General features: G+C 37.2%; 1 protein-coding gene across 1 annotated transcript; it reads left to right on the top strand.

Moving 5' to 3' along the window:
- Positions 1-522: 522 nt before the first annotated feature.
- On the top strand, positions 523-98322 carry LOC306886160 (kinesin-like protein KIF26A; the record flags this gene model as incomplete). Its single annotated transcript, XM_079443065.1, has 15 exons — positions 523-657; positions 2486-2722; positions 39819-40307; positions 46910-47076; positions 75555-75738; positions 78696-78905; positions 81003-81096; positions 82590-82852; positions 87541-87724; positions 89374-89533; positions 90137-90299; positions 90635-93953; positions 94198-94388; positions 95813-95963; positions 96069-98322. The coding sequence occupies 15 exons, from the start codon at positions 523-525 to the stop codon at positions 96245-96247; spliced, it is 6126 nt and encodes a 2041-aa protein (XP_079299191.1). The 3' UTR covers positions 96248-98322.
- Between the last annotated feature and the right edge of the window lie 45857 nt (positions 98323-144179).

Consider the following 144179-nt stretch of genomic DNA (forward strand, 5'->3'; position numbering starts at 1 on the left):
TCTTCACTGAATGTTGCGCGTTGCAGCGAGCATCGCGCACTGGCTGAGCATCAAGCGCAAGAGGGACCACACTAGCCAAGAGGATGTCAGAGCGGAGAGAGAGAGAGAGAGAGAGAGAGGTGGAGTTGTTCAAGGTAGTCTTCCTCAACAGGCTCGCGCGAGTTCACTCCTAGACCTGCAGTGTAGACAAGACAAGGCGTGGACAGCCTATCCCACAAGGATGTATGCCAGGAGCGCATGGATCATTTGTGGATTGTATGGGGATCTTGCATGCTTTAACGAGTCTCAAAATTTGGATGTATGATTTTATACGCGGCAAGTAGCCTAATTTGGAACAGAAACCGGACGATCTAAATGAGTCAACAGTTGGATGTGCCTGAGAGGGAACCTTTGGATAAGACCATGACGCTGCTTTGGAATCAGAGAGGACCATCTGTAAAATGACTCGGAACTCCAGAGCGCTGCGATGACTTCTCCACGTTTTCTGTAAACTGGGCGAGGAAATATATCCACAGCTGCACAATGGATTTACAAAACTCTAACGGGTCATCTGGGTCGGACAAGCAGAAGCCCAGTCTGATTGACCTGGGGACGTTTTTCGTGGACGCTGACATCATTTTTGGATTTACTAGTCATCTGTTAAAGCGAAAAGCCAAGGTAAGCCTTTGAGAAGGGACACACGACTCCACAAGTTGACTCATTTAGAGCTCAGCAGATTCCACGTGGGTTGTTTCGCTTAAAAAATATTGTGCTATTTAAAGGCTATGCTATTTTTGGGTTCGCAAATATGAATACTAAGTTTTCATTGGTTATAATGTATAGCGGTTTTTCATTTCAGCACCACGAACAGCTCTCATCCATCAATTGCGCTTTTAGCAACTTCCCTAAAAACATCCAAAACACATTACATTACAATACAGTAAGTAAATCAGATAAAGCCCTTAATTTTGAACAATTTTCATCCGATAGTGAACACTGAGTTGGATTAAAAGTTTCTCAGCGATCATATGATTTTATTAATTTAACTCAGTTATAAAAATGTACTACAACTAAGTTGAAGTGTTTTGTTTAAAACATGAAAATAAGAAAGACTTTAAGGCAAAACATCAGTCTGATGAGTTAATAAACCACTAATAAGGTGCACACAAACAGACAATAATGTTCACATAAAGGTTCTGAAACTGTCTTTTAGAGATTAATTCATGAGTCTATAGGTTACAGTTATACATCACAAAAAGCTAAATGTCTGTCAGCAGATTCTGCAGTTTTCTTCGCCCACGTTAATCGGTCCGTTATTGATGGTTTATTGGACCAGTTGCACTGTCACAGACAAAGGACTGAATGAGTTTTTTATTTTTTATTTTTTTGAGGCGGGAGATTGACAGTATTTGGGTGGCAATTTAATGTCACGTAATCGCATCATATACATAATCAACATAAAATATTTAGAGATGAGTAATTAAATATTCAAACATTCCCACATTTTTTGCAAACCGAAAGGTTTGTTAGATGCAGTTGAGGTAAGTACCAGAGGGTGGCGCCAGAGTTATAAGCAAAAGACTCCAACAGACCCGCAATCTCAGTCAACACAAGTGAACTGTAACATAAAAGATGACGTAATTTATGTTAGAAGCTCTTTTTTGTTTATTTATATATATTTTTTCAGACATACAAATTGGAAAGATGAGTGCACAGGCTGTTACTTACAATAATACCAATAATACATTTTAATTTTTTTGTAAATTATGAACCAGACCTGCAGTCATGATTTCAAGCAATTTTTCTTAGTTCACCTCTTATTACAAACACAGAATTAATTAAACTGTGGATTCGCTAATTCATTGAAATCAATTTTATTTTCACTTTTTATTTGTGCAAACGCAGTCGAAACTCTGAAACAGTGTCTGAATAGCTACTGAGCGCTCAGCTCCACCCCTCCAACCAAGTGACCGAGCCGCGCACATTGACAGCAGTCAAACTTCACACCCGCGTACGCGCGTCGTCATGGAACTAAAGCAAAGCAAAACTTCACGGGAATTGAGTTGTGCCTATTCCTTTGCGCTCCCACTGACTATCCATGAACGCTGTTCCTAAGTAGGCAGTTCCTAGTAGGCAGATAGATACGCAATAAAGTGCACTATATGTCCGCGTTTTGATAATTTATACCGAGATGATGGATTTAACACAGGGTAATGCGCAAGGAGCGTTCCAGATCAGCCGGTCAACTGTAAGTCCTCTAATAAACAGCTGATGCAGAGAAGTTACAGTATTCTATCTGAATTCCCAAGCTTGCTGTTTGAGCATTGTTGTTGAGTAATTTGCAACACGTTTAGAAAGTTTAATCACACCTTTGTGTTACGTGTATTAAAAAAATAATAAAGCAACATATTTTGTTATTATAATATAATAAACAATTAGTAATATGCAATTTAGTTATTAGACATATGAGTCTTTCTGTATCTTGACTTTGTTGTCTTTCATAAAGGTGGAAGGCTGTTCGAGTGGGGAGTCTTCTCTCTCACTTGAGCTAAACCCGAGGAAGAGACTGTCAGCGGAGGAGGAAAGGTGTGCCAGCAGACCCCCACCTGAAGGCGCAGGAGCCGTGATCCTCTCTGAATCCGACAGGGAAGAGACTAAGCCAGATCTGTGCAAGCAATGTCAGATGACTATAGCTGAACTGAGGAGACAAGCCCTCGCTCTGTCCGACTCTGCTTCCTTTAAGGTCAGTGAGTGAGAAGCATTATTTCAGTGCCTTTGCAAATCAAACAAACACATCCAAGACAGGGGAGTTCAGTTGCTTTGCTATTTGTAGCATTTTTAGTACTAATAATGCTATCTTACAAGGAACTGTTTTGATTCATGCAACATTGCATGACTAAGAATCTTTTGTTAGTTTCAAGAAGCACTTGACTTTCACTTGAGCCTCAGAGATCTGGCAGTTCTCCTTGTTTCATTCTGTCACTCGGCTCTTTTCAAAGCTTTGTGAAAGCCTCACATAAATCAGATGCATTGAATACCACTTAAAGGCCATTTTGTGTAAAATTTCACGATATGATGAAAAGTTGACACAAATAAGCCCTTTCTTTGTAGTTTTATGACTCCCTTATCAGAAAACTGATATCCTATTCAGGCTCCTTTTCACAAAGTTCACCAAGTCATCAAAATGTTAATCTTTTTACTCTACTGGCACAGAGAGCAAATATTTCAATGACCTCTTTTTCAAACTATAGGCTTTGCTGCACTTTAGAAACCATCAGTAATGCATTAGGAAATAAATATAGGCTTGAATAAAATTGTGATCAACACAAAATGCTGTTTGAAATGCTCATCGCTGGATGTTTGGTTTATGGTCAAAACAGTGATGAAACCTCATCAAGTCTTGAGTGGGATGATTGGAGTGAGATGTGAGAAGCTCAGCTGTGTGGCACAAAGTGTCCCCATGCTTGCCAATGCAGAAAGTGGATGGGCATGATGTACAGAGAGCAATCTGGATGAAAAATTAACTATTAAAGTACCACTAAATGTACTGAAACAAAGTCTTGTCTGAAATGGAAATTCATCTGGAATTCTTATTAACTTTGAGGTTACATTTCTAGTGCAGTAAATGCTGTTTAAGCAAAATAACATGAGCAAGATTGTTGATGTCGATCTCAATTCGATCTTAATTTTGAATGAATTGCTTGCGTGAATGATTCAATGACTTATCCATCAAAACAGCAATTTTGGGGTTTCTGAATTAGATAGATAGCACCACCTTAATGCCAGTATTCAAAAGTTTGGCTTTGCAGTTCTACTTGAATCTCACAAAAAATCTCACACAAATTGAAACCGTCCAGATCGCCACCCTTGCGTTTTGTTTTGATGAATGCTGGTAAACTGAAGCTACAAAACCACTCGCCATTGTTTGTTTGGAGTGTTCGCAGTCTATCTGCTCATCCTACAGCCAAGAAATTTCTTTTTTTCTCACAACAAAAGTTTTTCAACAGCTTTTCTTACTTTCACACACTGTATTCACACAGTATGTACGAGTGCCAGTCTCTGAGAGTCTGTGGACAGGGGAGGGGGCTATTGGAAGTGGCCCATTGTTTTGGGAAACAATGCTTATCTCCCCCCTTGTCCGTCGACATTGGGGGGAGAAACCAGTTGAGCGGACTCGCTGCTCAGTCTGTGGAGGAAGTGCAGACCCAGTTGACCTTCATCATGCATTGAAAGTGTTCCTGTATACTCCTCACCAAATTCCCACCACAGTTAAATATAGGCTGTCGACTTTTTATTGTTGTCTGACTTGCTGCTTGGGTTAGCCTCAGGTTTTCCCCCTCCCTTCGCTTTCTTTTGTGGTTGTGTTTCAAGAGAGATCTCATGCTTAGGTAGGATTACAAGCCCTCCGGTTTGCTTTGAACCCCCCCTCAAGTTCTCTTCTCTCCAGGTTACCTCAGGGAATAAAGAGAGGGTTTTTGTGTGGGTGTGGGCATCTATGTTGCAGGATGCGTATGACCTCGTCCCACCCCATGATGTGTTATTTGGTTAGTGCTTCCAGAGCTCGCTAATATACTCACTCGTTCTCATCAGCGCTGGTTATCTGAAATCATCACAAGTTTGGCTGCCCTGTTTCACTTTCTGGCTGTTTGCCCTGTGTGGTCCGCTCCAGGTGTGGGGGATAAAGCCATGGGGTCAAGCCAGAGAGGTTACGCCTCTATCGGCCCCACTGCTGATGGCTTAATGAGACTCTGGAAGCATTGGCCATGGGAGTCCTGCTTTCCCTGCAGTTGGGAAAAGAAAGGATGCTTTGTCCAGCCGGAGATGTGTGGTGGATACCTGACCTGAACTTAGAGACTCAAGCGATATGGTTCTAGATGAGAAGCTACAGAGGGTTACTGTTTATCGGCTTCTACCAAAGTGTGGGTGGCCTGTAGGCTTAAATTGGTTGAATTTTCATTATTCTTGATTTTCAAATGTGATTCACACCTGGTTCCCACTCACATGTTCATTATGAAAATTGCTCTCAGTTTGCCGGTAAAGTCTGGGAACCGCAGCACTCAATAAGTTTCAGATATCAGGCTGCCCTAATGACCCAGCTGCACTTCACTGGTTCATAGTAGAGCTCATTTATCCTCGGCCAGCATGTGTTGGCAAGGAGCACTGGCCTCTTAGTCAATTATTTTTGTGTAATTGCCGAAATGTTTTTTTTTTTGCAATTGAACAGTTCAGTGGCAACATTCAAGCAGGCTTGCAGAGCCAGACTTTTTTTTATCTATCTATCTATCCATCCATCCATCCTCACACTCTCTCTTTCTCTTTTACTACTGACACATTTATGATGTTGCATCTTTAAACTTTCTTTAAATAATTCAAATATTCAAATCCACTTCAATTAATCCTTTTGTTACGGGGCTGACGAGACGTGAGACATGCGGATCCATATGCAAAGCTTTATTATTAAACATGGTCAGAAACAGGCAGGGTCAGACAGTGGCAAACAGGTATGGCAAGGGCAAGACACAGCAATCCGTGGGTCAACGATCGGCGAACAGTATCCAAAGGGGCAAGGCAGAGAGATAATCCAGAAACGAAAGCAATAATCCAAACGGGGAGCGAACACAGTCCAAACGGCAAGGCAAAGGGGTAAATCCAGAAAACACGGGCAGGGTCAGACACGGAAAGGAAAACAAGGCAAGGCAAGGCAAGGCAAGGCAAGACTATGAAAACTAGGAACGCTTTGTAAGGTAGCAGGCTAACAATACTCGGCGGTGAGCAAGAGCAAGTCCCAGGCTTAAGTAGAGAGTGGTGGTGATTGTGAAATGGTGATCAGGTGTGGGTGTGATAATTGAGAACAGCTGTGCGTGATTAGGGAGTGCAATGGATGGTGGGAAATGGAGTCCAATGTGCTTGTGAGTGAAAATAGTCACTGTGGTGAACGGGTGACCTCTGGTGGTGAGCAAACTGAAGTGCATGGCCAGGATTCGTAACACCTTTAATTAAACTTATTATTGTTTACACAATAAATACAGCTAATTTTTAGCTATTATTTTTTATGCTTTAATGCAATTTAATACCATTTAGACTCATTTAAACTTATTAACTTATTAAAACAATAACACAACAGTTGTAGTCTGCAAATGGATTTGATGGCACAAAATTCTCAGATTTCAGCAAATTGAATGTTATCCTTAAAAGTGCTCAGTCCAGCAACCCTGTACCTTCCAAAGGGTGTTCTATGAAAGTTTGATGCTAATATGCAAACTTTGGGTGAATCTGTGAAATGTGTACGTTAAAAGTTAAACTAAATTTAATACGTATGTAACATTAAGAGTAATCATGTTATGAACTGTAATGTGATTGTGAATATGGATAAACTGAAAATCAACCTTGCAGGTATTTAAGTGCACAAAAACAACCTTTTCAGAAATGAAGTTCTCATTGAAATGTTCTAAAATGTTAAAATTTGGGTTCCCTCCAGGAAATGCACGGTCAGCATCGCAGCCTGGCATGTGACAGGCCGTTTCTTTGTCATCTTCTGCCACGCACACGCTCGCAGGTGGCAATTAGTCTTTCTTCACGCCCCACAGCTTTTAATGGCTTCACTCTTTTTCACCAGGTTTGCTTTCAGCCCGCGCCATCCTTTGTTTTATTATTTATTACCAATGATTCCCTCGGCTGATATCAGTGAGGAATGGTCTCTTCTCTTCAAACAATAAAGAAGCTCTCTCCTCAGTAGTTCATTCACTTCAATGTCAAGGCACTTAACACCTGAACAATGCCTGAGGATGGAATGCCTGGACGCTTAACACAGGACAATGGACAAAGACTTCATTGCCTGAAATGATTGGCACTTAACTAGTTACAAAGCTCCAGCACATAATCACAATTTAAAAATGGCCAGCGTTAACTGTAAATCATATGTCCAGATACCCATTAACTGGTAAAAATGAATCTTAGACGTCTAACGTCAACTTCTTTCACTCCACTGGCTGTCCGTTTCGATTACAAGATCATTCAACAAAATTTAAGGCCATTCGCACCTGGGTTAGAACAATCTAGCAGTTTGGAATGTAGCGTTCCCAATCCCATTATTGTGATGAAGGACTACATGGTATATAGTATCACTTTTAATAAGATGAATATGCGCTTGGGGGCGGCCGTTATTTCATCTCCATTGTCCAAAGAGAGGCACTGAAATGGCTGTCATCAATTATAATAGCCACTACAGTTCTAAGGGTCTATAAGCTCTCTGTTGTGACATGTAAGAAGTTTAAAGTCCGTTCACCAGGCAGGTCGAAAACACCTGCACCCCTCCGTCCTTCAGATGCTGGGTGAAACCTTAGACGATGGTTGTAATGAGAATACTTAGCTCTCCTTTGCCTGAACTCTCTTGTGACCAGACCTCCTAAAAAACCCATGGGGGGATCATCTAAAGCAAAGCTAGGTGGATTTGCAGTTTGCCGTTTTCATTTCAAGCACTTATCCCCTGCAGCTGTGTGGCTATATGTGCATATGAGCAACATTGGGCTATGTGAAAGGTCAGTGCGTTAGGCTTTTATGGGATAAGAATCATAACCAAGAATTAAAATGGGTGGACTTCACCTGATTAGACTACAGTACATTGTCTTGGGCAATAAAGATGGAGATCATTCAGAGCGGTGGCCGGTTGTTTTATTCAATTGGTAGTTGCATAAGCCACTTAGATGTTATATTGCATGCCAGGGCTCAAAATAAGAATCATGAAAAATCTCTGAGGTGTAGATGGGCTTGAAAGGACATGACATTTTAAAACTTTTCCATTTTAAAAAACAAAATCTAGAGTTTTCCATGGAACCTTAGATGCCAAGAACATTAATTTTTAATAAGGTATCTTCTCTTTTAGAATCAAATGCATCCATAAGACTCATGCTGTCATGAGCAGTTGTTAAAATTATTAATTTCTTAGTTTGAAGAACATTTGAATAATCTGAGGAACATTTTTCCACTATAAAGAGCCTTTTGTGGATTCAAAAGGTTCCACGGGTGTTTTTATAGAGCCATAGATTCCAAGAATTGTTCTTTTAAAAATGTATTCTCTCTTTATTGAGTGAAGTGCATCAATAAGTCTCATGCTGTCATGCGCAGTTCTTAGATGAACCATTTATTTTAATAATCTGAAGAAACTTTTTCCATCATAAAGAACCTTTTGTGCATTGGAGAGGATGTTAAGGGTTCTTCACGGAACCATCAATGCCAAGAATGTTTATTTTAAAGAATGTATCCTCTCTTTATAGAGAGAAATGCGACAATAAGCCTTACGCTGTTGTGAGCTCATCTGGATTTCCAGGTTACTTTAAATGTGACTGCATGCCCAACGGCACTGCTCAAATGCTTATTCTGAGGACAATTATTTCCTCACACCCCTACCAGAGAAAAGCTCAAAGTTCTCACGAGAAGCGAGGCTGGTTGAAGCAGAGTTGAAGGCCTACTGGAAGTCCTGGTTAGACTTGCTTACTCCATTTCTTCACTCTCAACCCTGCAGGGGAAGTTTGCCTAGCACATGACACAGCAGTCACTATAAATCACTCAAATTTTATTGCCTTTAATAGTTTCTCATTCAATTCTGCTCCTGTGCACTTTTCTTGTACTTTCGAATGCTTGGAGTTTGCAAGAAATGCAAAGCTGTTGATCAGAACATAACAACAGGAGAACTGTGACGAAGCATGGGGGCGGATGGCATCTGTTTTCTCATTTTCACGTCAACCCTCACCTGATTCCTTGAATTGTCTTTTCGTTACGTATCTATAATGCTATTTGAAAGAAAAGTTTCAAATGTTTAATGGGTTAATGGAGTTTAAAGAAAAGGAAAAATCCTTTGAAAAATCTAGTTTAAAACAAGTTCTTAGAAATGTACATTTTGTATTTATATGTTGCTTTCATATGGTTAGGAATTTTAATAAAAGTTAACATTTTTAATTCATTTATTTTAACTGTTAACATTTATAATGATTTAATATAACAAAAGTTGCACTGGATGTAACTAACATTTTAAAATATATTTTACATAGTATTTCTTACAAATATTATGAATTCATAATTCATAAATGGTGTGGTTTCCTGCATGTTTCTGCATGTTGGTTGCAAATGCAAATGATGGCACCTGTTAACATGGCAGACTTTTCCCCCCAAATATTAATAAGCAGTGAAGCAGTTTTACTGAAATAAAGTATCGTATTTAATAATAATTTTATTATTTTTAAGAAGTTTTTCCTGAATGTAATATCAAGACTGACAAAAAAAATAAAAAAATAAAAACTAAAAACAAATTTTTATTCAGAAATGGAAAACATGTTCATCATAGAATAGTGCTAGTATGAATTGTATTTTATGTCTTTTTAACAATTAATTAGGTTCAACATCACTGACCCTAATGCAAATAGCTTTTTTCCCTAGAAATACCCCCCCCCCCCCAAATTATAATAATATAATTTGAAAAATGTACCCCTCATCCACAAAGACCTTGACAGCATGAGTTTGTTAACCGGTAGCGTTTTTATTCCAGACGGTGAGTGTGAATAGTATTTAACAACATGTGCCCGGAAGCCGCTGCCCCGGGTTCACTCACCTCACAGAGGTTCAGAACTTCAAATATGGAGATGGACGTTGTATGCATGCTTCTCTTGTCTTCCTCTTAACCTTTTAGCCCGACCCTAGCCATAGGAAAACCAGAATGTAAACCACAGGAAATGATCGGTTGAGAGAGCCAAGTACTGCATTGCATTATTGATGTTTACGCCATCTGATTCTCAATCAGTGAGTGTTTAAACTCACTGTTTGCTTCCAGGCTATTTCACTGTTAAGCTGAGTGCTCAGCTGATACGACTATGATACGCTCAATTCAAGCTTCCTCTATTTTTTTATTCTCACTCTCAGGCTTTTGATGTTGAAGCAAAGCACTTGTTTTGCATTTGTCTTTCTTAGGAAATGTATTGATGCTTGCTGATATATATGTTGTAAGAAATTATTAAGGAGTGCATTTGAATATTGAAACTGTTTTATGTAGATAATCAAGGCATGTTGTTTGAAGCTGTAAATGATTGATCTTAAACAAACTTGAAGTTCCTCTCTTGTCCTCTAGAGGCACATGGGCTTCTCTTTTAAATGCACCCTTGTACATTTTGAGCTGGTATTATCTTTTTCCAAATTTCTAATTTAAATTTTTTTTAAAATGTATCTACTGACATTTATTTTGGTATAGTTAAAGTGAAATGGTATAGTTAAAAAACAAAAGGCAGTAATATCTCTATCTATCTATCTATCTATCTATCTATCTATCTATCTATCTATCTATCTGTCTATCTGTCTATCTGTCTGTCTGTCTGTCTATATATATATAACTAGCTTACAATGACTTCAGTAAACTCTTTTTCAAAATATATTATGTATTTTTTAAATGTGAGTTAATTTTGAATAGCAACATTTTTAAATAATTTTTATTTATTTGAATAAATAAAATTACTTTTCTATTTTTTTTATGTTTAATATTTATCTTAATATGTATGCTTGTGCTATTTTAAACTCTAAATACCACTTGGTTGGATGCATGCATACTGATATTGCATTTATAGGTGTGTTTATTGTCAAAATAAGTTTGGGACCAAAAAAAACAAACCAAAAGGTAATATAAGACAGAACTATATAGAAAGAAAAGTGATTTCAAGAAGAGAGATGCGGCACCAGCTATGTCTTGTGGCACTGCAGGACGGTGTTTAAATTGTGTCAAAGCTCTTGAAAGTCTCTCCAGCCCCCCCTCAATTTGAGCAATGCTGCAGGATATGCAATGAAAATGATGTTAGAGAGAGAGAGAGAGAGAGAGAGTTCACACTGGCCAGTTTACAGCCATCTCTTCTCGTATTCTGTGTTTTATCCCAGGCTGCCAGCAGTGAGAGGAAACTTTTCAATGTTGTAGGGTGTGACACAGGAAACAGGCTGAAGAGGGCTTGAGCAGAAGGCTGTGTGTGTGTGTGTGTGTGTGTGTGTGTGCGTAAATGCTAGAGTACATTGGCATATGTTTGTTGTCAGAGTGTTTGGGAATCCACACATCTGAATCTTTGAGGAAGAACATCCAGGAACGTTCCAACCAAAGTAATTGCTATTCTCTGTCATTCCTCTCTCTGTCCAGTCCTGCCTGCTATTACACGAAATGTCAGGGCGACTGCAGGCTAACAGATAAGACAGAGGCATGTGGCATATCGCACTGGCTCTGAAGTTCTAGCTTTGAGCACATTTGGCCATCAGATGATCAGCACAATATTTCTTTGCCTTTGTACTCATAGGCTGAGTAAACTTTCAGCACAGGAAATAGAACTTTGTTATTTAATTCAGTTATTTTCAACTGGGTTTGCTTTAGAATGCAGATTTAATATTAGACAAAAAGTATTTTCATCCTCTCTAAAGCAAATTATTCACCTGACAAATACAACAAAACAACATGTCTCTGTATTTTGTAATGTTCAGATAACACTGTATAGAATAGAATAGAATAGAATTGAATTGAATAGAATCTTTAGTTGTCATCACACAACCACTGAAATTATTTTCAAATACTTCACATGATGTCATCATAGAACAGGGTTAAAGCAAATGCTTCTTCGATGGAGGAGTAAAAAATGCAATTGGGCTAGTTTTGGGCTAGTTTTGATTAGCAATTGGCCTGGTTTGTTTTCTCAGATCTGGCAACCCCAACTGCCTTTGAGCATCACAGCTTGCTCATGATGGCTCACTTCTCGTTGAAATTGTATTAGCAACTACACAACACCACCTTCATGTTAATTTTAATAACCCCATGCAATTAAAATAAAAACAGCATTGTGTTGTTTTTAATCCTCTGAATGAAAAGAGGGAAAATTCCCCTCCCCCAACAAACCGGCCTCTGACTAGCAATAACAAATACCTAAAATGCTAATGAGCCCAAACAAATGCGATTTGATAAATCTCTACCTCTGAAGTCATCTACAGTATATGCTAGTGTACCACTGAAAGTTGACCTTTTTAAAACTTTTAGTGCTTAGCACTTTAAGCAGATCCTGCAAATCCTCTCGAGTCCACCAGAGGGAACATTCACCAGAATAATAAGAAGTCACTTCCTTCCTCTTCTTTTTAATCTCACTAGAATTAAAATTACCTCCCTCTAATACACCGGGTATTGACTAGCAATAGCAAATAGCTAAAATGCTAATACATCCCTCAAAAAGTGATTGATTGTGAAGAACATGGCTACTGCTTTCAGACCTGCCATGACTGAATACCATTTTATAAACCTGAACAACCGTAAACTCTTTTGGAAACTCTGCAACATTATGGCTTTTCTGGCCTTGACATCAGTGTCTGTCTGGTGGTCAGTGGGTCAACGGTCAGCCCAACCTGTAATTGTATTGTTGGCGTTCATGTGAGTTTGGGAGGATCCCCTGCAGTGTTTGACTTGGCATGTGTAAGTGTGATATGTGTGTGTGTGTCTCTTTTGTATGCCCTTATTTATTCTCCATTCCGCAGAACTCATAGACAGATGTGGGCCCCATAAATCTGTGTATGGAAATGCCAGTCAAAGTTCACACCTAAGTTCATTTCATGCTTCACCGTCTTCCTCTGCGTGTGTGGTGCAGCATGTTAGCGTGAGTCTGTGTGTGAAATTTTGCATAAAAATATGCTGCTTTATCATGGAATGATTATCCTTTTTTTTTATTTTTGTGTTTGACAGTGTTTGCGTTTTCAGAATTGATTCAGGCTTTTCTATGAAAAGGTTGCTCTCAAAGATGGAAGATTTAATCAGCCATCACAGTACAAAATGATTTGTCTCACCTTTGCAGATGTGATTCACTGAGTTAAACAAAAGCCACTGCTTTCAGTTCTTTGTCTTTCTGGATAATAGTGTAGAGGTTCTTAAACTTTTCAGGTAATTTTTTTAATTGCGCATAACCTACAACACCAGCAAATACTTTTTTATTGTTATGAATTCATTAATCAGTGAGTAGTTCAATGTATGTGCTTTTGGGAAATTATTACATTATTTTTACATTACATAATAACTATTTTTAATAAGCCAATGAACTCACCAACCATTTGGAATTGTTCAATGATCACAGTTTGGGTACCACAGGGTTGTTTGGGAATATGTGCAGTGATTTATTTTCCTCTCAAGTATTCAAAGTTTCTAATTCTCGAGTACTTTTCAGCTAGTTCTCAGTTTCTGCCATAATAAAAAGTTGATCACCTAATTTAGCATTTATTAGCATTATATGATAAATTGAGGCTTCCTGCAAGGATCTTCTAATCTCTGTTTTATGGGCTTGTAATTTCATGGCATCTGGATTCTTCTCACATTTCACAGACAGACTTTTGTGACAAAGAGCAGATAAAAATCACTTCTGTTTTCTTATTGTGGTTACTATCTGTTCTTTTATCTATAGTGAGTTTCTTTTATGTGATGGACATTTAAAACTTTGATCATTTGTAAGACAATTTGTAACATGGTTGAAGATCGCACTTAATTATAATTACTTATTATGAATAATGGCCTAATATACTTTGAACTTTGATTAGAGCAGATGATGGTATGATAAATTAATCACTCGCATGTCTTTGAGTGCTGTCAGAGTGCCAGATCTTTGCCCTTATTTTGTTTTTCCCCTAGGAGGCAAGGGTTGGTCACAGTTCATATACCGATAACGAGTTTCCTAAACCAGTTCCTGTGATTTACACTTTGTTTTTTGACTATTCTGACAAAACCTGTGATATATGTTGCTCTATGCCTAAAGACTAAAAGCAAAAACTGCAGTCAAGACACCGTTGATAAAGTACTTGTACTACTACCCTTACCAAGTTTATTTTAAGTTTATTTTATTAAGTATACACATGTATACTTGAATGTAGGTAAGTTTCATAAATAAAAAATAAATAAATAAACAACATTTTGAAGAAAAAGCTGAAAAAAGACTATGAATTGGTTTCAGAATGATAATCAAAACGTAGATGGAGTCAATCAACATCCCAAAGCTTGACAGTCATTATTACCTCTTCATTGGTCGACATTTTATTCATAACGTTACACAGTTTTGATGCTGTTTTATGTCTGATGATCGTGTTAGATTACATGTGGAAGCATCTGATGTTTCGGTTTCTTCTTCACTTGGGTTTTTCCTTTTTTTTGTGGAAATTCTGTACAGCAGATGTGTACTAGCGCCCCCTACCGTACAACAATGAAAACACAGTTTCTAGGAGCACAAGTAGCTCAAATATATTTAGACTTTTTCTAAGTGTAAGTCAAATATACGTAAATGTCATTTTAAGTATATTTCTGAGAAGTACACAAAGCTCATTTCTGAGAAGTACATACAAAGCTGACTAAAAGTATACTTTCCTATTTTTTAGTTTAAAAGAAGTATACTAATAGCACACTTGAATAAACTTATTTTTTGTAAGGGTAGCAAACAGTAGCTAACTTTAAAATTTTTCATCACAAAACACTAAGAACCACAATTAGGGTATTATATAACTAAAATAGACACATAATACAACTTTAACAACTGGCAGAACACCGTAATTTATATAAATGAGTAAAAAACATAGTGACAATTAGCATTTAACTATATATTACGATAGAGCTGCAAGATTAATCATTAAAAGATTGCGATCTCGATTCGAACATCCACATGATCTTATTTCTAAATGACAACGATTCGTCTGTGTCGAATAAACCTTTGAGAAAGTCATACTTGTATATTCAAACGTTTAGTTCGCGCTGGCGCCGATACAGAGAGAGCAGGTATCATGTTTAGGTATAAAACAGCTTCACAAACTGTTTTCAACCACACAATAGCCTATTATTTCTGTCCTGCAATCATTTATATTATCACAGAAGTACTGAGATTGTATATAAACACTGATGTAGCAATCAAAATGGAGCAAATCATCTTTCGAAAGTAATTTTCGCTTCAAATTGGTGCTTCAAATAATGTTTGTTGATTACATTGTTTTGCCACAAGGTGGAGACAAGTAACTGTTAATACATTTATTTGCCATTGAATCATTCTTTCAAGAGATTCGCTCAAAATAAATGTATGACCGTGTTTACACTAGTGCGTTTTCGTTTAAAAAACCGAAATTACTTAATTTACATGAACTGTTTGAATGACTGCTTCACTGTCTGAATGTACCGTTTTAGGAGGGCATATGTTTGATTATTCAGCTAAAACAGAGATGTAGCATTTTGGTACGCTAAATCACTGCTTGTTAGAAAAACTAGCTTGTTACATGAAAACTTGGAAGAAATTTCATTTTTATGATGTTAGTGCCATATTAGACCACTGGCTGGCCTGTAATTGCCTCTCTCGCTAGTGTTCTGTATAACCCAATCTGTTACCATGGCCGTGCTAATGATGTTGCAACAAAAGCAGCTCTGTGTTAGCCCATCTGTTACCATAGCAGCATTTATGATGTAAAATGCTAGCGTCCTTCTCCTAGCTTGAAGTTATTAGAGCGGGCTTTTATGATGTCAGATTGCAACGTGGTCCTGGAGAGCCTGCATTTTATCCTTGCAGCGTGTCAGCTATTTTCCCTCACACCTCCCTTTATGAGCCCCACTGCAGTCTTTCCCACAGACATCAACCACTCGCCGGTCCTCTGTGTAAAAGCTAGTCACTTTTGGACACTTAAACAGCGCAGCCGGGAGTTTCACACAGGACTGTGAAGTCGCAGCCTTAAAGCAGTTACAGTTACAAGTTGCGTGTTATCCCTGTGGTCTTTCCATTAAAGGAGGAGTTTAATTATCAGTGACGCAGCTATTAATGTACGCTTACTATGCTAGTAAAAGGGCAATGGGTGCTGTGGAGCAATCTAGTGTTCTACTTTCCCACACTATCTGAGCCAGCAACTGTTGATAGAGTTGTTTGTCTTTCACTCTTTCATGTTCCTTGGAAGTGCAGTTTTTTATTAAAGGGTTTTTAGAATAAGAGTAGATACTGTATGAATTGGCTGTGTTCTTTCTTATGAAATGGTTTTCAGAATAATATGTATTGGCTGTATCTTTAAAAGAGTGTGGAATCTAGGGTTATGCATGATTCAGAATTGAGCTGAACATGCCTTAAAATTAAATTGAGGCAACAAAAAGGAAGTAGAATTAAAGTGAACTGAAATTCATGTAATTTTTAATTAGAAGTGCAATACTTTGAATATTGAGTTGACTTAAAACCTTGAATGTTTAAAAGTTTTGAAAAATGCCTTTACCATGCCTTTAAATGGACAAAGACGTCTAATCACTCACTGCATAATATCAAGCTAGATTTTTCCTATTGTGCAACTTAATTTCTGAGAATCTCGTCTAATATTTAAGAAATTTCTGACATGACATGAATGCAACATAACTTGTTATCCTCAAACATGATTTATGCTGCCATACCTGTGTATTTGAAACTGAATGCCTTTGAAAATACCTTGAGGTCCACATCCATCGTGTTGGTTCACTATTGAATCTATTAACTGGTGTATCCTGGAGGCCTGCTGGCCTTGAGAAACATCCATGGGAAGACCAGTCACTTTCTGATATACACTTTGTTAAAATAACTAGTTCATCATATTCTGTTCAATTTTAACAAACCCCTAACCTTAAATTAAAAAAAAAATAAAACATTTTTTTTGGTCCATATAATTGAGGTCCATTGTTGTTTTGAACTGACTTTCATTATATGGACGAAAACAGTAGAGAAATTCTTCAAAAATGTTCTTGTATTCTGCTTAAGCAGTGTCTAAGAGTAATTATTTACATGTAACGGCGTTGCGTAATTGAATTATAGAATAAATGTAATTGTAATCCATTACAGTTACTGTAGAACAAATGTGTAAATAAATCACAGTTACTTCTGAAAATGTTAATGATTAAAAAAGGGGGTTACATCTGAATATTTCTTGTTATTTCTATTAATATTTCCATTTATTATCATGATTTTAAATCTGTATTTAACCTCAGAATGATCTCAAAGTACATTTTTTTTATTTTGTGGTGGCTGTGCTTTAAAATGAAATTATTATAATCTTAATTCAAGTGATAAAAGATTTTGAAAGTCTGAGAGTAATCAGTGTTGTAAACAGTAAACAGTGTACTACTGTAAGGATAACCCTGCCTGCTTTAAATGTTTGAAAATGATTTAACATTCGTTAGAAATTTAGAAAAATAATCAGAAAATAATTAAAAGTAATTAAAATAGTTACACTACTTATTAGATTTTTAATTGGGTTACTTGTAATCTGTATCCAAAGAAATCTCTACCAACACTGTGCTTAAGACACAAAGCCAAATATTTTAAACTGTTTGAAGGTGAGAAAATGATAACAGAATTTATCTTGGGATGAAGAGTCCCTTTTGATATTTAACTTCGTCGTAAAGTCCCTTTTTACACCAAAAACATTAACTAATGCATGATACTATTGTGTTTATTATAAATGCACGTTACAGTTGTGTCATCTGCTGCTCTGAATACTCGAGCTCTTTAAAGATGTGTGGAATGTAATTGGCTGTCAATGAGAAACATCCATATTGAAATCATTCAAAAAGTTCACCAACGATATTGTTCCTCTGTGTCTTTATCATTAAAGTTGAAGTGTGCAATATTATCAAAGAATTAGAAAGATTATTAACAAAACGTTTTTTGGTATCCACTTAAGCATCATGGCAGTGTGTTTTGTATGGGCATGACTTCAGAAATTGTAAAAAGCTAGTTAAATTAAGCATCAGAAAAGCAAATATGCCTGTGGGTAGAAATAGAGAAGTGAATGTGTTTTGTCTGTGTGTTTTTACAGGCGTGTGAGAGGGGGTATGTATGAACTGCCGTTCTGCGTGATTCTTAATTAACTCTTGAACAATGGACCAGTGAAGATCAGAGAGCCAAGTGAGGGGCTTGTTGTGTCTCCTCATGAGCAGCTTCCTGAACACATGAAAGGAACACACACTGCCCAAAAAAACACGTGTGGAGAGAGGAGGAACTCCTGTCAACACCAAACTATGGCCTTCAAAGTGAATGCCACCCCCTGCTCCACCTCCCACCCGAACACGCAGACAGCAGAATACATTCATTAGGATGCTTTAAGCACACACTCGCACTGCATACGCATATATGTATGCATTGTTCTGTTTTTTTTTCTTTTGTTTTGGTGCTCTGTCTGTCTGTCTGTCTGGCTTCATTGTCGAGGGCGGGGTTGTCAGGAAAGCAACATTTCAGTAGTTGACACCATTACCAGTGAAATTTAATGATTTTCTATATAAATGTCAGTTCCTAAGCAAGAATTTATATGGCAATATTAACATATTCATTTTATTAGAAAAAGTTAAATTAGATTAAAAAAAATAATAAAACAATAGCATATAACAATAACATATTTTTTTTGTAAGTAATTGTTCATCCAAGGCAAGCAAGCAAGCAATAAATAAATAAATAAAGATACAGATTAACTTTTTTTCCCCATGGTATTTAGCATGGAAGCCTGCTTCTCAAAGCTCGTTGCAAAATGTGATGGGAGGGAAAAAAATATCGCAATGTTGTTGTTTTTTTTGCTTTCGCAAAACTATTGAGGGACCTATTGAGGGACCACACGTGGGGAAGTCGTGGCCTAATGGTTAGAGAGTCGGACTCGTAATCCAAAGGTTGCGGGTTCGAGTCTCGGGCCGGCAGGGATTGTAGGTGGGGGGAGTGAATGTCCAGCGCTCTCTCCACCCTCAATACCACGACTGAGATGCCCTTGAGCAAGGCACCGAACCCCCAACTGCTCCCCGGGCGCTGCAGCATAAAATGGCTGCCCACTGCTCCGGGTGTATGTTCACGGTGTGTGTGTGTGTTCACGGTGTGTGTGTGTGTTCACTGCTGTGTGTGTGCACGTTGGATGGGTTAAATGCAGAGCACGAATTCCGAGTATGGGTCACCATACTTGGCTGAATGTCACTTCACTTCACCTTGCAAAACTAGTGATGGAAATAATTTGAAATGCAAAAGCTTTGCAATATATTTTTTCCTCCTATCAGGTTTTTTTATCTTCTCCATCATGTCCTTTTGTGGCATGTCCTCAGTCCTTTTTTATCTCAGAGAAATATAAAAATCAAACAGGTGATGGATGGATGGATGGATGAATTAATGAATTAATGGATGGATAGAGATACACAGATTTGTGGAAATATGAGATATAAACTCAATAATGAGAAATAAAGTTGCTTATTCTTTTAAACTGAGGTGCAATTCAAGCATCCAAATTCTAATATATTCAGAAATTATGATTGTTCTGAATTGAGTTGGTATGCTGATATTGGCAGGTGTTCTTTACATATTTTGGGTCTTGAAGATCATGAATATCCACAATCTTAGATTAACAGTCGAAAAGAATTCCTGGGAAATGAATTGACCATGTTGAAGTGATATAAATAACACGTAGGGTGTCCTGCCATGGGTCACACCCTTCATATCCCTGTTTTCTGAACTGTGGAAACAAGAGTAGGATTCCAGCCAATGCACATCAATACAGCAATTTCCTATTAGCTCATTTCCTGTTTTGACAGGAAGCAGAGGAAGATGGCTTGCTCGCACAAACAGTGAGAGCAGTGGACTGCTGGGTAGCATGGTCAGCTGTCCTCAGGTAGTTGCACGCAGGCTTTGACCGGCCGCTTACACCCTGTTAATGAGATTGGCCTGCCGCGTGTGTTTAGGAAAGGAAGCTTTTGTGGGGAATGCTTTTAATCATTTCTGAAGTGGTGCCCTTCTTCCCAGGACGCTCTTTTTGACCCGCACACAATGCAATGCTTTTGAAAGCACCGGTTTCTTTTGTTTTTCCATCACATTCCATCCATCACTGTAATCCATCTTTCTGTGGGCAGGGAAGTCATCTCCTCTGTTCACACCTAGCTTCCCTCAGTGGGAGTTGAGCTGAGATGTTACAATGGACCTAAGAACCATATTTCAACTGACACTTAAGTTCAAATGTAAGTGCCTGGCTGCCCTGTGGAGATAAACACCTGCTGATTCATAAACGGAGGATCACATGACCAGTCAAGTACTCACTTTGTCTTGTTAACTGTTATTATTGGGTACAGAATATTCCCACACGTGACAAACAAGAAAAATGAGATATATGAATGGCCACACATTAAGAATTTGCCTCTAGGACTTAATTAATTAGGTAAATGCTTGCTTGTGCTTGTTGTATTCCTCAATTGTAAGTCACTTTTGGTAAAAGCATCTGCGTAATTAATAAATGTAAATGTAAATGCAAATTGTGCCCACGTCGCAGTAATTCATTCCCACATTGTAGTTAAATTGAGTGTTATTAAATTATTTCAATAGTGGGTTCAAAAGTGCCCAATTCTAGAGCCTCGCATATGACATTGGGGGGGGGGGGGGGGGGGGGGCAGATATTGTGGCTATAAATTAAGAATTTTCTCCCATAATTTAATTTGTGGCCACAATTTAGTTCAATAGTGGGCAAACGGTAATTTTTGCCCCCCCCCCCAATGTCATATGCGAGGCTCTAGAATTGGGCACTTTTGCTCGTGGAATAAATTTAATGATACACAATGTATTGGGACCATTGTTATTATAGTTTACTAAAACTAAATCACAATAGAAAAGCACATAGATTTTGTTTAGCTAGTCCAGGACAAAATTTCTAATTTTCATTTAGTTTAAACTGTATACTAAATAACTAAAACTAAAACTGAAAATAAAAAGTTAGTAATATCTAAAGTCATATTAAAAAAAAAAAAAAAAAAAAAAATAAATAAATATATATATATATATATATATATATATATATATATATACATATACAAAAAACAAACAAACATGCAAGATAACTAAATCTTTTACTTAAATTTAATTAAAATCAGAAAAATATAAAACTAGCAACTAATTCAAAATATTGATTAAAAACTATAATAGTATCATAGGGATACTAAAACTTTTTATTTTTGTTTAATTTAGCTGTTTTAGCTGATATTTAAATGAACATGTTAATTTTCTCTATTTCCTCTTTGCCTTCATTCAAGTTAATATTTGAAATAATTTAATAACACTCAATCTACAGTATATCTTGCATCTAATCTCAAGCAAATCTCAAAATGAATATCAATTTTTTAACAAAATTTTTATGTCCATTAAATATTCTCAATTCCACCCAACACTTGACTTTTTTTTTCTTCTTCTCCTGGACACTGTTTAGAAGTATTTGTGATTAAGCTAAATCTTGAGACTAACGTCTTTCTCAGATTGCAACCCAGATACATTGACAGGCAGCCAGATTGCCCCGATTCTATTATGCATTGCCTCGAATAGCTAATTAGGAAATTCAGTGATTATTAACCTTGGCACTAGACAGCGATCTCCTCATTTCTTTCATTATAGCCTGGAGTTGGTTTACTCTAAATGCTACTTTTAGTTTTATTGTAGAGAGAAAGCAATTGCACGCTGTCAACTGCACACAAAAGCCCTCTGTTTTAGATTCTTGCATATAAAATATTATGCTTTGATATACTGCACTACCTTTCTTCTTAGCAGTTTGACCTTTGGTTTACTCTGCCTTTTAAAATTTTTAATGCTGCATTATTTTAGGACTTATTTTAGCAGATGATTATTATATGCAAACCAGTTTTACTACAAGGACAATGCAACAGGAATAACCTGGAATTAAATGTCTTTCTCAAGAGCCTAAACATTTAACCGTTTTTGAGGGGATTTGGATTTGAATTTTTATGTGAGAAGAAGTTTTGATCACTATGCAAAAGACATTTGACCAATCAGAATCAAGTTGTGTGATTAATATGTAACCCATGAGAAAGTGAGTCTTGACAGGAAGTTCCTGTGTTGATGCATTTCAGTTCCTTTGCTGTGATTGTTTTGAGTTTATGTGCATGTATACAGTAGGAATGTGTGATTGCTTACTGTGTTTGGTATTTAGACATGTTTGTATTTGAATATGTGATTATGGGTCATTTGAACTATGTATTGCAAATCATGTCTGTAGCAGTAACTCAGTGAGGATGTGCCCTGTGTGTGGTTATTTTGTGAGTGGCGAAGGTGAGGGGTCAAAGGTCAGTGCTCCTGAATGCTTATCTCTGTTGGAGCTGCACTGGACTCTTACCCTGACCTTCAGAAGCAGCACAATTAGCTGACCTTTGACATCTCATCAGCCAATGAACCCTTCAGCACAGAGAACATGCTTACGCATCCTTTGTCCTGCATTTTGTGTGTGTTTGTTTAGAACGAGGTAGACATCTTAATAAGGCTGCTCAGAGCAATAGAGACGATACTCTGTCACGCCTCCTGTAGTGTCTGACTCGATTTCATTTTATGCATCCAAACTATTACTGTTTGCCTTTACCGTGTACATTGTACAAGCAAATGTTATAAAATTGGTTCATATTTATTGTAGGGATGTAACGATTAATTCAACTCACAATGTGATGCGATTCACAATATGATTTTTTTCACAATTAGTTTTTTTTACTAAATGAGATTTAAGATAAAATATAAATGAAAAAGTGTTCTTTTATTATTGCTGCATGTTTCTTTGTAAAACCAGCAGATGGGCTGAATGAAAATGCAAATTCACTCTCTGACAGCAGGTGGCGCTTGTGAAACAGCGACAACATAGCATTTACTTTTTTATGAACAATTATTTTTATTTTATTTAAAGGTAAACCCAACCACAAGAAAAATAACAAATATACATTATGAATTATACATCAAAAAGAAGAAATAAACGAATCAACAATGTCAAAAGGAGCACTCCAGGTCCTCAAAGTCTCTGCCTTTGCTCCATGAATACGAGACGTAGATAGCTCCACAGAAACATTACCAAGCAAAGACAAGCCCCATACACGTCTGGTCATCAAATGTGGAGGAACCCAGCGACTGACCAACATCCTCCCTGCAGCAGTGAAAGCAGCTAAAAGTAAGTTCCTTTGTTGCGGAGACAGAGTCAATCCAGAAAAGTCATCCAAGAAGAAAAGATCCGGAGTCAAAACCACATCCTTTTCCAATAGGAATGACACATCACGGGCAAGCTGAGATCAGAAAAGAGAAAGTGCAGAGCAAAGTCCGCAAGTCACCACTGATATCCTTAGACCAGATAGCTGTTATGGCTAATGGTTTGTATGATTGTTTGAGGAGAAAAGAGTAAATAACTGAAGCAGAAATAACAGAATTATCAGTGGGGAAACTACTTTTCACAAGGGATGTACAGGCAATTCTGTCAGCATTATCGCCATTTCTGTCTAAAATGGAAATATTAAAATTTCTTCTAACAATTATCAAAACACCTTTAGTTTTATTGTCAGCCACAGCAAAAGAGGCCACCTTGTAATATTTATTATTGCATCAATGAACATCATCCTTCCACAAATGAACTTCCTGGATTAAAGCAATGCCAACCTATTTTCGTCGCAATAGTTCTGAAAAACAACTTAGTATATTCATTTCAGTCATTACTATCAAACAAATAAGTGAACTGAACAAATGAGAGAAAGTAATACCACTGCAAATGAATAACAGCATTTTCTTGGTTACTGCTTTAAACAAAGCAGCGCTGCACATATGAACACTATTTTTATATGAAAAAAATAAATAAATAAAATAATCTAAACTTTTCTGAAGACAGTCAGTTCCCCTCAGAGATATCACATAAACTCCGACCTGCAATTGTATAGCGATTCATTTAACATCGCAACCAATGTGAATCGTCACATATTTGTATCGATTTTTTTCTTAACCGGCTTCGTTACATCCCTACTTTATTGTTTTTGTTTTTTTTTTTTTGGAAATTTGTTTGTTTCATTTTTATGTTTTAGATGAAAGTCCCCTTTGAAGATTGAAGACACTATTGTCTTAATATTTCTGCTTAAATCTCATAATGCTATATTTTTTTGGTAATATAAATACTTTAATCTTATGACTTCACTCTATTGACTCGATTCCCATAAAATGATTATTATGAGATTATTCTTAAAATATTACGACTTTATTCTCAACAAAACAAAATAAACAAACAAACAAAAACTAAAATGTTTTCTTTTGAAATATTGTCATGGTGCGGGGACATGATTTAAGTGGACTGGAAAGGGAGCTGGAAAGTGTCTAAATAGCACTTATAACTATTTTATTTAGAGAAATCAAAGAAAATTTTGTTTTCCATTATATGCTATTTTAAATGAACTTTGCACTTTGTGTCCTGAATCTGTATGATTCTAAATTCCAAACAGCAGAGCCACACTGGATGAGGTTTAGAATCACGCAGGAAGTGCTCATTGAAACTCCCTCGTCTGGATAAAGAGAGTCCGTAATGCTGCTCAGCACTGCTTTAACCGAGTACATGACTGAATGTGTCAGGCCATTAAAAATAATGTAATGAACGCTCAATGTAATTGGGCTCTCATTCATATGCAAATCAGAGTGGATTCAGCCCTGGCCTTTTTTGCTCCCTCATTGCACACTGACGCTTGTGACATCATTGAGGAGATATTCTCTGGACGCTTTCATGTTTTAATTGCCTTGATGGACAGAGGACCAACAGGCAGTATCCATCAACGTTTTCTGTAAGTGCAGGAGAGATGCATTTATGTAGGTGTAGTGCTTCTAGGCCATGACAAATTGAACATATTTTGAATGGAGTTCAGGGAGAGAGCTTAAAACAGGATGGAGAGTTCAGTTTCTCTTTTCTGTTTGCCTTCTTTCCTTCAAAAGAGACATTTTAGCTATGATGAATGACAGTTATAATATTGGTTCAGTACAAACAACCTAAAGCACCAAGGTAATCTCTCTTTTTCTCCCTGTCCCATCTTCACAATGGCCACCCCTCTCCTTCTATAATTTTGTCATTTCAGTTTTTCCCATTATAAGTCACCTCACCATACCGCTAGCAGATAGATTTTTGCCTTTTCAGTGTTCACGTCAAGGCCATTTGTAGTCCTCCCTTTGTTACCGTCATACAAAAGGTATACATGCCTATTGTTACTATTATTGCTAAGCAAAGATTTCAAAAAAGGAACGGTGATAAGAATTTTTAGAGTCATTAAGGTGATTCATTTATGTGCTTGTCCTTATGTCTGCTCCAGACGGAGAAGGGTTTGGGAATCCTCTGTCTATCTCGCTGTCTATCTTTATTCGCTGTGTCTAGACGTCTCTATTCACCCAAAGAAAACATTCAAACCTGCCAATCTCCGAGAGTCTTGGATGGCTGTCTTGATGCGTGTCCAAATATCTGAAGCAAAAAGGCTTATTAAATTCTGATGTCTATTGGATTATTTAATTGACTTTTTTGACACAAATTTAACAAAACAGCCACACAAATAATAATGAAAAACAGTCTATTTATTTGTTAAATGTACTGATTTCATGATAATAATTTAAGATATGGACCAATTCTCACTATTAACTAGTTGCCTATTAGCATGCCTATTATTACTATATCAGCTGTTTATTAGTACTTATAAAGCACATTCTGCATGACCTGTATTATCCTACCCAATACCTAAACTTAACATCTACCTTACTAACTATTAATAAGCAGCAAATTAGGAGTTTATTGAGGCAAAAGTCATAATTATGGTTTGTTAATAGTGAGAATTGAACCTTAACATAAAGTGTGATCCATCTCATTTTATTTTATTGTTTATATTAAGTATCAGTGTTGACTAAAATGCTTATCCCAAAATTCCTTGTGAAAAATAAAAATAGATAAATATGGCAGTTGCTGACAATTGCTGTGAATAGCATTACACAGATAATTTGATACTGGCAGAGTTGATGATAAATGTTTGAGCTCATAATGAAATCTCAGACTTCGTTGCAACTGAAACTCGTGAAACGTGAGATTTCCGAGTGTTTATTAAAATGATTTTTGAGAAGCTGGAGAATCAAACAGGTAGTTCAGTTCGCTCTCCATTTAACATGATTTGCAGAAGAAACAAATTAGATTCACGATTAACAAGACCTGATGGTTTTTCTTTCCTTTGAGTCGGTCAAACCTGGTTGTCATCTTCCATCATTGTTTTTGTAAATTGTCTGTATATATTATCTGGATTTAAATTGTGTTTTAAAGGGCATTTTGACACTTATTTCACCAGCCCGCAAGTTGCCTCACATTTTTATGCAGCAGAGCAAAAGAGTTTTCATACTTTCACATCTTTTGTCTAACAGATGTCGTCCTGTGAATTATGTAGTAGCCGAAGTCATCTAATCACATTCCACTCCAAAGTTTACAGACTCTGAGCGGTCTAAGACATCAGTCTCTTGTGTGAATTACTCTGCCTAATTATGCCGATGTGCTGCTTTAGATGTGACTTTGGAGATTGAGTTCCTGGGACAAGTGCTATAGAGTGAGCAATCTCATCAGTTCCCGTGCTGCTGGTTGCAGACGAGTGGAGTTCATGCAAATTACTGCCGCTTGTGTTTGTGTGTTTACCTCTTCCTGTTTGCATTTATCACTAGGTAATTAACTTCTCTTCTTGCTCACACGGGCTGGTGTGTGTTAGAGCTGAGAGAGCAGGTCTCTGTTGAAAGCAGATGGCTCTGGGAGGGCTTACAGTAAATTGAGATGAGGCTTAGAGCTGTGGAAAAGTTCAAGAAAGTTGGATAGAAGCTCTGTTCAGAGTGCAGTGTTTGTGGATTGAGGTGTATAGAAGTTGAGTACTTGTGTGCAAAGAAAGTTTCAAAAGCAATTTGTACACACATGAATCCAGATTAGCTAAACAAATGAAGCATGTGAGTGCAGTTGGTAATTAGTAGTGATGTGCAAAACTACCAGTATCTGCGTTTCCATTACCCTTCAAACTGTGCAAATTGAAATTGTGAATTGAAAACATGTCAATTTGGAAAAAAACTCCCATGACTCGCATTAGGTGTTTTTTCAGGCAATTCGAAAAAGGAATATATCGCAAAGGTTTTTTTTCGCATTTACGTACGTAAAAATCACATGATCATTCTTTAATGTACTATAACCTCCATGAAAAACGGCTCATTCTCTCAAGTATAAGGGTCTTTCCTTGCCATTGATGCTTGGATGGATAACCCCTTATTTACACTGCACACGTCTGTGGCACATTACGGCTCCGACACAGCCAGTCTATTCAATGCTTGTGTTTATACCAGCTGCGCCGTGGCACGTAAGCATCCCAGAAGTGGCTCTCCATGCTGCTTTGCTAAAGATAGTCACATATGTCTCTTCGATTAAAAATAATGGCTAGTGTGGTGGCTGCTATAAACCTACCAACACTCCTTACGAGAGGAAAAAATTAGGTTTTAGTCGGATAACATCAGTTAGTTTTTTATAAAATTTCGCAAAAGTTTTGCACAAATCTGTAATGGAAACGCATCTAGTTTTCATACTCGACTAGTTGGTAGGTTGTTTGAAAGACTGGCTGGTGTTAAGAAAGCCCTATATATTTAATAGGGCTGGAAAAAAAGTAAAAAATAAAATAAAATAGTGCTGGTAATTTTCCTGCTATCCTTTAATTTCTGATAACACAACGCAATGCAGTGCAAATGTCAAAATACAGATAAAACACCTGTAAAAAATAACATGGAAAATTCCTGCATATTAATATAGTACATTGTGCCTATTTTATGTATTTTAATGGAAACATAATGGTGCAGAAACATTTTTTGCTCATAAATTGCTAGTAAATGTCACAGAAAATTACTAAGAAACCTCAAGTAACACTTTGAATTAAACCTTAAAAAGTAGAAAAAAATTAAATAGTGTTTTGTGGTAAAATGTTCTCCAATAATATCGAAACATTATTACAGTATATACTTCAGTTTTTATGCCACATTTAAAACCACATTTAGAGGTGATTCATACAGAATGTGTTTTTGCATTTAAAGACAGACCAGTTGAAAGAACAATAAAAGGCATGTTTTTCCTCGAGTTTTAAGAATGACATATTTTGCGCAAGACCCTGCAAAAGGCACGAGAGACGAGCGATGGTGCAACACATGTCTAGCACATTACACAGAAAAACAAACGCATCTCAGTGGAGTGCAAAAACACTTTCTGTGTGAATGACTCCTTACTCTGTATGCTGACCTCTTGCACCTTGAATTTTTGGTGGTAATTAGTTGGTCCACAAGGTGGTGACACTAGCCCAACCTGTTTTTCCATTGTCGTAAAAGACACTACAGAGACGGAACAACAACAAACTACCAGAGACGCAACAACAATGGACTTTGCACTTTGACTAGTGCTTCTTATAGGGGGCTAAAGGCAACTGCAACTCTATTTTAAAAGAATGGGAAGACGTTTTTATCCCTTATACCTTTTGGAGAGAAATAGTGCAGACACTGGACCAAGAAGAATCTTTGTAGCACACATTTGTTGCCATCCCTTGTTTCGCCCATGTTATCAAATTAAGTATACGTTGAAAGGCTATACGTTTGGCTGTAGGCATATGCAAAGTGTTTTTTTGTAAAAACTGAAGTATTTTTCAGTTTTTGGCTGTGTCATGCCTACTAGATGTGTTTCAAAGAGATTATGGACATTATTTTGGATTATGTTTGATAAATCAGATTTTTTAATCAGACTGCTTGGCTAACGTGTGGCCTGAAGTCAGTCATGAAGCAATACGATCAACCAAAAGTACAGCGACTTGGCAGCCAGCAGTGATTGAACTGCTGTCTGGTTGAACACACATTGACTCTTCACTCAGGGGCTGCTCTTTCCCAGAGTGCTCACTGGTGCCATCCACCTTGATTAGTTTATTAATAGTCAAAAACACCCGCAATCCCTTGCAGCAATTACTTTTCCTTCTCTGTTCTTCACCTTTCTACCGGCAGCTGTTCTAAACAAAGTGAAGAGTTGATTTATTATTTTTATTTCCATAAACTCTGGCTAAATAGATAAATAAATCATCAAGAGCAGTCTGGAGAGTTTCCAGACAGTCTCAGCAAATCAACTATTTTAATTAGTTGCGGGAAATAACCGGTGAGCATGTATAAATATGCATGCGCAGAAGTCTCCAGTGCAATATAAGGCGGCGTTGTTTGTTTAACTAAGTTTAACTGCTTATCCCCGGGTCCCATAAAACTTCAGCTGAATCACATGCAACCACTCTCAGGTCACAAAGTTATGAGTTCTACTCCAAAACCTAGTGAACTGCCTATTTAGACAGCATTTTAAGGCAAAATTATTGCCTCGGCCAAATACACACAACGTGACTGAATTTTTTTGCTAACCCACACGCTAACACCAGAAACTCCCTCCCTCAGATCAGTCACTTTTGACACTTTTTGAAAACATTGTAAGAAATAAAGGTTATATATCACAATTTTTGAGAAAAGAATGCGAACGTGAGATGTTTACTCAAAATTGCGAGAGTTGTGAGAAATGAAATCAGAACCGTGTTAGACACTTGCAATTCTAAGAGAGAAATTCAGAATTTTGAGATATAAACTCAATTCTGTGGAAACATCTTGGAATTGTGAAAAAATAGTCATATGTGTGAGATAAAAGAAGTCTATGGCAGAAACAGGTTTGCAAAGGTTTTGGAACAGAGCTGAAGTGAAACACGCAGACAAGGGTTTATAGGCCACGTACACACTACAAGTTTCAGGAGTGACAACCGCATTTAAATGCGGGAGTGAGTCCCGTAAATTATCGTTCCATCTGTGTACGGAACAGCACTCAAGTAAAAGTAAAAAGAGTAAAAGTTTAGCCGTTTGTTATGTGCCATTTTTTGACTAAAGACTCTTTTTGTTAGTTGATTTTAACTAAACTACCACTGATAGACATGCAGCGTTGTGTTTATGCTCGGGAGGCTGCTTTAGAGAGCGCTGTCTTGCAGTGTTGCCATGTCCTCATATTTACAAGCGCTTTTAGGCATGTTATTTGGTCTTATCTTATAAAGATAGGCACTTTATGAAGTTGATAAAGTGATCTCTTGGATATGAGATTTTTTTTGGTGTTATAAAACAAAGCATTTGGGTGTTTTAGTGTTTTTTGTGCTTGTCCTTGTGTGTTTTTTTTTTGTAGTTTTTTTTCTGTGAAGATCTGGCAACACTGACACTTTACCGTAGGGCTCATGAGCGCAGGTAGCCCCGTGCTAAGTTAAGACTTCTTTCACTGTTATTTTCTTGCATTTCACATACAGACGAAGACAGCGATGCACGTTCAAATACGTCATTAACAACTAGTTGTTCAGTTCGGTCCTGTACACACTGTGTAGAATTTCTGTAAATGCGGTTGTCACTACCTGTATTTTTCAGGAGTTAATGCGGTTGTCGAATGCGGTTGTCACTCCCGTATTTTAGTGAATTATGTGTGTACAGAATGCGATTAAGGAGTAAAAGGTGAACTGACAACCAAATTTAGCTGCAGTGTGTATGTGAGCATAGTTTGTCTTGCAGGAATAAACCAGAATTTAAACTTAAAGAAGCTTTGGAAATAGCGGTCTGTCGTTACTGCGGCCGGCTGCCCATGCAAGCAGGGTCGGATTTACCTCTTTTCGTGACATAGGCAAAACTAATTTTTGGGCCCCACTTCCCTATTAATATGATAGGCCTAATATTACCACCCGATCAAACTAAAATATTTCTTAATCAGTGGAAACTGTTACAGTGCTTTCTATCGCAATAAGCGCTTATGTTCAGTCAGTAAAAATCAAATGTAGTTCTTCATTTGTTTGAGAACTGAGAAAGACCATTCCATTAAAAAGCGTGGCGTCGTGGCCACATAACCACTTCGGGAGTGCATTATTTGTCTAATCATTTTAACAGCCTGGAGTCACAATCACACATCAAGACATTGTTCAGATGATTTGTTTCATGACATTTGACATGTTTCTATGGAAGCTCATTTCCGCCACTGAATAAAAAAAAAAAAAAATGTGACTTTTTTTTCTCGGAATTGCGTTATATAAACTCGCAATCGCAAGAAAAAAAGTCAGAATTGTGAGATAAACAGTCACAATTACCGTTTTTTATTTTTTCCATATGTTTCTCTCCTGAAATCTCATGTGTGTTGAACAAATTTTTTTACGCACCTCATCCCAAACCTTCTGTTGCAAATTCCAAAACGGCATTTTAGAGCTAATAACAGAGGCTTGAGCCTTTGATATGCAGGCTAATGCATTTATTAATGCAGTCTAATGCAGTTATTAGAGAGAAAGAGAGAGAGAGAGAGAGAGAGAGAGAGAGAGAGAGATTAAGCCCATGTGAATAACTGCGTCTGTGCATCTCTCAGCAGTGTTCAGCAGCAGTGTCTACTAATAGCAAATCTTTAAGTTGAACTGCTTCAAGAACCTCACTACATCTGCAAAACTATTTTACTGATAAATTCGCGGGGCAGCACTGACAAGTTTTGGTTCTTTTACTGTTGTAGATAGCCAAAGAGCATATTGCAAAGACTGTTCGATCCTGCAGGTTTGCACTACACAACATCAGAAAGATCAGGCCCTTTCTGACAAAGCATGCTGCACAAATTCTTGTCCAGGCCCTTGTCGTTTCTAGACTGGACTACTGCAATGCTCTTCTGGCTGGTCTGCCATCAAACACAATCAAACCTCTACAAATGATTCAGAATGCAGCGGCACGACTGATCTTCAACGAGCCCAAAAGAGCGCATGTTACACATTATTTAGTCAGAAGTGGAAATTATTATATTATTTAAAACAGGTTTATGTGGGTGGATTTTTCGCATTGGTCTGAACAAAAACTGCAGACTGGATTATTGAAAATGCACATTCATTCTCTGCCAGTAGGAGGTGTTTTGGAACATCAGCAATATAACGGTTTCCCCGGTAACGGCTGTAAGCAAAGCAGCTCTCAGCTCATAAATTATACTTTATCAGGTCAAATGAAAATGCCATCAAAACTTTTCTGAAGACAGTCGGTTCCCTTCAGAGGTTCATTCATATAAAAACTTTAATTAGCGAGAATGAGAAAAAATTAAATAAATAAATAAAGTAAAAAATTCCTTGTGAAAAAAATAAAGCCAAAATTGATGAGGAAAGTCCACTGATGAGTTACCAGCATAAGCCTACATTTAATTTTAGTCATTTGAACTTAGGGCTGTCAATCCATTAAAATACTTAATCGCATGATTGTCATGAGTTAACTCGCGAACAATCACAACTTAATCGCACATTTTTATCTGTTCTAAATGTACTTTAAATTAATTAAATACAATTTTCAAGTTTTTAATACTCTATTCAACATGGGCATGGACAAATATGGATGCTTTATGCAATATGTTTATTATTAGTGAAACCATAAGCAACATAGAGCATGAAGACTAGACGTGTTTCAAAGGTCATAGATGTTTTTCAAAAAACTTGTTCATGTCAATTAGACACACGAAAAAACCCCCCCAGAAATACCAGGTTCCCATCACTTCTCTTTATTTGCACTGAGCAATTTACTTACACAAACCTGTTTTTTATTTTGCAGGACAGGGCAGCTCACTTCTTCTGAACATGCAAAATATAGATTTATTATTTATTATTACATTTGTTTGCCTCTCTGTGCCCCACACTGTATTTTGATGCAGCTAAATTCTCAATAAGACCGTTTTCATTAGTATATTTTTCTGTTTCTGTTGTCAGACAATGGGATGAATATTAAATAGTGACTGAAACGCAACCCATTAAGACTGCATAACCAGCTCTCCCTTCCAGGATGTTAATCTGCAAAAAATTTGATCCTGATTTATTTATAAATTTATAATCGAGCCGTCATCTGATAAAATCATATAGGCTACACATAAGATAAAGACAATAGCTGTGCTGTAATTTCGGCTATACTTTTAAAATTAGAGAAGCAACATATCTGTGTTTTAACTGAAAGCGCAGCTCCTTTCAGCCGCTCGCTGAACAGAGCAGATGCAGAGAGAGAGGTGTGTGCGTGCTGGGAAGGAGAGACCTCGCGCTCGTGCGGTAGTCAGCTTCAGGTGCATTATATTTTAATTTGTTACAAGCAGGATACACAAGAAGCACGTTCAACTCGGACACGCAGACGGTTGTCGTGGTAATAAACACCATAAACAGCAACTGTTTGCGTGTCCGCACTTAATGCGCATCTCATATATGAAAATAATTTTAGGGGGCCCTTGGCTTTTGGGGGCCCAAAGCAGTCGCCTACCTTTGCCTAATGGGTAAGTCCTGGTGCCTAATGCCTATGCGTAAATCCGGCAGTGCATGCAAGGTCTGACGAGTCACTGACAGCTGGAGTGATCCATGAGGAGAGAGAATGGAGGGTGACAGACAGAAAGGAGACAGTATTGTGGGTTATCCAAACAGTTCAGGCGAAAACTGGTTTCTTTTTCAAGCCCCAGTAAGCAGGATAGATAGTGATTGGGACATACCTGCATTCTTTTTGCATGGACCCTGGAGTTTGGAGAGGTGCTAGTCTTTATAAAACAGCAAAAATAAAGGAAATCGATCATAAAGTATAAAGTTTATCTTACTCAGAATATACATGAATGGATGAACTTTTAAAAACACTGCTAACGGAAGACATTATGATTGTTTTTAGGAAAGTTTTTATTTTTTCTTGTAAGACTGTCTTGATCAAATAGATTTTTTTAGACAGTTTTTGCTGGTCAGTAATCCAGATTACTATAAATACATTTCTCAGAAAAAAACATTTGCGAGATTAACTTCAGCACAGTAATCATATTTTTCGTTCTTTGTAGATTTACTGATTCTGTGAAAGCAGGCCAGTGTTTAGCAAAGGTCTAAATGTTTTGCTGCATAAACATTCATGCATGTCAGATTTAATTTACAAAACCTTTTTTTGTTGACGCTTTAATTTGATGAGTTGATATTTGCATTATGTGATTTATATAAACAAATAAATTACATGAAATATTAATTCAAGTTAAAATTATTTAATTGTACCAGAAAATCTAAAGTGCAGAATTATACATGAATTATGGCACTAAATCTGTAGAAGAAACTGGGCAATTATAGTTTAGCGTTCACTACACAAAAATATCTGACAGTAAAATGCTGCGATTGGTCAATTACATTAAAGTATTCGAGAGAGCCATGTAATAAGTAGTTGTATCATGCGTGTGCAGAATCCGAGAAATAATGCCACTGACAGAGGATATAATCAATCAGACAGTAATGAGAGAGCACCAACTGTGGCCTGTCAAGACAGTCACTCAGCAGACAGACAAACATCTGTGTTTCTAATGACCCTCTGTCTCATTCTCCCGTGGTGTGAGTGTGCGTGATCGTCTTACTGCAGTAAACGTGTTACTAGGAGCTGAGCTTTGCTGGTTTTCACTGATTTCACTGGTTTTGCTTCAGTGTATTTTTACAGAGATGTACAGCTCTGTTTGTTAATAGTCACAATTTAGAGTCTATTACTATTGGTAGTGGAGGTGTTTTCCCTCAGTTAAATGATCATTTGCTGCATGTTGATAGTAAGTACGGTATGTGTTTTAGTAGTTATGTTTAGGTATTGGCTAGGGTTAAATGATCTAGAATTTTTTCATGCGGAATAAAGCATTGATATGTGCTTTATACTAATAAAGGTCCAATATACTAGTAATATGCATGCTAATAAGCAACTAGATAATTGTGTTCCCTAATCTAAAGAGTTACAAGTTTTTTCTTACTTACTGGCAGCTAAGGAAAGCCAAACCCCATTTGTTTTTATTCCACACAAACACACAGATTTGGATGCAGGTGTGCAAGCGCACACACCTGCCGCCGTCCTATATGCTCCTGCTCCTGTAATTACACCCATAGAGGCCCACAGGATTTCAGAGCTCCTGCTCTATAGCCTACATTATGGCCCTGCTTAGGAATCCCTCCTGGGCTGCAGTGCTGTTGGGTAGATTGACCATGGCATATGTGTGTGTGTGCGTTTGCGCAGAGGTCCATTGGGATTAACGTTGGATGTGGTCTTTAGCTTTTTAGAGTATAGTAAATGTAATCTGTATTAATGGCCTGCTGTGAGAAGACCCAGCGCTCACCTTTTCACTACAGGGTGTGTAGCAACAGCTGTTCCTGGGACTTTCACGCAACCCGCTCTCCACCCTCATTACCTGCAGCAGAAGTGCCAGGTCATCTTTACCAGTTGCTTGAACCTCAGCCAGTAGTGTATTCGTTTATGAATGAATACATACGTAATATTAGTGTTTCAAATTTGTGGGCTGTTCTAATACAATATACTCCTTTAATTTGATGACAAGGTTGTAAAACATAACATGTTGATCCAAACTTGCTTGAATTTCTGTCTTCTATGGAACACAAAAGAATATATTTTAAAGAATGCTTCAACTGTTTTTTTCCATACAGTAAAAGGTAGGGTAAGACCGAAAGGCAAGGATGGTGGGTCTGTCATGAATCTGGCCTATGAACTTCCGTTAACTTTAACTCACCACCAGAGGTCACTCGCTCACCACATGGACTCTTGCACCACACTAACTGTTGCACGCCACCTCAGACTACAATTCCCATCATCCATTGCACCGACGACACACAGCTGATTGCACTGATCGCACAGCTGATTGCACTGATCACACACCCTACATAAACCATGGACTTCCTCTTCCTCTCTGCCGAGTATTGTATTGCGTTTATCACTCCCCTAGTGTTAGCTGCCTTACTGAGCCATTCTGTGTTTTTCTGTTTAGTTCCAGTATTGTTCTGCATTTATAACTCTCCTAGTTCTAGCTGCGATACGAAACCCTCTTTGTTATCTTAGTCTTGCCTTGCCTTGTGTGTTTTCTAGTGTTTCGATCCTTGCCCGTGTTTCATTAACCCTTTGCCTTGCCGTTCGGACTCTGTTTGCACCTCTCTTGGACCACTGCTCGTTTACCTGGATTATCTCTCTGCCTCACACTGTTGGATATTGTTCGCCGATCAAAGATCCACGCTTGTTCTAGGAATACTCTTGTGTCTTGCCCGTGCCATACTTGTTCACTGTTGTTTGATAATCCTGCCTGTTATTGACTATGTTTATTAATAAAAACTTGCACATGGATCAGCACGTCTCACGTCTCGTTCGCCCCGTTACAGGGTCCATAAAGACATGTAATTGGGGTCCAGTTTTATTTTGGGCACCACTGATGTTCTTTTAATGGATCTTTGGACCATTTTTTTTTTTATTCGTTTGTGTTCTGTAGAAGTTATACAGGTTTAGAATGGCATGAGAATGAGTAAATGATGACAGAAATGTACCATAAACATTTTCACAGAATTTTTATGACTGAAAATAAATAAATTATTTAATAAATAATATAAAACATATTAAATAATATTTCTTTTAAATATTTTCCCTAAACAACTTTTGTTTTTAGTGAAGAAATTAGAACATAGCTTTTTTGAAAGTTCTGGAATTGAGTTGATTCATTTAATATATACCATTTTGTGTTAATAGAAGTGTTTGAAAACAAGCAGCTTTGTCAGCAGAAATGCTTGAAGAAATATATATATATATTTTTTTTTTGGACAATGGGGGTGACCTTAAGTTAAACAGTTGCTGCTGAAGGTGAACATCTAATTCTCATAACCATTTTTTGTCCAGTGATAATTCATAGAATATTTTCTTAGCTTTGACGTATTGAATGAACTGTAGGCTACTTCGGTTCCTCACAGCCTTGTTTTTGGTCTTGTTGAATTAAATGTTCTATTTAACCAATCCTTTTCATTCGTAGTAGTCAAATGTCATATATAATTTTTTTTTTTTAAATCGTCCATCATCTCTTGCATTATTCTCTCTTTTCACTTTCTCATTATCAGTTATATCTTCTGCATCTCGTTCTTTTTCTCTCTTTTTCTCTATCTCTGTAAGTCCTCCCCCACTCTCCTATTCTCTGTCCTTTCCCCACACTCATATCTCATCATCATTAGTTTTAGAGACAGTCAGACTAGCGGGCTGAGGGCACACATGTAGTCATTTATCCTTCTGTTCCCTTTCTGTTCTTTAGTGCATCACTAATCAGCAGATAGGCTCCTGCATTCATCCCCAGAGCTTCATAAAAACTCAGAGCTGACTGCCAATAAAGTCACACAATGGCCAACTACAAGCCCCAAGGCCAGGGGTCTAACCCTCATCTTATCTCGCCCACTCTCTCACTTCTCAATTTTTTATAATTCTCTTTCTGGCATTGGTGGATGGATGGTACCATCCTAAAGGTGGTGCATTTTACATTACCGCAGAAAGTACATGCATGTCTTTAAGTCAATGTGAAATCAGAATTCAACCTATTTACTATCTTAACACAAGTGTGTTGTATTGTTGTCCATGATTCTGTGCATGTTAGTTCAAAGATTAAAAACAACAACAAAACGTTTTAACTTGCGCCACCTCTGAAATTACTTTTTCAGATCTTAATTTTGGTGTGCATTTACAGTATCCAGTCAGTTACAGGATAACATCAAGTCCCACTCTTCATATTCTTTTATTGAAATCCCTATTTCACCTGGAGTATCATAAACATCCAATAAGATGATGTTTTAAAATTAGATCTATTCTACCACTCAAAAGTTTTACACTCACCAAGTCTACATTTATTTGATCAAAAAAAGTGATGTAAAACAAGTGTTTTTATTTATTTATTTATTTATTTATTTATTTATTTATTTATTTATCTTTTATTATATGTTACTATAGTAAAATATATCAAATAAATATATTATATAAAATAACCCATGGTGGAAAAGTAGAATTTTCCGCATCATTACTCCAGTCTTCAGTGTCGCATGATCCTTCAGAAATTATTTTTTATATTATCAATGCTGAAAACACTCTGAAAACAATCATTCTCATTAAAAAAAAATATAATAAAAAAAAATTAAAAATATTTAGAAAAATTATTTTTTGAGCATCATTGTATCATAAATGTAAATCATAAAAATAAATAAAAAAAAAACCTTCATGAAAACATCTGCAGAATGTTGCTCTACCATCTGACAGGGAACATTTTATTAAATTACAGATGAGCACATATTCTGAAATTTTCCATTTGAAAACACACATAAATCATCTCAGCACGGCTAACTTATCTGGTTCCTTCTCAATATATTTGAGTATATTGCTAGCTTTCTGTTCCCAGCCTGCACTATTCAACTATTTATCTAAATGATCATCTTTAAATATGCATGCCCTTTTGAATAGTCCCACACAGAATATTTATAATAATTGGACTCCAGTGCACCTGAGTTGAGAAGTTTAAAGTCAGGGCACAAATCACAAACATATCTGCCTGCATTCCTAATGATCGTCTGTCATAGGAGACCCCATATTTTATTAAACAAAGGAGTTGGGGGATGATTTTTGCTTACATATCGAAGTCTGGCTTAATTGAGGTGCTGGAAGAGAGTTTTGTGTAGTAATTATGGTGTTAATTCCACTAAATATCCTTATTTTAGGTCTCACAGTGGATTATTTATGTGTTGTGGATGTGCCTTTGGGCTCTCACACATCCAGGTTATACTGTGGCTCTGAGAAAATCAGGCATCATAAACATTAATGCTGCCCTGGACTCCAGTCAGGGTCTAACCTCACTAATACTGATCTACAATGTGAGATATGTCTCTCAGAAGATCAGAAGTGCGTGTGGATGTGAGAGATAAATTATAGCATTAGAAATGAGTGACTGGTTTGCTTTAAAATTATCATTCTGTCCTCAATTACTCATGTATCCAAACCTGTTTGACTTTTTTTTTATGGAAGAAATAAAGAAATTAAATTAAAATAGTGACTAAATAATGACAGTTTCATTTTTTAGGTGAATAATTCCTTTAAAAACTGCTTTCAGTGTAATTTAATTCCTATCAGTTCCTTGTTTACCTTTTGTGTAAGTGTTTTTCTAATGGTGTCTGGGTAATTCTTTATGTTCGGTAGTATTATCATGATAAGTGATTCTGTATTGTAGCAACAGTTACCTGCTCCAAGCTCTTCATTGTGTGTGAGTGTGAGTACACAGACATAAACCCCTGTCCATCAGGTAGACTGGCGTCATGCCCTTGGCACTGAATGGGAGATGATTATTTTCATGCTGGGTCTCTTGTCATATCTCTCCCTGCTGGCAGTCTTATCAAATGTAAATACACGCTGCAATGTGCTTCTTGCCCGGGCTCAGCTGTTGTTTTCTTTACACCCTATCGCCCGCCATCCTCCTCTCCTCTCCCCTCCCCACCGCTCAATCCTTCCACCCACAAAACTCTCACTTTTCAGCTCTGCTTAGTTTGAAATATTATAATTAAGATGAGGCTTCTGGGAAAACAAGGAAGATCTTGTCTAAATGTCTGCAGGCAATGGCTTTTCTGGTTTAGATCAGTAAAACGCATGCAAATATGCTTTTTTTTTTTGCATATTTGTAAATGGCTTGCTAATAAAAAGCTGGTTATTGTGATAAGAATAATGTGCATTTTGTTTATTTATTTACTTGAGGAAATTAGGTTTTTTTGGGGGGGGTCTGCAAGCATAGCTAAATCTGAAAATGTAAAAGAAAATATATTCTTTAATATCATTTTATTATATATTCTTTATTCTTTATAACTCAGAATCATTTTATAAAAAATAAGTTATACAAATTGTATTGCTGTCATTTATTAATAATAATAATAATACAAAAACAATAATATTGTGAAAAATTCCAATCTTTCTATTTTAATATATATATATATATATATATATATATATATATATATATATATATATATATATATATATATATATATATATCAACAACAAGATAATAATAATAATAATAATAAATTGTCATTGTTGTTGTAATTTTTGAAACATTATTTCAAATTATTTATTTTTTTAAAAATCTGAGATTAGCTGTAACTGTATTTTGTCGTCTCTTGCTTTCTGTAGGACCCTGGATTTGCGTCCTTTATCATTGACCAGCTGCAAGTGCCTGCTTGGTCGCTGAAAGGCGGACATGAAGGAACGAGGTGTCAGGTGTGCGGCACACCTGCACAGCAGCTAAAACAGCAGGCACTGCAGACTCTCCAAGAACTGTACCCTGCTTCCGATATGCCATGTCTGCCACCCAACACCTTCCCTGGGCATCCCACCAGGCTGACAACACACAGCGTGGTCACTCTTTCCTCCAGACCAACCAGATCGAGGATACCTCACCCAGCGCACAGCGTCCTGCCTGTGGGGGAGCGGCAGCGTGAGCTGGGCTGGTCTCAGAGCCCGTCTTCCAGCGCTGGGGCAATGAAACCCAGCGTGCAGATGACCATGGGAGGAAGACCTCTAACGGGGACCATCAGCTCAGTCACCATTCAAGCCCAGCAGTACTTGGAGGGCATGTGGAGCATCTCACGCGTCAATAACTTCCTGCCTCAGCCAAACCCGGTATGCAACCTTTCATTTCTCTCCAACTATGAGCTCATTTGTTTATGCATTAAATTAATTTAATGGTTATCAGTTCATCCCATTAACTACTAAAATAACTAAAACATTAATTCTCACTGTGTTTAGAATTTAGAAGTGACCATGTTTAATTCCCTGCAAAGTCTTCATATTTCACAATGGGAGCTTTTGAAGGGTGTAGGGGTTGAAGATAACAGTTGTTTGGATGTATTTTTGACATCTTTCCAAGTCAAAAGGGCTGCTTTTGCTGCCATACAGTGATTGAGAGGTATGAAAAAGTTCGCTTTGAAGGGTTCTTTGAAGCATTATTATTCACCAGCATAGGCATCAGTTGATGACTGGTCTGGTTATTTGAGCCTACAGCTGTCTGAATGAAAACACCTGCATAATTGAATCACATGCACTCAGTTACATAGAGAGAATGTTTGAAACATAATGCATTGAGACAGTGTGCTAACAGTTTATGCTGTCTCATTTACAGATTTGTACACTTGTAGTGCAGTTACACATTGTTAATGCACCTGTTGATTTATGAGTGAGTGATTTGGAAATGCGTATCACATTGTCAGTGAATGTAGCATTTGTGTTTAAGTTACACTTTACAGTGATGTTTACAATGAGGTAGTATATACACTACTATTCAAAAGTATTAAATGAGTAAGATTTTTTATTTTATTTTAAATTTTTACATTTATTTTTTATTTTTTCAATTTAGCAAGGATGCACTAAACTGATCAAAAGTGACAGCAAAGACTTTTACAGTGTTATGAAAAAAATCTATTTGAAATAAATTCTGTTCTTTTTACAATCATATTCATCAAAGAATCCCGAGGAATAAAATATCTCGGTTTCCCCCCAAAAATAATAAAAAGCAGAACTGATTTCAAATGTGAAAAGAATAAGAAAGGTTATTTTATCACCACATTGGCATATTAAAATAATTTCTTAGTGATCATGTTACTGGAGTAATGGCTGTTAAAAATACAGCTTTGCCATCACTGGAATAAATTATATTTTAAATTACAACAAAATAGAAAACAGTTACTTTAAATTGGAATAAGTTTTCATGATATATTTTTTTTTATCAAATATGCAGAATAATGCATATGCAGCAATTAAAATAATTAAACAGGAACGGTTATCGACTGTTGACATTATTCTCATAGTGGCTGAATATGATTATTCATCTGGCTGGTATATTGGTCTCAGCCATAAATCGATCGATCACCAGAATGCAGGTTTGGCAGACTGACAGCTTGAGGAGTTCATTTTATTACTCCTTTGTTTTATTGACTAGCTGCCTTACGGCACTGTTACATTCCACAGTGGACTGCTCATGTGTACTAAGTGTACAACTTCAGTGTGTAAAACTAAACAAAACTCACCACCACAGGTGGTCAGCTGAACTATTCCTGACTGTCTTTCATATCCGAGTCTCTGTTGCATCAGAGCTGTGTCTAATTGCAATACAAATAACCTCTTTCTGTTGTATTGATGTTGCTTTTACAATCTTTTGCAGTTGCCTCTGATAGATCCTTTTTATTCCTGCCAACGTTTACCGATATTGATGGCAGAAGATTAACAATAGCCTATGCATTTCCTATTTTAGTTAATGTCAACAAGTGCTTTATTCCAGTGTGCAAGCCGCCACTGAAGCTTTTAGAAACCAGCATGTGTTTGTGCACAAAGCAAAATGCCTTGAATAAAAAAAGCTGACCAACTTCTGGCCCAGAACGTCTTGAAAAACCAACAAAAGCTGTGTGCTTTACTCAAACACAACTCGCACATGTAGGCTCGCACAGGAATGGCTCTGAGCTCCATGCTTTTCCGTTGTTCAAAGACATGCCTTGTATAATTTGGAAAGAATCCTTCCTTTCATTAGATTGGAGGGATGACAATAATGCATGCAGTGCGCTGGGACTTCAGCAGAGCCTTGAGCAAAGAGCTTTAACTCCTCTGATTTCTGTGGGGAGAAATGACAAGCAGCAGGAGAAAAGAGGAGGAGACAAAGCCATTGAGATGGGCTGAGTCTGACAGGAAGTCTTTGGAGGGGTCTTGTGTTCCGTGCAGTATATTTTTTTTGTCTGTGCTACTTGGTAAAGGCACTACTTTTGAAGCAGGTGAGAGTTCCTGGAAAGCAAGATGTGAAACATCAAATGGCAAGAAACACTTTGATTCAAAGTTCAGGAGATTCGCCATCAACACAAAATGAAGAAGTTGACAGCTGTCAAGTTTAGATTCAAACGAATTCTTGAAATGCTTAGACCACATGTGTTTTTTTTACATGTACTATGGTAATACAATTGCATTCCTTTTAAGTCTCTTGGATTGCCCATGGTAACAAATTATTACCATGTACCAAGTACCATGAAATTACCATCTGATGCTATCAATGTGCTGCCATCACAATACTTGTTTATAAAGCGTAATAAAAACATATTCATACACACATTCAAGAACGAGTCTGTTATTTTGAAATTCGAATGATCACTTACAATAGCTGGTAATTTTGCCATTGAAGTTCTGTTCCAAAACACCTCACTTTTAGATCTCATAGCCACACTTCTTACTTCAGGCTGTTTCAAAACTTCTAAGATAACTTGCCAAATTATAAGATGGTATCACATTTAACGTTTTCAATTATGATGATCCTGGAATTCATTGGAAACAAACTAGTGTTAAAGGCAGGGTATGTAATTTTTCAAAAAAGTTTTAGAAAACTGAGTCGGGGCCGAGTACCAAAACAAACGTGTAGCCAGTCAGCAGTAAGGGGCGTGTCTACTCATGATGTGGAGGAGAGAGCGTTCATTGAACAGCCGAGCCGAGCCGAGCGACAGAAAGATAGAGATAGCGGATAAAAAACAAAAGAAGAAAACGTCTGCGGAACGATAAGGCAAGAAGTATGACCCGAGTAAATATCGGATCAGCTTTCCAGCGCTGGAGAGAACTCAAGGAGCGGAAGCTCTGCGATCGGATGCCGAGGTTGCTTTGTTTCTTCTCGATAGGTGAGTAACACCGTGTCTACACCAATGGCTAAAGCCTGCCTACACTGGACGCATGTATTTCAGGCGAGAATGTAGTTGCTTAATTGAAAATGTGCTTCGCCGATTTCGAAGACGTGAGCTCCACGCGATCAACGGGCGCTCAGTGCTCATGTATCCCGAAGAGAGCATAACCTCGGCTAGTCCTTCTGATATTTGCCGCTGACTCTGATGTCTCTGTAGTGGATAAACATAAAATATAATACGTTTTGGGTAAATCTAACAGGTAATCTTTGGCCTTTATTCTATTGTTCTATTAATATAAAAAGTTCCTGGGACATATTGTTCCAGGTAATTTCGGTGGAAAAGTGGCTTTCACAGAACTAATCGTTGCCTGGGTTGAGCTGGCTACATATGTGGGACGGATCTATCAAAATAGGGTCGAGACCCTTTTGGGGTAGGGGCGTGTTGGTCTTGGTGATTTCAGATATCAACATTGGCTTCCAGAAATTGCTTACCCTGCCTTTAATTTTGTCTTTTTTTTAATTTAGTCTATTATAGCCCTCTCTCTGTGTACATTATGAAATTTGATAAAACAAACAAAGAAAAAATATTATAACAGTGAAATTCCTAGTAGCAATTTAAGCCGAACATCTCACATGGATCTCGCTAAACTCCAGTTTACTTTCAGATCATCATCAGCACTTCTGTAATGAAGAGCGGGCGCATGGTTGCCAGATTGCAATAAAATAAGCAGAAAATATATTGTTATAGTCACAGTTATCATTCATTGACCTTATTGTCGCCTTGTCATCGTCACGTTTTAGTTATAGGAAAAAAGCTCGTCAAACTAAATTTTTCATCATACTTTTCGTTAATAAAATTAACACTACAACAAACAGTAGAAAAAATGTTTATGCTTCTTAGAGCATTTGGTCAAATATTTTTTTACTATAATCTGATGAGTAGCACATTTAAAAAGAAAAGAAAAACTGTCTTGCTCTTTACTCGAGCTGGGAGATAAAATTATTAGAGCATAGCTGGATGGTATTTTTCACGTGGGTTTCATATGGGCTGGGATAACCTACTGGCCTACAGGGAGCCCAAAACCAGGAATCCTTAAGAAGCGCGAACAGACTGTGATCTGACTCCCTCTGAGCAGGAGAAAGAGAGAGGAATTATGCTGCTCCTTCTTAGAAAAGAAAAGGAAAGACATTCAGAAGGAGATGTGAATAGTTGGATTATCTGGACTCTGTGTACAGATGAGGACGTAGACAAGGTGTAGGGTGTAGCATAAAGAGAATACCTGATTTTATCGAGTGCTGGGAGCTCTCTGCAGCTGTACTTTAATGACCCGACCTGGGGATACAGCGTGTGCACCTCGTGCTCTGTCTGACACTCATGAACAAAGCTTGACTGGAGGGCTTAAGTCCTCAAAAACCCATAGTGGGTTTTCTGACAGCTGGTTCAGTGTGTGTGTGCTTGAACGTGTGTCTAAAGTCTATGTTTGTGCGTCCCAAATTCTGTCTCGCTTCGACTGCGTAGCCTCTTTAAACATCCTGTTGATGTGAAATGTGACACCCGTTCCTTCTTTATCTGTATGTGGGGATTACCATTCTGTCCAGATAGACACCATTCGCTGTCAGTGTGACGCTGTTTTGATTTATCATGGCTCATCTGAAACCGGAATGCCATGCGCTGTGATATGACTCTGTCATGTCATGGATCCAGCATGGCGTTTTTTGCGTTGATGAATGCATGAGTGTTAAGTTCATCGGAGCCCTTTCTGACTTGTCACGGGCTCAAAAACCTGGACACTAGAATCGTTTTTGATCCCACTTAAGCTGAAAAAAAGCTCTTATAAAAAGCCACAGGAACAGCTATTGTGTATGTATAGTCGTTCCCCCCAAAAACGAATTGAAGTTTAAGTCATGTCCACATGCATACTTTGTAATTTCGAACAATTGAATTGCCATTTCTGCGACAGAACTGACAGACATAACAGTTATTGATTTCAGCCATACACAGAAAGCAATTCTAGACATGAACACAATCCTGGAGCATCTGAATAAACAGACATAAGCAACTTAATCAAAACAAACCCCTTTTTGCTTTGTTCAGAATCCTCCGACCCTCATATCAGTTGAAGCTTACGTAATAGTATTCACCTTATTCACCTTATTACTATTTAAGTCAACAACATACTGACCTGTACTGACCTGCACATTTATATTTATATTTTTTATCTTTTATTTTATTCTCTTATTTTTTCTACTTTTATTTTTCTTAATATTTGTATACTTTATAATTGCACTGTCCTTGGAGCGGACCTGACCTACATTTCACTGCTGGTTATACCCTGTATAATTGTGTATGTGACAAATAAAAATCTTGAATCTTGAATAGTAATTATTCAACCAAATGTTACAGTTTAACAAAAAGTGCAGACTAGAAACAGAATGGATGCTGCTTGTCGTACGCCAGCTCATGTGAGTAATCCTTCTATGTGTCTGAAGGTTTGTGATATATGGAGCTCATATGTCATCCAAGGTATATAAATAGTTCTCCTGTCAGAGTTCTGTTGACGCATCACACACTGGATAGCCTATGCTTCATGAAAAGATTGTTAATGATGTTATTTTAGTTGCCAGACATGAATCCAGAGCAAACACGAATCCAGCCATTATGCACAACCACCGCAACATAGACGACATGCCACACTAAAGCCATGGTTGTTTATTGCTCAATGTGTTGTCAGTGACTAACTCATGATATTCTCTGGGAAATTGCCCAACCTTACCTGAAGCCTTTTAGCACACTGCCTACATTCAAAACAAGCACTTGACAGGTCATATTGATTGTGGGTTTAAGCTACTTAGTTACTCACAGGCCTCCGAGACAAAGAGCGACTCTGGTAAAATAATGAAAATGTCAGTGAATGAATGGGCTCCAGTGCAAGAATATTTAACAACTACAAACCAATAGGTTCTAGATGTTTTATTTTATTATCTGCAAAAAAGTTATTTCTCACAGACTTCATGCAAGCATTATGTATCAGCATTTCAAAATTCACAGTGCAGCTCAAGCACCTAGATTTTGAGCTTTTGTGGGAACACCATTTCGAGACACCGACAAAAGACTAGTTTCTTGACCTGTCCACTTTCTCGAGAGCTTGCCTGTATTGCCTCGAGTCATGGGAGACCTGGTGGACCCATGTCTGGATTGACAACCTCTGGATCTTACTATGGTTCTGGCTAAGGAATTCACATTTCTTGTGAATCAGTTTAATCTCTTCCCATTGAAGCCCTATTCATACCTTTAGCACAGGCATACATGTTCCTCCCTGGTGGTTAATTATGTACTTTATGATAAATGCATGCGAGTAAGTGTTACCTCCTTCTTTTTATATGTGACCTTTTAAACATAATCCGTAAGGGAACTGCCTCTTGCTCCTTGTAAGGACTTGCTCTATTCCTTCAAGAAGGTGTGATCGTCCGTGACCTAGGCGTGTGATTCATGGAACTATGTAAGAAGGTAATTTAATGTAATATTATTGGGATCCAAAGTTTGAAGCATTTCCTCTCCTGCTTCTTCCCAACCCAGACACAAGGCCTCATAGGTCAAGCAGAGCAGAGCGAATGGCATTCAGACACCACTATCTCCAGAGTGTCCCTGACTCCCTCCAGACAAAGAAGCCCGGTTCAGATTGGCCAGGCTGTGCCTGCATCCTCTGACCATCCCACTTCAGCTGCAGCATCCTTTTTTATCAGGTAAGAATTTAACATAGATCACTTAATGGATCCTCAAACATTCTTATGTAGCAAAGCATGGTAGCAAACTAAATGCCTCTGGATATTTACCTTAACTTAATTTCAAGGTTACAGATTTTGGACATGGTGTGATGCTGTATATTGTTATAGGATGGCGTGGCATAGTAGCTATTGACTGGCAATCAGAAGGTTCCTTCTTGAGCAAGGCACCTATCCTATGTTGCTCCAGTAGGATTATTCCTGTAGAGCTGCGTGTCTACAAGATCACTGCTTCAATGTATTAGTTTCTCAATTCCACTGGCATTTGCAAAAGGGTGGTGACAGGAATGCTTCTGGAATGGTCCTGGAAAACACATTTGACAAATTTTTTAAGCCAAGTGACAACATGGGACATTAAAGAGTGATCAGGGGCCTCTCCCTTTGTGGAGAATGACGGGAGCTAAGTTTTTAGATCCGCTTGGGATGCTGCCACCTGCCCAAGCACTTCCGGATCATTCTGAGACAACAGACAGATGTGACCCCATGTAGGACAAGGTTAATTTTTGCATTCCAATTTATAATTGTGTGTCTGTTTTCTTTGGAGTTGATCTCAAAAGAAGCGGATAAGCAGGGAGGCTGTTATGTCACAGAAACAGAATGACGAGGAAAAGAGAGAAAATATATTTGTTTTTCCCTCTTAATTTAAACTCCTGGGTGGATGAACAAAAGAAGTAGGAAGTTATGTTGGTTACCACCTCTTGTTTCATCCCAAATACTAGTGCCTGCCAGGAATTTTATTGTTATGGTTTGTAATGAGGTCAGTTATCATTTTGGACCCCCTGGCATTCTTGAATACTGAATATAGGACATACTTGACTGTTTGTTACTAAGCCACTAATTTGTGTAACTGGTATTAAATTAGTAACCAAAGGCTGAGAAATTGAAGAATTTTCAATTGCATACACCAGGGACAATCCACTCATACATTTGGCAGAAATTCTCAATATGTTGTGTGGTTTTCCTTAAAAAAGACTTTGACTAGCCATTTTCTAGACATTAATATGCATTAATGTTAATGTGTGCACAAATGACACAAGATGGATTAATAGTAAACTGCTCGTTTAAGGTGTGAAACCGGTATAAAATATTAATTGCTGTTTAATTAAAATCAAGACTCTAATAAGTTGTCTTGCTCCACCTAGCAATTCACTAAGACCTCCAAATACCTTTTCCCTCACAGATGTTTGACTTGATGAGAGTATGCAGAATAAGAGGTGCCCGTGTGCCACCTTGCTTTCAGGCATGCCAAAAGATTTATGAAGAGCATCCTCTAAAGGAGTCATTATCAGACTTCTACATTTAAATCAAGAGCTGGTAGTGAACATCCAGACCTGTAGTTATTCCGCTTGTGTGCATTGGGCCTTTAACCTGCTTGTACAACAAGCAGGAGGCTGGATCCTCTCTTGTAAGTAAAATGTTAATTAGATTGCAATTAGAATTGGATGAGAAAGTAACAAGGGACATTTTAAAACATTTTATGAAAATTAATTTTCAGAACAGCAGTGATCAGAATCCATCCCTGACCACCTCTGAATGTGGTTGCAGTGATCGAATCACAATGTGTCTTGGGTGCAATTATTGTAAACCTGGCTTTTAATTGTTATGTTATTGTAATTCGTTCACGTTAATGCAAGGTGTTAGCTTACAATTGGTTTACTGTATATATATATATATATATATATATATATATATATATATATATATATATATATAATGGTATTACCTTAGAAATGGACACCCACATAATGTACCCACATAAAGCACTGTTTAAGTACCTTAGTCTATGAATAAGGCACTCATTGCCAAGGTAAATAAAAGTACCACAATTGCTGAACCATGTTTCCATAGTTTTTTTGTAAGGCATCTTTGGCTCCCATAAGGTGATTTAACTATCTGTAATTCAGTCTGTACTGTATAAATATTAGTGGGCATCTAGTGAGAAAACAGAGGAGCGGATGATGGCTGGATGCATGGCTGAGAAGTTGCCTTTTCCTTAACCCCCGTTCTCGGCATATGCTCCAGAGTGATGGAGCATATGATTAGTGTATTGACATTCTATCTGGCTTCTATAATGAATACAGACAGAGGGCCCAAAGAGCTTCCCAGAGCTTCAGGATGCACTGTCACACTCAACAGTCTGGTGTGCTTTGCTATTCCACCTCGGTGCTCCGCGAGATGAAATGGTTCAAAACAACCCTGAACTGAGCATCATGTACAGGGTCATATGAGTGAATCATCTGAGCCCTTGCTAGGTGGGAGTTGGGGTAGAACTGATTAAAAGGATATGACTGTTTTAGATAGCCACATGCTCTATTGACTCCAAAGTGGATGAGAGAAAGAGAAAGAAAATGAGGTTGAGAGATTTGTCTGTCTAGAGATCAGAGCGGCTGTCCATGTGGGTAAAAATGTGCAATGAATGGTAAAAGATTTGGTGTGTGTATGTTGTATGTGTGGCTGTCAAAAGTTTTAAATGGGAAAATTCCAAATACAATCCTTTCACTGGAGGTTTGGGCAAGTGGACTAATTTGTGGGTTCTTTGAGCACCTAATTAGTCTTGTATATATTTTATTATTTGCTGCTGCAGTATGTTATTGACCAATCAGAAGTGATCAAATACATGGTAAAATAAAGCCCAAATATACTTTGTTTTTGTATGTGTACGCTAGCATATGTGTACAGTCGAACATGTAGTCTTACAAAGTATACTCCATTTGATAGGCGGTTGACACATGCACTCTGGAAAGCTTCATCTTAGTCCAGTGTCTGTGCTATTTCACTCCAGAAGTTATGACCAACTCTATCTCATGAACTCGTAAAATACGTATGATTTAGCAAAAATCGTACAAATTCGTACAAGTGAGGTCGTATGAATTAGCCACCTCATAAAATATGTTTGAATTGCCATGAGATCGGGGTGTTATAACTGATAAAAATATCTTTGTACTCTTTTAAACTAAAGTTGCTGCTATTTCATAACCCCTCCCACAGGTGCTTGTCAATGCGGGTGTCTGTTTTGGATGCAGTCTCCACTATTTGTTGGTGTTGTTTTTCTGTCTATTTAGTTTCATTTTCTACTGTGAAACAATGGCCTGTACCAGTGTTGCCACCTTGTGGAGCAACTGATTAGTGCAAAAGAGATTAAATGCGCATATGCGACCAGGTACAAAAATCGGGTGGGGCACATACTATTCTGGTGACCCTTGAGTTTGTGTAAAAACCAAAGTATACTTTGGCCTTAAGTTGTTCAGCATAACCTTCAGCTGCAGTTTTTTTTAGCACAAAAAAATTAGGTTAAGATAAGATAAGATCAGATAAACTTTATTGTCCCGAAGGAAATTTGAGTTGGACACATACAATGCGATATCTGCTGTTTTACACAAATAACATGGATGCATGGCTGAGAAGTTGCCTTTTCCTTAACCCCCGTTCCAGGTTCCTCCTGGAATGTAAAGGATAGCTGTTTATTAAAAAACTTTTTAATATATATATATATCCCTTACATATAGCACGGAACACGGTATTTACATAACCTTACAAATGTAGCATGTCGTTTAGCCTTTGCTAGATTGTTTTTCAGTGCCATTCATGTATGGATGACAAGATTGCATACAGTGTAAAATGACTTTCACTTTAAGAAATGTATACTTGAAGGTGAATTTGTGACAAAACAGCTCTCCTCTGAGAGGGTTGTAGTGTCTACACTGGAAGTGAGTGGTGACGTGACAAGGCTTCTCCTATAAAAGCGGTGCTGTTTTCACTGTCTTCATGTGATGCTCGTTCACATGTGGTTTAGAAATTGTGTGAAGTCTGAACTTCGTTTCTTTTAAACTGCTGCCACAATTCATTAGCTGACTGCCCATTCCAAGGTTTCAAGGTGTGTAAATGGAGGGTGTATACTTGTACGTGCATGCATGCAGGCCAGCATTGAGAGGCACAGCTGTTTGGCGGTATGCGGACTTGCAGTGGCATTGAGCACAACACACAGTGAAATGTTTTTTATGGCCTAGCACTCATTTTCAGTTGCCTGTCCAGGTGAGCTTGAACAGTAATGACTATGATTGGAGTAAACATTCCACCGTAATTACACGTAAAAACAATCCAGACTGTCACTAGACGAATTGAGCAGCCAAAGTGCTTTGTTGCACTGGTCTTAGGGAGTAACCATAGAAACAAAGGGAAGTTAATTCATGGCATGTATATGCTGGGCCTTGAATAAACAAATTGACAACTGAAGATAAAAGTGGGAAAGGGAGGCGTTAGTTCACGTGAACTGCGAAAATTACATTCGTTCTTGTGCCACGTCTGAACTGCTTCCCTGGCACGAGTGCAATTGTTCAAAATAGAATAGATGATACATTTGTTCACAGAAAGCCTGAAGTAGAACATTATATGTTTTGTTATCAACTAATCTACTCACACCTCCTGTAATTAGATTAGATTAGATTAGATTCAACTTTATTGTCATTTATGCAGAGTACAAGTACAGAGCTAATGAAATGCAGTTAGCATCTAACCAGAAGTGCAAGAATATAGTGTTTTATATACATATAAGTGCAGAGTAAGTGAAGATATGATTTACAGAATATACAGTGGAATTGCTATATACAGTATTGAGCAGAGTATATACAGAATATAAAATAGGAATGCAATGTAGGGATTGTATGTACATTATGAACAGAGCAATGTAGATTATATAGATTACAGATTATATATACACATTATGAACAGCAGAAACGTGAGAACAGTGGTAATAAATAAATACAGCTGGATGAGTGTGCAAAGTATTGATAGAACAATGTATTCTATGCAAAATAGCAGTAGTGCAATATTTTATAGAAATAGTTTACTGTGCTTGTACAGTAACAACTTTAAACAGTTTATAGTGTAATGACTTGAACGATGTGCAGTCTGTGCAAAATATGAGTAGTGCAAATGCATGTGTTTAAAGTACTGTGACCAGTGCAGTAATAAGCAGGTGCAGGTTAGATTGGTGGTGTGGCGTTCAGAAGTGTCACAGCTTCGGGGAAGAAGCTCTTCCTGAGCCTACTGGTGCGAGAGCGTAGGCACCTGTAACGCCTGCCGGATGGAAGGAGGGTGAAAAGTCCATGGTTAGGGTGAGAGGCATCCTTGATGATGTTTCTTGCCCTGCCCAGACAGCGCTTATAATAAATGTTCTCAATGGAAGTTAACTGGGTGCCGGTGATCCGTTGAGCAGTTTTCACCACCCGCTGGAGTGCTTTGCGGTCAGATGCGGAGCAATTGCTGTACCATACTGAGATGCAGTTCGTGAGTATGCTCTCAATGGTACAGCGGTAGAATTCCACAAGGATCCTGGGATTCAGGTGAACTTTCTTAAGGCTCCTTAAGAAGTAAAGGCGCTGCTGTGCCTTTTTGACCAGAGTAGAGGTGTTATGGGACCAGGTGAGGTCATCAGAGATGTGGATGCCAAGGAACTTGAAACTCGACACACGCTCCACTTCAGCTCCATTGATGTAGATGGGTGTGTGTGCATGACTCCTAGTCCGCCTGAAGTCCACAATGATCTCCTTTGTCTTCTGGGTGTTTAGCTGTAGATTGTTGGTGGCACACCACACAGCCAGGTGCTGCACCTCATCCCTGTAGGCTGATTCATCGTCATCCTTGATCAGACCTACCACCGTGGTGTCATCTGCAAATTTGATTATGGTGTTGGAGCCATAAACAGGAACACAGTCATGGGTGAAGAGGGAGTACAGGAGAGGGCTCAGTACGCAGCCCTGTGGCACGCCGGTGTTCAGGGTGATGATGGAGGAGGAGAGGTTATCTAACTTGACGGACTGAGGTCTGTTAGTCAGAAAATCTAGAATCCAATTACAGATGGGTGTGCTGATTCCAAGCTGGCTGAGTTTGGAGATCAGCTTGGAGGGGATTACTGTATTAAATGCAGAACTGAAGTCCATGAACAGCATTCTCACATGTGTGTTTTGACTGTCCAGGTGGGTGAGGGCAGAGTGAAGCGCTGTTGAGATGGCGTCCTCTGTTGACCTATTGTGGCGATAGGCAAATTGGAATGGGTCCAGTGTAGCAGGGAGACAGGATTTTAGGTGGGATGCAACCAGTTTCTCAAAACACTTGGCAATGATGGGGGTGAGTGCAACAGGACGGAAGTCGTTAGGGACCGAGGCAGTGGAATGTTTCGGTACTGGTACGATGGTGGAGGTTTTGAAGATAGTGGGGACAGTTGTTTGGGCCAGGGACAGATTGAAAATGTCCGTGAAGACCTCAGCTAGCTGCTCCGCACAGGCTTTAAGCACACGACCAGGTATTCCGTCAGGGCCAGCTGCCTTCCTGGCTGGCTGGCATTCTCTAGCTAGTATTAGGGGCATTCTCTAGCTAGTATTAGCATTAGCATCACTGTTCTTCTTGTACTTTAAAGCAATCAGTCACCCAAAATTGAACATTTACTGTTAATTTAGTCATTCTCAGGTCAGACAAGATGTAGGTAACTTTTTTCTTCAGTAGAACAGGAAAGATTTTTAGCTGAAACCGTGGTCCTTAGTGGTTCATAAAATGCAGGCCCCAGATACCATCACTTTGAGAGTCAAAAAAGCATATACAGGCAACACAAAACTGAACTCATTCACGAGTATCTGAGTGCAACCTTGCTGTCTTTCTGACGTAAATGTGGGCGCAAACTCACATGTGAGCTGGTACTGTGCTTGTTTACAATAAAGAGGATACCTGTGTTGTATTGTTCATCAAAAATGTACTTGAGCTTATCTTGGAGGTCTCAACCTATGTAAAAAGATTGCGTTCACATACGCAATCTCAAAAGGAAGTGACATAAAGCTTAGACTTTTGTGAATGTGCTCCGTTTTTGTCTTTCTGTCTTCTAACTTTGTCTATTCAGCTTTTTCGGCTATGCAGACACTAATTTCCTATTGTTTCAGCTGGTAAAACACAAAATAAGTGTTATATTGTCAAGTTTTCACTCTTCGCATCACCAAACAACATGCTAATTGAGTATCAACAGAGCCAATGAGCATGAGGAATAAGTAAATAAATTAGTACAGTCTTCATCTCATGAGTGTACACCATTCAGATAATGCAATTTATTTCTTACTGTGTAAACATTTTAAATTGGTACCAAACTACTGAATGCACATTTAAAGACCTACCATTTAGCCTGTATTTTGATTTGTTTTATATGTGTATACTTACCAAAGACTGCAAAGCTTTGAAGTAACCTTTCATGAGTGGCTAACGGCGCATAGTTAGTAGATATTTAACAATTCTTCCTCTTGTAATGAAAGGTCAGTTGATGCATTTGGGTACCCCTTTATGACAAGCATTGCCCTCAATTCTCACTGTATGCTCCAATTGAAAGTCAATTAGGTACATAAATGCATCAGTTTAATCTCATTGTTTGGAAGATTTGCTTCCTTCTACTGCTGTAGTAGGGCAATAATCCTAAAGCATCCCAAGAGTTGTAAACAGGGGGATGCCATTCACCTTTCCACCCACATGCTGTGCCAATGCTAATGTGGACAGTGGTCTTCTGATGGGTGGGACAAGGGGGCGGAGCCGATGGGATGGTGACATGGGGGATGGTTGACTGCGGAGTGGAGAGGTGAGTGAATGAGAAGAGAGGGGTTGTTGAGAGTTCCTGCACACAGTCACAACAGCACTCAGCTAAGCTGATAACGTCGGCTCCGTAGGCCACCCATCACAGCGAGGATTACAGCGAGAAAGATATCCAGAAACAGAGGAGGGGGCAGAGAGATGTAGAGATAGAGAAAGTACACAGAGGAACAGAGCAGAGGAGAAAGAAACAGGCAAATGATCCATGTGGATGGCTGCTTTTTGAGTGACAGCACTAATCCCTGACAGGGACAAATTGGGAAAACAGATTAATGCTGAGTGGCGCTCCCTGGAGCGGAGCCGGGCCCTGCTGCGCAGCTGCATGACGAGAGCCGGGAAACAGGAGCGCTTCAGTCAAAGTTGATAGTGGCAAAGACACCAATGTACAGTTACTTTGAAAACACTGATGCAGTGAGTTGGTAGGCAGTGAGGTGAATCCACACACCTGGTGGGCCGACTCGGACTAATGCCCCACACCGACACTCGCAGTTGGAGGGAGAGAAAATCATGGAGTGTGGAGGAAAATAAGTGGAGCAGCACCATGAAACTGGAGTAAGTCACCATGTTAGAGAAACTTGTGTTTTGAGATTTAAAGTTTTGACTTCAGATTATTTACTGAAATTGCTGGTTTGCTGGCTTTGGGGCCTTCTGGACATCTGACTGTGTATTTTATGATTCTTTTTAAGGATTGAGTTGGACCGGTTTGCAAAGCATGACTCAGGTGTATGGCAGACAATTTTAAACAGTCTGTGTAATATATTTGAAAAGTGATAAAAAAACTGTATTTAAATAAGTGTTTCTGTCAATACTTTTGAGTGATGAATCAAATGAACCAATGAATCGTTTTTAAACTGGTTTATTGAAACAGTTTGAAAGAATCAATGCAATTTGCTGTTTCTCATGAATCTGGCTTTGCAAATACTTCTGCATGAGTTTTTCCCTAATCATTACTCAAGTGAATCAATGAATAGTTCAATGAAACAGTATGAAAAAAATCTAAGAATTCTCAGTTTATCAAATAAATCTTGCTTTGCAAATGCTTCTTCACAAGTTTTTAAAGAAGTAGTGTATTCTATGTATTTTGTGAACATTGAAGATTCATTCTCAAACATTTGGTCTTAAATTATCTCCTTGATTGTTGACTTTAGCTGCAGTAGGATCTGTTTTGTTGACAGCTCTGTGTTGAGATGTGCCTTGTTGTTTTACTGTGAATTTACTCTGACTGAACCTTCAGCTGGTGGTCTCCAGTCCTAATCATGTGGTCAAGTTTGAGTTTGTCTGTAAGTGTGTGTGTGTGTGTGTGTGAGTGTGTGTAATGGTCACGGAGCAGCTGAGGTTGGTACTGGAGAAATGGAAGCTAGGGAGGAGGGGGGCACTCAGGGCAGAATGTCCAGGTGTGAAGAGCCTGCAGTGGGCCGTGAGATGTTCTGCTGTGTGATTTTTGGGTGGTGAGGGTGGATGATGGAGGTGTTGATGGATCTATCACGGCCAGTGGCCCCAGGGATTTGCTCAAGCCAAGCCCACTTCCTGTCCTCAGAGGGTTTGCACTGAAATATTGATGTGTCCAAATGGACAGATCCAGAAAAACTCTTAGGTTTTATACCATTATCCAACCTTTTTAGTGTATAATTCACATTTTCCCTTCTTAATCTAATTATTTTGTGTTTAGGGTTCTGGGAAGTCAATCTCACAAGAGTATTTCATCCCAAAATCAAAGGAGAAAAAACAAGAAAGTATATTTTGCATAAAGAAAATTACACCTGATTTGTGTATTATGGCATTATTTTAATGACAACTGGATGTAAATTCTCATCACCTTAATACAATGGACAATTTCTTTATGCCTCTAATGTAATATAGCAAAAAAGCTTTCAATCAGAGGAAGAGGGAATATTCTGTCTAATTTAAATTAAATGAGAAAGAGAGAAGGACATTTTATATTGTGTTGAAGAGAATTGGAGGAGATGTGCTTATGTGTCATCAAAATGATGTCTCAAAATGTGGTTTAGGTTTTCATTTTTCTTTCGATTTTGGGGGTGAAAAATGACCTGAATATGTTCTTGACAGGTTTTATGAGAGTATGTGAAAGTAAAAATAGATACAACTCAAGGGTAGCTTTCAGATTTCTTGGTATATAGTAAATGTACTATTAATATGTTATATTTTTGAAGTGTTAATAATGACAATTAATAAATCATTTCTGAAGGATAATGTGCACTGAAGACTAGAGTAATGATGCTGAAAATCCATCTTTGCATCACAGGAATAAATTACATTTTAAAAGATATTTAAATAGAAAATAGCTATTTTAAATTATACTAATATTTCACAATATTACTGTTTTACTGTATTTGTGATTAAATAAATGCAGTCCTGGTGAGCATAAGAGACTTGATAAAAAACATTTAAAAATCATAATGTTTCCCATGTATGCATACATGCACTTTTTACAGAATTTTAAAATGTCTAGAACAAAATATAATTGAAATATAATATTAAAATAAAAAATAAATAGTGGTTGTTTGTTATACTGTACGCATGGTGTTGACGTCAAGTCAGTGGTCCTGCTTCTTCTGTCTTGTCTTCACCCCCCACACCTTTACAATATGTCACCACTTAAAATCACTCCTCTGTAACCTGTGACCACCTCCACTGAATGTCTCCCACCCACTCTCCATCCTCTCATCCCAAACAGTTCTCACTGGGTTGATTATCACCTTTGAGAAAACATGAAAACACTAAAGCTTCTTTGTATAGTCTGAAAGGAGGCAGACTCACCTTTGAAGCACTTGTGAAACAAATGTACTGTCAGCGTTTTAGCATCACAATGGATCCTCTCTCATATGTCACAACCTTGAAGCTTTCTGCATTTGTTCTACACAAACTCGTTTCTGTTAACTTATGTTCCCACTCTGTTTAGAAGTGTACTGACAGAAATGAATTTACAGAAAATAACTAAACTTGGGAAGAGAGTTTCCTCATCGAAACATCACCAGCTACTTGAACAGATTTTTGCACATCTTTGTTTCTCACAGTGAAATGTTTTCACATGATACAACAGCAAACCTCAGTTGACTGGCCAATGGCAAGACATCTGGACCACATTTACACGTGGTATTGACATCTGTCTCGGAAGATCGGATCACAGGTGGTCAGCCGAGAAAAAGATATACACTATGGTCAAAAGATTGGCGTCTGTATGATTCTTTTAAAAATAAATACATACTTTAATTAAGCAATGATGCATTATATTGATGAAAAGTGACAGTAAAGACACTTATGGTGTGACAAAAGATATCAAATTGCTGCCTTTTTTTCAAACTTTGTTCAATCAAAGACTTCTGAAAAATATATAGTATTTTTTCCCCAAAAATATTAAGCAGAACAAGATTGATTTTATAAATATAATGTAGAAACTTTAATTTTCTTTAAAGCAGCTTTGCAACGATTTGTATCATGAAAAGCGCTTTACAAATAGACTTAAATTTAATTGAATATTACATCACATTTTAAAACATATTGAAACAGAAAATAGCTATTTTAAATTTTCACCCACCTAAACCTTTTTCCTGAATAAACAAGGACGTATACAGCAAACAGTTGGTGTTTTTCATGCTTACAGTTGGGGGTCTGTGAAAGCTCAGGGAAAAGCATGAAAACTGCTGTGTCAGGAAGACTAGCCAACCCACTTGCATACGGTCACCACAGGAAGAGCAGCAGGCATCAGCGAGTCCCCTAGACTGCATGGATCTGCTGATTCATGCATATGGACTCAATAGACGTGGGGCTGTGGAAGAGCTGATGTTTGCTTCAACACTATAGAGGAAATAAATTCTGTCAAATCAGTCAAATTCCAACTGCCTTATGGCCCAGGGGGTCTCCATATGTCAGTCAGGGAAAAGTGATGCTGTTTGCAGGCCTTTGGGTTATTAAAAGTGTTTTTTTGAAACAAGATTATAGTTAATCTCTTGTATAGTGCGGGAAAATACATTCTTGGTGGTTGGAAATGTATGCTAGTACTCATAATAGAGGCTGTAGCTGATCTCAAGCTTCCCACGGTTTGGTAGCGTAACAAGGATTGATTCTTAATTGCTTCAGCTCTGTACTTCACACAGTAAGCAATGCATGACAGACAAGTTACCGTCACCACCTTATTAGTTGTCTCAAAGCTTCCACTCCTCGAGAATGCTGATTAAAAGAAACCCTAAATAACAATTGAAACCCATTTCACTAGGGAAAACATTAAACAAGGGAGAAGAGGGAACCGGCGGCTCTTCTAAAGAGGTCTCCGGTTTGCCTGGATTTGTGGAATACAGATCAGATCAACTGAGGTTATTAATTGTGTTGCCAGACCGAGTGGAATATACATTTAAAGGTTTATTACCTATTGTCTTTTCAGGCCGCAGATGTGGTAAAATTCCCATGAGGTCATCCAGCCCTAATATCCTCTGTTGTGGCTGGAGAGAACAAAAGCAGCAGCTCACAATTCCATCACTGTTAAGCTTTGAGCCGGAGCAGAAAAAAAAACAAAAAACACCCCTGATTTCCCAGCCCAATACCACCCAAGTGCACAGTTCATACTTATTCATGTAGCATGTTTTACCGCAACTCAAGCAAAATTCCAGACTACTTAATGAGATCCCTGTTGCTTGTCATTACAAACACACTCTACTGATTATACACATACTACTGATTAAATTAAGAAGTTGTATTGTCAAAGGAGGAATTTTTATAGCCTCTATTGTTGCTTAAGGATATCTATAATACTTTCAGAGTATGTTAGCATTCATATGATTCTCTATAGCAGTTGCCCAGGTGGTGCAGGAAATTGAAATCTGCCATCTTTTCTCATGGGTGCTCAGTTTTGCTGCCAGGTTGCTTACTAGTGCTTTTTGCTGCCCTGTAATAGTTAGCGCTTTAGGAAAAACTGGGTCTGTCTGTGGAATCAAGTGGAATCTTATGTTTTTTTTAAGCAAACCATTCAATGTTAGCTAATAGCATGCTAGCTTAGTTAATACTTGATTCAACGGATGGACTTAAGCCCAATTTATACTTCTGCGTCGAACCTACGCCGTAGCCTACGCAGAGACACACAGGCCTCCTCTTCAAATATATAACAGCGCGTCAATTCTACGTGGACCGCAAGTGCTGCGATTGGTCTGCTAGAATCCCTCCCTCCATATGTACTTGAGTTTTGTGTGCGTTTATGAGCACTGTAATAGTTACACCTTCTTATTTAAAATAAAACAAAGCAAAGAACAAGTGTCTTATCAATTATTATACTACATAGCATTATACATCAGTAGTTGTCCACGACAAACAATGTTGATCTGCCGTGGTACACGTCCTTGTGGAGAATGCCATCTTCTCCTGTTCCGTTGTTGTCCCCTTTTTTTAGTTTTAAATAATGATTTAACGTAATGATTTGATATTTATTTGCCGCCATCATTCTCCAACGAGTCGCTTCTTCTTCGGCTTTTGCCGTGGTACTGCAGGTTACACCAGCAACATGCCCGTGGACACTGCAGACTAGCGGTCCGCATGTGTACTGCACCTCGATGCAGACGACGACGCAGAAGTATAAATGAAAACCGACGCACAGATTACGGCGTAGGTCCGACGCAGAAGTATAAATTGGGCTTAAATGTTCAGAAAGCTGGTCTATAAAAGTCTCAGTGTGTTATTTTTTTGTAAATTTAATTGCTTCATTGAATATTAATGGTTGTTTTAATGGCTGTAAAATTGTTTTCCTGGTAGACTGTCTGCTAGTGCTTTTTGTGGTCCACGAAAACTAGCATTTCAGGGAAAATTTGATCCGTCTGTTGAACAGAGTTGATTCTTATATTTGACAAGCTAACTTTTAGGTGTTAACTCTTAACATGGTAGCTTAGACTCAATTCAGCAGGAAGACCAAATTATTTATTACAATGGCATCTACCAACAGGGACTAACGAAACCATGTAACTATCCTTACATAAATTAACCATGGATTTATTGTAGTGTGTAACCATGTTTTTTGGTGTATTGATTACCATTTGTATAAAGATAGTTTTACTACAAATACTGTAACATGGCTAAACTATGGTTAGTGTAGCAAAAGGTTAGTGTTTTTTATTTGTATTTTTTAAGTTTGTATTAAAACCACAGTTAATTTTCGAAGGGGTAGCCATACGCCATACGTTGACTGTTTGCTGTATGTAGCCCACAAAATCGTTCAGGCAAGTGGTCTGTAAAACTAATATCTGTAGCTTAAAGTTTCTCAATTTGAGTTCATTGAATATTAATGATTATTTTATAGGATATACAATTGTTTTCACAGCACATTGAGGCAGTGAGGGTTTGTGGTAAAGAGTGGGGTGGGTTGGAAATGAGAAACCGAGAGAGAGTTTATCTGCTGATTTTATTTGTTGAAAGCTACTCTGCATGCAGATTGTCTGAAATGGAGTGGATTACAGCCTGTAATCAGTTCATGACCCAGCATGTGAGAGAGCCTGTTGCAGAGAGCTGAGAATCCCATTAGCACTATTTCACTCTCTCTATTTCAGTATTAAGTTGCTAGTACCCAAACCCTAAATTCCTGCAGTAGCACCAGAGGGCGCCTGTAAAAGCTTATGCGTAGGGCTGTTATTAATGGACATACTTTGGGTTATTGCTATAACCTATGGGTTTCTTTATGGCATGGTTCTTGGTTTTTGTCCATAGCAAGACTAGAGAATGCATCACATAGAATGGATTGATAGCATTCCTGCCATGTAAGACACATCTATGCACAATGCAGTGGTAATTATTATATTGCAGTGTTAAGGTCACCGCTGAATGTAATAATCTTCTCATACACTGGTGGCTATATGAAGTAATTTGAATGATATTATTAGTCTTATGAATCCGGTAACTGTAATCTGTCTCATCCTGTATAGTTAGGGGAGCATTCATCTTTCTGTCTATGACAACATGATCATTAGTCAATAAAGATTATTGACATATTTATTGAATTTTTGGATGGGAGGTAAATAGCACAGATGGATGTTGATTTCCCTTGGTGCCTTGTGTCTTTACTTACACAATTTTGACTATGGTTGTCAACGTCAAGCCATTAACAGTTATTTCAATATTTAAATATGTATTTAACATGAATTCATCTTTTCAGTTTGACATTTATTGCCGTTTCTTTCTCTTCCATGCGATTTCTAAAAACTGAACAAAACCCAATTTGAGCTGCAGAGCACACAAAAGTCCCATTTAACAGACCCCAACTTATGGCTTAATTTTATGCAAATCAAACCCAGATGGGACATTTAACAGCATTAGAATAATTTGCATTCTTTATATGGTGAAATTTAATTATCATCAAAGTACAACAAGTGAAATATGCACATAGCAAAATACTATAAAATTCATAACACCAGTAGGAGACAGCGGCAAAAGCATGTCCATAAAACTTTTTTTTTTATTCAGTTCTGTGTTTGCATTTCCAGTGATTTTTATATATATATATATATATATATATATATATATATATATATATATATATATATATAATATATAATTTTTCAATTTGCATGTTTGAAAAAGTAATTTCTTATGTATTGTTTTATGTGCACTTAATATATATAAATATATTTTATTTGACCGTTAACCCTAATTTTTACCTAAACTCCCTCTTGCTTCAATATAACCAAAAGAAGCTTATGACAACCAAAAGACAACCTTCATCCCCCAACCTTCTTTCCAGCACATCTGTTTTTCCTCTGTCCTCTACCCTTTCCCTGGTCACTTTGTTTTTCTCTTTCCTCTCTTCATCTCCAACCCTGTTGTTCCAGGCCGTCTCTGATTAATCATGCGCAAATATTCCCAGCAGCCACTGAGGTTGTTTGTTGTGATAGCCTCCGAGTGAAAGAGTGCAAATAAATAAGCGTTAGGTGTCCTCCCTGCCAGACAGTGATTAATGAATGAGTGTCGAGGCGAGGTGGAGTGGTAGGATGCTTTTGTTGTCTCCTTTCCCTATCTGCAGGGCTCCGCCACCCTACGTTGAAAAGCTTCTGTTTGTACCTAATGGGCAAAGTGACTGTAATTTGTAACAGTCAGTTATACACAATTAGTTTTATGTCTGAAAAGGCAGAAACTTCATAATCACGTGAGCATAGTTCAAGGTCCTGGTCAAGAGCATGCCTGGCGTCTGATCGGACCTTGCGGCATCAGCTAGTTTCACCGAGACCTTCCTAACTTGGGTTGCACTTTTTGTAACGTGTGGAGACAGGATTATCCCATTCCACGTACTTGTCCTGTAATTAAATTCCTTTTCCTTAACACCCTTTTAGTGAGACCCGATGCTGTGGGTTGCCTACCTGTAGAACAAATCCCAGCAGTGCAGAGGGAAGAGATAGAGAGATGTATCACGGATGAGATGAAAGTAGATGGTAATCTTTGTAAACAGTGAGAGGGAGTGTGCGAGAGAGACGTGAGTTTTGGTTATCTGTCAGCTTTCTGCTGAAATGGAATTGATCTTCCTTAAACATTAGCTTGCTGTGCTTTTAAACAAACTCTGGGAGAGCAACCAGTCTACACCTCACATGAATAACAAGAGAGCATCTTCAAAAAATATGACAACCCCATTACTACCTTCGTTTTGTGGCTTTCCAGAGCTTTACCCCAGGGGCTCGGGTTTGAATGCTGCAACTCATTAAATAACAAAAAACCCTGGCCATGTTTATGGCTTCTGTTCTTACTCCCCACCGTGGCTAAGCCACAGCAAGCCAAGCCTGGATTAGCTGCACATCCTGTCTCTTCATAGATGCTATTGAGGGGGCAATTTAGGAACAGCAAAAAGACAACAAAGCTTTTCGCGTTTACTCGCTCACCTCTTGAAAATGCTTTTGCAGCCCTTTTTCATGCACTGTAAAGAGAATCATGCTCTCTTTTCTTTGCAGCTGGTATTATTGGAGGTGGTAAGCTTGACATTGTGAACATGTTTGGTGCTACTTTGATTTTTATTTTACTATTTTATGAGCACAGGAAGCAGGAACTGAAGCGTTAGCACCTAGCTGCTAGCCAAGCATTCTAGTGAATGCACAATAGGCCGCAAATCCACAACAAACACTTAATAAATAGACAATGTTTGCTAAATAGACATACTAGTCTTGTAGAGCACAAGTTAAAAATTTGGACACACTTGACTGACTTTCTCATGATCGTATAAACCTTTTGACCAAAAGACTAATGCTTAAATCAAGGCTCTTTAACTATAGTCCTGGAGGGCCAGTGTCCTGCTGAATTTAACTCTAAAGCAGGGGTGTCCAATCCTGCTCCTGAAGGGCAAACATCCTGCAGAGAGTAGCTCCAACCAATTCCAATTTTCCTTAAAGTTTCTAGAAAGTCAGAGACCTTGAAAGGTGTGTTTAATTGGAGTTGGAGAAAAACTCTGCAGGACATTGTTCCTCAAGGAACAGGTTTGGACACCCCTGCTTTAAAGGCTCATGTTGTACTACCGTCTCATGCACAGTTAAATCTGCAAGTCTTTTGAACGTCTTTTTTGGCTGTGAGAGTAGAAGGATGAATTTGGAACTAGTGGATTTGGTGGACTTTTGTTGCTCAAATCACTCACACATGCACTACTTCTGCAAACATCAGCAGACTGTACTAATGGTGAAAATTACGTCATGCAAACTGTCCGTGAGACAGAGGGGAATGCAGAGGAGAAAAGTATATTTTCGATTTAAGCCTAAACCAGGGGTGTCCAATACTACTTCTGAAGGGCCACTGTCCTGCAGAGGTTAGGTCCAGTCTTAATTAAACACCCCTGAACCAGCTAATTAAGGTCTTCGTGATCACTAGGCAGGTGTGTAGGAGCTAAATTCCGCTGGAAAGTAGCCCTTCAGGAGCAGGATTGGACATCCCTGTACTGACCAAACACATTGAACAAGCTGATCAAGGTGTTCAAAATGACTTGAAAATAAGAAACAGGTGGGTTAAATTGGGATTGGTACTAAGTCTGCAGGAAGAGCCCTGGCTTACATGCTTGAAATTAGTTTTGTAGATGTTAGTTTTGTATCATATGTATGAACTTCTTGGGGGAAAAAATAAATAACATAATTTAACCAGAGTTGGGCTGGAGCCCTGATAAAAAATCTCACTTACTCCAGCTAATATTGGTTAGCTGGTCTTACCTAATCTCCCATATTGGCCAAGCTGATGTCTTGCCGCGTGACCAGCTGAAAAGTGCCCAAAACCCATCTGGAACCAGTCAACAGTGCAGCCTGACCAGGCTGGGAGACCAAGGAAGATCATTTAGGAAAAGCAGTTTTGCATAGGAACTCCTTCAGTTATGTTTGTAAAACATCCCATGATGCATCTCACAAAGTTAATTAAATAAAAAAAAAAAAACCCAGAATGTGCAAAAGATTTCAAACTATTTGCAACAGATTTCAATACTTTTAAAATAAATTTTAACAAGTCAGCCAGCTATTTGGTGTAGAAATTTGCATTTTCAAATTCATGCATTGTAAAAGTTCATGCAGTTACTTTGCATAAAATAGATAAATGGATTAACATGCAAATATAAACATAGTCTAAAGAATCACAGCATTTCCCAGTACAGTACATCTTGGGGATTTTCTTCTCCGTTTGTTCTTTTTAATTAGAACATTTTCCATTTAGATTCAGACTGCTTCATTTATTTGGGTCTGGCTGGGGATTTCCACCCTGGACCGCCGAGGGAACGAGACAATCCCTAGCTGAGCCCAGCCCGACTCGAGCGATCATTTTTCAATGTGCTACTCTCAGGCTCAAAATGATTTACCTCCATTCAGACAGCCGCTGCCTGGCTCCCATCCAAAATACAAAGACCAGACTGATCACTCGAGCACTCTTACTATCTCCCTTTGAGACGACACTCTCTCTCACTCACTTTCTGGTCATGTTCTGTCTCTCTTCACTCTCGGGAGGTCCTTACCCTCTTTCTTTTTTAATTTCCATCTCATTTTCAGATTTTTGGCTCTCTGGTTTTTCACCTCTGTGTCTCATACTCAACCTTCCCCTCCTTCCTCTCTCCTTCTGTCTCCATATATTGCTGTCCCTCGCTCTCCACACATTTGATTCAATTTTATGCTTTTTATTCTCCTTCCAACTTGTCCTTTGTCTCTACTTTTGTTGATTTTTCTCACTCTGCTCAGCTGATATTTATTTATTTATTTAAATGAATATCTATAGAGAACATTTTGGCATGCTGTCAGTTACCACAGATAATAATTTCTATATATATATTTTTATATATTTATAATAACTGTGACCTGGCCAGTTTTTATAACATATATTCTCTCCACAAGGGGGACTAAGAAACTCTACAGCGCATCTGATCTCATATTACACAATTATAATATGCAATATGCAGTAGCCCATCACTTTACACATCTCAATGACTTATGGTTATTATGAGCTACGCTACATTAGGCTATATTTTACAGTAGTAGCTCAATGAACAGCCAAAGCTGCCCTGTGGTGATTTCCGTATTGACATAATGCTCCAATTTTACAGATATCACACAGCGTGCTCTCATGTACACTCTGTTTTAATGAGGGATAATGTTACCGGGTGACTGACGCCTCAGGTCAGAAGTGCTCCAAGGAAGTGTTTAGTAATGGAGGTTGAGAGCAGCCCCCCTTTTCCCACTGCTTACAACAAAAGAATATCTGGACTGTCCATCTAAATTATTCCAGTGAATGAGGTTTAGATTATTCTTTTCTTAATTTTGTAATTAGTACCTCCTGTAGATTGAGATTTTTGCTTTGCACTTGTGATCAAACCCATAGCACTAAAGTATACTGTGAGAAAGTATGTTGCAGAGGGTATAAAGAATGATATTCAAGTGATTGATCATTTCAGTCAGTGTGCAGCTGTGGACCAACATCACTTTCTCACATAATCTTTTTGGATTTCATTCTGTCACAACACCGTTTCTTTCTTCTGTGGGAAAGAAACTTAAGACTCCTGGTTATTGTACAGCCAACTCCATGTGTCTTTGGTTATTTAAAGAAATCCTGTCTCACATGTCTTATGTTGCAGCTATGGTTCTTAATATGGCTAAGCAAAACTTTTAAACAGTAGCCATTCGATAAATGTCGAAGAAACTATGAGAGAAATAGATATGTTGATTAGCTATTGTACACTACTTTTATTGGGACAGTGCACCTAAAAATTAACATTCCTTTGTCTTGTCTAACACCGTCTTTCTTGCATGTAATACTATGGATATGCTTAGGAGAATGTCCTTGCTGTTTATTTACCTTGTAATGGAGGTCGATGGGAAACTGAGACAACCATGTTCACCATCCATTGTATGGAAAAGAGCAGCTTGGACGTTCTGCTAAACATTTTCCTTTTGCAATAAGGTCATATTTAGTTTGGAATGAACTGTGGGTGTGTTAATATATATAATCTTAGGAGTCTGACTACTTGAAAACTCAACCTTCTTACTGTACTGCAAACTGTTGCAATAACTTGATGAATCTTGTTGGACGCTGAAAGCTCTCTCTGTGACGCACGAGTTTCTACTCTCAGCCTTTAGACCTGACTACTAAATCTTGTTTCAGGCCAGTGGGTGAAAGACTATGATATCATCCTTCGATGCCCATGATGTCATAATGCCTTAATCACAGGAAGAGGTTAAGCCTTGACTGGCACATTCATTACTTTAGTAAGTAAATAAGGACTAAATGTACCTTTTTTGGTATAAGAGACTTACTATGGCCAGTTTTTGTTTTTCCAATACTAATCGACACTTGATATGTTTTGGCTCTTATTTCATAATGTAGATAATCCTAAACTGGAAAATTGATTTAGCTGAGGTTGTTTCTCATTGAATGTTCGGATTATTGGGGTTCATGGCAAACCATAAACATACTAGGCCTATTTGATTAATTCTTCACATTGATTGTTATTAAAAATATCTTTATTGATTCCAGAGCATTTTATGCCATACTTTTAGATTTGTCTGTAGTTTGATAACTCATAGCATCCATAAAATGATAAAAAAAACACACATTTGCTTGTTGTAAACAACCTGCCGATCTTACAGTGATGGATGATAGTTGGAGATACGGGTATGGAAACATTAATAATGTAGTCTGATATCGCTCACAGCGATCTATAGTGTCCGTAGCTTTGTTATTCTTTGTCAAGTGAAAGAAAAAAGACCTTGTTACTATAAAAGAAATGTCATGGATGGTAAATAGGGCCAACGAGGCAATTAGCTACAAAGGCTATCTGGACGAAGAGAAAGAAATCCTTACAACAAGCTAATGGCTCTACAGGCTAATGAATCAGTCGGCTTGAGGAATTCCTCTTTCTAATTTGACAAAAGCTGAAAGGCAGAGAAGGCCGTCTGCAAAGATTATTGACAACAAGCCAAATGGTTTGGCTCTCACAACAGTAGATAAGCAAGCCAGGCATGATACGTGCATTGGTTCACACATCCACACACACTCAAAATCCCTTTCCTCAGACCCCAGCCCTATGCACACACACACACACACACAAATCCATTTTGATTTCAACAAACGCTCACAGCACCTTTTTATATCACTTGACAACCATGTATGCCATTTATTTTAGCCATTTATACATGTTTTTCCGTGCTGTTTGTTGAGGAGAACTGGAGAAACTGATTGATCTTGTCTTTAACTGATTCTTGAGGGACCCAATGTAAGATGGAATTATTTATTATTTCCGTAACTATCACTCTATATCCATAAATCCTGTCAGATAAAAAAAAAAAAAACATACTGTCATCACTTATAAATATTGGTTAATTCGAATAAAGATCAAAATATAGGTTATTTATTTATTTCATTATTTATACCCATTTATCCTTAACGTAGACTTGTATTTTTCTCCGATTATCATGATTTATTTTCATGATTCATTTGTTGTGAGCAATTCAAATTAATATTTCATTGCATATATTTATTGACATTTTTCTGTATTCTTTTCTAAAAATTAATTAATTAAACTTTAAATTAAATTAATAATAAAAAAAGAAAAATACAATGTGGTTAATGTATTATGTGTCATGAAAAGTGCTTTACAAATGAATATGAATTGAACTGAATTGAAATTTGTTTCAATATTTTATTGCAAATATTAACATTTGTATTATTATTTTTTTCCAAAGTAAATACATCCATAAAATTTTAAAAAATAATGTATTATGTATATAGTATGTATATTGAATTCAAAATGTATATATTTAATTCTGAATTCCATATTTCACCTGTGTATGTGTATAATATATAATTATATATTTTTAATTAATGAAGTACTGAGTTAACATCTAAGGACAGACAGATTTAATGTGATTTTAATATGAATAAAAATGTTTATTTATTAATGTACAACTTCATTTTATTTTAATTAAGGGAGAAATAAGGTGTTCAGAACATTGTAATGGTCACTTATGATTCATTTAAGTGGGAGCATTTCTATTTTCAGAGCATTTAAAATGTAGTATTGTATTTCAGCTTACAAATCAAGGCTTTTGCTGTTTTTAGTATTTTTTTTTTTTTTTTTCTACGCCAAAGAACATCTTTCCAGCACAGGCGGATTTTCCTTTTAAAGCGTTATCAGAGTAGATAATTTCAGTCATCCAGTCTGTGCACCTAGGGAGCTTTGATTGTGCCCGTCTCTTGGCTAGCGGTGGGCGGCAGTGGGAGTCTGAGCTCTGTGTTGATATGTAGGGCAGTGTGTTAGGGGGGTGCTGGTGTGTGAGCTGTGCTGCAAACCGACAGAAAATGAGTCTCTCGCAAACATTCTCTCTCCTTTTCTCTCTTTCTCTGTCTCACTCCTGCTCCTCAGCTCAAATTAGCAGTTTAGGGAATAGATCTCTCTCACATAAAGAGCTTAGTCTTGTTCCAGCTGCTGCTTTCCCCCCATCTTGCCCTTACCCACAGGCCAAGGGCATCTCTAAGCACTGTATGTGTCTGGAATATGATTTTAAAGTGGTGGTTGCCCAGAGATATGTGATTTTCTCTACACCTGAACACACTCTATGCTACAGCACACCTAGCATATGCTGTGTGCTTATTTTACGTCTGCGATAATTAATAGCTTTATCCCACCCATCAGAGCAATTACGTTTGTCACAATGCAAACACTTAACGAGATTTTCAGCACACACGGAGACACAGGTGCAGGACGTGGACAAACACACTTCTTCGCCCCCTGTATTTTTCTTTTGTTAGCGGCGCTCGCTAAAACTAATTTGAACAAACCCCTAACGCTCTGTATTAACGTTCAGGGTGTAACTCCACCCATATTGTTTGTGGTATAGAACGATACCTCAAATTGTGCAGCTTGTTGAAGAAAAGGGTGCTATTACTGTTCTAAACAATCAAACGTGACTTGCAACTGCATAACAACACCCTAGCGTAACACAACTCACACTTTTTTTATATTTTCCCTTGCTGTTATTGATTTATTTTTTTAAGTACGTACATAAAACAAACATATTATGCATGGTCAAAAAAAGGTTTTTCATTTAAAATTTCAGAATATCCCTAAAACAAGGTATTTATTTATTTGTTTATTTATTTGCAAGATGACTAAATTAATTTGAAGAAAAGATATATATGTATAATCTTTTTTTATACATATATCTTTAGTACAAACACACACACACACACACATTATGCACTGTAAATACATACATACATACATAAATAAATAAATAATATCTGAATATCCCCAAAGCAAGGAATATTTATTTACCAGAAAAAAAAAAAAATAATATTTTAAACACACATAAAACAACGCACACTCTTCTCCACAGACATACAAAACACCTAAAGCAGATACACACACACACACACACATAGACAAACAGACAGGCATGCAGCACATACTAAGCAAATCTGTTTGAAGTCTGGGGTAGAATAAAAAAAGAGACCCTTCACACATGAAGAATTCATGCAGTAAGGGGCATGTGTATGTGTGTGTGTGTGAGGGTGAGTGAGAGAGAGCGAGAGAGCAAGCGACTGAGTGTTCGCAAAGCTCTGATTCCTTTTCTGGCCGTGGGGAGTGAAAAGGGGCTGGACCGTGTAAAGAAAGAGAGAGGGAGGAATTGTGCACGTGTGTTTGAGTGCAGGGCAGCTGCCAGCACTCCTCCGGAAGCAAGAGGCGAATCCCGACTGCTGGATTCCAGCCTCACTCCTCTGCGAGACGGATAAAAAGAGGGATAGGTGACAAAAAGGACCAGGATGCCTGACACAAGAAATGGACTAACTGACACAGACTGTTCCAGGGAGAGAGAGTATTAAAGGCAGAGAGAAGTACTAGTGGTTTGGTGCTCACTGGAAGGTGCATAGAGGAATTAAAACGTGAATGTGAAGAAGAAAAGTTCTGGATATAATTGTAATGACTTTAAACTTCCATCATCTGTAGATGTTTGCACACTGAGAATGGGCAGTGATTATCGGAGAAGCACTTGCTGTGACTTTGTAATTAGTTTGTTTTTGAATCACTCTTTTTTGATGGCAAAATGTGGGAATGGACACACAGACAGTACCGTTTTTTTGCGTCCCGCCTGCGTCGTTCTGGCTATGAGTTGTGAATACATTAGATGATGGATTGGAAAGAAGTGTGAGTACTTTTAAAGCTTTTTCTCTATGTGTGTGTGTGGGTGTGTGGGTGCAGCAGGTTTTGACCCATAGATGTCAGTTGCAACACATCCGTCTTAACGCCAGGAATTCTTGCTCCGTCCTCTGAGCTCACCTGCCAAACTCTACAAAGGCTGCTGTCTGATTGTTTATACATACTTTGGATATGGATTGCTCCTTGACTGTGGAACATGTCAAAGCTTGTTTGTTTAGCGTAGCGTGTGCATGCTGCAGAGAGTTTGAGCAGGTGGACAAGTAGAAAGTGCAAGCACATGGACGTGTGCTTTATAGCCGCTCTCCATTCATGAACTGAGCCAGATTTTTTTTTATTTCCGAGGAGATAGAGAGAATGAAAGAGAGAGGGAGTGAGAGAGCATGTGTGCTTCAACAAGCAATTAATTTCAGCATTAGTGTACAGGTGTGCGTGCTGAGAATGCTTGAGCTGTTGTTGTGAATTCTTGAATTGCTTTATGACTGTACAAGCATTTCAATTCAAACCTCCCGAACTTATCACTTGCATTTTTGATTGAATATAGAACAGCATAATATTCATTCTGTTCATGCACTATAAAAAATATATTTTTTCCAATTAAAAGTCCCTAAAGTAAAATTAATTGATTTATTTTAAAATAATAAATAAATAAAGTGATCAATTCTGTTTATTTGTTTAGATTACTAGATAAATTTAAAGAAAAATTTAATTTAATTTAATTTTATAGCTATTATTTCATAATATCTTCATAATATACTGCTTCACATTTCTGGTCAAACTGATTATAAATGTCATCTTATAGTATTCAAATTTTTTTAAACTTATTTTTTTTTTTTTTTTTGTCATAAGTAATTCAGTTCAGTATTATTTTATTTCTAATATTTATAGTGATTTTTAAAATTCTTAAAGATAATTTTACAAGAGAAATATATGTTTATCACACACAACATCACACACAAAAACTTGATTTGTCTGTAACTCTCTGTCTCTCTCTCTCTCTGTCTATTGCTTTCTGTTTTTTCTTGTTCATTTCTCTGTCTTTCACTCATAATGCTTTCTGAATGCATCACTCACACATTTCTTCAATCCTCTTCATCTGTTTGTTCACATTCAGGCACAGGCACACGCACACACACACACACACACACACACTTGCATCTCCTTGTGGGCCGACGGTTCCCCAGGGAGGGGCCGCTCCTGTATTCCTCCTGGATGTTATAATTATTTCATCAGCCAGCAGTGTGTTCTCTGAGTGCGCTCTTGGGCTGACGCGGAGGGCCGAACGGAGCTAGAGAAAAGAGGGGTGGGGCGGAGAAAATGGAGGGAGAGAAAAGAGGAAGGGAGGGGTTGTCACTTCTAGAGGTATGGAGTGATGCAGAGAGGGGTAGAGAAAAAAAGGGTGTAGAATTGCCAGACATACTGGCGAACACACACATGAACGTCCAAAGGGCTGGTGCCTACACTAATGATCAGTGCTTGTGTATTTCAGAAGAAAAAAAGACAAGGCAGACATTTATTGTCACAAGCACACTCCATAATAACCAGCTTTTACTGACTCCCACTTGTTCTCTTCTGGTTTCCCATCTCCTGACTTTCATTTGATTTGATCTTATCACAGGTTATACAAACATTATTTGCACACAATTGTTCCATTATTTCTGAAATTCTAAATCCATCACATTTGTATTGTAGGAATAATTGACAGCATCATTTTTATGGGCAATCTCTAAACAATGACAATGTGACACTTGTATCTTTGAAATTAATGTAATTAATAGTTCTAGTATGTATTAATAATAATAAAAAATAAAATAAATGTATATATATATATATATTTATTTACCTACCTTACTACCTACCTATCTATCTACCAACCAACCAATAAAGTCATGCGGTGCAACATGCATAAGGCAGAAACATTGCAAGGAAAAAAAAAGCAAGCAATATCTGTGTCAAGGTCAGTACATCTTTTAAAAATAGAAAATTATTTGAAATTAGTTCAGATTTTTCAGGTTGTAAAATGTCATACATACCAAAACATACTTATCTTTACAAATAATAATTAATTATATTTTTAAACAAATACTTTTCTACCTTACTTTTTTCTTTAAAACAGTTTTGAAAATATTGTTCAAGATGTGTACCCTCACATGCATTAAAAACAAGGAACTTACCTTTTACTTGATAGTTACACCACATGACTTTTTATAAAGTCAATAAATATAAACCTTTCCTAAAAAGAGTGTAATTCACATAAAGGTAACAGCATGTAGTCACATATTACCTGATCTGCTATTCTACTCTTCTTTAAAAAAAAAAAATGCTCTCCAAAATGTATGGGATAAAAAAGGAAGAGTGGCATGGCAATTACATTAGAGATCCAATGTGCTACTGTAATGTGTGCTCTTAGCATTTAAGTACTGTTCAGTGTGATTTTCAGTGTACTTCACTTTTGATAATTGCTGCATTTAGTGTGATCAGTCGGTCATGGTTAAAGACTGCTGCGGACAGCTTTCTTTTAGTTAGTTCTCCACTGTTACACTTCAGCCCAAGAGAACAGCCTTAATGCATCTCTTAATGTGAGCTAAGCCCCAAAACGTCACTTGATAGCTTTTGGTTTTTCACTTCTCTTTTCTCTCTCTCACTCCCAATCTTTCAGTTTCCCTCACTTATACTCATTTATTCCTCTCATGCTGTGATTTACTCACAGGTTTATTCGATCACCAGAACAATTGTAATGTTCAGTCTTATGGTGTAGCTTGTTGGGAAGGTAGCTGTTACTTGGGTGAAGGTCTTGAACCTGCCATTCATTATTACCACTACATCTACTGTTTCTGGAGTCCAGTAGTAACATCTCACATAGATTTTTAGATTAATTTCCAGACTGTAACTAGGTCACTGTAAAGCCAGACTTAGCAAATGGCTAATGTTAGGGCTAACTACAGGGCTGACCCCCATTAGATCCAGTTTAAAATTTTTAGAGGACATTTTTCAAGGGTTTCTGAGCACAGTGTGCCTATTTAGTTGTGAAATAAAGAGGGGGAAGGCAGCCTGTGGAGAAAGAGTGAGTTGGTCTGTGTTTACTTTGGCAATGCGATAGGGGGCTTTTGACCTTTCAGGTCTGATTTTATAGCATTGAGTTTTAAATGTCAAGTATTAAATCAATCAGGAAAAGACCAAAAATGGTTTTCGGACATGCACCCCTCCGTCTGAGTGAAAAAGAATATTCTTAAAACATCTAGGGTTCCTTGGAAAATCATTTTTCGCTGTGGTGACAAAGGGATTTGGCTTGATTTTGATGGAACCCCCTTTGACAGAGGAACTGGAATTGAGAGTTTTATGTCGTTGAAACACAATCAGCATCGAAAAAGAACTCATTTTGTTAAAAGCACACACTGTCAGAGAGACAGAGGACTGTTTTTGAGTGCTGTCAGAGAGGTGTGCACACGTGAAGACGGTATTGACAGGAGTATTGAATGTAGTTATTTTTGCCACTTTATAAGTCTTGCATGTGTCAAAATGCCGTTTTTGTAAGTATCCTCATAAACACAGCAATTTTGGTCTTAAGTGAAAGCAAACAGCTGAGAAAGAAAACGTGTAGCAGTATATTGGATCTGAGCAGCTCTTAAAGTGACAGCAGTCACTTTATATATATATTATCTATCTATCTATCTATCTATCTATCTATCTATCTATCTATCTATCTATCTATCTATCTATCTATCTATCTATCTATTATTATTATTATTTTATATATATATATCAAATTACACAGTGAAGAATATATTTTATATTTTTCATTTAGGATTGTATTAGTTTTTAGATACATTTCTGTTGTATCACATTTTTTTATATCATAAAGACCTTATTTAAAGCAAAAATAACTGTATTGTGATATATATCGTTACCGTGATATAAAGTTACTCATATCGTGATATAGGATTTTGGTCATATCAACCATCAACCAAGTTTATCAGGACTGTATTAGTTGCTGAATAGGTCTTCTTTTTTTGTAAACAGGTTATCGTGATTATGGTTCTGGTGTGACTTGTATGACGATTTGTTTCTCAAACGAAAAAAATAAATAAAATGAACTACAAAAAAATAAAAATAAAATCTTGAGTTCATTTGACTCAATATTATAAGATCTTAATCTGTGTTATATTTTTTTCTGTTGTCTCAGGGCTGCTCAGAAGCTGAATCTGTCATCCAAACGGAAGAAGCAGCAGCCGCCACTGGTATACCCCCAGGAGCCCTCCATCTACCCCACTAACTTTAGTGCTGTCCTTCAGTTTTCACCTCCACCTGCTCCACCATGTCTGCTCAGGGCGGGGTCAAAGGCCAAGGAGAACCCTGGCATGGGCAAGGTCAGACACCCACCGCACCACATCAGTGCACTATGACAAACGCTTTCTTCTTTTAACTTAACCATTAAGGGTGTTGATTGGAATTCTCACCATTAGTTTTTTGCAGAATTTTTGCAATACACCGTATCCATTATCCAGTCGAACCCAGATTGAAAGTGACGGTTATTTTGCTGATTATGAACAGATTGTATATTTGGGATCTCGGATTGGGATTGTGGCCAAGAGTAGCAAGTTGTTCACCATCTATACACCACCCCTCCTCATTGTCCAGAGGGTTTGTCTTTAGCACCATATTACAGTATATATATAGTGATGGAGAGGATTTGTTCCAGATTATGCCAGCTGCTCTGAGAGATGATTGTAGAACATCATGCCAGAAGATGTAGCCCGCTGAAATGATTGATAAGTACCCACTGAGAACGGACTCATTACATCCCAGCCTCACTAATGAGCTTCCTTTTCCTACAACTGCAAACACACATCTGATGCTGCCTGAATGGACTCCAGTTGTTGGCAGCTTTTGGGAGAACTATAAAAAGCTATGGGCATTAGAATAATGGTCTAGCCGTCTGTAACCATTTTGTTTGCACAATGACCAAATTGTCCAGAAGGATGCAAGACATGTGCTGTAATTCCAGTGGCTGTCACGCTCCAAAAATTGACAAATACAACATCAAAGTGGATCTTATGACTCTTGCACTCTATTCCAAGTCTTCAGAAACCATGCAATAGATTTGTGTGAGGAACAAGCTGAAAATAGCTCCAGTGGAGCTCTGAAATTCTATTCACATGTCACTACCGATGTCAGTTTGGTGCCATTGGTTCTCACGTGTCTCATGACCAGTTGACATGCAAGTTTGAATGGATGCAAATGTGATTGAGTGAATGATGGGGAAGTTATTTTGTGAAAAATGACTAATTTGTGCATTAATACACTGCAAAGAATATAGCCAACAGGCACAAAAATTCTGCACCTGCGTGAGAGGAAAAAGCTCTCCATACCAGCAGATGGCAATAGTCTGTTTTTGTCATTCAAAAATGGAAGATCTATCACTGTAAATGTACTAACCATAAAAAAGCAACACTTTGCTTTATAAATTTTACACCAGTCTCGCTCATCATCAAAGAGAGATTTGATGAAAATCACCACACATAGACTTCATTGTGAGCCCTATTGACTTTGTTTGCTAGCTTTTGTCTTCAGTTTTTTTTTCTTGTTCCCTGATTCGCTAAGTTAAACAGCCAATCAGAGTGATCTCCCTCACTAACAGGCTCCAGCAATGATTTAACATGCTTAATCGGTTACAAAGCCGCTGACGGTGGTCTGACTAATACAAAACACACCACAAAAACTAGGCTGACTTATGCATGCTCATACTTATTTAGACCTTGTATTTTTGTCTGTTCCTCATACAAAGTTATTGTAGATGCCTCAAAACTTACAGATCACAAGTTGTCAGTAGATTTTCACACATCAAGATAATTACTGTTTGGATTGCTTCAGAAACTTGTGGGACATCATTTCTAGACCCGAGTTAAGGAGGTGTGAAACCAGCAGCCATGCTAGGGGGATCAAACTCTCCTCACATATCAAATTGCCAACAAATGTAAAACTCAACTGTTCAACCCAAGCCCACATTTCTGTGGTGTCTGGCTGGCTGGTCCCATTCGGGGGCCTCCGCCAGGCCGCCGCTGTGGCGCAGGCATGCCGCTTGGCCCCGGGTGCCATGGAATAGGATCAGCAGTGCAGACATTGTTTCGTAGCACTGGAGCCCGAATGTTGTAATTATATCTCTGCTACAAATCACCCGTGGAATACTGTGGCTTTGTGCAGCTCTGAATGCTGTATTAAGGGCATGAGGTTCTCTTACAGTATGTTTGTTTTGCTTTACTGTATTTGCGGCAAATGGTCTTAGCAGTGCAACGTTTTGGTTTTGTTAGTTTACTCTGTGTGTGGTCAACAGTGATGATATGATAAAGTTTTTTTTTTTCCTTGGCAGAAAGTTCCCTTCCTTTTTCAGCTGTTTGACTTATAAAATCAGTTATTGTTGAAACAGTAACAGCTACTTCAATCAAAACTCCATCATTTTTTATTTTTTTTTAAATATACAGGGTTAATGATACAATCTTTCTTTCTTCCTTTCTGGCCTATTATTTTTTATTTTTTTAATACATCAAAAATACAAGTCATATGGACAATGGCTTAAATACACCTCTTCTGTGATTAGCACGTTTTAAATTTCGGAATTAAAATTCATTATTTAATTTTTTGGGGGAAATAACAGATTAATACAACTGATACCATATTGAAGGAGGGGGGAAACACGATTAAAAGTGAATATCTTAAAAAGAAAACTTTTGAATTTCGAATTATAATTTTATTACTTTATTATACTTAAAAAAAAATTTTTTTTATTAATATTTGGAATAACTTTCGAAGTCATGTGGTGAAACCAACATTTGTGGGGAAAAAACATGAAATGTCGAAATATTTTAACCTTTTTATAACAAGGTTATATTATGTTCAGGTTGTAAAATGTCATGTGGTGTGACTTACCGAAAATAATGTTTTTTTTTTTTTTTTTTTTTTCAATTATTTATACGTTTTCCACTTACATGGTTACACAAGGTGTAAGGAAAATATGTCATTCATTTTTGCTTCATGGTTACACCAAATTACATTTTACATTACATTTACATGTATAAATTTGGCAGATGATTTTACAAAAGAATTTTGACTATTTTCTCACAAAACTATACGAAACCAACATGAATACAAAGATTACATTCCAAGTATTTGGCATGCGTTTTAAACTGTTTTCCTTCTGGAATCATGTCCCACTCTTTCTTGTCATCGACTCATCAATCACTTTATGTGACCTACAATGTTGTATTACAGTGTCAATTAAATGATCTGCTTCTACTTCAGTAGCATTTTTTTTTTCTTTTTGTTCCAGGTCAAAGTGATGATGCGGATCTGTCCATCACTGGGGATTGTGGATTCATCCGAGTCCCTGTCCTTCCTGAAGGTGGACACTCGTAAGAAACAACTGACCCTCTACGATCCCTCACTCAACACACAACCCACCTCAGTGCATAGACGAGCAGTGCTGCCCGCCCCAAAGATGTTTGCCTTTGACGCTGTTTTTTCCCAAGATGCCTCTCAAGTAAGAGCTGCTGTGAAGATGTTATCATTTTGTTGGCATTTGCTTTTGAGGTTTGAAGTGAAAATATTTTTTTTAGTGTCCAAAAGATATTTGATATTTGAGAAGCACACATTCTTTGCAGGGCAAGGGGCTTAATGTAAAAAGGCCTTTTTTTGGGACGCCACCGTTCTTCAAAGTATGAGCCCAACAGCTGTTTCTTTAAGTATAGAAAGTAGTTTGAATTCCAGACTTGCATACTTAGCAGCTCATTCACAGTTCATTATCTGTCCTCCAAAGCTGCAGTGACATCCATTTTAAGATAAGTGGCTAACAAATGGACACAAGTAGGCAAGAGGAACTTTAGAAGACTGAGAAACTTGAAGATGATCAAGTGTGAACTATTTAGATATGCCACTTCAAGACTAATAAGGTTGTCACTTGAATTACTTACTGTATGTAAAGATCCATAAGAAAATCCAGATATTGTAAGTTTCTGCTTCAAAATATGTCATAAGCAAAGATAGGCAGGGACATTGTGGTGTCATCTAAGATACCATAGGTCTCAGATAAATAATTTTGGCCAAATTTTAAAAGCCAAAATTATACATCCTAATTCACAACCAATCAATTATACTTAATTTGACATTAAGTCAGTAGAACACAGTCCAATAAAAAGTTTCAGCCTTGTTCAAGTTATGACTGACAACATGTCTTTGTACTCGAGTTGCAAATATCTCTAAATTCACCTCACACAACCCTTATGAATATTAACCATGGTTTTACTACAAATAAAACCAAAGAACTATAGTTAAACCATGATGAACACAAATAAACCATGGTAAACACAAATTAACCATGGTTGTGCTACACTAACCATAGTTTAACCATGGTATTTGTAGTAAAACCAAGTATGCGTTGGGGTTAAGGTATGCTCTGTGAAAAGTATAGAAAAAAAGGGGTTCAAATGTGAAGAGAAATGTTGATTGTCAGTTCTTCAGTGCTTCAGTATTTCATTCTGTACCAAAAAAAACATTGATAAAAATAGTTAAATCTAATTAAATAATTACTATATTACGAAATGGTAGCTATATGCTTAATGAAGAATCATGTTATTAGCTTAGCTTAACATGCTAACAACAAACACTTATAGAAACTATTAGATTTGCTGCCTATAATGTTCCAAATCATTCACTTTTGAGGCTCCATTTCAGTTTGGATGCTACTTTTAAATGCAGCTCCTTATGTGGACAGTGGACAGCAAAGCCATTTACTTTGCTTAGGAACTGAACTGTAATAGAATTTTCAGTTGAAGAACTCGCATGCACAAGACAAGATCTGTGGAGCTTATCGATTAGGAATTCCTTTACTCATGGCCAGCAGAAGGCTTTTAGGTCTCAGTGCTTAGTGCCAGTGAAGTCATGTAACTGTAAATCCTCCAAATCTACTGTGTGTGTGGTTTAGTGGGACTGCAGGGACATATTTCTTAGCAAAGCACTGAGCTGTTGTTCTGTTTTTTGTAAGAATGTGTGTGTGTTATGATGTATGGGTGGAAATTGCTGCAGTCCCAAATTGTCTCCAGGGACTGGGGCTAGTGGAACAGATTGTAGCGCTATGGCCACACAGTGCAGCCGGTGTAAAACCCCCATGTCTGGTGAATCTGTGATGAGGATCTGCCTTGTTGGTGCTTTCTGTGGTTTTCTTTTGCTAGTGAATAAATCAATGATCACCGGATCAAAGAAAAGATTAGGTACTGTCTACTCTGCCAAAAAAGATTTAGTTATATTTCACAGCTCAACTGAATGTTAAAAACAATCAGAACATTGATTATTAAGATTCTGTTGTGCACAGTTGTTTAGAATTTGAAATAAACATTATCTTCAGAACAGTATAGTTACCGTAAAAAATAAAAATAATATATATATATATATATATATATATATATATATATATATATATATATATATATATATATATACACATGTTTTTTTTTTAAATGTGTATTTATGTGTAAGAATTATGGACCCCATTGACTTTATTCATAGTTGACTTGCTATATGATGCACATGTTAACTTATTATAATGCCAGACAAGTTTTTAGTATTTCATTGTTTTCCACAGGCTGAAGTTTGCTCAGGGACAGTGGCTGAAGTTATTCAATCAGTGGTTAATGGAGCCGATGGGTGTATTTTCTGCTTTGGTCATGTCAAAGTTGGTAAGTTATCCTTAATACTATGCTGTTAACTGAATATGACACCCACTGATCTTGTTCCACAGATTGCAAAAAACTTTGATGTCTAATATCAAAACCGAAGGTCAAAAAAAGTGCTTTTGCTTTTCAGAATGGGCATGATAGGGCATTTAATTGTGTGTGTGTGTTTCTATGAGAGACCAGAGGCTAGAGAGTGTAATTAAAAGCTGACTAATTGACCGTCGTAGTAGACTGCATCAGAGTTCTGCACTATTGCCAATTATGCTTGTTAGATGTTGCGATGGTTTCCTGCATCATTTACTACATACGGTCTAAGCTTTTAAGCGTTATTTATTACTCCTTTAAAGCCAGACTGTCCACATGGAACAGTATTCATCACTATATTTTTTATTTGTACAGTATGATTGATAAATTAATTCTCTAATGTGACATATAACACTGAATATTTAAAGTGAAATAAAGCAGGGATTTTCCTGTATCTTAGATACAATTTTATTGTGAACATAATCACATTCCACATAATAATTATTTACATTTTAACAAAACCTCTTATTTATTATTTTACCTTTCCATGCAGCCTGGGTTATGTTAACAAAACAACTTTCATGGTAGATAAAGTAATTACATTGTGATGAAAGGAAAACAAACTTTATTCTTTTATAATAAAGAATAAAAGTACACTCCAAATGAGATGCGATGCAGTAAGATCCCAATGATAAACTATTTGTCTGTTCACAGTGAATGCAAAAATGCTGTGCGACGCAATGCAGTCGCAGCCAGTCGTATTTAATGGCTGTATGAAGCTTGATTTTGATGACTGATGGGATTTGTGGGTAAGGCCAACCAGCATGATGCAGCAGAAATAGACCAAGAGAGACCAAGCTGTTGACAAAATATAGTATCTTGTGTCATTCACAATCGGCGTAAAATTGGTGTTAGAAGGACATCTCTCGACTCGTTCTCCCATTGCCGGCTCCATTTTACCACACCCCCTTGCCAAAGCATCTGTAAGGGTAACAGTGAAAACTGAAAAAAATCTGAAATTCAAAAAATAAATAAAATCTGAATTATCGTCCAAAATTTTTGCATGTTAAAAAAATAAAGATGACCTCACGTTGTGTTAATCACGTTTACACACTGCCTCTAAAACTTTTGTCTGTCATAAAAAATGTTGGTTCGATCAAGTTCGATTTTCTGCGTTTTTGCATCTGTAGCAAGCATTTTGATAGGAAAGGATTACGAATACGAAAAAACAAATGCATATGAAAATTTAAGATTTAGTGTGCAAGGATCTTGAGTCAGCAGTTTAAAACATCAGATCATCAGATCAGATGCTATTCAAGTGCTAATAATTTGTTGTGATTGGTGGTTTATTATCAAAGGGGGACATCTCATCAAATCAGTGATAGAAATGTCAGTGCTTAAAACATCTAGTGCTCATCATCTTCATCACCTTGCCAGAATCAACAGCTTTCTCTCTGCCCGTCTCTCACCAGGCAAGACACACACCATGATTGGCATGGACAGCTCCACGCAGAGCCTTGGCATTGCGCCTTGTGCTATCTCCTGGCTGTTCAAGCTCATCAACGAGCGCAAGGAGAAGACTGGCACGCGCTTCTCGGTACGGGTGTCAGCCGTGGAAATCTACGGCAAGGACGAGAGCCTGCAGGACCTGCTTTCTGATGTGCCCACAGGAAGTCTGCAGGACGGCCAGTCGCCTGGTGTCTACCTGCGTGAGGACCCCATCTGCGGCACACAGGTCAGTAACACCAAACCTGGATGTCAAATTTGACTTCTTTTCCCTGATAAAGCACTCACAGTCTTGCTTGTCATGTAGTTACCAAGTGCCCCACACATGTTCTGAAAATTTAAGCCAAAATATTTTGATCGCTTCCTTGGAGTATAGGTCAGAAACCCCGCCCCCTCTCCATGCAAACGAATGGGACATGAGCCAACCAAAAGGAATAGTAAAAAATAAGTTTGGTTTTCAGTTAGTAATTTGATGTTTGATACAAATGGGGAGTCATGTTACAAGGACGCAACGTCCATCTTATTTTACAGTTCATGGTCGTAACATACACTTTAAAAAGTGAAAATGAACAGTTATTGTTATAGTGGCGGACCAATAAAGGCTTTTCAGTGATTGATTTTATATTATTTAAATTTTTTTTAAATATTTTTTATATTACAAAAATTTGTTTGTAGAATCTCCTACACTGAAAAAAATGATACATTGAATTTACTAATTTTTATTAAGGTAAGTGGTTGCAATCAATTTATTTTAGCTACATTTAAATAAACAAATTTTACTGAAAGTTAGTCAACTAAATTTTATTATTTAAATGTAGCTAAAATAGATTGATTGCAACCACTTACCAAAAAATTAGTAAATTCAATGTATCATTTTTTTCAGTGTAACAGATAATTATGATACATCCTTGAGGAATAAAATTATATAAAACTATTAATTCCTGTCAGTTAATCAATCAATAAAGGTAGTGTATATTTTGTGTTCTATATTATTTGTATTGTAAAATGGAAAAAAAGTGTAATATTAAAATAATAAATTAAAAATAATTAAAATTATATACAATTTTACAATATAAAAGGGGGAGACAGGGGGATGGGATCAAAACTCATGATCTAGAAATGCCTAGGTCACATCTCTGTTGATCATTGTATCGTATTTGTTCTATCAATTAAGTAGTTTTCATAGATTTTAGCTGCCCCTCACATTATTACAGATTACTTTTAGCTGAGCTCAATCACAAAATCTCAAATTGAAGGCCAGATGTTGTGGTGGTTCTTTTTACTTAGTGCACTATCAGGATCCATCTGGGTGAGCTGCTACGCTGTTTCACCCTCCCCCTTACCTTCTATTTGAAGGGGGTAGGTAGAGTTTGGGGGTTGGTAGAGGGGTAGTTAAAAGCGCTGCCAGGTGTTGGCATCAGATGTTGTTTTTTGGGGGGGTCCATATGAAGCAGCACATCAAAGAATGCCTAGAGGCCTGTGAAGTTCAAATCTGGGGAGTGGGTTTGAACAGCATTCTCGCCTCACTTTAGTTTTAGAGTGGCGCATTGGCCACAGGAAAGTGGCCACAGTTGTTCTAAGGAATATGCTTTTGATGGCTGCTTTTAAAAAAACATACAACTGATTTGCATTCGCCTATTTTCCACAATAATAACCTTTTGTCAGGCAGTACTCCATTTCATTGTCCGCAATGGACTCATAGTAAAGTAAACACTCTGGGAGATATCTATGATGATAGTGGTTTAAAATCCGTCCAAAATCTTAAAACTCAATATAATCTGCCAGGCACCTCCTTTTTTACCCCTACGGGCGTATGGGGTGCCTCAACTGCCTATTCACCCTTTGCACAAACTAATCCTTCCTTCTGAGGAATCTCCCTCCTCTGCTTCAGTCATCTATCTCTTTCTTCTTGAGCATTCATACAAACCTTTATCTATTACTACTGTTTGGGTTAAGGATCTTAATGAGGATGTGCAGGTTTTATTTTCCGATCAGGCATGGGGTATGTTTAAATAGTCTTCTAAAAACCCTAATCACCAAATCATTCATTGGAAATTGCTGCATAGAGTTTTCTTGACTCCAATGAAACGTTTTTATATGAATCTGCCGTCTTCTCCTAAGAGTAATCTCTGTTCCCAAGGAGTTTTAGAGACGTTTTTGCATTTTTTTTGTGAGTGCCCCTCTCTCTCACCTTTTTGGACTCAGCTCTCACTGGACCTATCATATTTGTTGGGTACAGAGATATGTTTGACTCTGTGCCATTTTTTCATGAAAGACTTTTGGGACTTCACCTTGTCTGTCCAACAAAGATCTTTACTGTTAGCTGCTCTCACAGCAGCAAAGAAAGTGCTGGTCAACCGTTGGAATCCTCCTCACACAATGGACAGACGAACCTGGACTGTGCATTTTTTGGACATTATCTCGATGGAACTCTTTACTTCTCGTATACATGGATCTAACGTGAAAACTGTTACTTCATGGCATTCAGCTTTTAATGTTGTGTCGTCTTTTCTAAAATCTTTGTAAAAATTATTTTATTGTTATTTATCTATTAATATGAATTAATATATTTGTATTATTATTTATTTTATTTATTTATTATTATTATTTATTTAAGTCTACCAGGGGGTGAGATGGGTTGGGATGGGTTCTAAATTTGTACAGCTGCTTTTTGTTTTGTACTACTGTTCCACAGAATAAAATTCAATAAACAGTTGTTAACAAAACAAAATAAAAAATAAATACAACTGATTGAGTCAGTAAGCTTATCAAGAATATCAAGGAAAAACATGCAGGGAACTAAGATCCATTCCATTCAGCCTAATTGCTTGTTTCCTTGAAGAAGACCATAAATATGGCCAGTGGATGTTTCATTTGTTCCATCAGGCTTTTTGCGGGAGCGGAGATACTGCCCTCTTGCCCTCTTTATCCACCACTCACTCCCATCAGTAATCCTTCTCCCTCTATGGGCGTATTTGTTTCTCTGATTGCCCCAGAGATTCAATTTAATTGTCTAGAACTGTGTAAAAAGGCTCAGTTATCTTGATCTCCTTCTTTGTCAACTCCAACTAGGGATAAACCTTATGACAATATAGTATAAAAAATAGGATTTGGAGTTGACACTTGAAGATTCTATTTCTACCAGGTCTGACCTTTAAAAAACTATAGTTGTTGGTTTATGTAGCCATAATGAAATCATATTAAATTATATTTTTGACTTGAAAAACATGTTTATTTTTGCTGTAATATTTAATTTTAAATATTTTTCATTAAAAAAAAATAATAATAATAAATTAAATATTTTACAGAAAAATTCTCAAGATTACCAAAATTGCCAAAAATAAAATTTTGTCACAATATATAACTCAAAAACCACATATGACTATACAGGTGCATCTCAGAAAATTAGAATATGGTGAAAAAGTTAAAATTTTCTCTTAACTTTTATTTAAAAAAGTGAAACGTTCATATATTTTAGATTCATTACATGTAAAGTAAAACACTTCAAAAAAAATTTTTTTAATTTTGATGATTAGAGCTTACATCTCATGAAAGTCAAAAATCAGTATCTCAAAATATTAGAATATTTACATTTGGGTTTCAATAAATTACCATCCAAACAGTATACATTCTGGGTATCTCTTGTTCTTTGAAACTACAATAATGGGGAAAATTGCTGACTTGGCAATGATCCAGAAGACGATCGTTGACACCCTCCACAAACAGGGTAAGTCACAGAGAGTTATTACTGAAAGGGGTGGCTGTTCAAGGAGTGTTGTATCAAAGCATATTAAATGCAAAGTTGACTGGTAGGAAGAAATTGGGTAGGAAAATGTGCACAAGCAACAGGGATGAACACAAGCTTGAGAATACTGTCAAGCAAAGCCGATTCAAACACTTGGGAGAGCTTCACAAGGAGTGGACTGAAGCTGGAGTCAGTGCATCAAGAGTCACCATGATCAGACATCTTCAGGAAAAGGGCTACCAAGCCACTTCTGATATAGAAACATCGCCAGAAGCATCTTACTTGGGCCAAGGAGAAAAAGAACTGGACTGTTGCTCAGTGGTCCAAAGTCCTCTTTTCAGATAAAAGTAAATTTTGCTTTTCATTTGGAAATCAAGGTCTGGAGTCTGGAGGAAAACTGGAGAGGCACAGAATCCAAGCTGCTTGAAGTCCAGTGTGAAGTTTCCGAAGTCAGTGATGATTTGGGGTGCTGTGACGTCTGCTGGTGTTGGTCCATTGTTTTTTTTTTCCAAGTCCAAAGTCAATGCAGCTGTCTACCAGGAGATTTTAGAGCACTCTGCTTCCATCTGCTGACAAGCTTTATAGAGATGCTTATTTCCTTTTCCAGCAGGACTTTAGCACCTGCCCACACTGCCAAAACCACTTCCGAGTGCTTTACTGACCATGATATTACTGTGCTTGATTGGCCAGCCAACATGCCTGACTTGAACCCCATATAGAATCTATAGGATATTTTCAAGAGAAAGATGAGAAACAGTCAATCCAACAATCCAGACGAGCTGAAGGCTCAATAGTGTCTCAGCAGTGCCACAGGCTGATCGCTTCCATGCTACACCTCACTGATGCAGGAATTTGTGCTAAAGGAGCCCCGGCCAAGTATTGAGTGCATAAATGAACATACTTTAAAGAACTTTAACTTTTTTTGATTGATCTTAGGAAATATTCTAATATTTTGAGATTTTTGACTTTCATGAGCTGTAAACTCTAATCATCAAAATTAAAACAAAAAAAACTTTTGAAATGTTTTACTTTACATGTAATGAATGTAAAATATATGAAAGTTTCACTTTTTTGAAATAAGTTACAAGAAAATATTAACTTTTTCACGATATTCTAATTTTTTAGATGCTCCTTTATATAACTTGAACCTAACAATCCTCTTCATGTTGTAGCTCCAGAACCAGAGCGAATTAAGGGCTCCTACTGCAGAGAAGGCCGCCCTGTTTCTTGATGCCGCCATCGCAGCACGTAGCACCAACCGGCCAGATGCAGATGAGGAAGACCGCCGCAACTCCCACATGCTGTTCACCTTACACATCTACCAGTACCGCATGGAGAAGAGCGGCAAGGGTGGAAGTAAGTTTTGTTTGCACTGAGTGAAATGATACTGCTATGTTGTTGAAGGCTCTGCGTGTGCTAAATTGATTATACTCAGTCTAGTCTAATTCCTTCTCCTCCTCCTCATTTTCCCAGTGAAAGGGAAAATACATCTCAAGCTTATTAATGTAATAGCTGTGATATTACAGGCCAAATCAGAGAGCTACCAGACTCCCTTCAATTTGCCTCTCGCTCCATCATGGTAGGAGGGAAATCAATCATGTCTGCTTTGACCACTTCATTAAACTTTAATGGGCATTTTAACAGATAGTAATAATTCATTAGCAGCTAACTGCTCTAATCAAAGTATAGAGGTACCTGTCACTGTGTTATCATGCTGCAAATTTGCATAGGTAAATACAGTGTTGGTCACCATCCTAGAACAGTGAAATTGCCATGGAAGCTTCTTTAAATGGCTTCATCAAGCCTGTTGATTTTAACCCACTTTTAGAATGGCCAAATGACAGACAAAAAAAATTAAAATAAAATGGCTAGGAATAGAGGAAATAGCTTCCCCGTGCTTTTCGCAAACGTAATGATATAGTGTTTCAAGGTCTAACATTTCTCTGTATCAACATGTGTAATAACAGTGTTGGTCGATTGTCAATTCACCCGTCATCCTACTGTATGACTTTGTGTGAAATAAAACAATTGTAGCTGAACCATGAATTAAGAATGTCTTTTAGTGTCCTTATTCTAGTAATTCAGCTGGAACTACTGTATATTCATTGTCCTTGCTAGACATACAGTAGCTGAGAATATAATCATTGAAACAGTTCCACGTCAGTACAGCATCCAGATTAACACATGATTAACCTTTAGTTTTTTATCAACAGTCTGTTATAATCGCAGGGCAAAGATGAGTAGATCACAGAGGCTCACTTGTCTATATATTTAGAGAGTAGTATGAACATAGGTGTTTATCTAGGCCAGCTTGTTCTGTCTTTGAATCAAAACGGGCTGGGTAACTTACTCATGAATAAATCATACACGGTCATGTCAGCTGCAGGTCTTCTCTGGGGATGTTTATTAATATATGATATGTTATTTGCCACTCCTCACTTTGCCCGACATTACCTCAGTGTAGGAGTGCCGTTATTGTATTATAACCGCACTGGCAGCGTCTCAAACTTTCAGTGATATTGGTAATGAGTGGGGTTGACAGTGTATTTGTATCTTCCATTACAAGGATGATTTAGCTGGAATTATCTGTACAGAATGAGATATTGCCCTCTCAAGTAATCATCTGTGCTGTGTTCATTTATTTTGTTCGGTCAAGTTTGCTTGGCCTGCAACCATAATACTTTGGAATTAAACTTCATAATGTACGTTGTTTTATTTGCGACGAGCTTTGGGAATTAACTAATTGTCATTTACTCTTCTATTTGTTTTTGCCTATTGGCTTTTATCACTCTAAATATTCATAAACGCTATTGTGTTTCCATGGTTTTGTTATAATTAACATATGCAACGAATTTGAATGAATGTGAATTGCTAGATCAAAGCAGAGCTGGTGTAAATTTATCTGAATTTCATTTTTATTTGTGGAAGGACAGTATGTTTGCACTGGTTGTAGTGTGGGACACCAGGGATTACCTCTCATTTCCTCTTTTTTTCCCCTCCATCAGTGTCTGGTGGTAGGAGTAGATTGCATCTGATTGACTTGGGAAGCTGTGAGAAGATGCTTTGTAAGAGCAGGGACGCAGGAGGAGGTCTGTGTCTGTCTCTGACTGCATTAGGAAACGTGATACTGGCTTTGGCCAATGGAGCTAAACATGTTCCATACAGGTAAGAAAATTTACATATTTGCCACAAAATAACAATAAATCAAAACGGGCCATATTGCTTCAAATGTGTAGATATGGATCTAGCATCTTTGATATAAAGATGTCTAATCAAATAGCATTACTCGCATAAATAGAATTAAATGATAATTCTGAATGCCTTCCTGAGGTCTTATGCGTTTTTATAGAGGATGTAATACTGAAGCATTTGAGCACATAATGAAATATGTGAGCCACAAGCTTGTACCTGTGATCTTTGTGTTGACAGGTTTTTTGTTTGACCAATGCAATGCATCTGTGTTTTGCTGAACTCATAGAACACACCCCTCTTTAAAAAAATAAAATAATAAAATATTGCAAATTGCATATGCCTTATTTCTCACCATTCTAAAACATATTCACATTTGGCAGAATTGCAGTATAGACATATTTGTAGCTTTTTGTGATTAATATCATGGTAGGACTGTATAGTGAACATTTTGATGGTTCTGCAGTTTTACAGAACAGTTAACGGCCAGGCTTCCTCAGTACTTCAGTAAACAGCTGACTGTCTGCTGACAATCTATCAACCTGTGTTTATGCTGACAATGAAAATGTATTTTTCCAGGGATAGCAAGCTCACCATGTTACTGCGAGATTCCTTGGGGAACATCAACTGTAGAACGACCATGATTGCCCACATCTCTGACTCCCCTTCCAATTATGCAGAGTCTCTTACCACCATTCAGCTGGCCTCCCGAATCCATCGTATGAGGAAAAAGAAATCAAAGGTAAATAATTAACTGACTAGAATTTAGGAATTCTTAAAATAATCGTATATTGTATTTGGAGGATCCAGTTAAATGTGGTTAAGATCCAGTTTTAGACCAAATGATATCAACTGTCTAGGAATAACAACCTAGAAATATGTTTAGTGCGTATTAACATCAAAAATTATAATGAGATTGTAACTGAGTTTCATAAGTTTTTCTGTCATAGGAAATGTAAAAGTCACTTGATGTATGGCCCTTGTGTTCATATTTTAGTGACATGGTTACAACTATACCACACCAGAGTTCCAGCTTTTTTTTGTTTTGTTTTTTAATGATATTTTGTCTTTGTCAAGTATGCATCCAGTTCCTCTGGAGGAGAGAGTTCCTGTGACGAAGGAAGGATCCGTCGACCACCACATTTGCGGCCCTTCCATCCTCGCACTGTGGCCCTTGACCCAGATCTACCATCATTCCTCAGTGATCCTGACTACTCTTCAAGTAGTGAGCAATCATGTGACACTGTAATTTATGTTGGTCCTGGTGGTGCTGCCATCTCTGATCGAGAGCTCAGCGACAACGAAGGACCCCCAGCCTTTGTTCCCATCATCCCCTCTCTTAACCGTAAGCAACGAGGGAAAGAAGGGCCAGTTGACCATGATCACTTCAAATGCAACACCTTTGCTGAGCTTCAGGAGCGTTTAGAATGTATCGATGGTAGTGAGGAACCTACAGACTTTGTTGGAGAATCTGAAGGGAATTCTGCAAGCCCTAAAATGGACCATGATGCAACTAAGTTGAAAGAAGGCTCTGACTGCATTTCAGTTTCTCCCAAGACTCCTACCAAAGCGCTCTTATCAACACAGGACAGCATATCCAAAAAGTCAATTTCTGCAGCCAGTAAACTGCCTGGCAGTCCAAAACACAAATCCAAATTAGAACATTCCAAGTTGCAAAGTGCCACACCGGACAAAGATCTCAAAGACATGTCTGAGAGTAGAACAAGTGCAGATGGTGAAAAGGTGCAAATGTCAGGTAATGGAACACTTCTATGCACTCCAGTAAAACAAAGTAAACCAACAGTATCCCAAAACTCAGAGCCCGTGGTTTGGGAAAAGGTTTTTTTCAGTAAAAAGTTACCCAAGCCTGCTCCCCCACCTCCACAACAAAAAGACTATGTCAGGGTCAGTAGTGAAAGTGAAGAAAAGTTTGCCACAAGGATACCACCAATTGGGATGAGTCATCAAAAAAGAGGTGATTCAAATGAGAACTCACCTGTAAAAGTCCATCATCTTAATCCCAGGACTTCAGGTGAAATGAGGTCCAATCTTAGGGAAAGGTGCATGGAGAAGGACATATTAAGGACAACTGTAACCCTTAAACAGCCAGTGGAGCTAAATGGTGAGGATGAGCTAGTATTCACTCTTGTGGAAGAGTTATCAATTGGCAACATTGTGGACAATGGAAGGCCCTCCAGTATTGTGAGTTTCAATAGTGATTGTTCACTACAGGCCCTTGCCTCAGGATCCCGTCCAGTAAGCATCATTAGCAGTATTAATGATGAATTTGATGCCTATACATGCAATGTTGGTACCTCAGAGGCAAACATTAAAATGGTGGCACCATTACAGGAGAAAGCATGTACTTCACTTGGCAGCTGTGGTTCTTCTATCACTTCATGGCTTAGTGAAGTAAGTGTCTGTACTCTGGAGAGTGAAGGAGCCCAAACAGTAGATGTCTTTCTCCCTCAAGGTACTCATACTGGCCCAGACAGCAGCTTCTATCTTGATTCTCTTAGGAAGTTCCAAAGCAGCCCTCAAAAGGAACCTAAAAACTCCTTGAATGATAGTGGCTGTAGCGTCTCAGATTTGGACAGTGACAGTGCTATATCAGGCAAATTCTATCTTAGCAAGTGCCCATCCTCTTCAGAGGCCCCACAACAGTCTGCCAAAAGTTTACCAAAACTTGCAAAGGCAAATACCATTAATTTATCCAATCCCAAGTCTTTTCAAGATTCTCAAGTTGTCCAGTGTAGTCTTTCTAGGAAATTAAAACCTACCTCATCCGCAGCCCAGAGTAGCAGTATCAGTGGAAGCAGCTCCAGTAGCAATTGGAGACGTGAGCCACCAAGGCAAGACTGCATACCAGATCCATGGCACCAAGTAGATAGCTCACTGGAGTCTTCTATAACCTCTAATTCAAGTTCGTCCAGGCTGATTAAAAATGGAATGAGTGGAATTCCTGCAAGAAAAGCAGGCACAAGCAGCAACAGTGTACCTCGATTTCCCAAAACACTAGGGTCAAATCCATCCCAAAGGGTGGTGGACGGATGTGAAAAATCCAGCATCAACAGGAAGATGGAGTCCCCGAGCAAGATGCCACAGCTCAGACGAGGTGCAACGACACTCGGGACAGTTCCAGTCATACATTCATCCATTGATGTCAAGCTTGCTCAAGATATTGGTTCCTCGGGAGGAAGTTTAAAGTTCTCCTCTTTAGGAAAAAGTGGAAAAGCATGCAAGCAGGAGGAGAGTATATCAAAACCTGGCAATATATCACCACCTCCTCCTCCAGTTCGCAAATCTAGTTTGGATCAAAAGAATCGAATCCTGTTTCCCTCAAGTGCCTTAAAGTCTGCTAATGAGGCAGGCAAGTCTTTAGCACCAAGGGCTACAGGTTTAGAGGATGATATTGATCTTAGCTCTAGAGGAGATTCAAATAGTTTAAGAACATCTAACTTAAAGTCAGAGCATAGTTTGATAAAAGCAACCTCTAGCCTCAAAGCTAGAGGAGGTAGAGGTGATACAGGGCAGCTTTATGGAAGCCAGATATCTCTAGAAAGATGTGACAGTTTGTCATCTTTGGGGTCGAAACCTGCTCTTAGTCGAGAAAACAGTGGTGCTAGTCTCAACAGCAAGTCATGTAAGTCGGTCGGTAGATTTGGATCACCTGTTGCCACCTCTTCCCCAATTGCTACCTCTCCACCTTCATGTATAAACCCAGTGACCACTGTAAAAAGTGGGATTGTCAAAGGCAGCCTTAACGCTAGACAAATACCTGTTAATGCAAACAAAGCTCGTACATTATCTGCAAGCAACTCGAAAACCCTGAGCTCATCCACTAAGTCTCTTGTGGCACCTGCAACAAGGAATGCCAACCTTCCACCTTCAGGAAAGACTGCATTACCTCGAGCAACAGTAGGAGGCAATGGTAAATCCACAAGGGGAACAATCATGGGTACCAAGCAAGCAATGCGGGCAGCAAACAGTCGCGTTAGTGAGTTGGCCTTGGCCAATCCTTCTGGGAAACATGCAAAGGGCTCGGGTGATTCAGACAGTGGCAATGACAGTGGAGTGAACCTTAATGATGACAAGCATACCCCAATCCCCATTCTCCCATCTCCATATAGTAAGATCACAGCCCCCAGAAGACCTCAACGCTACAGCAGTGGCCATGGAAGTGATAACAGCAGTGTCTTAAGTGGAGAGTTGCCTCCTGCCATGGGAAGAACTGCACTCTTCTACCACAGTGGAGGGAGCAGTGGATATGAGAGCATGATCCGTGACAGTGAAGCTACTGGTAGTGCTTCTTCAGCCCATGACTCCATGAGTGAGAGTGGGATGTCCTCCTCTGGCCGCACAAGGAGCTCCAAAGCACCCAAGAAGAGGTCAAATGGTGAGTAGCATCTCTTATTGTCTATGAAGACCTGAAGTTTTTGATAGTCATATTGCTTTCTTAGGTTTTTTTTTTTTTAAATGTCCCTTAAGCATGAACATACAAATAATTAGCACAGCTTAGAATTTTCCTATTCCTCAGTATATTTTTGCTTGCTTGCTATTTCTTTACCCATCCATGTAATGTTTCCATGTCCTAATTACTTTCCTGTATCACATATTCCCTTTGTCTCTCCATGGACCAGGCCTCCAGAGGAGGCGTCTCATTCCAGCTCCCTTACCGGACACCTCCTCCCTGGGGAAGTCTGGGACCACGGGTCAGTGGGTTGACCTTCCCCCTATATCCGGACCACTTAAAGAGCCTTTTGAGATCAAAGTGTATGAAATTGATGACGTGGAGAGGCTTCAGCGGCGAAGACAAGAAAAGACAGATGAGGTTAGAATGGGTTGTCTGGGTGTTTTATTTATTTTTTTACTTGCCTTTTATTTTTTGGAAACTGAGATCTGGTTTAGTTCATTCATATTTAACCTTAGTCCCTTCTCATGGAAATGTAAAACGTAATATATGCTTGATTATTTATGCATCTTACATAGGATAGTTACAATATGTGATGAATAATACATAGATGAATAACTATGTATAACTATGCTTGCACATTGCATAGCTGAGATGTCAGAGACCAATTTGGTCCGTAACTACCTTCCCAAAGATTTGCTTTGATCTAGGTTGAGATATATTTTCGTATATAAAGAGCAATATTATCATCTCAGCAATATGCTTCATGTATTATATTCAAACACTGGATACTGAGTGAAGGTTTTGTCCTTTGCTTCTTATCAAAAAATATTAAGATAATGTACAGCGTAGGGCATTAACCTGCCAGTAATAGGGCATGAGAAAAAACGTTTTTTTCTTAAGAAAAGGAAAAATGGTTGCATTTGAAATACTAGAGTGATGAAAAGCAATTGACTACCTGGAATTAATTGGTTTGGGAAGGAGCAAGCATAGCAGCAAGTAAGAAAGGGTGTAAACCTGTTGAAGTAATATGCTTCATATTACTTAAAGCATATTACTTATACCCACCCCCTGTATTTTACAAATACAAGATTTTCTAAAGATCCATCATTTTATAAATGCATCTATAACAGTTTACTGGTATATTAAAAGTGATTGTGTCAAGATATCATGTAATAATTGTAGGGTTTATAACACCACTATATCATAATTATATAATAATTATTCCCAAATGCAGCATTTTTTTAAGTTTTTTAAGTCAATTACTTGTATGGTGGGAAACTAAATTGTCTTAAACCACAATTAAGCCTTAAGAATTTGAAGAAAGCAATGGCTATGTGGCTATAAACCAAAGATTATTAGTGATCTGAAAGCTTTTTCATGTGAGGAATGGGCCAAGATTGCAGTACAGAGGTGACAGAAGCTTCTAGGCATGTATACTTTTATTAAAAAAAATCTCAACAGCAAATTGTCTTGCATATGAAGGGGGTTGAATAGTTTTGACTGCCACTGTATGTTGTGTATCCCCACTTCTTAGTATATAAATTATTTTCATCTTTGCTTCTACAGTCAGTTCAGGATGTTGAAAAGGTATGCTGATTAACTGGCATGGATATAGCTCGATTGTATAAATGAACCGTACTGTAACGCAAGGATGCTTTTATTCTTCCATACAATGCCTGGAAAATATCACAGTATTATTATAGTCCTGTAACACATGCTTCCTTTGTGCAGAAAATGTCACAGTCAGTAAGCAATTTTAAGGAACCAGCATTGTGCCACAATTTTCCTTCTAGTCAGTCCAGATAAGCAATTTAACCATTATGTCAATCTTCTGTGCACAGGGCCTGATGTATTTTAACACTAAATTAAAGGTTCTTGAGAAACGGCAGCAGCAAATCAGAGATCTCAGAGCTAAGCATAAGACTCTGAAAGAAGAGCTGGAGGACACAAAGTCTAGATTAATGATGGATTCCAGCAAGTGGATTGGAGAGTGTAAGTATTACATATTTAGTGCTTCTTCTTGACAGAGGGGAAAGTTCATGCTAAATGCTTCCAATCCATTTCTTTGGAATAACTCTGTTCTGGTTTGTTTTGCAGTTGAGGTGGATGAAGATTTGGATCAGGAGTCGCAAGAGTACTTGGAGGCATTGGAGCAGGCTACGGCTGAACTGGAATACTGCGTCAACCTATGCAAGTCCCGCGTCATGATGGTGACCTGCTTTGACATCCGAGTAGCATCTGACGTGCAGAAAGGACCGCGTGAGGTGGAGGTTTAAGAACAGAATGTGGTGATCGATGGACAGTGACAAAGAAATTGAGGAAGACAGGAACCTTTATGTCTGAAAGGAAGGATATTGAAATGTAGCAGCTGGTCCGGCGATTCCGAGGAAACAGAAATGGATCAAAGAATGATCTTTATAATAGGATGGCACACTGAATTCTGCATGAAGTAGGAACTTATCTACTGTTCTGGTTATATGCAGTGCCTCATAACAAACATGGAATAGACTTACACAAGGAAAGAGAAGAATCATTCTCACTTACCGAAGAGTTATTCAACCACACCACAAAGTGCCTTTTTCATATGACTGTTTTGTACATTTGTTGTCAATCATTATTTTTTCTACTGGTGCTAGTGCTATGACCAGCATGCCCAAGCCGAACCATATTTTTTCTGTTATTTTATTGCATTGTATAGTGTATTTATATGATCATATAGTGTGTGAAATATCATTTTGGGTGCGAAAGGAGAGCAATAAGCTGACTTTCCGTGCTTTGCCTTTGCCTCCTGAACTATCACCTCTATCAGCATATTGATATTAAACCTTTTGAGCCTTACGTTGTATTTGTAATTTTCTGTCTGAGTGTTTTTTCTACTTTTCAAATCAAATATCTGTCTTTTTAAGGAACATGGTATCACAGCAATGGACAGTCATATGTGATGCAAGCCAGTTTTAATAAACATGTTTGGTTTGGTTGCCTTGACTCTTCCAGTCAGACTAAAAATGGATACATATCTGACTTAAACAGATAACAGATGTTTTTTTGTTTTTTTTTCCAGAGAATCATATTGGTGATTTGAATTGGTACTACGTTTGCTTAGCCATGTTGAATGTATGTTAAAATATTTGAATGAGCAACACAAAAAAATGTCCAAGAATGTAAAATCTCGAGCATTGTTATTTGTTCTTATCACATAAATACATGCAAGTCGATGTCATTGTTATGCTCGCGATGGATGCATGTTGCTTGAGAGGCGTGATCTATTAAAATGCAGATTGGCCTCTTGTTCTTGTTTACTTTAAATAGACACTTTGGCAAAGGGCATTCATCAGTTTAACCTGACATGTCTAGCTCAGCCTTTCTCTGTGGACAGAGAGTGCGTTGCATTTAAAGAGCTGTGGGTGTGATTAAAAAGGGGTGAGGCGACATTTGTGTGTTACAAGAAGGACTCTTTTCCATACCCATTCAGACAACAGCGTCCAAAAAAAAAAAAATCTGTTGAGATTTTAAACACTGTGGCTTGCTCAATGACATATTTAATACTATTAATACACACTCTTTACAGACTAAGGGAACATTGATTCTGCCATTAAAATCTTGACAGTCCATGTACCCCAAATATTACTACGGTCCAGTCCATGACGCATTGCAGGTTTTTTTATCTCCACTGTGGATGTCTATCCAAGCCTTAGTCATATGCATCAATGCAATCATGGTCTTAAACAAACAACCTCAGAAAATACAACAGGAAGCATTTAGCACAAATGACCGTCTCATAGGCTAGCCTTTACAGGACATACTGTAGAAACAGTGTTTTTCAGCACTCAATGTGCTGTTTAATAACTGCTGTAAAAGACCACCTGCTTTTCTCTGATGCCATCACAGAAATTTGCTGGTGAAAGTGATTCAGTGTTTTTAACATGTAGCTGCCAGAATGACTTTCCTGTTACTTGTCTGTCAAAGGCTGTGAATGAATTTTCGATCTCATTCGACATTGACGTTAAGGAACTCAAAACCTTTTCTTGGATTTATTTACCTTTATAAACACACTCTCAGGCCCTTTTTCAAGATGCTGCATGAGATTTGTATTTTTTTCTAGACTTTTATTCTTCATCTTTGAATTTTGTAATGATTATGCTGGCATTCACTATACTTTAAGTACATGGACAACAAACTGAAACTTTTTTTTGAACGAAAGCTGACAATGTATGTTGCATCATGTTTCATATCAAATCATATTTTCTAACTTTTTTGGTTTTGTAAAGAATTTTCTGACCCTCTGTATAAATGTATTATAAGGCAGCTTGGGATAACACTGTTTTCTTGTTAATAAAAATGTCCTTCTTATATGTCTTAGTCTGTTCAGTTATTTCCTTCAGATATTTCATGAATATTTATTTCATTATTTAGATGTGTGTTTCATAAGAAAGGGGTTGATGACAGGCTAATTTGTGTTTTCTGAAAGAAAATTCAAGAACTCTTCAAAACATGCAAATTCTAGGGTGTTGTTGGTTAGCATTAACATTAATAATAATGGAATCTGCAAACATCAGTAATATTATTATAAAACATATATGCGTATATGATATATTAATTTCAAATATTGTAAAAAAAAACAACAGTGCCGATTTTGGTGTCTGAATATATTTAATATAATTGTCATGTCAGCAAATCTATATGTAAATAAAGAACACTTGTGTTATTGAAAATTCTTTTCAAATATGGTAAATGTCAAGGACAAACATATGGCTAAAAACGTGATCGTAAACTAGTTTAGTTTCTAATATATCTGCCAGAACTTGTTTAGTTACATTTTTATCTTATGAAATTGTAAATATTTTGTCTGTTGAGTATTAATACACACAAAGTTGAAATTTCATTCAATGCCAAGCTGCTATTTAAACACAGTGGAATTCTAGTTTATGACTAAATCATTCTAGCTTAGTTTATCCATCTTGGTAAACACAGCAAGTACTATATAAAGAATGAAGAATATGTGAGCAATCCACAGGTGTTGGAGAGAAATATAGAAGGTGATGAGCTGTGTCGGCAAACCAGCACAGCACAGATTCACACAAAAACACATGCACATGCATTCAACACGGTGCTGTCACCTCGTCATCCTGTTGCGTTGCCACCTGCTCTGATTTTCACACACGAATAGTCTATTTGATTGGGGAGTACACACAAATGCACACACACTTGAGCACACATTCACAAACACACATGTCCATGGGGGTGATTACTGCTAAATGCACAGCTCACGTCTTGCAATTTATCAGCCTAACAATCTAAGATAACACTTTGGCTTTCTTCTACAAAGTGGTTGTGTATGGTTCAGGTATTTTTCAGTGCACACTGCACATCCAAAACACACAAGGCCATCATTTAAAATAAAATGCAGGTCTTTAACCAAGCTGCACAGCATGCTAATGCTAGCTGGCTATGTTGTACATATGTTGACATCTCCCTGGCCCTATTATTCCCCCAGCCTTTCTGTCTTCATTCCACTGAAAGCCGCAGTAATGATTTGGCTATTGTGTTGCAGCAGCTGGTCACTGTATCGCTAATCAAATCTGTAGCCTTTAGCCTAGCTGGCCCTGAGTGCTTTTTGACAGCATGCAGGAAAGAGCGCCAAATCACTCCAATGACAATGATTAAAATGTACACACAATCTATTCTGGGATACTATTTCTAATTTCTGTGTCATTTATTACTGGTATAATCACCATAACTGGGAGTGACAATAGGACTACATAGGTTCTGGGCATATTACCAAAGGGTTGCTTTGATACTTTAAAGCGTATGTGTTTTAATTGAGTAAACTGGTCTGTTCTCTATAGAGAAAAGTCATATTTACGTTATATTTCTGTTTAATATTGTTAATTTCTTCACCCTGATATCTTTCCAAACCTGAATACTTTACATTAATTATATACTTCAATAAAAGTTATATATGGTTTGGAAGATGGTGAACTTGTTTTTAAGGTGTGTTTTTAAGAGCCTCTGAAACCTTCCACCTTTCCCAGCTCCACCTGTCTAGATTCTATCCTTTCTGACAGATTTATGTATGCGTATTTATGCAGTAGCAACATATCTTACATGTTCACTGCAGTCTGTCTATGTATCTATTGACAGTTGCAAGTCTATACTTGATTTGCTGCAGCAGCAGTGTGTGCAGCAGATATAGTCTGCCAATATCAAACACATTAATATTGTCATATTCATTTACATGCTAAAACTGTTCTGAGAGTCATGAATCTACTATCTAGAAGTTGTGAACAACTTATTTCTGTTTTATTTAATTGTATTTTATTAATGTAGCATAGATTATAGAATAGTAGGCTATCTATAAAAATGTGATTATAGAGTTTGTAGTAATGTGATTGTGAAAAAGATATTCTAGATAGTAAAATTTAAATTATATTCATATTCATCACACTTTTATTTTGATAGTTCACTTTAGACATTTTACTAACTATAGGTAACTTTGCAACTACATGTCAACTGACTTTGATCAATTTGCAACTACATGTCAGCTAACTTTCGTTAGGGTAGTTGACTATTAGGTTAAAGTTAGGGTTAGTAGAATAAGTTAATATTCTAGAAAAAGTTACTTATAGATAGTAGAATGTCTAAAATGAACTGTGAAAAATAAGTGTCACCTTCATATTAGCTTATGTAAAATACATCTCTGCAAAATAGAGCATGCATCTGTATGCTGTTGGAAATGTAGGGATACGATGCAAGTCTAAAAAGTGACAGCCACTCATGAAAATGCAGAGATTTACTGTATATATGCTGAAAAACTGTGCCTACAAACCTCAACAGCACACACACACACACACACAGTCATAGATGTATACATAAAACTACCCAAGTGTGTATGTGAACAAAATATTTCCTTGTTTTTTATATAATATTTTTTGTCAGGGTACTAGATGATAGCACCCTGAAGATAGGAGAAATCACATTTGTCACATTCATGCCATATTTCCTGTTGAGTTTATATCTGTTCATGCTCATGCATTATTAACTTATGTAGCCAACTTCCCTGGTGTGTGTGTGTGTGTGTGTGTGTGTATGTCTTAGAACTTCAAACCCTCAAACCTTTCCAGCTCTAACTAAGAGATCTCAGCTTTTAGAAAGGGCCACAGCTCCTGCACTCTACCCATCAGAAATGGACCCGTTACCACGGAGAGGGATTTGTGCTACACTGCTGAGTCTATGGTTTCAAAGGGCCATTTTGACCCTGATGCTGAAATGAGAACCCCTGGATGCTCCTGCAGAGGACAGAACGTGACAGCAATGTGATGAGGAGGAGTTCAAGGAAAAGTCATGAGAAACCCCAGCAGTTTTGAAGCAATCCAAGATATATTCATGTGAGTTTGACGTCTAGAATAAATCAGGAATATACTGATTTCTAAATATTTCTCAAAAACAACAATTTCTTGAAAAAATCTCAGAATATATATCTTGCTCAATCATAAAATTCCAGAAAGATTGCTTTCATCATTTAAATTCAGAGTTTGCTCTAAGTTGGTCCTGCAGTGTTCCTCTGAAACGCTCCACCTCTACCAGCTCCACCTGTCTAGATTTGCTATTTTACTGATCAATAATAAAAAAGAAAAAGTATGGTAACCCATACTCGGAATTAGTGCTCTGCATTTATCCCATCCTAAGTGCACACACACAGTAGTGAACACACACACACCGTGAACACACACCTGGAGCAGTGGGCAGCCAATTTTGCTGCGGCACCCGGGGAGCAGTTGGGGGTCTCAACTTGCTCAAGGGTCTCACCTCAGTCCATGACTTCCCCAAAAAAAGGAAATGAAAGGACGTGACGTCTGACCAAGTATGGTGACCCATACTTGGAATTTGTGCTCTGCATTTAACCCATCCAAGTGCGCATACACAGCAGTGAGTAGTGAACAAACACACACAAACCATCAAAGCAGTGGGCAGCCATTTATGCTGCGGTGCCTGGGGAGCAGTTGGGTTCACAAACTGTGATTTATAAAGTTATATTATAGTATATTTTATAATAAATAAATTTTTTACCCCAAACTTTTTTATTACATAATCATTTACTTACCTTTCAAATATTTAGATCATTGCCTCTTGTAACCAAATGCAGTTATTTGAATTTTATAACAGAGGAGAATATTATAATTCAATAATAACATAAATACAGGTTGGTTCCTAACACAAAGCTTTTGTATGACTTTAGAAGACTTAGTATAAAGTACACATTTTGAATGAACCACTGTTATCTTGTATGGTAAATGATACCAATAGTGATTGATTGATTGATTGATTGATTGATTGGTTTGTTAATTTTTTTATTTATTTACTTTATTTTAAGACTGTTTATGAAGTTATGAAGTTATGAAGTGCCGTCACCAAGCAGGAAACATTATTGTTGCTCCCAGCAATGCTGAGTGCACAGACTAAGAGTAAGTGATTGTTAGATTTACTTCCTCTTGTCATTTCTAAAGAGTAGAGCCTTCAGCACCTTAATGACACAGGGTCTCTAAGTCGGTCATTCCCATAAAAACGCACAGTTGATTTGTGAGGGAACTGAACCAATCCCTATATTGCTTAGGTAGATCAAGGAAAACATTATCATGCCCCCTATAATTTATTTTGGTTTACACCTGACATGATAGGTTCATGGTTTAATTTAGCCAGAGCAGTATTTACACTTCCATCCTAAAAGTTCTCTTCCACACCTTGACTTTTTATGCTGCTCCATGTTTATTGGTTCAAGCAGATTGAAAAGATTTGTCAGAATAGAGGATCCAAAAGTTATAAAACTAAGCTAAATTGCAACATTCTGCAACTACTATATACAGTTGTGTTTTATTTTATTTTATTTTATTTTGGAACCTGGTAAAACAATAGAAAAATATGCTTTGTTGTAACACTTTTTAAAGTGTCCTTGTTACACAGTACTTACTATAATATGTTTACTATAGTAATAACAGTAAATTATGCATAATTATAAGAAACTAAATGAAAGAAAATTATTCTGTAGTAAGTACATGTTATTAATCACTATTACTCAGTACTGTAACAAGGACACCTTAAAATAAAATGTAACATTGTTTTTGTATGTTTTTAGATATCACAAATAAAATAAAATAAAATACAAATAATTATTTACTTATTTACATGATGTTATAGTATATGATTCCTCGTCTGTCCTTTCCTCTTCCACATGCAAGCTTAGACTGTTTTTCTGCCTTTGATACTGTGGGATTGTTTGTGCCACCCATTGTCTCTGCAAGTTGGAAAATTAAAAGAGAATTTATGAGTGCCCTCCAGTCAAGGGGTACAGCAGCCGGCCCGGGCTTTGTTAGAGGAGCAGCAACAGTATGGATTTACAACTTTGCAATCAGGCAGAGTTCGTGTTCTAAAGCAGGGGCCTGCTCTTTTAAGAAGAGCAATAAACTCGGCCAAATGCTGCCACTTACTCTAAGTAATTAAAACAAGCTGGTTCAGAAAGAGACCTTAAACTACCCGAGTGTGTGGGTTAGATTTAGTGCTCGCACATGCCTCGCCCTGCCTAGGGTTGCTTCAGGGGTGCTGTAACTATTGACAGACCCTAACTAACACACATATCACTGTCCTGCGGGTCAGTCCCACCCACTGCTTTAAGCTGAGCCTTCCCATGGGACTATGCATTTGGTGCTCTCATGTATGGTGCTGTCTTATGATTGAAAACATGGCTACATCGGAGACTTTTTAAAGCATTCGAATTCAAAAAGAGCTCCCATTGGGGAACATGATTTTGGAAGATATGTAAATGAAATCAAAGTAGTGGTTGTACTATTAAAGGGGAAGTTCATCTGTCATCATCTAATCACTGTCATGTCACTCGAAAAACACTTTTAAATACACACTTCAGATTATTCAAACTATATGTTGTGTTCATATGAGAACTTCTGTGTTTGCATACAGTCACAGTACTGTAATCTCAACACCACAAAAGAAGACATATGAAGAGAGTTTAGTGATTATTTTGGAAACACTTTAGAATAGGGAACACTTATTCACCATTAACTACGACTTTTCCCTCAGTAAACTCCTAATTTGCTGCTTATTAATAGTTAGTAAGGTAGTTAAGTTTAGGTATTGGGTAGGTTTAGGGATGTAGAATAAGGTCATGTAGAATAAGGCTACTTAATTACTACTAACAAATGGCTAATATTCTAGTAATATGCACGCTAATAAGCAACTAGTTAAAAGACCCTAAAATAAAGTGTTACCATTATTTTGTATATCTTTAATGATTTTAAGGCTGAAGAAGGGTAAATTACATATAAAAGTGCCCATAATGAAGAAAAAGGGGAAAAATCTCTGTCTAAGTTCTTATTAAAAAAATTTGAATAGCTTAGCAAAATTAATATTTTATTTACGTTGAATACATGTGTACAGAATTCTTGTTTTCAAAAAAGCCTTTTATATAGATATTTAAGGAGAAAGTGTTTATTTATTTATTTACTTAAATCTCATGAATTATTAATTCCTAAACACAATATATGTTTTTGTGGAATCACATCATGACATTTTACAAAATGGTCAAGCATTGATATTTTATGAGAAAATATCTGATATTTTAAGACAATTATTAACCTTGAAACCTTTATTTGAAATCATTTCCTGTATGTATTTATTTACTTATAGTTAGTGTTTGGGTATGTCGACTGCAACACATTAATTTGAGTTGGTGGACAACAAAATTATATATATATATATATAAAATACAAAAAAAATCTATTGTGAAATCAAACACATGATCATCAAAGAAGAGCTGTATTCAAATCACTGAATATATGAGTTGCATTTTAAAAGTGTTTTTGCACAAATAGTAGATCTCAAAAGAGCATCATGTAATTGACCCAGCAGACACCGTACAAACTATTGTATGACTTCAGAAGACATATGATAAACTGTACCAATTGTAGTTTCGAGCAACATGAGGTTGATTACATTTTTAATATTGAAGCAAACAATCCCTTTTGGTAGCTATTAATACACTATTATCTTAAATGTGGCTGTCTTTGTGTGGATGGATGTGGACCTGCCGGCTCAGTTGGCATGCTAACGTTATCCCAGCCGCTGCTCAGAATCTCAGCATAATAGAGATGTGTGGCAGACACAGGTCTGATCCAGACTGACAGCAACCTGGCAGCAGTCGGCCAGGCTGGTATATCCTCTTCATTATCCTTTCTCTGCTCTTGCCCCCCAACCGAGCTACTGCATACAGTCAGACAGTGTCGCTGCTGGGGGATATTTCAGAGAGAGGTGACCCTTAGATCGACCACTGAGAGAGAGGATTGTGCTAATTAGGCTCAAACAATGCCTTATAACCCATCAAACCTGAAGCCAACATCCTCATATCTTTATTGTGCTCCTCTATTGTTTAGCGAAAAGCTTATATTGGTTCTCGGTAATATAAGGCAAAAAAACTGATTTGGTCACACTTTATTAGGCATGCTAATAAGCAACTAGTTAATAGTGAGAATTGGTCCCTATACTAAAGTGATAATACAGATTTTAGTAATTTGGTATATTAACAAAAGTTATTGAAACAAACTGATCATTGTCCGAGTCCAATAGATTTTGGAGAAAAGCACCCTGAAATTTAAGAAATTTTAAGAGTAGAAACATGGTAGCATTTTAATATATACAATGCATCTGATTCTAAGGGATTAAAAACTAGAATAAGAAATTATACCATCAAATGTACGCAATTCAGTGTTTCACACTCCAGGCCTGTAGGTGGCAGAAATGCATATTTTATGTTGGTGTGTAGAAGAAGCAGAAGCAGCAGCAGCAGGTAAACATATTTTTTACAAAGAAAAGCTTGAAAAATGCTCAGAAGGTGCCATTTACATTTAATAAAAATCCTGTTATATGGGTTTGGAATGGCATAAGGGTGAGTAAATGATGACAGAATTTTCATTTGTTGGTGAACTGATGCTTTATGAACTGATGCTCAAGTTGTTCATATTCCGAATTTTAGAACATAAACCATAACAAACATGATTTATGCTACTGGATTTGGATTTGTGTGTTTATGTTGTCATTGACACCCATGAATCCCATATGTTGTGAAACATGTAACCTTCACACTGCAGTTGTTTAAAGACAGCTAGAGCTTTCATCTGCAGCATTTTCCTCCTTCAGACCGCACACATGACCACACTATAATCAGTGTTTGGAATGCAGTCGATCACAGCACTGAGATTAAAATAAACTGCATTTGGCTTGTTATGCAGAATGCAATGTTTGTAGATTTGTTCATTTGGGAAATGTTGATTTCAAAGCTTGAGTGTCTTGAGGTGAAAGGAAATAAATTAGTATTAAATTGTTTGCATACAAGGAAAGTAGTTGGCGGGAACAGCCAGCTGTGATGGCAGAATTCAGTGTTTATGTCTTGCATTTTAATAACTTCTGGCATGCTGTTTAAGGCGCGTCCTCAGTGCTGTCTGTCTTTTTTTCTCTCCATAGTTTATGAAACATAGGTATGTTAAAATTCTGTTTGGAAATTTCAGTTCAGTCAGTCATATGAGTCGAAGTCAGGGGCTATTCAAAGAAGAATTCCTTCTGATTGCTTTTAAAATGTAACCAGGTTTAAGGTGAACAATGCACATTTACTCATATTCCATTGTATAACACTACATATTCTTGTATGCTTATTTATATATATTAAGATTTCTAATGATACAATCAGGTTTATAAACTATCATTCAAAAATGTGACGTTAGTAAGACTTAGGGTTGCCACCTATGTCTGATAAAAAACCTGGACATATCGATGACCTGACCGACCGCTTTGCTCACAAGTGAAAATGTCCATTAGACCAGTGGTTCCCAAACCTGTCCTGGAGGCACCCCAACACTGCACGTTTTCGTTGTCTCCCTAATCAAACACACCTGATTCAACTCATCAGCTCATTATCACATTGGTTAATGAGCTGATGAGTTGAATCAGGTATGTTTGATTAGGGAGACAACGAAAACGTGCAGTGTTGGGGTGCCTCCAGGGGGCTGTTCCATAAACCAAGATTAGAGTATAAACCAGGCTTATTTCGGTTAGTCAGGCTTATTTTTGGTAGATTCGGTTTCATAAATCAAACTTAAAAAAGTTCAAACTCCGTTACCCCGGCAACTAATGCTGGCAAACGAACCTGGTCCGGAGCAGGCTAACTGTCAGGCTAAGCTGAGCTCCTCTAACTCTGACCAATAGGAACGCATCCATATTACCACTGACTCTCTCACATACAGTCAGTTTAATTTATTATCGGTCCAAAAATAAAAGTATACAGAAAATACACCTTAAATAATCAAATAAATAAAAAATAGGCTACAACCAACTGTATTTAATGTATTTTGCCCAAAATGTAGGCGAATGACATTTTAACATAGTTGTGCATGATCAGAAGTTTCTAGCCATGCAGCCTTTCTCTCTGAATTTATGACAGCTGTACCTTTTATGGTTATTAGAACATTAAAACATTACAATCTAAAATGTCTCTTTAAAGCATAAAAACACAATCAAAAGTTAAAATCACTGAATTAAAAATGTAAATTTATAATAGAAATCAGAGTACATTTTAACTGATAAGAGGAACACACATTTAACTCATTTGAGCTAGTGATTAACAGTTGCTGCTATCATAAAAATACACTTATATGTAGTAAAATTCTATGTGTCACATTTAATGTCCAACAACAAATATTTTAGCAGAATGTATATTTTATTCAGAATTCTTGCGCTAGTATTCTATTCTGCGCTGTCTGTGTAGCGCGCATGCGCGCCGCAGCGCTCGTTCTCTCGCATAAGTAAGTAAGTAAGTAAATTTTATTTATATAGCACATTTAAACATAGCAAAGCTATCCAAAGTGCTTAACAATGTAACAGAAATTAAAATGAAAAAAGAAAACAAAAAAGGAGCAAACAAGACAACCAATAAAACATCAATAAAATTGAAATTAAAATGCTAAGGAAAAAAGATATGTTTTCAATCTTGATTTAAAACTGGTAATGGAAGGTGCAAGGCGGCATTCTAGAGGTAACTGGTTCCATAGACGAGGGGCATTAACTGAAAAGGCTCTGTCACCCTTGGTTTTCAAACGGGAGCGAGGGACAGATAAAAGAGCCCTGTCAGTGGATCTTAAACGTCTGGTATAAGCCTCGCCCACTCCTGACAGCTAAATGGATATATTTGCATGGCTTTCTGACATTTACAGATGTAAAAAATATACCTGTGACGTATCAGTTATGCACTGAGGAAAACACAATGTTTCAAATGCGTTAAACAGCACAAATATTCGCTGTTTGCTATGGTGATCCATGATCGACATTAAGGCCTGCTTCAGAATAAGCGTGTACTCACATTATCCTGACTCACTGAACCTGGATAGCATTAGTCAGATTGCGTGAACTTGAATTGTCGTTTATGGAACCGCTTTAGTCCCGATTGATTAGCGTCTTTTATGGAATAGCCCCCAGGACAGGTTTGGGAACCACTGCATTAGACCCACAAGACAAAATTGGCCTTTGTGCAGTACGATTGTGCATAGTCGTGACTCGTGAATATTTTAAACATCTCAAGTATTCTCACTTATCTTATTTAACTTATAGCTTACCTGATTGCTTAGATACTGGTGTTTGTGCTTGCTTTTGCTTCCTCTTTGCTAAAGAAATAAGTAGAGGGATGACATTAGATTTGCCACCCATGTTAACAAACAATGTTGACGACGTACAATCGTCTTCACTGCTTCAATTTGCCGCCTGTAGTAACTGGCTAGCTGCCAAGACAGACGCGCTAGATAACGTAGTCTACGTCACACGACACACCCATCCCAGAGCCAATGATAGTGCATTCTACACACAAGAGACACCCTATGAGAGACACCGACCACTCTGTGCACAATGCATAGGCTATTTCAAGTGAGAAAATAGTAAATTGAACATACATATTCACGTAGCCTTTCGAAAACCGGGACATTCAGTGTCCCGGGAGAGTGGATAAATTTCCCGGGACAGGTTATTAAAAAGAAGGACAATCCCGGTAAAACCGGGACAGGTGGCAACCCTAGTAAGACTTAGTTTTTAGCAAGAATCTCTTTTGTTTACCAAGACTGTATTTATTTCATCATTGGCATTGGTATGTGACTGAAACGTTTGCCTTTTATTCAGTAAATTGCTCCAAAAATAATCTCTCTTGATGTTTGAGAGTGTGCGGACCTTCTTCAAGCTCTTACTTTTTGGGAAACTTTTTTGGTCTACGCACCTCATTTGGATTATTTTGAAGGCGCGCTGAGTCTCTGGCTGCTTTCCTGTATCATAAATACAGTAAAACTGTAAAGTTGTGGATTATTATTACAATTTCAAAGAACTGTGTTTTCTATTTTAATACATTTTAATGTGTAATTTGTACCTGTTATGACAAAGCTTAACTGTCAGCAGCTATTACTCAAGTCTTCAGTGCCACATGATCCTTCAGAAATTATTATAATTAGTATAAATTTGCTTCTTGAGAAATATTTCTTCTTATTATGATCATAGTTAAAAATAACCTGCATCTTTGCTGTCATTTGTGATCAATTTAATGTGTTCTTGCTGAATAAATGTTTATGTGTATGTATATGTAGATCACTAATCCAAGCCCAAATAATCAACAATCTAATATAATGGCAGCTAGTGTGAATATCCTTACAAGAAGCTTAGACTCCACTGGGCTTGGGCTACGAACAGATGGACTTCTCTAATGATAAAGACCCTTTTAATTAGCCTGTCCGTGGACGTTTATTCACCTCGTATGGCCACCTCCCCAGTAAAGTTTCATTGAGCGGACTGGCCTTGCAGCAGGCTTCTGGCATGTGCCATCTGGTGGGCTGGGGGCTCTATGATCTCAAAGTGGCACCCTTGTTTCTTCCCACTTCAGTGAGCCGGAAAGGTGCTGAGGGAATCGAGCGAGGAGCTGGATCTGGTGAGGGTGTGTGTGTGTGTGGGGGGGGTGTTCTCTTGTGTCACCTTTTTTTCCATTTTTGGTGGGTGGGCTATTCTTCATGCATGTTAAACTGCTTTAATGTAATGGTGACAACAGGAAAATCAACAGGGAATGAGGGTTGTGTAGCCCCCCCATAGCCAAGCAGAACTGATTAATGCTGTTGTTGCTGATGACATGGCCTTTCCCTGCTGGGATACCCAGCTTTGTGTCCTGGAACCATTGTTAAAAGCATGTACTTTTTACCTTCCTGAAGTAATTAACCACCAATATTTACCATCAACATGGGATAAACCGTATTACATAAGCTTTAATCCATCTGTCAGTCTTCCATTTTAAATTAGTCTCTTCACAGAACAATTTTCAAGATGGAGGGCAAAGCTAAGAAACAACTCAACTTTAGTCATTATGAGTGAATTATTATGTTCATTGCTTTGATGTTTGACTAGAAGTCCAAGGAAAATGCTTTAAATGTAGTCTCCATCTCAGCTACAGGTTAACTGTATTTTCCTCCTCACAGCCTGCTCTCCATTATAGAAACATGATAAGATGAATTGAATTCATGAGTTTTGCTTGTTCTTAGATGGAATGTACAAATTGAGTCTTTTTTTGTGTGCTCTTTGTGCCCTTCTTCTCACTGGAAGGTGTCTATTCCTGATTATGTTTCATTCGCAGGTGGACATTTAATTTGTCTGCGGCTTGATTGCTTCCTCTACCAGAGAATGCACAGAAGGTCATAGCATAACCTTCTTTGTCAAACAAATTGGCTGCCTGCACAATAAAAGTGAAAGAGAAAAGGGAAAGAATGTGCTTTGAACATCATAAGATGCAGAGATGTTTGATTCTGAGAAGAGATCAAACATTAAAGTATTCAACTACAAATGGAGTAAGGTGAAACTGGCCACACTTACTCGTCTCTCTCTCTCAAAACATCGACACGATGAAAGTGTTTTTCATGTGTTTAGTTCCTCTAGACTTCCACTATGGAATAAACAACAAGAGCTGTTGTTTTTTATTCCTCAGCATAAAAAACTAAACAAAAACATAAGTCTTAGTTAATATCCACTCTGAATAATACTAATCAAAAGGACCAATGGATTTCACTGAACTTTTTTTTAGGGAGGATGGATAAAATATGGCATGAATGTCTAAACACATGATGCAGCTGTGCAGAGCAAAAGTAATTCACACTGCATTAAAATGAGCTGAGAAATTATTCATTAAATTATGTCTTCCTGTTTATCTTCATGTCATCAGCATTATGAAATCATTATCATTTTGTTATCAGGATGGAAACCAGGAAAGATATCTGTCTGTGTCTGTATATGTGTGTGTGTGTGTGTGTATCTGTCTATCCAACCATCCATCTATCCTTCTGTCCGTCTGTGTTTCCGTCCGTCCGTCCGTCCGTCCATCCATCCATCCGTGCTTCCGTCCATCTTTCCATCCATATGTCTGTCTAGCCGTCCATCTGTCTGTTCATCTATCGTCTACATATTTCCGTCCATCCGTCCGTCTATCTATCTATCTTTCTGTCTGTTGGTCTTTTTGTCTAAAGGTCTGTCTATGTGTCCAGTAGGTGCTATATATAGGCCAATTATATAGTTCCATGTTTGATCTTTCCAGAACATCTTATTCTGCTACATGAAGCAGTGAGTGAAACACTCCATTTGACCTTTTACAATACAGCAAGAGTTTCACCAGGGTCTTCAGTCGTTCTCATGCCTTCAGTATAAAAAGGTCTGAAGAAACTCATAACTTATTGGATGGTTAATTATTTTACTTTTACAGCATGGTTGCTTGATGAGAAGAAACATAGTAAATCCCTAAGGCTGCTGAAAATTATAACACTGGATTTAATGGATGCTCTTTCATGAAGCTGACTTCAGCACTGCTGAATGATGTGAAATTCTGTTTTACTGTAAGCTCAAAAGCTGATCAGGATGAATAGTTGTGAAAGTCCTCACCCAGTAGCACAGATCACACATTGAAGTGCTGAAAAGTGTAGAATTCAAACTAACAGCTGGAGATGTCAGTGAATGTAGGGTAGCCAACACGTCATGAAATGTAGGCAGTGAATTATAATTTGGATTTGGATGCTGCTCAGAATGGTAGTCAGCAAATGTGTATCTATGGTTGCAAAAGGCTTTTGACTCTCAGTTTTATACTTTTAGAAATATATATGTATTCAAAGATTTTTGGTCAGCACTTTAAAAAAAATTTTTTTTAAATGTTTTTAAAAGAAATCTCTTGTGCTCACCCAGGTTCCCTGATGAAAAATATGAGGAAAAACAGTTTGTGAAATAATAGTATGATTTCAAATAACTGTTCTCTATTGTAATAAATCTCATATTCCCATTTAGTCAGTTTATGAGACTTGAACATATATGTACTGAACAAAATGCGAAGTAAATAAATGGAAACTTGGTGAGTTTAAGAGAGTTACTGATTTGTATACAGGGGCCTCACAACCAGGCCTAAAAGTGGGACAGTGTGCATAGGGCCCCTATTCAGTTAAAATGAAGTAGTGGTGTCCCCTTAGTAAATTATGTGCAATGGGCCAGAATTCCTAGCGACTCTATTGTCTCTCTCTCTCTCTCTCTATATATATATATATATATATATATATATATATATACATACAGTCATGGCCAAAAAAATCTGCACCCTTGAAAAATCTGATCAAAGAAGTCTGTAAAAATTAATCTACATTTTTAATCCTTTTGATCATCCAGAATCACTCCAGACCCTTTAGATTCCCAGCTGTTGGAGCTTCTTCTCTTCAGTTCACCTCACTCATTTTCTACAGGGTTCAGGTCAGAGGACTGGAATGGCCATAGAAGAAGCATTTTTGTGTTGTTTTTGAGGTTTGTGTTCGGATTATTGTCCGGTTGGAAGATCCAAACATTTACATTTACATTTACATTTATTCATTTAGCTGACGCTTTTATCCAAAGCGACTTACAATTGCTATATATGTCAGAGGTCGCACGCCTCTGGAGCAACTAGGGGTTAAGTGTCTTGCTCAGGGACACATTGGTGTCTCACAGTGGATTCGAACCCGGGTCTCTCACACCAAAGGCATGTGTCTTTTTAAGATTTCAAACATGGGCCATTTTAAGATTTCTAACAGAGTCAGTCACTTGTTGATTTTTTATCTATTGGTATTTGATAGAATCCATGATGCCATGTGTAATGGCGCGAACGAGACGTGATGCAAGCGGATCCAAGTGCAAGCTTTTATTAATAAACATAGTCAAATCACAGGCAGGGTCAAACAACAGCAAACGGATATGGCAAGAGTAATCCTAGGGCAAGCGTGGGTCTTGATCGGCGAACAATATCCAACAGGGCAAGGCAGAGAGATAATCCAGGTACACGAGCAATAGTCCAAGAGAGGTGCAAACAGAGTCCGAACGGCAAGGCAAAGGGTTAATCCAGGAAACACGAGTAAGAATCAGAACACGAGAAAACACACAAGGCAAGGCAAGACTATGACAACTATGTGGGCTCTGTAGAGTAGCTATCGCTAGGAGAGTGCTAAATGCTATACAATACTCGTCAATGACAGAGAGGAAGTCCAAGGCATATAAAGTGTGTGTGATTGTGTGATCAGTTGTGTAATCAGAGCAATGTGAGATTGGTGACAGCTGTGTGTCGTCAGTGCAATGGATGATGGGAATTGTAGTCCAGTGGTGAAGTGCAACAGTGGTGCAAGAGTCCATGCGGTGAGCGGGTGACCTCTGGTGGTGAGTGAACGGAAGTTCATGGACCGGATTCGTGACAGCCATGTGTCTAAACAAGATGTCCAGGACCTCCAGCAGAAATATAGGCCCACAACATCAAAAATACAGGAGTATATGAGGTATTTTTTATCCCTTTGTTCACCAAACCCATCTTGAGTGTTTGCTGTTAAAAAGCTCATTTTTTAGTTTCATCTGACCATAGAAGCAGTCCCATTTTATGTTCCAGTAGTGTCTGACAGCTGAATATGCTGGAGTTTGTTTTTGGATGAGTGAGGAGAATTTTTCTTGAAACCCTCCCAAACAACATGTGGTGATGTAGGTGCTGTTTGATCATTTTCTTTAAAGGTTTTCTGACCCCAAAACTCAACAATTTTCTGCAATTATCCAGCTGTGGTCCTTGGATAGTCTTTAGCCAATCAAATTCTCCTCCTCACTATACATTAGGACGATATAGACACATGTCCACTAACTGGCAGTTTTGTAACATTTTCTGTTGATTGGAAATTCTTAATTATTGCCCTGATGGTGGAAATGGGAATTTTCACTGCTCTAGCTCTTTTCTTAAAGCCACTTCACTAATTTGTGGAGCTCAATTATCTTTTGCTGCACATCAGAAATATATTATTTGGTTTTTCTCATTGTGATGGATGATTTAGGGAATTTTGGCTTTGTTTTCCCTCCTATTTATATTTCTGTGAAACAGGACGCCATGGCTGGATAATTTCATTTTCATAATCACCCTGGAGTGTTCAAAATTGTGAATATGAATGGGAATATACTTCAGAAATACAAACCCGATTCCAAAAAAGTTGGGACACTGTACAAATTACGAATAAAAAAGGAATGCAATAATTTACAAATCTCATAAACTTATATTTTATTCACAATAGAATATAGATAACATATCAAATGTTGAAAGTGAGACATTTTGAAATGTCATGCCAAATATTGGCTCATTTTGGATTTCATGAGAGCTACACATTCCAAAAAAGTTGGGACAGGTAGCAATAAGAGGCCGGAATAGTTAAATGTACATATAAGGAACAGCTGGAGGACCAATTTGCAACTTATTAGGTCAATTGGCAACATTATTGGGTATAAAAAGAGCCTCTCAGAGTGGCAGTGTCTCTCAGAAGTCAAGATGGCAAGAGGATCACCAATTCCCCCAATACTGCGGCGAAAAATAGTGGAGCAATATCAGAAAGGAGTTTCTCAGAGAAAAATTGCAAAGAGTTTGAAGTTATCATCATCTACAGTGTATAATATCATCCGAAGATACAGAGAATTTGGAACAATCTCTGTGCGTAAGGGTCAAGGCCTGAAAACCATACTGGATGCCCGTGATCTTCGGGCCCTTAGACGGCACTGCATCACATACAGGAATGCTACTGTAATGAAAATCACAACATGGGCTCAGGAGTACTTCCAGAAAACATTGTCGGTGAACACAATCCACCGTGCCATTCACCGTTGCCGGCTAAAACTCTATAGGTCAAAAAAGAAGCCATATCTAAACATGATCCAGAAGCGCAGGCGTTTTCTCTGGGCCAAGGCTTATTTAAAATGAACTGTGGCAAAGTGGAAAACTGTTCTGTGGTCAGACGAATCAAAATTTGAAGTTCTTTTTAGAAAATTGGGACGCCATGTCATCCAGACTAAAAAGGACAAGGACAACCCAAGTTGTTATCAGCGCTCAGTTCAGAAGCCTGCATCTCTGATGGTATGGGGTTGCATGAGTGCGTGTGGCATGGGCAGCTTACACATCTGGAAAGGCACCATCAATGCTGAAAGGTATATCCAAGTTCTAGAACAACATATGCTCCCATCCAGACGTTGTCTCTTTCAGGGAAGACCTTGCATTTTCCAACATGACAATGCCAGACTACATACTGCATCAATTACAACATCATGGCTCCGTAGGAGGAGGATCCGGGTACTGAAATGGCCAGCCTGCAGTCCAGATCTTTCACCCATAGAAAACATTTGGCGCATCATAAAGAGGAAGATGCGACAAAGAAGACCTAAGACAGTTGAGCAACTAGAATCCTGTATTAGACAAGAATGGGACAACATTCCTATTCCTAAACTTGAGCAACTTGTCTCCTCAGTCCCCAGACGTTTGCAGACTGTTATAAAAAGAAGAGGGGATGCCACACAGTGGTAAACATGGCCTTGTCCCAACTTTTTTGGGATGTGTTGATGCCATGAAATTTAAAATAAACTTTTTTTTCCCCTTAAAATGATACATTTTCTCAGTTTAAACAGTTGATATGTCATCTATGTTGTATTCTGAATAAAATATTGAAATTTGAAACTTCCACATCATTGCATTCTGTTTTTATTCACAATTTGTACAGTGTCCCAACTTTTTTGGAATCGGGTTTGTATTTTACTCGTTAGAATTTCTAGGGGTGCCAATAATTGTGTCCAACATGTATTTGAGAAAAACATTTATATCATAATGATATTTCCCCCCATTTTAAATGGGGCTTAGATTGTTGTGAATTTTTTAAATAAAAGATCAAAAGGATTAATAATGCAGATGAATTTTCACAGCCGCCTTTGATCATATTTACCAAGGTTGCTGATATTTTTGGCCATGACTCTCTCCCTCTCTCTCTCTCTATATATGTATATATATATATGTGTGTGTGTGTGTGCGTAAACTACTGTTCAAAAGTTTAGGATCAGTAACTCCCACCAAGGTTGCAGTTATTTGATCAAAAATAAAGTTAATACAGTATTCAGTATTTATTATACAGTAGTTTATTTCTGTGATGGCAAACCTGAATTTTCAGCAGCCATTACTCCAGTATTTAGTGTCAGATGATTCTTGATGAAATATTCTAAAATGTTTAATAAATAATAATAATAAAAAAAATCAAATAAAAATAAAAAAGCCCAAATGTTTGAGTCCTAGTGTCACATTACAGTTGTAAATGCACCTTGTCATTGTATATTTTGTTTTAGATGCAGCTTCAGTGTTACCTTTACAGTGCAAAGACAGCTTAACTGGTTTATTCATTTATGCAATATGATTTATGGTCCCAATATGGGATCTGCTAATTCGTGATCTCTGCTCAATGCTATGAACCTTTCAAATTTTGACAAATTCACATGAATTTGTGGAAAAATTAAAAAATAAATAAATAAAAAAACAATAAATTTGTTGAACAATAAACCTGTCAGATTGTTTTCCCGATAGCTTTATAAAAAGATGTAACTCAGCCTTCTCCCCAAAGATGTGCCTGTTATGTTTCATTATTTTTTTGTGTTCATTGTTCCTCAAGTGCCTGAGATGAAATTGTTCTATTGATTTGTCTGGTGGAGCAAATTAGACTCTGGCTCTGGAGACAAGCTAACTGTTCATTTTGAACTGTCTAGTTTACCGCCCATCTCGTCGGGCTCTAGACAGACATATCTTCCAAGTTTTAATTACCGCTGGTTACCTGACTGCTGATACAGCCGAACACACACACATACTGCCCCTTTAATTAGATGTCAGCTGTTTTAAGACTACAGCTCATTGATCAGGACATGATGGTTAATAAGAGGTGAAGTCCTGGTGCTTCTTTTATTGAAATAGATGATACTGAACTGGGTCAGGAAGTGACATTACATCGTGTAGTACAGAGGGTTGCTTAAGAGTTTGTGCTTACAGGGCCCATTGGGATTAAACTGCTTTCACTTGATCAATTTTACATTTTCATTAATTTTACTATACAGCCTACTGTATAAATAAATGCTACTATACTGTAATGATTACTGAATAAATTATTGTTTTTTTATTTATTTTGTATCAAATAAATGCTTCCGTGGTGAGCATAAGAAATTACAGATAAGAGAAAATGATGGGAAATTTTGTTTAGACTGTAAAGAGTGTTGTGTACATCTTTCCCTATGGTCTCATTTTCATTTGCATAAATATGCTGTTTAACTAAGACCAATAGTCACTATGTTTTATTATGCATTATTGACTCAAAAGCAAGCAAAATGACTATAGTTGAGACAATGTCATGCTGGTGATATTTCCAAAGTGTTGTCTTCATTTTATAGCTCTATTACACTCATTAGTGAGTCTATTGTGTCTCTGTAAGTCTGACTCGAGCACTTGGACAATCCTACATGTGGGCAACTGGTTGTGGGCTGGTGAACTGGCATTGTTGCTCTCCAGGATTGTGCCTGCAAGAGTTTTGGCAGAATCTCCATCCCCCTCCCCCTTCCTCTGTTCGACTCTCCTCACAGTTGTTCATGAATATGAATGAAGAGTCTTGCTAGCATCATTAATGTGCCGCAAGTCCACATAAATCACACCAATATAAAACTCCAAATGCTTTGCTAGTAAAGGTTGATGATAACAGGACAGGGACCGAGTGAGACTAACATGATAACTAGGCTAGAGAAGATTCTCCTAGAGGGTATAACGTTCAGCAAGCCTTTAGTTTCATAAAAACATCTCATGAGACTTAATTTGTTTTTGGAACAAAATACAATAATTTCATAAGGAATCCAGGCAATCAGGAATTTCATGTGAGCACTTAAGATTGCACCACACAGGTTCAAGTTGAGCATGTTGACAACAGAAAACTACTTGTTTTGAAAGTAGCTTCATACATTGCAGACAACATCATACTTTGCAAAATTTAAGAGTGATATTGCTCATTGTGTTTATTCAACAGTTCGATGGCACAACTGTGTAAATAAATAAGAAAAACACATTTTGTATGCGGAACTACTTCCTTCCACCATGGATTCAAATCTCAAGCTAACAGTTTAACAGCTGAGCCCTCCATTACTTATTCGAAAACATCACTTTAGAACTAGTAACACGGGAACATTGAGTTGCTTCATTGAAAGCTTTATTACTGTATGAAAGCTGTATTACTGCATTAAACGCTCACTGTATTTTGTAGAGAAGACTATTATATGAGAGAGATGGACTGAGAGAGTGTGACTACCTGCATCTGATACAGCATTCATACTTCATCTCAATCTCATATTTACAATAAAACATTAGCTTGAATGTTGGCTGAGGAAAGTGATATCTTTGTCCTAAAAAAAAGTCTTAAAACTACATTATGTAACACAAAACAGTATTATTTATAAACATATAATGGATTTGGGTGTCCACCATGACACTCGCTGTGAGAAATATTGCAAGCACAGTGATACAAATGGTTAAACAGTTGGAGTGCTGTTATCACTAGAATATCACACACCTGGAAAAGGCTCTCAGCCAATCAGATTCGAGAACCAGAAAAAAAAAAAACTGTTGTGTAAATATATGGGCCTCATTCACTAACAGTGCAGAAATCATGATTAATTAATACTTATTTAAAAAATTATAAAAAAAAATATTTTGAACTTAAAATAAAATTTAGACTCAACTGAACCCACACATATAAAATCCCACACTCCTGACCCTGAATGCCTTAGAAACAAAAAAAAATGGTTTTATCATTATGGGACATTGATCTTTCATGGTTTGTTTTTGTGCATCGGTTAACTTTCTGCCCTTAAGCACACTTCAGAATTCATCTGCTTAGAAAACCATGTCATGGTGACTGTAATTTTGTATCCACAAAAAAAAAAAAACCTGTTGTGTTTGTCATGAAACAGCATTCTATCAAATACGGTAACCCAAACCCAAAATCTTGCTTTCGAATAATAATCCTGTTCCAGAATCAAGCTGGTTATTGATCAGTAACACATGCTTGTCAATATCATGACAGTAGTTTCACCCTAGTTTCATTAGCTTGAGGAGCCGTGTTTTTCTACCTCGGCTTGAGTAGTGGCTGACACATTAAAAATAGATGCTTCCCGGAGCACCTCAGTGTTCTGGATTAATTACGTCATGCATTGTTTCTTCTAAGCATCACGTCAAGACGGAAATCTTTAAAAGACAATTTCTCAGATTTAGGACAGTTGTTTTGGGTTGCTCACCAGTCATTTTCTATAAATATGGATGTATGTTGAGCTCAAGTTTAGTACGGTTGCTTAGGCTTTGCGAATAGAGCAGTTGCTATCGGGGGTCTTGACTAGGGTCCTCAAAGTTTTAGCCTTTCAAAGTCAGTGAGAGGCTTCTCTGCAAAATGTACAAAGCACACCACATCCAAAAAAGGCCAGAAGGGGTAAACAACAGGGTAGAGGGGAGATAGTGGAAACGGAGAGCATTCTGACAGTTGTTTGTCTGGGATGCCTCACGTTGTTTGTGTTGTCTGGCAGAGAATTATGTTTGTAATGATTCTCTTGTGATGGATGATTTAGCCTCGTCCGCTAATCTCTTCACATTCAAATCAATCATTTTCATCCACAGTGTAATTCAATACTGGTGAACAACTACGTGTTGTTTAGAGGCATCATTTGGTAATGGATGAGATGTTAATTCAAGTTTGCCTTTTACAGCTTTTAAATTGGAAATATATAATCAAATTTCTGGATGGCCCATTTCAATACAACTGACAACACAATACTAACATGCAAATGAGATGAACTGTGTTGGTAATGAATTCCGTTTGAGTAAGATATTTATAAAGTCCTAATGTGTAATTACATGTTATTCAGTAGCATGATAAATTATTTATTTTTTTAATTTAGAATTTCTTTCATTGTAGGCCATTGGGAATATATGCTAGTGTGCTGTTTCTGAAATGAATGAACTCATTTGTTGTGATAATTGACAAATTGAAATGGTTCTAATTTTTGTATTTTGATTGGTCTAGATACCCAGGATTCCTCATGAAAGTGACACACAACTTATAGTAATGAAGTACAAATACTTTTACTGTACTTAAGAATAAGACGACATTCATACTTTAGTAAAGTATAAATATTTAATTGAATTTTATTTCTATATTTTAAAGAGAATTGATTCTTTTACTCCTGTACATTACTCCAGACCCTTTCATTACATTTGCAACCACAAAGAGGTCTGAATGATTTATTTTGAAAATCACAAATCTGAATCTAAATTTCAAGAAGAACACCAAGCAGTGTCTAACTGATGTCCACTGGGGATCTAAAGAGCTATTCATGGATTTTTAGATCTGTGTTTATCATTATAAATACATTTTTTCACTTAAGTTAACGCTGTGCAATAGTGGTTATGTGTGATATGATTGTGACAACTTTCCTGTTTTTCTAAGAACTTATTTAAATTATTTATGGAATTTACTTGTGAAACCTAAGTAGTTAATATCAGTTACTTTAATGGTTATAAAGTATTTATAATCTGCAAATTGAGTCGCTTTCCATTAAATATGATGACTGGAAACTTTATACATTATTGAAAGTGAATGGGGCCAAGTTTTAACAGAATAATAAATGCAAGGGCTTTCTTCTTTTTCTTTTTTAGTGGAAATTATTGATTCACCCATGCCCTCACCAAATCTATTTATAGTTTGTTTCTTATTTTATATATATATTAATATTAAGGTTTGTATGTATGTATGAAGACACCTAGGTGAAAGATATGTGATCCTGAGGTTCTTGAGCAGATGATAGATTCACTGTTTTGATGGATGAATGATGCTTTTGATTCTCTCATCATGTTCGATTTGTTTTTGATTTCCTTGGGGATGGAGCAGGCTGGCACATCACTCACTGAACTCTGTTGAAATCCCACTGAATTGCTGAAAATGATAGTGACTAACCCAATAAACCAGCTTTAACAGCTTGGCTCTCCCACTTTAAGCAGAATGAGAATATGAAAGGCTGAACGCTGGTATTAACCTGGTGATGTAATTACCTCTGCAGGTTGAGTGCTAATACAGTTATCAAGCATGCTGAATATCCTCTAATGTGATTAGGAACTGACCCCTCCCTCTGCACTGGATTCTGCTGTAAAGTGAACATCTAGCTCTGTCCGTTTGTCTTTCAGTTGATTTTGACAGGGAGACGATCTGCATCTGACCCTGACCTGGAGCAGTCACCTCCGTTTTTAGTCAGTTGCAGTTCTAATGTGTGTAATTGGCTCTCTGGGCTTGAGATGTGCAGACTGATGTTTACAAATGAGAGGCAAATAGAGGATGGTAAAAATCTTTTGTTAATATTTTATAGGATTTATGTAAAAAAAAAAAGGCTCAACTAATTCATATTCATTTTGTCTTATTCACACACACACACACACACACACACACACACACACACACACACGCACATATATATATATATATATATATATATATATACACACACATATATATATGTAACATGAACCTCATAATTTGAAGGCATGTAAAACAGCTTATCGTGGAGTAAAACTCATGACAGCACATTAAAAAAAAAAAAAAGACTAAAATTATAATCAAATTTCCAATAAACCTCCAGCCTGCCCAAAGGGATTTTCCACAAGTGTTTCAGCAGGAGAGAGTGAGATTGAGAGAGAAAGTCTGTGTGTGAGAGAGTGAGTGAGTGAGGGAATATTTCAATATTAGCAGGATTCCAGGCCAGAAATGTTCCATAGATAGGCTATAATTGTAACTCAAGGTCATGAATTTAAAAACAGGGCAGTGACAAAAGGCAACTGATGTCCTCACCAGGCCAGGTCGGTTTAACACAGCACAAAGAATGCTGAGCATGACCGTGCTGATAAAACCATAATTGGAGAGGATTATGGAGTCTGGATATATATCATATTTAAGGTTTCCTGTATGAAAACAGAAAAACAGAAGACGACAAAGACTTGAGAGTCACAAGAACGGAGAGGAACCCAATCTATTGGGAAATACATAATATATTTTTCAAAGTTGAATAAAATAAAGATTATTGGAGTCCAAGGCTAAAAGAAAAAAATATATCAGTCTCTCTACTTCAGCGTTTCATGTTTAATTAATTTCTTAATTATTTGTGAAATTTGCAAGCAATTTTTGTTTTTCAGATTACATCATGAATATTTGTTCATTTAATGATTAGTCAAGAATCTGAAAATAATGATGCTTCAGTGACAGAAGCACACCCCATTCGGATATAGTCACACATTTAAGTAAATTAGTAAATGATCAGTATTTTCATTTTGTTTAATATTTATATAACAAATTGACCAATTAAGGTACTTCATAGCAATGGATACTAAATAGAGAAGGCCTTTTTTTTTTCTGCTAATGGACTCCAGCAGTGCTTGTTCCCATCTCCTCCTCTTGTCTGGATGTCCTGGGTTGTCTTGTCTGGTACAGAGCCTCACTTCCTGCAGAGCTGTGAGCTGAGCTTCTGGCTCAATTACAAAAGCAACCAACTCCACCTGTGATGGAATCAAACCAGCATGGCAATTTGTTCTTTTCTCATATGTGTAATCCTGTTTTGATCACACCTGTTTTAGCAGATTGAGATCAGAGTGCTATTGTGATTAGTAATCAGAGCTAAAATATGAGTGTAAATGTGTTTATATTGGTTTGACATTGTCTGCACTTTAGCAATATTGAACTGAAAAGACTTTGAAATATTTCCTCTTGTGTTTGCTTTATTGTCTACTGGCGCTATGTGTTCTTACTGTGTCACGGGCCGTGGTTGTAGTCAAGATAAAATCTAAAACAAAGGCCAGGAGAACGACGTAGCATCAACACACGTATTCCTTTAATCAACATTAAACCGAGACAAAGACTGAACAGAAACAGAAGGCTTATAAAGACAGGCAAACTAATGAGCAAATGAGATGAATGATACAAGACAGGTGATAAGAATGAACGAAGATAAACTAATGAGAACAGGAACTACCAAATAAGGGGTATATACACGTAACAACTGGATATATAAGGGCTGAAAGTTTTTGCACTTCCAATTCTTGAAATATAATATTGATCTAATAAAATAAACATAAAACATTTTATAATCTAAATAACCTTTTTTTCCCCATTACAAAGATATTATATATATTTTGTGCATAGAAAATATCCCATGAATGGGAAGGTTTTTTCATGGAATATATAAATGCCAATAAACAGCCAATAACAATTTTATTCAAAATTGAATATAACAAATTTAATCAATTTTGTAATAAGGCAGTAACATAACAAAATGTGGAAGAAGTGAAGTGCTGTGAATACTTTCCGGATGCACTGTATTGAGATTGACTTTGCTGTCTTCGTCTTTGGGATCCCAGAGACCCCAATTATGTACGTGTTCAGAAAATGGTCAAGCTTCAAACACTCAGCTGTTCTGTGATGGTTGTGCATCAATAAAGCACAATCAGACCCTGCTAGATCAATAAAATCAAAGCTCATCCCGGTCAGACATTAATTATCTAATAAATGGCATTTGGTGGCTGTCCACATTTGAGTCAATCAGTTTGAAGTGACGGTGTGTCCTCTAGATTCAAGCTGAGATTGGGATTGTACCACAGGGTTAACTTGCACAAGGCTTTTCGTGCAAAATTAACCCTTGAAAGATTTTGTATTGTTAGATCAATAGGATAAAGTGAAAGATCACAGAAATATAAGCTCTGTTCCAAAATCGAACACCTTGCTCTTCATGCTCTACATAGACATCTGTCTTTTTGTTGGGCAGCATCCTAAGACGGAACTTCATACAGTAGGCAAGTACACTTAAGTGGCCTTTTATATGATCCGCAAGTAGGTTTTTTTTTTTCAAGGATTCAAAATACATTTGCACATCTTTTTCACAAGGGTAAATTTTTCAGAACTATTTTATGCTTTTCAGTATTGCATGCAATATAATTGGAATAAACATTTCTCATCGGCGCTGATAGCTATGGGCTGTGCACCGGAATATAATGCCATTGCATTACAGGCATCCCGAGTTTGAATTCTGGCTCAAGGACCTTTCCCGATCCCACTTCGCTTCCTGTCTGCTCTTCACTGTCCTATCATAATGAAGGCAAAATGCCAAAATAAACCTTTTTTAAAAAAAATAATAAACATTTCTCTCACCTACATTTTTTTTTTCATTTCATTGTTTTACACAGCAGTGCATTCTATGATTGCCTTCTCTGTGAAAGTAACATGCTGCCTTAAAATCTGATAAAAGATAATAATGATAAAATATATTTTAGAATGCGTAATTACACTTAATTATTATAAAAACTCTCTTTAGGTAGGCAGCTTACAAGGTTTCCGAACAAGGTACAGTATAGATAGATTATTTTACATTTTAAAATTTCTTCAACTTGTTGGCAAAAAGGAAGAAAAAGAAGATCTGGGCTCATTATAAGGCATCTGTTTGGAATTAATGATGATTTGGAAACAAAGCCCTGGGCTCGATGCAACCTCCGTGCTACACATTTGTAGAAATGAACCCTAACATTTTGTCTGCAGATTCAGGAATAATAAGGGGAGTGCCAAACCTTGCCAAAGCCTTATTTATACTCTGATGTGTCAGCACTTCCTCACGCCTGATCCAATATTGTCTTTCCGACTTAATTACTAATGCTGCCAGTCAATAGTCTTTGCTGCCAGTGTCAGAATTGAAATTACCGCTGATTTCCTGTGTAAACGGCTATACGCTTATAGCTGAGTCTTGTATTCTTTTGTGTTGGAGGTTTTTTACTCAAACATTTCTAACATACTGACACGCTGCTTATGGAGAAGGATTCACTCCCCAGCCTCCTCCATTGCCTTTCAGTTTTCTGATGGATGGATGGATGACATCATTTGTTACACTATGACCAAATTATTAATCACAACCAGCTAAATCATGTTTAAAAGGTACTTATGTCATGTAAGTATTAAGTTTGACAGTGGAAATCAGTCGATCAAATGCAGGGAAATTTGTTTTGACTTGTTTGGTTTGTAAGGAGATTCGAAAATGACAGGAAGAAGCTGGGTAGTAACTGATTACATGTATTCTGGATTACGCAATTAGACTCTAAAAATAAATTACTCTTAATTAGAGTATATTACATTTTAAAATACCCGTAATCAGACTACAGTTATGTTTTTTTTTTACTGGATTACATGCTATTTGCACAGTATCAGTAATTCATTCATAGTTTATTGATTCTCCCTAATTGTTCTTTTTTTCATCTTTTGTTCTGAAATAGCCAGCCACTTAGAAGTCTTCTAGCTTTGTGGACATTCACACAAAGATCATTCACTAATCAGGTGGCTATAATTACACAGAAAATGTTCTCAACATTTCAACACTGCATCAGCTACTGATGAACAAGTAGAGCTGTCAAAATCATCAAGGACTCAAATCACCCTGGTAACCGTCTATTCACTTTGCTTCCATCTGGTGAGCGCTTCCGTAGCCTGATGGCAAAAACTGAGAGACTTCCCCCAGGCCATCAGGCTCCTAAACTCTAACTCTGTATCATAACATCACTTGACTCCATGTACATATCAATATATCAATAAGCTATTAATATTTTTTTTTCTACCTCATATTGCTGCTATTCAAATACCCTGTACAACTTTTTTGCATATTCCTGTTATATTACTATTTATGTCAACAACATACTGACCTGCACATTTATATTTATATTTTTTTTATCTTTTATTTTATTTTATTCTTTTAATTTTTTTTCTACTTTTTTTTTTCTTAATATTTGTATTCTATACAATTGCACTGCCCTTGGAGCGGACCTGACTTACATTTCACTGCTGGTTATACCCTGTATAATTGTGTATGTGACAAATAAAAATCTTGAATCTTGAACATATTATGGTTATTTGAATTATCACTCCGTGGGTAATTTAACCATGTATTGCTATGTCTTTGGAAGGCTTTTGTCTTTCTAGCACATTAAAATGCATACATTAATGTTATTTCTTATTTACATGTAATGCAGGGATTCCCAAACCTTGTTGTCAGCTGAATCTCTATAGTTACTTTAGGTAAATATAGGTTCCTTCACGAATTTCATTTTGGGAAACACTGATGTTTCACGGGTTGTTGGGGCTTGAAGCTCAATAGAGCACGAAGGAGTCAGGTATGCAAATGAACAGAGTCTTTTTATAAGTCTACATGGAACGAGAAAACACAACCTCTTCAAATAACGTAAGACAGGACAATGAAACTCTAGAAACTGAAGGGTTATAAAGTCAGACATACCAAAGGAGCAAATGAGATGATTAATGGAAGGCAGGTGATCTGAATGAAGGATGATAAACTAATGAGGACAGGAACTAAACCAAACAAGGACAAACAGGAACTCAAACGTGACAGATGTAATGTTTAATGCACTTCATAATGCATTCAGTGCACTTTTTGCAACTGAATATATTTTCTTCCTCTTTATATTTTGTATCAGTATGGTAGAAGAGTATCCTATTTAAATCAACATGATAAATGAGTTAGCTCAAAATTAATCAAAAAGTAGTCAAAAATATATATTTCCTAAAATGTGCAATGCAATGGATTATGTTACTAACTAAAATCATTGTAATGTAATGTAATTAGGAATCAGTATATGGACTATTTGTAAATAATCTGCCCAACACTGAGAACATATTTCTTCACACTGCCTGGGAAATGAACCTCTTCAATTTGGAAATCCTATGTTGGTAATTTTCAGTTGCAGAACAAATCTAAACATTTCCTGCAGAATTCTCCATGGAACAATTTATTCCGTGGCCAAGACAAAAAATGCCATGCTTTGACCTTTTTAGAAGAGGCTGGTGGCTGAGGAAGTGTGCGGAAAACTAAACCGAGTTTATGATAATTACTATGACCAGGCTCAATGAATAATTTTGTGTTTAGAGGGGGGAAACCTTAACCAAGAGCTTCCACCAAAACATTTGCACACATGTAGCGACAGCCCAACACCTGCTCACCTCCACCACCATTTCATTACCTAAAACAGACAATTTTATGTCCTTACGTACAAAAATACACTATGTACACAGCCTCTAATTTCTTGGATATTTTGCTTACTACTTCATATCTTATGCATGCAGAGCCCAGCTCATGCCCTATGGAGCAGCACTGTTCTACACTCAACATTACATGGTTTTGCAATAGGGCAACATCTCCAAGGACCAGCTAATCGCCAACACAAATATTCATTTTTTTTCTCTCTCTCTCTGGTTTTGTTTATGAGTGCATACATATTTATGTTATGTGTGTATGTATGTTTTTACAACCCATGTCTTGCTGGCGTTCCATGTAATGTATGAATTAATTCTGAGTGCTTACAGAATAGAATAATTACTAGGGTGTGGCTGCTGATGTGTTGTGCATTATAAGCAGTTTTGATAAATAAATGAATGGACATTGGGGATCTAGTTTTTGATGTGAGGGTGGGGGTGCATGCATTGATTTATAGTATGTTTTAAAGTCTGTCAAATTCATCAATATTTGCTTTTTAGGAATTAAGAATAATAGTATGAAATAATATGAACTAGGAAATTAATATATGTTACATTGCTTATTAGCATGCATGTTATTAAAATATTGTCTGTTAATTAGTACTTATAAAGTACATATTCCACATGACCATATTCTACATTCCTAATCAATACCTAAATGTAACAACTACCTTACTAACTATTAATAAGCAGCAAATTAGGAATTTATTGAGACTGAAAAAAGTCATAGTTAATGTTTTGTTAATAGTGAGAATTGGGCCTTAAAATAAAGTGTGACCAAAACTACTTATTGACATTGTTCTATATTATTCAAATATATCAAATGGCGAAAAAAACAAAAACAAGGCGACAACAGCAGAAGCATTACTCATGCTATTCATGTTGGTTCCATATGGTTTTGAAAACTTACACGTTAATCAGTATACATACATATATATATATATATATATATATATATATATATATATATATATATACATATATTCTGAGTAAAAGCTGATTTATTGATTTATTAATTTATGTATTTATTTATTTATTGCAAATTAAAACATAAATATCATTGTTGCAGGTTTCATGTTTTATTTTATTTATTTATGTTTATGCATATTGGTTTTACCAAACATTTTTCAAAAAGTATAAGTAGTGAACAAAATATAAATTATTAATAAGGAATCTATTTATTTATTTATTTTGATGAGCCTTTTTTATTCATTGTATCACATCAGGACAAATATATCACCCTGATATATGAAGTTTATGCCCTTAAACAATAATAATAAAATACTTTAATTCAGAAATTAAACAAACATGCTCATCATAGATTTTTATTTTATTTTATATAAAAATGAATAGTTATGAAATTAAAGTGTTCAACATATCATAAGAAACCTATTTTCCTAGAGCCAGTCCAAAAAAGTCATTGTGTTTCACTTTTTCAGAAGACCTTAAATTCATCATCAGATTCTTCTGACCCAGGAAGCAGACACTAACTGACATGCACTCATTCTCATATTGCGCTCATATACATTTTATAGTCTTTTTTTTTTCTCTCATGCCAAAAAAGAAGTGGGGGGTTTCGACCCCCATTTCATCCCAGCCATTCCCCCTCTCCTGAATATCAATGACATCCTCTTTAAAAACATGCATATTCTGTGGAATTTACGCTGTTTGGAATGCACAAAGAAAGGCCTGAAATATAGATTTATAGATTTTTTTTCCTCCTCCTCCTCTCCAGGGTGGTGGAAGGTGGCAAAGTTAATTTGAAATTCACACAGTCAACATAAAGAAGGAGGTGAAATTATCTCATTCAAAAGATCTCATATCAAAGACGCAAGGCTGGATATATTAATTTCAAACTAAATATTTAACCATGCATATATTAATAGTTCTACCATTTCAATTTTAGCACCATAAATATTAGGCCTGCCCAAGAAACAATAATTAGCACTATATGAAATTAAATCTGTCTATCGTCTAAAAATTTAACTTTGTTTAATTATTGGCCTAAATCCCATTATCCTGTGACACTTTTTTAAAGACGCTATCCCATAATTTCTATCATTTTGTTGTTCATATCTAGAAACGGTGGCCACATTCTACACAAAACCTATTCCTCAGCACAATGGCATATTTGATGTGACACAAATGCCGAGCAAAACTTTTTCCCGACCTTATACATTATTCCAGTACAGCAAATCTGTAACATACTTCATCTGAGTCTTCAACCTCCATCCTGATCTGGCAGACACATATTTAAAGTTGAGATGGATGGAGCATCGGAGCATGCTCATTTGTCACTGCGCCGCTTGTAGCGAGAGGAAATAAATAACGCTAGCATTGAACAGAGCTGGAGACAGAGTGTCAGAGCTGAGCTTGTTCCAGGATAGTAATACTGTGAGGTGTTAAATCAACAGCGGAGAAATATGAGCCCAAGGTTATTGAGTGTCGGGTGAGTGATAGAGACTTCAAGACGTTTGGCCCTAGCAAATCAGGTTGCCATGGAAATTGTATTTTACTTTGCACTTTGCCATCTCCAGCCCCATGGCCATGAGTATATGCAGAAATCTCTGGATTTATACATTTATACACGTATACAAATATTGTTACTAAATTCTTTGTCACAGCAACACTTGAGTTTAAGGGCTGACATTAAGCTATTGCTATGCATAACTTTATCGATCTATCTATCTATCTGTCTGTCTATCTGTCGGTCCGTCCGTCCGACCGACCGACAGTCCATCCATACATCCATCCATCCATCCGAAAAAGTTTGAGGTATACGTAACATTTATTGAACCTAACCTGCAAAAACAGTAAAATAAATTGTGATTTTTCTAACATCTGTCTATCCATCCAGCTTAATTCAAAGGGTTCAGAGGGAGGAGACTGTTAAATCAACAGTTTTTGGTGCAAAATGTTACAAAAGAGTAGAATATCACCCCTTTAAACACAGAAAAAGTTGAGGACCGAAGAACAGATATAGTGTATGGAGAAGGCAAAAGGTGATATCGGAGTTTAGGGGGAACAGCTGCCACCCCTCAAGCAGACACTTTAAACAAACTGTTTCAGTAAACCCCCCATCTGTTTAAATGAGGGCCAGGAGTGTGTGAGTGTATTTCAACTCATTTTGGCCAAAGGCATGCATGGCTGAAGCAGAATGTGTAAATATGTGTTTGTGTGTGAAGATAAACATGTGTTCTTGAATTTGTGTTTCAGTGACACCATTGTTCTGAGAAAGCGTGACAGTGTAACAGAGCAGCCTGTTATATTGCACTGCTTTAGAGGTGACCAAACAAGGTTAATTTCAATTGTTTGGTATTTGAGCATCAACAAAACTAAATCTATTTATCATATGAAATTCAGCACCATAAGCCATTCATTAGTGGTGTTTGCTAAGGAGAGCATAAAAATGTACTCAAATGTACAGTAGTTGTTTTTTGTCAGCCCAAACTAACTTAACCTAATAAGATCTGAAACAAACAAACACACACACACACACACACACACATACATATATATAATGTTATGTTTTATGTATATATAGTTTGGGTCAGATTTTATTTTACAGTATGTTTTTGAATGAAGACTTTTATGCTCAAATAAATAAAATGAACAGTAAAATTCAGAAATATTACACTTTATAAAATTTTAAGTTTAAAAAAATAAAATTATTTTTATTATTTTTTTGATAAAGCTGAATTTTCAGTATCATTACTCCAGTCGTCAGTGTCACATGATTATTCAGAAATCATTCCAGTATGCTGATTTGACATTTCTTATTATTATCAATGTAGAACACAGTTGCTACTTAATATTTTTTGTGGAAACTGCTACATTTCTTTGATTCTTTTATGAAAGTTTAAAAGAACAGCATTCATTTGAAATTAAACACTACGAGAGTTCAAACTTGCACAATTCAAGAGATTTAAGAAATCCAAGGAAAGCAATGCAATTTTATTGAGACTCTCAAACAGAGAATCGAGTGAGAATATGATCCATTTCATCTTTTATTTTTATCTCTTAACAACCATAAATGGCAACATTAAACTACTTGAGCCCAGAGGGCACTTTCAATGCCCCTAAAGAGAACTAACACATCTCTCCATTTTCACTCCAGCCATGTCCATTTAACCCACCAACTGTCTCTTTCGATAAAAAAGTCTACTGGGGCAGTCTACAAGTGTCAGAGCCTCTCTCTCTGTCTTTCTCACGCTCTCACTATGGATCTGAAATAGCCCTATTGCCTCATTTAAGTTGGTAAAATTATATGGCTTCCCGTCGGCTCCAATCTTGAGAGGAGGTGCTGCAGTAGGGGTTTGTGTGCGCACTCATGCATGTGTGTGTGTGTGTGTTTCCAGCAGTGAGGTTCTGGGGCATTAATGACACTGACTCCACATGGGAACCACCAACCATCATCATTTCCATCCTTCCCATATGTCCTCTTTGCTTCAAGGTCATTCACAATGACTGACACAAAATATAAAATACAGACAGGCAGAGTAACACACTATTAGGAACTACATGTTCTCAAAATTGACTAGTCAGTAGTTTGCCTGAAAGACTAGTTGACTTGAGGTTTTAAGGAAGGCCTGTATAATTTTGTTGCTTTCAAAGGTTATTCAGTTGGAACCTTTTCATTAGACATGTTCATGTGTTCAAAAATAGCTAGACAAAGCACTCAAAAGTGCATCCTATTTTATTTTTTTATTTTTTTAAATCTCACATTTTATTATTACTTATGACTTTTTATGTCCTAAAGTTTTTGGGTCATAAAATTTAACAAAGCATTTTTTTTTTCTTTATGTTCCATAGAATTAAAGAGAAAAAAGTACTATTTTGACTAGATGACCATTGTGGAAAAATTTCAATTAATCAATAAATGATGAATCAAGTGTTGTAGATTAATTGAATAACTTGAAAACATGAAAATTGTAATTGAAAATCTCTGTGCCTGTGTTTTTCATTCAATTTAATAATTTAGCTGTATTACCACTACGTTACATTTGCAGAAAACCGTGAAGACCGATGCTGTTACTCACACCATCATGTCTGAGACAAAGCAAAGCAAAACAAAACAAAACAAATAAAATAAACAGAACAAAGCAAAAAACAAAGCCTGATATTAGTAAATGGCATACATTTTCCACAGAGGTAAATGTTTTTAGAAGATACTGGTTTGTTGCTGGTTCTCTTGGATTTCCTCACATTGCTTTCATTAACAAAGCCTAGATTATTATTGCGATACTGTGATGTTGCACTTCCTTAAAAACTGGCCAATAACTCCATTTTTGTTTACTCGCCAAGGCCATTTTTTTTTTACTTACACTTGGAGCGTTAGAGTTTCTTCGCACTCCCCAACAAACACCAACAGTTTAAACATTCTAGACTTGGATTTAGATGTTGGGGCACACAACTGTTATGTTCACACTAATGCGAAAAACATGAACACAACAATCCAGCAAAACCCCACGACCGTTTCTTGTCGTCTTTGAGGCAACGTAAGTAGCCTCTTCATTTTGAACTGATTCTTCCTGAAATGCTTTCAGATCAGTGTTAGTCTCAATTCTGTTTGCTCAGAGATTTCAAGTCTCAATCCAATGAAACATCATCTGAACACAGTTTCAATTGTTGTCTTGTCCTGCACATCTTCTTTCTCATTAGCTTTGAGCCGTGTTACTGCGTCTGTCTGCTGCTCAAAAATTCAGTCCCCAAGCCGTCATCAATGGGCAGAAAGTGTGCAGTCATTTAGGTAATTAAAATCTGGAGGGCATCAGGCACCGGCGGGTCTTGCACCCCACATTTTGGGTACAGCGTAATTAAGGAGTAGCGCAGACTAAAATGGCTGCTTGCTACCGGGGACTTCCTGCCAATGCTTTTGAATATTCATCAGTAGTGGTTAAAAGGAGGATCGGTGGCTGTTGTTTGTAGGGATGTGCTACCGGCCCCTCAGGGGTCCCATCTCCTGCCACCATCTCTCGCTGTGACAGAAGTGTGGATGGCTGGAAGACTCTCTTTAAAATGATAGATCGTATTACATGAAACGAAGTGTACTGGTTTCTAAACTAAAGGCCCTCAAGTGGACAGTCTATCCAACATGGCTCAAGGTTCCTCATCTCTCGTCTGTGAAATGGCTTCGGTATGATAAGAGTGCATAACCATCAAACATGGGCAATTATCTACAAAATAGACTGCCATGTGTTGGCAGAGCAGGAGAGAGATATACTGGCAGCGTTGTGGTGTTTCTGGCAAGAGGGTGATATACTTGAATAAATTGGAAATAGAATAGGATTGATAGCAACATCAAATCCCCATCAGATTACAGAGGGAGGAAGAGAAACCACAGCAGTCGTGGTGAGCACATGCTTTTTGAGGATCCTCACACCACAGATTGTATATTAAAAATATGTCCAGAGTTCCAGGAAAGCAAGACAAAGTTGTAATTTAGTGCTGATGGAGAGAATAAATGGATGCAGATGGCTCATTGTCTAACTGGATATGAATACAGTTTATTTGGAAAGACAGACAGTCACTATGAGAGAGCGCAAGAATGCCAAAAAATAACAAAATAGCTGGTTTTTATGCCATCAGCACCTTTGAATTTACATGTCATATATACATGTACAATTTTAAGTGAAGCAATGCATGTTCTTGATGAGACGTTCTTCTCTAGAAGAACACTTTTTGAACACAATTTTGGGAATAAAGTGGGCAACCATTTATGATGCGGCGCTCCAGAGAGCAGTTGGGGGTTCGGTGCCTTGCTCAAGGTATGGTATTGAGGGTGGAGAGAACGCTGGATATTCACTCCCCCCACCTACAGTCCCTGCCGGACCTGAGACTTGAACCCACAACCTTTGGGTTACAAGGCCGACTCTCTATTCATTAGGCCATAACTGCTCCCAAAGAATGTTCCCTGACCGGGAATCTATTCCTAACCACTAGACCAGCAGGGAAAAAGGAACTTGAGGCGGGAATCGAACTGGGGTCACCATGAGCGCAGTTGTGCTGCATGTCAACAAACTAACCATGAGGCTTTTATCCCATTTAATATTTGGAAAACAGGCTATTAATTGTGAGCATTTTATTTAACTTTTACTATTGTAGTGGATATAGTTGCATATAGGATGAATGAATGATTTAAATACATTTATATTAAATAGGCTTATACGTTAACTTATATCTATCTATCTATCTATCTATCTATCTATCTATCTATCTATCTATCTATCTATCTATCTATCTATCTATCTATCTATCTATCTATCTATCTATCTATCTATCTATCTATCTATCTATCTATCTATCTATCTTAAAAAAAAGATTGTCAACTTAATATAAGATAAATATTTTCCAAATAATATTCTGTCACACTTTAGGGACCGATTCTTACTATTAACAAACTATTAACTACAACTTTTACCTTAGTAAACTAACAGTTTGCTGCTTAGTAATAGTTAGTTGTCAAGTTTAGGTATGGGGTAGAAAAAATGCTTTATAAGTACTAATAAACAGCCAATATGCTAATGATATGCATGGTAACAAGAAACTAATTAATAGTGAGAATTGGTCCTTAAAATTAAGTGTCATATTTTAATACCTACCAGTGCATCCGGAAAGTATTCACAGCACTTCACTTTTTCCACATTTTGTTAGGTTACAGCCTTATTCCAAAAGGTTCACCTTTCAACAGGGCAATGGCCCTAAGCACACAGCAAGAGTGGCTTATAGACAACTCTGTGAATGTGAATCTTGAGGAAAATAATGAATTTAATCCATTCTGGAATAAGGCGGTAACATAACAAAATGTGGAAAAAGTGAAGCGCTGTGAATACTTTTCCAAGTAGTACATAATATTCTAATATATTTATAATATGCTGCTTCAGTACATTGCAATAAAATAAAAGCCAATTGCTTTCTTTTGAAACAGCATGTCGTCTTTAGGGTGTATTTCTCTCACACACTACAAATGTGTCTTTTTATGTGATAATATATAGTTATCTTAATACATTGGGAAAGAGGTCCCTTGCAAGGTGGTCATCATATTTGGGGGTCTTTAGCATCAAAAACAATGACAGCCTCTTTTTAAGCAATTAAACATTGGGGCTGATAAACCATTTTGGGGTCATACTGGTAATACAAGTTCTTTAAGTTGCTTGTCAGTTAAATGACAAATTAGCAAATAATTTATGCATGTGCCTCAGCATGGTAGTTTGCATTCATTCTGTTTACCATCAGCAATCTGGATTGCATGGCATGCTTGTTTGTTCCATCAAACATCTACACTTTCCCAGCATGCACTTGGACATGATAGTGCTGCTAAACAAGCTAAAAACACTTCATTTATGTTAGAGGTGTGACAGGCTGCCTGAACTTGCATTACTAAACACATGGCACAAGGCTCTGTCATGCCTCCTGAATCTTAAAAGAGAATATCACTATGCTTCACTCAACCTTAAAGTCTCTTTTGCTGCAAATACAAGTTCTACACAGGTTCACTTTGGCATAAATAGCCCGGTTAGTGGAGTCTCCTGGGAGAGATTTACTCTGTTTGAACCTCTGAACGTGGCTAGGTGCACCCTCAGAAGAAATCAACTGGATTTGTGTCCTGGCATTAAACAATGGAAGTCAAAAAAGAATAGTTTTTGTTGTTGTTAATATAAATAAATCATTACTGTGTATTACTGTGCATTGTGCATTGCTTTTTAAAATAATTGCTTGTAGAAATTGTAGATTTTAATTCAGATTTTTGATGTTTTCTGCACTGTGGTGCTTCGCTATAATGAAATATTTGAGCAAGTGTTATGGAAGATATGTCTAATAGATCTGTTTTTCTAATTTATTGGTGACTAAAGAAGTTTTTTCCTCCACCATATTTACACTTTGTTGACTCTTGAGAAATCGTCTGTAACAATATGTTATCTCAAGTTGATAAAGTCTTTTAAGCTCACCAAGGCTGCATTTCAGAAATACAGAAAAATAGTATTATTATTAATTATTATTATTATATTTTAAAATGTAATTTATTCCTGTGATGGAAAATGTGAAGTTGCTAAATATTTAATAGATAATAAAAAAGTTGCTGAACATTGATTTATTGACCCCCCCTCCATGATTCTTTGAATAAAAATTAAAAAAGAGCACCATTCATTTAAAACAGCAATATTTTGTACTTTTGATTGGTATAGTATTTTTGATTTGGCAAAAGCAGCAGCTTTGACATTAATGATATAAAATGCTATTGTTCTTGTGTCTCTTTTGCATCTCTTTCTTGTGTTCTCTAGTTCACTTTAGAACTTCCCATGTTTAAAAATGCATAAAGGTGAATGATATTTGAGGAAAATGGCAGCATTTCAGTGAATAATGTCTTGACATAGTGTTCCTCAGAAAAGAAACAGAGATTATAAAAAAAAAAAAAAAAAAAAATACAGTTCTGGTATAAAAATATAGTTCTAAATTTTATAAAGAACAAGACTATGGCATTTTTCTCTCTTTTTTGACTTTAAAAGCCTGGAGTCACACTATGCTTTTATTGTAAATAAGTATCATATGCTGGCAAATTTCCTTATTCCAGTTGATTTGAGTAAAAAAAAGTGTCTGCTAAATAATGAATAAACAAATGGTTGGAACAAAATAGATGTAGTAATGCACAAAATTATTTTTTCTGTTTTTTGCTTTTTTGAATGACCTATGCCTTTAAAATAAGTATTATGTGTAGAGGGCAGAAAAATCAAATGTTGCATGAAGAAAAACAAATAATATCTTGCTGGTGCTGCTTCTTGTAGCTGTCTGTGCATGTGTTTGTCCCTCAGGTTGTTGTGTCTATCTGTGTTGTATGAGTTGCACACGCAGCATCCCTTCTCTCTGGCTGTGCTGAGAGGGATTTGGCTCTCACGCTGCTCCAAAGAGAATCCGCCGTTCCCTCTGCAGGATGCGTCTGTCAGTGGGGAGAAGTGTTATTGCAGATTTGCCCTGCAAGTTCACTCCTCAGGTCCTGCTGCTCAGCTGTGTGTTTTTTATTTTTTATTTTTTTATAGCACATCTGCGTTGGTTGATTTTGCTTCACCTTGTTCATCTTTGTCCTTCAAGAATTTATTTTATTCGATCTCAGTAGGAAACACAGCTGCTGAAATGTAGCCTGAATGCATTTCGAACGTGTCAGTGCATTCTGTGCTCAATGAACCTTGTCTTACATGGGACTGTTAAAGAGATCTCCGTGCATCTGTGACGCACCCTGGTGTATTGAGCTAATATTGAACCCGACCCACAACTCTCACAGTGTCCTTTTTCCATACCTGCTGGGAGACATTTGCATCCTGTCTGATTTCATCAAGTCTGAGACCCAGCATGCCCTGGTTAGCCACCAGTCGGCCGCCGGGATGGATGACTATACTTGCACAAGTGGACGCTGGGAAAACAAGGGTGTGTGATCACTGGTACATCACACTGATTAAAAGAGCACCTGCATATGAGCAAGGGTCCCCAGAATGAGGAGAAAGGGCTTAGGGTGAGTTGCATCTGTCTTTTAATACAGACAAACTGATGACATTGTGTGGGGGTCCTATGGTGTTGGTTATAAAGCATTTAGATTTATATTAACTGCTTTGAATAGAGAGATCTCATTTAACAGCCACTGCAAACATATATTCTTTGGTAAAAGTCTTAGAATATAAATTAACTTTGTGGAAAACAATTTGTGGCAAATGTTCATTTAGGTACTGATGGCTTTGAATATTCACTCTAGCTGCATTCAAAATTGCATCCTGTCTGAATAGGTATACTACATTTGTTGAAAACCTTATTTTGCGACTGTTAAAAAAGCATATGCATGTAACTTTGAGGAAAACAGCAGCATATTTTGTGACAAACATTTGTAGCAAAATTTTGGTAAATACATTTGCCAAAACAATACCAAGAGTCGTAATAGGCGGCAAATGATTCTTAAGAACCGGTTCTTTTAAAAAAAAATTGAATCAGTCAAAACGCAACAACCATGTTCAAGGCAACAACCATGTTCAAGGCCCACACAGGTAGTAAGTGTTACGGAGCCGACGAGACGTGAGACGTACGGATCCATGTGCAAAACTTTATTAAGAGATGTGATCATGAAACAGGCATGGATTCAATAATGGCAAACAGGTACAACACAGGCAAGACAAAGAGTAATCCTAGGACAAGCGTGGGTATTTGATCAGCGAACAATATCCAACAGGGCAAGGCAATGAGATAATCCAGGTATACACGAGCAACAGTCCAAGCGAAGTGCAAACAGAGTCCGAAACAGCAGGCAAAGGGTTAATCCAAGATACACAGGCAGGAGATCAGGAAACAACAAAGCAACATGAAATGACTAGACTTAGAATAGAACAAGAAACTAGGACTGGAAATGTGAAATGGCTCCATAGTGTAGCTATCGCTAGAAGAGGGATATACGCTAGACAATACTCGGCGATCTGAAAGAGGAAGTCCAAGGCTTATAAAGCGTGTTTGAATGGATTCAGCTCTGTATGTGTAATCAGTGCAATGGATCATGGGAAATGTAGTCTGGAGTGACATGTAAAAGTCTCTGTGGTGTGAGAGGCAATGTAAAGAGAAGACGGCATCTGGCGGTGAGAGACGGAAGGCTACGGACTGGATTCGTGACAGTAAGGACATCGTGAAAACTATCATTAACTATTTTAACGATGTCCATACTACCTTTCTGGACCTTGAATGTTTCAGTTGAAATGTAATTCGGATGCACTACATTCTTAATATTGTCATTGTCTAAGACTTACGGGCTGCTGCATCTGCATCAATGCATATCCTCTCCTGTGGCTTCATAGTAAAGTATCCATCGGATGCACACTTTGGAATCTCGTAATAGTACTTTTACCTACTGTTTTATGAATACTATGAATTCAGACATACAGAGTATGTCTGATTCAAACATCTCCTACTCACCAGCAAACTCACCCGTGCATTCGTGAATTATTTTGACTGACTCATTAGCAATAACTGGTTCATGGGAATCATTTGTTAACAAATGATCATACAAAATACGCTCTAAGAAAGTAAACAATGTGTGTGACAAACGGAACAGCACAATATGGTGGAAGCATTTCTAAGAGAAAATGATGTTAAAGGTTTTCCTGACTGTTGCCTTGAAACTATTTCTGCAGCAATCTGGAGGCCTTAGAACCTCTCTGATTTTTGGACAGATAATCATAATAATCAATTTTATTGTCATCTTCAAGCCAGTGTCTGTGTTTAGTTTTGGGCACTTGTTCGCTCAGAACAACAGCTAAAATGACCTTTTTCCCCTTGTAGCAGTATTTTAGTAAGAGATTACTAGCAGTGCCATGGTGCTAAATTGTAAGAGTTATGGCAATAGTGTTTCAGCGAGATGCAGCTGTTTTCATAGCCCTGCTCGTCAACCACCTCCGCTTACGACCAGCTGTCAGGACGTTTGGCTCATGATGAATGAACACTGTCTACATGATGAAGTCTTCCTGGGAGGTCGTTTGCTCACAAATATCCTCTCAGCCTGGCTTACGATACTTTCCGTCATAACAAAAACACGCCGGATCGACCAGCGGCCTGCTAGCGGCGAGGTTTTCTGGTTAATTAATCACGTGGGAGACAATTAATCAAGGACTAATTTCCCTTTAATGATTCCTATCAAATTACTCTTTACATTGGGTGGTGTGTAAGTACATGTTGAGAACATCTTCATTTCCGCAGCCTTCCAGACTCACAGAGGTTATGAATTAATAGATTCATTTATTTATTACTGTCTGGTACTTATGATATTCTACATATTATACATATCTCAAGAGTTAAGTGAAGTTAGTGAGATGTTAAATTATGCTGTGCCTTTGTGGATGGTTGGCAATTTATCAAACCCTTTTTTCTAAAGAGACAGACATATGTGAATGAATATTTCACCAAGAAATGGTTTAGCCAGATAATTATTTAATATTTTATTTTATAGGTTGTTTTGTATATATTTTTATATTACTTTTTTTATGTTTTACTTGAAGGTAAATCACTACAGTGCTTAAAATCTTTTTCATTGCAGATGAGGCCTTTGTCGATAACTTTTTTTATTTTTTTCCTCAGATGAAAAATGAATATCATCCTTTGAGAATACTGCCCTGATAATTTCTCTTTATAGTGAAGAAAATTCCAGAGAGCGTAAGAATGGAGCCACACTGTTTAATTTGACTATCTTGTTGCACTTTGTGTAATGGATTGAATTCTAATGCACTGAGAAATACTATATGGAAAAACGAACTCTCACGTATTGCTTTGGTTAAGAACATCTGGTTATGACTGATTCAGAAACCAGTACTCTGGAGAATTAGATCTTTAAAAAATTTTTTTTGACTGGGAATTTCTATGATACTCAATCATGGCTCAGTTTATGGATCCTTTAGAGGAAGAAGAAAGTAAAAGACAAGCTTTTAATACGATTGCAGGGAGCTACATTTACTCAGTGGAGATGCCAATTACACTGAATGTTTCTTTAAGGAGTGTTAAAGGATCTGAATTCAATTTGGGCTAATGCACGGATAATCTGCACCTCATTATAATACGCCTTATATAAAAATAACAATGATTAAACATCTGCTTTATTACAATTACTTCAACTTGTATGAAGCAAAAATGCCCTGCAGCAAAGGATTTCAGACTCTGCTCGGTACGTCCCGAATGATATATCATGAATAATCAAGATCATTATCTCTGCCATCAACAGTGTTTTTGCCATAAAAAAACATCCTTTTAATTGGACCCCTAATTACCAGGGGGAGCAAATGCTCACTAATATCCTAAAAAAAGAAAGAAAGAGAATGCATTTTGTAATGAAGAGGAGTTTTAGTAAAGACAATAATTAATAAATAAAAATAAATAAATGAATGAATCAATAATAACCCCCCACCCCCCGCCCCCGTCGTCCAGATACTTTTTTTTTTTATCATCTAAGGATAGTTGCAGTTAATTACCAAATGGTTAAAGTATAAGTTTTGATGTCTTTTTCACACATTGCACAAGTGCAAGGTTTAACAGAGTAAAACAACAAAAAACCTACATTTCACTGCTGGTTATACCCTGTATAATTGTGTATGTGACAAATAAAAATCTTGAATAAAAAATCTTGAATCTTGAACACAGCAAACGAGTTTGGAAAGCGTATAGTGCTTGGAAAAATCATTTCCGCTCTCCTTTATGGACCAGGTTCAAGCAATCCCAAAGCCATAAAGCACTGTAAATCCCAGTTTAACGTTAGTGTATAATCTATAATGATATTAGTGAGCTCTGCTCTGATAGTAAATACCAAGGTGAGTTGCTGGGCTCATGATGAATTGCCATTCGAGTCGCTGCTGACAAATAAACTCCCCTTGATAGAGAGATGCATCCGAGGTCAAGTTATTTTCAAATTGCAAAAAACTTGACCTTAAACTGCCATTTATTTACACTTGTGTAAATGTATAGATGTGTTTTGTGAATGCTGTACACAAACTGTTACAATATTTGTGTTGACCTCCATTGCATGGTTTCCATGCAATTTGAGAAACACCTTTTTTTTATTTTCTTTTTTTTTGGTAGCCTGTCAATGAAATACACAAGACATTATTAAGTTTAAGACTTAAAGGTTACCTGTAATTGAGACTTGTCTTTTGAATCAACCCTTGGAAATTTAAGTCAGAAACATCTCAGTTACTTGTCTCTTGCTACACTGAAAATAAGTGTGAGAAAGCCATTTTTCACTCACAAGGTTTTGAGAACTGGATATGACATGACATGATATAAAATAAAATAAAATAAAATGCAGGTCAAATTGACCAAAACAAATTGTAACACAATAGGAGGTCATAATTTCTCATATTTTATATTTTTAGTCTCTGACAAGCAACAATATACGTTTTCTCAATTTGACCACAACGCAGCTGTCATAACTTGATTTCAACACACCTGTAGGTTTAATTTATTCCTAAATTCATTATTATTTAGGGTGGCATTTAGAGCCCTCAATCTTGCATAGAAGCCAAATGCCTTTATTATACTCAAGGATTATAATGAGCAAGCACACACCTTTTTTTTTTTTTTTTTTAAACAATGTGAAACCTTCATGCTCCACTTTTAAGCCTCTCCCTTTTTTTTATTCACTTTGCGATAAATTGCTTCCCACACTACTGGCCCTTACCTGTATGCGGCCCATTAATAAAGGCAAAGGCCAGAGAGATGTATGTGTGGGACTGTGTTTGAAGGGTGTAAAAGCAAAGAGTTTCCTCGCTCATGTTTTCTTGAATTAAAACATACCAGTGGTGTTGTGTGTGTGCGGTACACCTCCACTGTACGATCCTTTCCCAATCATAATCACAGTGTTCTTCCCTCATTTGGGCAGGGGGGTTGTAAACGCATGCACTGCTTCTCTGATGTTCCCAGAGATGTTTGCTATTGTGCCAGGAACAAAGAATCAGCTCTTCTGGGAATCGGTAAGCTAACTTTTCCTCTGTTCTTGGTGGGCCTTTGAAAAACTGTTTGTTGGGGAAGGGGCATCCTTTGTTTCAATGCCTGCACCATCAGCACTGAATTTAATTATCGCTGCGTTTTCTTTTTTTTTTTCTTAATTAGTAAAGCCCAGATCTTAAATGGAATATAAATTGACAGTATTAATTGTACGTGTGACGGAATGAAAGACAAATAAAAATTAAATGTGACAGAGAAAGCTTCTGATGTTCCTGAGAAAGGCACGGGAAGAAGCTAATCCCTGATATTTGAATTCAAGGCAATTCATTTGTTACATTATAATTTCAATTAAGAAAACGGTGCAATATATTTTACCAGAGGTCAGCATTTAAGTACTTCTCATTAAGCGTCCAGGATTATTATATATATACAGCTACTCAACAAGATGCTTATTTTATCGCCCTATCCGAATATGATTGAAATGTGATAATGATTTTTCACAAAAATCAGACTTTAAAGGTAAGGACACATAGTAAATAAAATATAAGAGTCTATGCAGACTTTTATTTATTTGAAAGAAGTATCCCTATGCTCACCAAGGCTGCATTTATTTGATAAAAAAAATACAGTAAAAATGTAATAATTTGTAATACTATTACTATTATTATTACTATTATTATTATTTATTTATTTATTTATCCATTCATTTATTTGCTTCTTCACATCTGAAAATCAGCTGCTACCACATAATCATATGTTATAGGAATATTTTTTATAAAATATTTTTTATTTATTTATTCATTTTTAATTTATTTAATAATGTTTTTTAATTCTGTTCTTGCATATATACAGTCATGGCCAAATATATCGGCACCCTTGGTAAATATGATCAAAGAAGGCTGTGAAAATTAATCTGCTTTGTTAATCCATTTGATCTTTTATTAAAAAAAATTCACAAAAATATAACCTTTCATTGGATAATAAGAATTTAAAATGGGGGGAATATCATTATGAAATAAATGTTTTTTTTCTCAAAAACACGTTAGACACAATTATTGGCACCCCTAGAAATTCGTATGAGTAAAATATCTCTGAAGTATATTCCCATTCATATTCACAATTTTGAGCACTCCAGGTGAAATTGTCCAGGCATGGCTTCCTGTTTCACAGAAATATAAATAGGAGGGAAAACAAAGCCAAAATTCCCTAAATCATCCATCAC

Source organism: Barbus barbus (assembly GCF_936440315.1).
Source record: "Barbus barbus genome assembly, chromosome: 20".
Classification (NCBI taxonomy): Eukaryota; Metazoa; Chordata; class Actinopteri; order Cypriniformes; family Cyprinidae; genus Barbus; species Barbus barbus.